The 111,941-nt window shown below is 41.8% G+C and overlaps 3 protein-coding genes across 5 annotated transcripts; all 3 read left to right on the top strand.

The window, feature by feature from the left end:
• Window positions 1-21,504: 21,504 nt before the first annotated feature.
• CLPX (caseinolytic mitochondrial matrix peptidase chaperone subunit X) lies at window positions 21,505-65,284 on the top strand. Of its 3 annotated transcripts, none has more exons than XM_032342878.1 (14): window positions 21,505-21,798; window positions 35,074-35,234; window positions 36,218-36,335; window positions 43,141-43,295; window positions 44,817-44,976; window positions 46,568-46,609; window positions 51,911-52,087; window positions 52,898-53,062; window positions 53,738-53,826; window positions 54,807-54,971; window positions 58,379-58,678; window positions 60,369-60,461; window positions 62,271-62,377; window positions 63,575-65,284. In XM_032342878.1, the coding sequence occupies exons 1-14, from the start codon at window positions 21,720-21,722 to the stop codon at window positions 63,663-63,665; spliced, it is 1,902 nt and encodes a 633-aa protein (XP_032198769.1). In that variant the 5' UTR covers window positions 21,505-21,719; the 3' UTR covers window positions 63,666-65,284. The 3 variants fall into 3 exon arrangements, with proteins under 3 accessions (XP_032198769.1, XP_032198770.1, XP_032198772.1); XM_032342881.1 differs by lacking the exon at window positions 21,505-21,798 and adding an exon at window positions 21,850-22,083; XM_032342879.1 differs by lacking the exon at window positions 46,568-46,609.
• A 7,980-nt stretch (window positions 65,285-73,264) lies between these two features.
• PDCD7 (programmed cell death 7) lies at window positions 73,265-88,286 on the top strand. Its single transcript, XM_032342877.1, has 5 exons — window positions 73,265-74,375; window positions 76,731-76,869; window positions 84,263-84,499; window positions 84,763-84,850; window positions 86,546-88,286. Exons 1-5 carry the CDS (start codon window positions 73,497-73,499, stop codon window positions 86,667-86,669), a joined length of 1,467 nt encoding a protein of 488 aa, XP_032198768.1. The 5' UTR covers window positions 73,265-73,496; the 3' UTR covers window positions 86,670-88,286.
• Window positions 88,287-97,127: 8,841 nt separating this feature from the next.
• On the top strand, window positions 97,128-111,292 carry UBAP1L (ubiquitin associated protein 1 like). The gene is made up of 5 exons (XM_032342876.1): window positions 97,128-97,599; window positions 102,749-103,387; window positions 105,205-105,411; window positions 109,932-110,033; window positions 110,999-111,292. The coding sequence occupies exons 1-5, from the start codon at window positions 97,249-97,251 to the stop codon at window positions 111,131-111,133; spliced, it is 1,434 nt and encodes a 477-aa protein (XP_032198767.1). The 5' UTR covers window positions 97,128-97,248; the 3' UTR covers window positions 111,134-111,292.
• The last annotated feature ends 649 nt before the right edge of the window (window positions 111,293-111,941 follow it).

Below are 111,941 nucleotides of genomic sequence, written 5' to 3'. Positions count from 1 at the left end.
CCTGGAGTTGTGAGTATGTTCTGGGCTCCTGAGCAAAGCTAAAAACATGTCCCATTTTTTTTTTTCTTTCTTTCTTTCCAATACTGGGGAGCTTATACAATGGCTTGGCCCAGGATCAGGTAAGCTGGCCAAGTGCTCCTTCAGCAACCCCCCACTGCCTGCTGCTTTTTCCAGCTGTGCTGGCTGACCTCACTCAGAAATGATGGGCTTTTTTTCTTTTTAATTTTATTCCAAGCTCTTCTAAAGACACCTAGCTTTTCCAGATACCAGATCTCTGCTGTGTATAATAGCCCCTGTCCCTTGAGTAAAACAATTGGTCCAAATGGACAGGGCTTTGTTTTTGGAAAAAGTATCTGGTTTAAAATAGTAAATCAGGGGTGCCTGGGTGGTTCAGTCATTAGGCATCTGCCTTCGGCTCAGGTCATGATGCCAGGGTCCTGGGATCGAGCCCCATATAAAGCCTGACATCAGGCTCCCTGCTCAGTGGGAAGCCTGGTTCTCCCTCTCCCACTCCCCCTGCTGGTGTTCCCTTTCTCATGTGTCTCTCTCTGTCAAATAAATAAAATCTTAAAAAATAATAATAATAATAATAAATAAAATAGTAAATCAGAGGCCAGTGGTTGAGGCCAGAGTAATCTTGGAGGCATTTAGAATCAGGGTGGTGGAGTGTAATGTTGGGTGAGATGCAGACTGCCCTCTCCCAACCCCTCCAGAATCTCTCAGAAAAGAGGTCAAGGAGACTCGGGGAGGAGAGGACATTGTTCATAATCAGGACAGAAAGCTTTCCTTGATCTCCTGGCTGGCCCAGTTGCAGCTCCTTTTGGCCACCTCTGGCCTGGACTAGATTTTATGCTCTTGGGTCAGCATCTGCCCAGCTCCCAGGGGTTTGGTTCATAACCCATTAGAAAGTTTTCTGGCTGAGCACCCTATCCTCATGACCTCTGAGAAACTGAGTGAAGTCAGGCCTAGGGCCTACTGGCCCTGGGATTGCTCCTTGACCCATTTCCAACAACACTTTCTGGGAAGCGGCCATTACAGACTATTTGGGGAGCCTGATGCTCCTGCCGAGGGGTCAAGTGTTCGACTCTCTGCAGCACAGATGCCTCCCTGCTTCAGGAGCCAGTTTGTGGTGCTTCAACCTGACCACCCAGTTCCCTTCAAACTCGCAAAGAGAGGGTGCTGGAAATGTGGGCTGATTGGTTCTCTCACTCTGTGCCTCTTCCCTTTCTGTTCTCCACTGAGGGACTGAATCAGTGGACTCCAGCAGGCCTCATCTGGTACCTGATGTTTTTCTTCACTCACCAAATATTTATGGAGTGCCTAATACTCTCTGCCAAGGCAAGTGTGCAAGTAGAGTGGCCTTTATGCGTATATAAAATATCGTACACACAGTGGCACCAGATTTGGAAGGGATGGTGGTCAGAGAAGGTTTCCTGGAGGAGACGACATCTAATTTGAATCACAGCTAGGAGCTGGTTTGCTGAAGTTGTGCCTTCAGTTGTGCCTGCTATCAGGCACAAGGGCACAAGCAGAAACAGCTTATGCAAAACCAGGGGTAGAGGCTGGCAGGGGTGGAAGATACGTCTCTCTCAGATGAGGAAACACTATCAAGTTGAACTCATGTTTCTTAATCTCTAAGCATCTTGCTTCCAAAGACAGAGGTGTTCCCTGCTAGCAATGTGATTTTGGTCAAGTCGGTTTCTCCAGGACCTCATTTTCCTCATCTACAAATGAAAGAGTTGGTTGTAGACTTAAAACTAATATGATGTTATATGCCCATTCTATCTTAAAAACAAATGAATGAATAAATATTTTTTACAATGAAGGAGTTAGTCTTGATTAGAATCTAAACCATCTCTAACGTCTTTTCCATAATTTTTGGTGAGGCTAAGAACACAGTTCCCAGGATGCATTTGCTTTACCAAACTGCTGATGATTCACTGGGTGTTCCCTTCCTTTGTGGAGACTCTCACGCTAGGTGGACAGAACATTCATTTTAGAAAAGCCCTGGGGTTTCAGTCTCAGCCTGCTGTACACTGGCTGATCAGCCAGTTACTGAGAGTGAACTGTACAAGGATGGACCCCTTGTGTCCATCATGGAGAAAGGGCACAGGCAGACAGAGGGGCCCATCCGGCCGCTTCGGTTTCCAAGCATGGATGTTTTCCAGGCAGAATGCTCTCTAGAGTCTGGAGAGCTTTAGCAGCTGAGCTGATAGAGGAAAATGTCACCAAGATGTCAGGACAAGAACAGATTTGAAAGACTGAGAGGACTTCAGCCAAGTCGGAGGCCGTACAGGGACCGGTGGAGTTTCAGACAAAGGGACAGCTAGAGCTAAGGAGCAGAGGTAGAACTGTGCACTGAAGGCTTTTGGTTACAAGTACCAGAGGCTGCCATGCCAGCAGACCTCTGGAAGGATGGAAACCAGAACTGCAAAGCCATCCGAATCCAGGCCATCACTCTTTGGCTGTGCACTCTTATTCTCTCTCAGGAATTTTTGCTTTCTCTCAATCTCTAACTCATTCCTGCCCTACATGTTCTTTTTCTCAGACTGTTTGTTTCTCTCTCTACTTTCCAGGTCCCTCTCTCTGGTCAGTTTCTCAATCTCTCACTGTCTCGGTCTCTCTCACTCTCACTGTGTGGTCTCTACTCTCTTCAGGACCCCCTAGTTTCTCTTTGCACATCCGTTTTCTGCGCTCCCCCGGGGTTCATAGGAAGGATGGTCATCTCAAGTCAAAGAAGAGCCTGCCCTAAATCCAGATTCCTTGATTAGAGCAACTGATTGGCTTAGTTTGAATCAGGACTCCACCTCTCGTCCAATCAGCTGAGGCCATAGTGAGGCGTGTGGCATAAAGGGCAGTCCTACTGACGGGTCATGGTTGCTGGGGAGGTGGGGGAAGTTCTTGGAGAAAGGTGATCCTGATGAGCTGTGAAGACTTCAAGGGGATAGTGAACAGATGGATCACTGTGGATTTGCTGGGAGTTGAGGGGTTTTTATTTCCAAACAACGGGGAATTTTAAATACATTAAATAAGATCTGTGTGGTACCTGTACTTTGAAATATTTAGTCTTTCTTCATGACCAAGTCCTTGGTCAGTTTTTGCAGTTTCTTTGTGCAGCTTGGGGTGGGGGGAGTGTATTCTCTAATCATTGGGTGCATTATCTCAAACTTGTTAATTGTTCAACTGAGAAAATAAGGAGTGTACTGGAATCTTTCACTAGGTGGCGCACGCATTTTCTCCCAGTTATTCAATTTTGGCTTTATATATTTTGAAGCTATTTATTTTTTTAAGATTCTACTTATTGATTTCAGAGAGAGAGAGAGTGTGTGTGTTAATGAGAGGGGGTAAGAGCAGAAGGAGAAAGAGAAGCAGACTCCCCGCTACTAAGCAGGGAGCTCCAAGAGCGGCTCATCCCAGGATCCTGAGATATTACCCTAGAGGAAGGCATCCCCTTAACCGACTGAGCAACCCAGGCACTCCTAATTTGAAGCTATTTTAAGGATGCATATTAAGTATTGAATTTTAGTGACTTCTTGCGGCCTAAATCTTTTATCATTATGTAATTATGTTTTTAGTTCCTATAATGCTTTTCTTGTCTTAAAGCCTGTTTTGTCTAATAATATAGCTCCCAACTTTCTTTGGGTTATTATTTGTTAGTAAAAAAGTATCTTTTTACTTTTGACTTTCTGCATCCTTTTAAAAGATGTGTTTCTTGTAAGCACCATTATAGCTGGTTTTAGCTTATTTTAGTAAATCTAACAATTCATCTTTTAACTTGTGAGTTTAGTAAATACATATGGTGATTAGAGTTATGCTTGGATTGGTTTTTACCTTCTTACTTGCTGGGCTCTAAATCACTTTTCCTCTTATTGTCAGCTTTTGGATTGGGTAATATTTTTCTTATTCCACTTTTTTTCCTTATATTGATTCGGAAGTTTTATATTTTTGTTATTCTTCTAGTGTTTTCTCTTGAATTTTTATTATACATACTGATTTTAACAAAATCAAAGTTAATTGTATCTTCACCCCTTGAACTATTTTAGTTATTTTACCCTTCAAAATAAACACTCATTATCTTATACAATGTCTGTTTAGACTTATTTACATTTGTCACCTCAGACCTTGCTTTTAAGGTCATTTTTCTTCTTCCTGAAGAGTATCTTTTTTTTTTTTTTTTTTTTAATAGGCTCCACACCCAGTGCAGAGCCCAACTCGGAGCTTGAACTCAACCTTGAGATCAAGACCTGAGCTGAGATCAAGAGTCAGATGTTTAACCAACTGAGCCCCCTCAGGCACCCTTGAAGAATACCTTTTAGAAATAATTTTAGTGAAGGTCTACTGTTGGTAGAATGATTAGATTTTTAAAATTGAATTATAATTCCACATACCATAAAATTCACAATTCAGTAGCTTTCGTGTATTTACAAAGTTGTAAAAACCACCATTACCTTCTAATTCTAGAACATTTCATCCCAGAAAGAAACCCCATACAGATTAGCAGTCACTCCCTATCCCTCCTCCACTAAGCACCTGGCAACCACTTTGTCTTTATGGATTAGCCTATTCTGGATATTTCCCATAAATGCAACCATACAGTATGTGATCTTTAATGTATGGCTTCTTTTCATTTAGCATATTTTCAAGGTTCATCCATGTCTTGGCATGTATTGTTATTTTGTTACTTTTTATGGCTGAATAGTATTCTATTGTATGGACATACTACATTTATCTGTCAGATGATGAACATTTGAGTGTATCCACTATCTGCCTATTTTAAATAATGCTAGTATGAACATTAACATACAAGTTTTTGTATGGAAATCTTTTTCAGTTCTCTTAGGTGTATACTCAAGAGTGGAATAATTAGGTCATGTAGTAACTATGTTTAACTTTTGAGGAACTGTCAAATTGTTTTCCATAGCAGCTACCTCATTTTATATTCTGACCAGCATGAGGGTTCTAATTCCTTCACATTCCTGGCAATATTTGGTGTTTTCTGCTCTTTCAAATGAAAGTCATCTAACAAGTATGAAATATCTCATTGTGATTTTGATTTGTATTTCCCTAATGGCTAGTGATGTTGAGCATCTTTTCATACAGTTACTGGCCATTTCTATATCTTCTTTGAAGAAATGTCTGTTCAAATCCTTTGCCCATTTTCTTAATCTGCTCAGGCTGCTATAGCAAAAATACCAACAACATGCGTGGCTTATAAGTAACAGAGATGTATTTCTTATAGTTCTAGATACTGGGAAGTCCAAAATAAAGGTATCAGCAGATTTGATACCTGGTGAAAGTCTGCTTCCTGGTTCACAGATGCATGGTGGAAGGGGCAAGTTTATATAAGGGCACTAATCTGATTAATGAGGCCCCCACTCTCATGTCCTAATCACTTCCCAAAGACCCCCATCTCCTAGTATCATCACACTGGAGATTAGGTTTCAAGACATGAATTTTGGGGGGACACATTCAGTCTGTAGCACCCATTTTTAAAAATTGGGTTGTCGGGGTGCCTGGGTGACTCAGTGGGTTAAAGCCTCTGCCTTCAGCTCAGGTCATGATCCTGAGGTCCTAGGATCAAGCCCCACATCGGACTCTTTGCTCAGCAGGGAGCCTGTTTCCCTTCCTCTCTCTGCCTGCCTCTCTGCCTACTTGTGATCTCTGCCTGTCAAATAAATAAATAAAATCTTTTTTTTTTAATTTAAGTAAATAAATAAAATTGGGTTGTCTTTTTATTATTGAGTACAGAATACTAGACCCTCATCAATATTTGATTTGCAAATACTTTTTCCTATTCTGAGATTTGTCCTTTCATGGTCTTAATAAGGGTCCTTTGAAGCACAAAAGTTGTTAATTTTGATAGAGTCTTATTTACTTATTTATTTCTGGTTGTTTACACTTTTGGTTTCATATCTAAGAAACTGTTGCCTAATCCAAGGTCATGAACTTACATCTATATTTTCTTTTGGAAGTTTTATAGTTTTGGGACACCTGAGTGGCTCAGTTGATTAAGTGTCTGCCTTTGGCTCAGGTCACGATCCCAGAGTCCTGGAATCAAGTCCCACAATGGGCTCCTTGCTCAGTGGGGAGCCTGCTTCTCCCTTTACCTGCTGTTCCTCACCCCTGCTTGTGCTCTCTCTCATTCTCTCTTTCACACAAATAAATAAAATCTTTATAGAAAAAGTTTTATAGTTTTAGCACTTACATTTAGGTCTTTGATTCCTTTTAGGTATTATATATATCCTCAAATCCTATATAGATTATATATATATAAAATCTCCAACTTTGTATGTAAATATCTGGTTGACCCTGCACCATTTGGTAAAAAGATTCTTCTTTGCCATTGTATCCTTTTAAAGATGGCACTCTTGTTGAAAATCAGTTCACTGTAAATATGACGGTTTATTTCTAGATTCTCAATTCTGTTCTATTGTTGTGTATGTCTACTCTTATGACAGTGCAAATCCATCTTGATTACTTCAACTTTGTAGTAAGTTCTGAAACCAGGAAGTATGAGTTCTCCAACTTTGTTCTATCAAGTTTTTATCTGAAAATATCTTTATTTTGTCCTAATACTTGAAGATAGTTTTGCCAGTGTATAAATACTAATTAAATTTATCCATCTGATTTTAACAATTACATTTTTCATCTCCAAATGCTTTTTGTTGTTGTTTTCAAAACTATTCGGTAACTTCTGATAGCTTCCAATTACGTGCTCATTCTTAAAAAATGACTCCTGGGGCAACCCTCTTGGGTCTCCTCTCTCCTTGGGAGCTTTGTACTATCAGTTTGCTGCCACCACTCTGTCTGGTCTACTTCTTCATTCTTCAAAGCAGTCTGACCAAGAACCATAAGCACAGAGAAAAAAAAATCCTGCAGCATTTATGGGGGCTCATCTGGGATCTCCACCAGCACTAAGGACAACTAACCATGAGTAGTGAGTAGTGAGCAGCAAGTCTCTTTCTCTTTCCCCATTTTGTTTGTTGAAAAACAGCGGGCACCCATCAGACCTGTAAGAGCAATTAGTGTGACTGCCATTCTTGAGTCTTGGGTGGCAGGCTCCCGGGGCTCCTTTCTGACCCCCCCACCAGCAGAAGTTGGGAATGTCAGTTTGGTGAGGACTCAGAACTCCTTTAGGACAGAAGACCAGATATGAGGGACCTAGAGAAAACTGAGCAGCAACTGAGGGTCCTGACCAAGGCTACCCTTTGGTGGACACCCAAAGGTTCTTGGAAGGACCTGGTTCCTTACTTGCCCATCCAGGCATCCAGAGAGAAACCCCTCTACTATTCTTTTCTTGGCTGATTCCTTCCCTAGGAGAATGAGTGGGAAAGCCCAGGACAGTTGCTCAGACATTCTCTTGTGAGTGGTTTGGGTAGCCTCCAAGGGATCTCACTCACAGTTCCCTGTTTTACGGTGAGGAACAATCTCCTGTTTCTGACTCCTCCTATCCTGGGCATTATTGGAACACCCCTTGGACTGGCTACACTACCTATGTGAAGAAATGACCAAGCAGGGCAGAAGAACTAAGATCTAAAGGACTTCCCAACTTTTAGGTTCCATCGGGGCTTATCCCACGTGGATTTCCCCTCCCTGGGTGCCCTGTCTTGTCCTTCCATGTGGCTATGCCAAACAGAACAATTCTGCTAAAAGATGATTATGTGGCTATGCCAGACAGAACTACTCTACTAAAAGAAATCTAGTATATTCATTGACTTCTAAGGGAATCCTGAGGGTGGGGAAACCAGGATCACTCTCTCGAGGTATGGCCGAGCCTGGGTAACCACAATTACTCCCATCACCTCACAGAGAGGACCACGACTCTGGCTGTCAGTCACGTGAGTAGCTAGGGCCATACATCAGGGAAAAGATGAGGAGGAACTGTGATAGGGGATTCTTTTTTCCTCTCTTCCCAAGTCTCCCTGATCAACTATAAGAAATTAAGGTAAGGGGTGCCTTTTCCTCTTTTCTTATAAACCTGACCAAGGCCCTTACTCCTTTAGAGTCCCTTTCTGGGATTATAGGCTACAGGAAGGGTATCAGATCTATAAATTGTTCAATATCACTTGCTTGGAGGACTTCCTGTGTGTGTTTTCAGATTTATTTATTTATTTATTTATTTGCGAGAGAGCACAAGTGGGAGGGAATATCAGGTAGAGGGAAATGGAGAAGTAGACTTCCTGCTGAGCAAGGAGCCCAATCATGACCCGAGCTGAAGGCAGATGCTTAACGACTGAGCCACCCAGGCACCCCCGCTTCCTGGTTTTAACTGGGCGAAAGCAACTCATTTTCCTTTGTTCTCAGGCATGGCCACAATACAAGCTGGAGGGCGAGACATGGCCCCATGAAGGACTTAGCCTTCCTGGTTTTAACTGGGGAAAAAGGCGACTCATTCTCTTTTGTTCTAATCTGTTATGCAAGATAAACCAGCCCTTCTGGGTACTCTCTTCTGACTCCCACCCCTGTGTGGGTAGGAGGAAGAAACAAAGGAACACCACATCTACATCAAAAGTAGATAGGCAGGGGCGCCTGGGTGGCTCAGTGGGTTAAGCCGCTGCCTTCGGCTCAGGTCATGATCTCAGAGTCCTGGGATCGAGTCCCGCATCAGGCTCTCTGCTCAGCAGAGAGCCTGCTTCCCTCTCTCTCTCTCTCTGGCTGCCTCTCCGTCTACTTGTGATTTCTCTCTGTCAAATTAATAAATAAAATCTTTAAAAAAAAAAAAAAAAGTAGATAGGCAAATGGAGTCCACAGGGGAATCTCCACCCCTGTCTCCATCCTTCTTAGGGTAAGATCAGGTCTCCTACCTGTTCCACCCTATCCTGGAACCCCTGCTGATGCTCAAAGGCTTTACCCCCTGCAAGAACAGCTAGTGCTCCAAGGGGGACCAAGAGGAGGTGCTGTTGTAGGACCTGAGATGAAGGGGGACCTCAGAGTTTTCCGAACTTGGATATAATGCCTCTGTTAAATCAGACCCTCTCCAAAGCAAAAAATGTGGGGTTCTGTCCACTACTGAAACATGCAGGGATCAAGGGATGGATAAGCCCATGGGTGGCTTCCAATTGGAGCCCAGGCTGTATCACCTCAAGACCCCAACTGGGACCTAATGATCCCCGTGGAAACTGCTATCACCATCACTTGCAAGACTGCATCATAGAGGGATTGAACAGTACAGGGGGGCTTCTCCCTCATTCACATCCCGGGTTAATGACTATAATTAGAGCCAACTGTTCAGCCTACCTCTGAACAAAGACTTCAAGGAATATTCCTAAGCAGCAGCCAAAACTCCTTTTGTTTGGGGGAAATTCCCTGTTTTCTATCATCTGACATGGACTGCACGTTTCCACTTCGGTGGGGAAAAAAACAAAGTGTTTGCTCCTCTGTCCAAGCTGATGAGGTTTAGATCCAAGAGTGATTCCATCTAGGTTTGCTGAAGGGCAAATGGCTTGTGTTAACAAGGTGGTTAATCTCATCTATCTCAAAGTTTTCTTGGGTAATTGTTAAGAAAGTTTTGCTTAGTTGGTAAATGGGATTACATCTAGGTCTTCTCCAAATAGGATAAAGTGCCAAGGCATTGATTACCAGACATTGGCTTTTTTTTTTTTTTTTAAGATTTTATTTATTTGACACAGAGAAAGAGATCACAAGCAGGCAGAGAGGCAGGCAGAGAGAGAGGGGCAAGCAGGCTCCCGGGAGCAGAGAGCCTGATGCGGGCTCGATCCCAGGACCCCAAGACCACCCCAACCCTAAGGCAGAGGCCCAACCCACTGAGCCACCCAGGCACCCTGGGTTGTGCTTTTAAAGGATGTTTGGGTCTGTTAGTAAAAAATCGTGGTAATTTTAATCTGTCTCAAAGTTTTCATGGGTAATCATTAAAGATAGCTTTCAAAGTCTCTAGTAGAGGATATTTGGGTCTGTTGGTAAACAGGATGCAAACTGTTAACCCAAACTCAGGAAGAAAACACCAACCATTTTCTTAGGAAGATTGAGAGAGTCTCTCATTAAATACATAGCTATCTCCCCTGGTTCTCCTGAGGCCAAGATCATTCTTAAAGACCCAATTGGCTCCAGTTACTTGGAAAAAAACGCAGAAGTTGGCTGTTGGCCCCTGGGGGACCCAAGAAGAGCTCTAATAAGCTGCCAGCAGGTCATTTAAAACTGGGACCAAGTGAGGAATAGAAACTAAAGAAAAGGTCTAAGGCTTTAGTTGCCATCTTGCCTGCTGTTGCCAGCTTGACCTTCTGAGGCTCTGGCCTCCATGGCCACCCTGGACTTGAGAATGCCCCCAGCGGCAAAAAGCAAGGCCCAGTAAACCTTGTCCGGCTGGTGGAGAACACCGGAAATCTGAATGCCCTTGGGGAATTCAATCTGCAAGGGCTCAGGTGGCCAGTACCCCTGAACAGTACTGATGGGGCCCGGGGTTCTGCATGGTGGCTCCTCTGAACCACTCACCATAGGGAACCAAGAGCCTCAGGTGATTTTTGGAAATAGAAGGAAAACCAGTCAATTTCCTTCTTTTTTTTTTTTTTTTTTAAAGATTTTATTTATTTATCAGAGAGAGAGAAGAGCAAGCACAGGCAGACAGAATGGCAGACAGAGGCAGAGGGAGAAGCAGGCTCCCTGATGAGCAAGGAGCCCGATGTGGGACTCGATCCCAGGACGCTGGGATCATGACCTGAGCCGAAGGCAGCTGCTTAACCAACTGAGCCACCCAGGCGTCCCAATTTCCTTCTTGATACTGAAGCCACCTTTTCTCTTCTACTCTCCAGTGGGCCTACTGTCCAACTGCAGTGCTGCCATTAAGGGTATCACTGGGGGCACCCAATAGTCAATTTTTTTTCTCACTTTCTGGGATACACCTGGGGAGATCCAATTTTCTCTTATGCTTTCTTAATGCCTGAGAGCCCCACACTTCTCAATTAGAGATACTGATGAAGTTCTAGAACCTAGGTAAGGTTCGGTGGTCTGAGGTCCGGAGCCGATGACCAAGAATGAATTCTTGAGACATCTTTGGTGCAAAATGGTGGTTTATTAAAGCATGGGGACAGGACCCATGGGCAGGAAGAGCTGCTGCCCTGGGTTGTGAGAGATGGCAGGTTATATACCTTGGCGTTGAGGAAAGGTGAGGGGAAGGGAGGTTTCAAGGGAGCTTTCATATGCTAAAGAGGGCCTACAAGGTGCCGGGATACTAAGGCCTTGCGGCTTGATTAGTGTTGTCTTTTGGCAAGCCATTCACATTTCTGCTATCAAGTGTCTTTGTTAGTGAGATTTAGGTTTAGAAGAGATTTAACTGTATTTACATTTCCTCCTACCTCAGCCTCCTCGGTTTTGTTTATGGTGGGGAGGGAGACATTAGGGCTTGAGGAACTGAGTTATTTGCCTCTGGAAATTCTGCTATTGATAAGGTAACTTCTTTGTTTGTAGATCTCTAGGATATTTGTAAACCAAGGGAGACTCCTGTCTTACAGGATTGTGATCTCTGCAAGTTAACTATTTGTTTATCGTTTATGGCAGTCAGGGGTGCCTGAGGAATGCTACACATATTACCGAGGGGGAGCGGATAGAGAGGGGGTACAAGGTGTCAGCTTTTGCTTTGTCTTCAGCCAGCCTCCTGCTCCCTCATCAATACCAAGTCTTACATGTTTAGTCCCTGGGCAGACTAGCAATTGCCTTCCCTTAATAGAGACTAGTATTAATTCCCAGGTCTGGGCAACTTAGGCTGAAGTGGCTTGGGCCTTAAGAGCAGGGCCCATTCCCATACCTCTTAAGGACCCCACAACTTTCCCTTGTTGGAAAGGTTTTTTAGGCTTCACAGGACACTGTCACTGTTGGAACGTGGATACCAGGATATGAAGAAATAGCACACCCCCTCTATCAGTTTATCAAGAACACCCAGGCAGCCAGTACCTGTCTAGTAATGTGGGATCCAGAGTCAGAAAAAGCTTTTAAAAATTTCAGGAGGAACTTACTCCCTGTCCCAGCTTTAGAGGGAATGGTTTTGGGTGTCCTAACCCAGGCGCTGGGGGCCAGTGCAACAGCAAGTGGGGTATTTACCAAGTGCTTGTTAGAGCCTTTCTGGGAAGACCCACATACAGTGAATGCAGCCACTCCAACAGCAATCAAAGTGCCTCAATTTGAAGCCCAGATCCACCATTCCAGAGTCAAACCCTGGTGCCCAAGGGGGGCTAAAAAAACAAGGAACTGAAATCACTCTCTGAACCCAGAAAGGACCTCAAACAAGACATGGGTAATTCTTCTTAAATGTTACTTTCCCTTTATCCCATCAAAATCATAATCCTTATTGCATTCCTTTTGCCCGCCCCCTAGGAGTTCACTAAAACATCCTGTGTCTCTTGGGACACCTGATTGGCTCAGCCAGTTAAGTGTCTGCCTTCAGCTCAGGTCATCATCTCAGGGTCTTCATCAGGATCCTTGCTGAGCATGGAGCCTGCTTCTCCTCACTCTCTGCCTGCTTCTCTCCCTGCTTGTGTTTCCTCTCTGACAAGTAAGTAAAATATTTAAAAACAAAACAGCCTTTATCTTTCCTTGGACTCGTGACTGTACTCGATCTTGCATCGTGTTTTGAGCCTTGCCTCCTAAATCCCCTAACCTTCTTTGTATCTTCCAGAGTAAAGGTCATCAAACACCAAATTGTGGTTAGGATGAAGTCTCACATAGAGGTCAAACCTGTCATCTATAGGAGACCCCTGGATAGATCAGAACATGAGGGCCCAGTCCAATGCCCTGGCCCCTGGCCAGCAGGAAGTAGTTTTGATGAGGGAGCAGGAGGCTGGCTGAGGACAAAGCAAAAGCTGGTGCCTTGCACCCCCCCACCCCACTCTCCATCCGCTCCCCCCCGTCATATGTGTAGCATCCCTCAGGCAGCCCTGACTGCCATGAACAATAAGCAAATAATTAATTTGCAGAGCTCACAATCCTGCTAGACAGGAGTCTCCCTTGGCTTACAAATGTCCTAAATCTCACTAACAAAGACGATTGGTAGCAGGATTGTGACACCCCACCAAAAAGTCTCCCAACTATCTTAATGTTAATGGCTGGTCTAAAGACAACATTGATCCAGTCTCAAGGGCAAGGCCTCCGGCAGGCTTGGAACATCCTGGCACCTTGTAAGCCCTCTTTAGCATATGAAAACTCCACTGAAACCTCCCTTCCCCTCACCTTCCCCCAACCGCAGGGTATATAACATGCCTACCCTCACAACCCGGAGCAGCTGCATCTCTGCCTGCCCACGGGCCCTGTCCCCGTGCTCTAATCACCTTTTGCACCAACGACGTCTTAAGAATTCTTTCTTTAGTCGTCAGCTCTGAACCTCCTCATCCCACCGAACCTGACTTAGGTTCTGGGACTTCATCAGTTTGATCAATCGTTGCCCTTCTTCCCAATAGCAGTTAGGATTACCTTTTGGGGTGGGGGGGTGGTAAACGAAGGAGGATAGTTTGCAGGCGGGCAGGGACCAACTCCCAAGGCCCTAAGGGGAACCACCCTTAAAAGGATTTTATACCACCTTGGAAGGAGCCCTCCACCCTGTCCCTCATGACAAAGATCTGATTGGATGAGAGGCTCAAGGTGGGTTAATCAGGTTAATCAGATTAAAACAGCCCACCAACAAGCCCATAAAAACCCCTAGACTTTGCTATAGATCACTTAGTAAACATGACTTTGCTGCCCACCACTCTAAAAAAATAATAATAATAGCTCCTGAGTCTATTACTGATTCTTTAAAATATTCACATGATATGTGGAATTTTAGGGAAAAAAACCCAGATGAACATATGGGAAGGGGGAAAAAAGAGAGGGAAATAAATCATAAGAGATTTTTAAGGATAGAGAATAAACTGAGGGTTGAGGGAGGGAGGGTGGAGGATGGGATAAATGGGAGATGGGCATGAAGGCATTTGTTATGATGAGCACAGGGTGTGACATGTAAGATGAATCACTAAATTCTACTTCTGAAATCAGTATTGCACTATATGTTAACTAGAATTTAAATAAAAATTGTAAAATAGAAAACTCATGATAAATTTTCATTCTATGCAGTCACATAGAATTTACATATACGTTCTTAGAGAATTTGCTTCCTTTTTGTAAGCCCATCAATGCAACAAAAACTGTGTTTCAGGGCACCTGGATGGCTCAGCTGGTTAAGCCTCCGACTTTTTTTTTTTAAGATTTTATTTATTTATTTGACGCAGAGAGATCAGAAGTAGACAAAGAGGCAGGCAGAGAGAGAGAGAGGAGGAAGCAGGGAGCCCGATGCAGGACTCGATCCCAGGACCCTGAGATCATGACCTGAGCAGAAGGCAGCGGCTTAACCCACTGAGCCACCCAGGCCCAGGCACCCAAGCCTCTGACTTTTGATTTCAGCTCCCGTAATAGATCTCAGGGTCATGAGATCAAGTCCCACATCCCAATTCTCTCTCTTCATTTCCCTCTGCTCCTTCTCCCCCTGCATTCGTTTCCTCTCTCTCTCTCTCTCTTTTTTTAAGATTTTATTTATTTATTTGACAGAGAGAAATTACAAGTGCACTGAGAGGCAGGCAGAGAGAGAGAGAGAGAAGGAAGCAGGCTCCCTGCTGAGCAGAGAGCCCGATGCGAAACTCGATCCCAGGACCCTGAGATCATGACCTGAGCCGAAGGCAGCGGCTTAACGCACTGAGCCACCCAGGCGCCCCATCTCTCTCTCTCTTTTTAAAATATTTTATTTATTTATTTGACAGAGACACAGCAAGAGAAGGAATGCAAGCCCAGGGGCAGCGGGAGAGGTAGAAACAGGCCTCCCGCTGAGTAGGGAGCAGATTCAGGGTTTGATCCCAGAGCCATCCTGACCTGAGCCCAAGGCAGACTTAACAACTGAGCCACCCAGGCGCCCCATTCTTTCTCTCTCTTAAAAAAAGTGTTCATCCAAGAGGACCTAATAGTGAGTCCTATAGAGTGACGCAGTGGTTAAATGCATGCCTCTTTCAGTTTTTCTTTTTTTCTCCCAAGTTTTGTTTTGCTTTGTTTTTTAAAGATTTTATTTATTTATTTGACAGACAGAGATCACAAGTAGGCTGAGAGGCAGGCAGAGAGAGAGGAAGGGGAGCAGATTCCCTGTGGAGTAGAGAGCCCAATATGGGGCTCCATCCCAGGGCCCGGGAATCATGACCCAAGCCGAAGGCAGAGGCTTTAACCCACTGAGCCATCTCAGGTGCCCCATCTCCCAAATTTTTATTTAAATTGTCTTTCAGGGGTGCCTGGGTGGCTCAGTGGGTTAAGCCTCTGCCTCTGGCCCCTGGGATTGAGCCCCTGCATGGAGCCCCTAATCCTCACCCCCCAACCCTTTATGGAGCTCTCTGCTCAGCGGGGAGCCTGCTTCCTCTCTCTCTCTCTCTCTCCCTCTCTGCCTGCCAAATAAATTTTGAAAAAATCTTTAAAAAAAATTGTCTTTCAGTTTTTCATTAGAAATCAAGCAAACTCCCTACAGTACTAAGGTACAATGGAGTAAGTGAGGACATCAACAAGCTGACTAGGAAACACAACTAAAAAATGGGTTTCTTTTACAGGCATAAAAGGAAAGCCATAAATTACAACATTGTACAGTAAAAAGGATCATTATTATTTATTAAGCACCTTCTGTGTGCTATGGGTCAAAGAATAATTTCTTCTTACATTTACCCTAGGAGGTCAAGAACACTCTTAATTTTTTGTTGGAAAAACAGGCTTACAAAGTTAGTTGCCAGAAGTAAACCAGCTGGATGGAATCCACATTGAGTCCTTCTACCTGACATCTTCGCCCTTCAGAAAATACTGAACAACCATTTCCTAGCATGACTTCAAGGTTTGGTACACCAGAAGTTCCAAATAGATTAGCTTTAAAAGCTTCCCCTCACTTGCGCCCAACTCCACATAGCTTCAAAGAGGAAACAGTGGTAAGTTAGTGCCATCTGCTGACCATCTTCCTAAACATCAGGTTGGAGGACTGTCCTCGAATCAAGGACAAAGGGGGCCTTGTGCTATCTGAGGTCACCACCAGCCCCCAAGGACAGGCCCAGGAGGATGGTGAGCACCCACCTGTAGACCCCTTGGTCTCTCTCCTATACCAAGGCTGGGCAGTGACCTCCTAAGTGAGAAAGTGGTGGCAATCGGAGGCAGTCTAACCCAGAGATTTAAGAAATAAAGGCACAGAGTTCTACCACCACAGTGAAAATGCACTTCATTCATTTCTGCAAATAAGCCTTATCACCTCCTGAGTCTAGCAATAAAAATACATTCCTGAGCCTTACTCCAAACTATTTTATCAAAATCTTTAGGGGAAGGGCCTACATAAATTTTAACAAACACCTAGGTAGGTCATTCTTAAGAGGAGGGATGGGGGGATCACTGCCTTCATGGAATGACAGCTTTTTTTTTTTTTTTTTTTTAAATAAACATATATTTTTATCCCCAGGGGTACGGGTCTGTGAATCGCCAGGTTTACACACTTCACAGCACTCACCAAAGCACATACCCTTCCCCAATATCCATAACCCCACCCCCTTTCTCCCAACCCCCCTCCCCCCAGCAACCCTCAGTTTGTTTTGTGAGATTGAGTCACTTATGGTTTGTCTCCCTCCCAATCCCATCTTGTTTCACTGATTCTTCTCCTACCCACTTAAGCCCGCATGTTGCATCACCACTTCCGCATATCAGGGAGGTCATATGATAGTTGTCTTTCTCCGCTTGACTTATTTCGCTAAGCATGATACGCTTTAGTTCCATCCATGTTGTCCCAAATGGCAAGATTTCATTTCTTTTGATGGCTGCATAGTATTCCATTGTGTATATATACCACATCTTCTTTATCCATTCATTTGTTGATGGACATCTAGGTTCTTTCCATAGTTTGGCTATTGTGGACATTGCTGCTATAAACATTCAGGTGCATGTGGCCCTTCGGATCACTACGTTTGTATCTTTAGGGTAAATACCCAGTAGTGCAATTGCTGGGTCATAGGGCAGTTCTATTTTCAACATTTTGAGGAACCTCCATGCTGTTTTCCAGAGTGGTTGCACCAGCTTGCATTCCCACCAACAGTGTAGGGGGGTTCCCCTTTCTCCGCATCCTCGCCGGCATCTGGGAATGACAGCTTTTTAATCTCTGATGTGAGATATTTCTGGATAGGGCATGGAGATTCTGCAGACCCCTAAAATCTTACCAAATAAGGTAGACAAGTAATGAAAACAGTTGTGGAGATTAGGGTATGAGTCCTGGTTCTGCTGTGACCTTGGACAAGTCACTTAAACCCTCTATATCTTAATTTTCTCAGCTGTCCACACCAAAATGCAAATAATATCAATACCTCACTGTGTTGCTATGAGAATCAGATAGAAAATGGATGGGAAGTCACTGTAAAATTCTATACAATGTTTTAGTATAATTTTGAGTCGTATACTACCTATAAACATAAGCCCCCACCTTTTTCATTTTGATCCTTATTTTTTTTAAATATAAATGTTGAGTTCCTGTTACCTGCCTGGAAGGATCAATGTCTGCTAATCTGAAGGACTGGTGTCCAGCATTGAAAATGTAAGGTCTTTATTTAGAAGATATAGCAATTCCCAAGAGAATCATGGATCTCTAAGAGGATGTACCAGAATCTCTGGTAAAGAAGGTGAGACTTTGATGTTTATCAAAGGGAGCCTGAGGTTTAAAAAAGCAATGACTGAGAAACACAAATTTTAAAATCAAGAGACCTGGGCTCTATTTTTCTCTGTTTCAGACTCATTATGTGACCTTTGTAGAGTCCCAACTTTTTATTTTTTAAGATTTTATTTATTTATTTGAGAGACAGTATGAGAGGGAGAGGGTCAGAGGGAGAAACAGCCTCCCTGCTGAGCTGGGAGCCACACCTGGGCAGGTCCCAGGACCTGAGATCATGACCTGAGCCAAAGGCAGACAGACGCCCAACCAACCAAGCCACCCAGGTGTCGAGATCTGACTTTTTAAAGGCCTATTTCCTCATCTGAAAAATCCACTGCTTCATCAGATGACTCACTGAACTCTTTAACCTATAAAAATATTTTTCACTTAGTAACTCACAATGTTCAAAATCCTGGCAGATAGAATCAAGTATAAAAGGGGTTAAAAAAAAAAAAAGTTTTACACAAAATGGAGACAAAGAAAGATATATGCTTTCAGCTATGTAGGTCATAAAAGGTAAATAACACAGGACAAGGAGTCAGCTCCTCTAATTAAACTATTTTAGCTGAAAAATTGCACTTGACTTTCTTTTTTAAAGTATCATTAACCTGTCAGAAGTGAGTTGAAAGTAGGTGTGATGTGGAAATTTTGTTCCAAAAAGTTGGTTTAAGTTATGACCATAGGATGATATCACCCTCCTGATAGAAGATCCATTTTATCACAGGGAAGGTCTCAAATGGCTCTCTGCTTCCAAACCCAAAACTTGAAGGAATGGTTTGAGAGCAACCTGACCAGAGGTTATCCATGCAGTGCCAAGTGAGAGAAGGTCTTAGTGTACTTCCTGAGCCTCCTAGCTCTTTGGCTGGACAGCAACTTTTGCTCCATCTCTTAACTATCTGGCCACACCTTGGAGCAAGAACAATGTCCCAACCTGTGAATTTCAGGTCAGGGAGCCTACGCTCCTAAAATGGAAGATGCTCCTTTGTCAAACAGCCAAGTGGTTCCTAAAGAATGATCCTTTATAGGTAACTGTGTGGCTCAGTCACTGGGTGGGCGACTGGCCTCAGCTCAGGTCATGATCCCCGGGTCCTGGGATCCTGGGATGGAGTCCCGCAGCATTGGGTTCCCCGGTCCGCGGGAAGCCTGTTCTCCCTCTCTCACTCCCTGTGCTTGTGTTCCTTCTCTTGGCTGTGTCTCTCTCTATCAAATAAATAAATAAAATCTTAAAAAAAAAAAAAAAAAGGAACGATCCTTTACATTTGAACTCTTTCCCAAACAGATGTTATTGTGTTTAAACTTGACAACCCTCTGTGCTCCAGTACCAAAGAGGAAGTCTCCGTATATCCCCACAGTACAAATTCCCCAATTTGAACACCACTCTAAGACTTACACTATTAAAGAGCCTAGCACCAAGTTACTGTCCCAATCCATGTTTATTGGGTACTGAGCCTAATAATCCAGGTATATTCTGTCCCGTGTAGCATAGCTTTGGGATGATGCACTGAAACTACCAAATTCATGTTGCCTGTGTGATGAAACCATCACCCATCTGATGCCAAAGCCACATGACCCTTGTTCACATTTTTAGAAAAAGTCAAACTGAGTTGTGTACAGCTCTCCTTGTTTTGCACTCTCTAGGGCAAAGTCTATACTTTGCTAATCAGGCATCTCCTCAGAATTCCTTCTGGGACATTCATCAGTTGGATTAACCATTGTATAAATTTATAGAATTTGTGTCTACTAACACCTCTTTGTGAATTATAATTTGTTCTGATTATATGTAGGAATTTCTAAAGACACCACCCCAGGTTTCTACCAAGCAAAAGCATTGTTGGAAAATGACTATTTAGTCATGTACTTACTGATTTTCTACTGTGTATTCAGCCCAAATGTATAATGAAATACTTGCCTTCAAAGAGCTCAAAGTACAATTGGGAATACAAGCTAAACACAAAACATCAATCTGTAAATAAAATTAAATGCTTAATCATCCTGATAATAATATAAGGATATATTACACAACAATATAAGGATATACCTGTTGTCATACCAGTGGAATATGTTTTTGTTTTATTTGTTTATTGTGTCTTATCTTTCCCCACTAGAACAGAAGTTCCACAAGAGAAACTTTTTTTAAGTTCAGTGCTATTTCCTCAGCACCTGGCATGTAATTGGTCCTCAGTATTTGTTGACTAAATGAATGAGAAGTCATATTCCTAGAATAGTCAGAGAAAAGGTAGTCTTCAGGTGAACCTTAACTGTACTTTATTCAGCTTGCGATCTATGGGTTTAAAGGAGAAACTTCTTTATTTCTATAATAAGAAGGAAACTGCATATAATTGAAATAGAAGGTGGGGTGGGATGAGAGGAATTTAAACAGGGTCCATGTGATCAGGTTAGCTCACTACTAAAAGAGCTTTATACTAAAATCTATGGTTTTCGAACACTGTTTTAAAGCAGAATAATTCTATTTTCCAACAAAACCCCAATAAATATAAAACAGATAAAAGCAATAGCCACTCTGAGTTAGGAGTGCTGTGGAGGAGGAAGCGGGGAGTCCATTTTAATCTTCTCACTCCCACCACAGAGCGATGTCTTCTGAGGGATTTTAGGAACACGGTTCGAAAACACTGGATTGAAGGAACTTTAGAGTCTTTCCTCTCTCAAAATTCTATTAATAGAGGCAGCTAAAGAATACCTAGGCTCCCTCCTGTTCTCTGCCACTTTCAGCTGAAGAAGTAGTGGGAGTCAGCTCCTTCAGAGAGAAAAACACGGAACACCTGTGTCCTAGGCCAAGGCCAATGCTCCTTCTCATGGCCAGACTCAGGGAACTAGATGCCACATTTCTTTGATCCATGACTGATGAGGGCAAAATCACTTGTGTGACTAGGCGAGACTCTAGATTTTCCCTCCTCTCCTTGCCCCCCACCTAAGCTCAGAACTAAAGGCATCCCAGCTCACCTGGCAATTTCTTTGGGCTTTGGAGTTGATCAAAATCTTGCAAAGTAAATACTGTCTGATGCCAAGATAGGAAAAGAATCTGATTCATTTATCACCATCCTCCTTTTGTACAGCTGGTCGACCAGCTTTTAGCTGTCTGGAGAGGAACCAGCCCGGCAGACAGACGTCCAAAGGGTAAGAGAACTAGTTAACAGGGTGTGGCCAGGTTAAACCCTTAAAGGAACCCACAGAGAATCATAAAGCACGCAGGGACTAGCTAGAGCTGGAAGAGTTATCACCACTTGGTTTGAAAGAACAAGAGAACTGTCACCCATTAGCTGTACTTCAAGGGAATAGGTAAAAATACCGCTTCCACGTAACAAGTGTGGAAACTAAAAAGAAGAAGAAGATAAGGTACGTAAGATGTGGAAACCCCAGGGGAAGGAATTTATTGAATCTGAAGCATCTAGCAGCAGCCTAAGGATATTGAAGAGTACTGGGGCTGAGTAAGCCATCGGTCTCACTTTGACCTTCCCCCGCTACCAACCGAAAAAGGCGGGGACTGACCGCGACCAGTTGGGACTACAACTCCCAGCATGCATCTCTGAGCGTCCTTAGCATATTTTTCGATGTTGGGATAAGTGGGCTTTCTGGGAGAATTGCATGTCGGGAATTGTAGTTGTCCCAATTGGGGCTGGCCGCCGGCCGTAACGTGCTCATTGGCGCCCAGGTCACCGCCCCCTTCCCCTCGCCGCTCGTCGGTGTATCACGCATGTACACGCAGCGCGTGCCCACGCCCCCTCCCTAGGCCTAGGACGCAGGCGCGCGCACGCTCCCCGGGCCCGGTAGGCGGAGGGGGGGTGGGGGGGAAAGGAGGAGGGGAAGGGAGGGAGGGAGGGGGGTTAAGTGTCTACTCTACTGAGTAGACGGCAGTCGGGTACGAAGAGCGCGAAGGCCTGGCTGCCAGACGGGTGAACTCTGCACTGAGCCTAGGGTCGGCGGGAGGGTCCGGAGCCAAGTTAGCGCGCCCTGCGTATAGGAGTCGGGCCGCTGAGACCCGGAGGCCAACAGGGGGCAAAGCCCCGGCCTAGGCCCAGCGGAGATGTCCGGCTGCGGCGCTTGTACTTGCGGCACGGCCGCCGCGCGGCTCATCAGCTCTTCGCTGGCCTCCGCGCAGAGAGGTAACGAAGTAGTTCCTCACCTGAGCCAGTAGTGGCCCGCGAGTATACCAACCGCGGGGGGGATCCCGGGGAGGGCAAGAGGCTGGCCCCACCCTGAGGGTGTGAGGGGACGCGCGGCTTTTCGCCTGCCCCCCCCGCCTTCCTCGTGGGATGGGGCTTTGCCAGCCTCTGGGGCAGCTGGTTCTTAGATTCGAAGTAAATCCCTTGTGCTCCCCCGCCCGCGCGCATTCAGGCCTCTTGACTTTGGGGCCGGAATGTGGCCACTTAGCAGAAACCCTGAAAGAGGTACGAAATGCTCCTTTCCTTAAAAAGTGTCCCCACACCCTACTCGGAGGTCCGCCGGCTACTGCCTCCCAGCCCGGCGGTGGCTTCTCCTGCGGAGTCGGGCCGGGTTCCCTTCCGGCCTGTCGGGTGCTCCGGGAAGGACTCGGGTGAGGGGCTGCCACTGTTGGGGCGCCCCGCCGAGCCGGCCGTCCCGGGCGCAGGCCGCGCGAGAGCCACCGTGTCACTGTCATTGTGCGGCCGCTTACGCCGGGGCATAAGCAGGGCTCACAACCAACCCTCTCGGCGCCGGGGAAACCTCGCGGCCCGCAGGGAAGCGGCCGGGGTGACTGGGGAAATTATCGCAGAAACTGTTTTTGAAGTACTTAAATGTCTCAGCAGTCTTTGGCCCGTTTTCCCAACTTGACGGTCCGATATAGTTTATTAACTGTGGCGCTTGTTTACCTTTACTTTCTGTTGATCAGGAGCTGTTAAACAGTGTCATCCCAGCCAAGAGATTCCGGAAAAGAAACCATTTTCTTCTTCCCCAGATCTATGAATATCAGACTAGAGGCTAGATGTAATCACTTTTAGACCAATTAGTTTTATTTTGGCTTGTCAATTTAGAATGTTTGGATAAATAAAAATCCCATTTTCCTGTATTTTAGGTTAATATAAATGCCCTTAGCATTTACTAAAGGTGTATTTTGGGACAGTTTAGTTCACAAAGCGGGATTAAATAAAGTAATGTGGGCAGAAGCATTTGTAAAGTAATACAGAAAAGTAGTTAGTTTCAAGACATTGTTAAACCTCAACAAGCAGATGTCTTTATTCCAGGAATTTGGGTTGAAACCGTTTGAAAGTGACATTTAAATTCATTTATTTGACATCTTTTTTGGGGACTTTGCTATGTACTGGGCCCTGTTTTGGTGCTAGAGATAGAGTGGTGAACATGTCCTCATTTGCAAGTTTAAAATCTACAGAAGTAGGCAAAGAATAATATTTCTAGAAGTGGGTGAAGTGTGTTTGTGTTCCGTTTGGGCAGGGAAGACTTCTTTGACAGAGTTCTTTATCTGTTGGAGTGAGTTGTGCCATAAAATTGAATCATAGGGGGTGTGTGGTAATTCTTTCATTTTCAGAACAGCCACTGATTTAAAATTTTAATGTATAATTAGGTGAAGCAACAATTTAATGGCTTTAGATACGATCATTTATTATTATAAGTTTGTCAGAAGTTTTCAGAGATATTGAACCATTGTGTCTGCTGTAAATTAAGCTTAAAATATGGGACATTACTTCATATCATTGTGGAATTTAATATTTTTATATAACAGTGAAACAGCAAATGGTTTTCACATTGATTTAAGACTTTCTCAGAGCTTCATTAACATAAAATGTTTATTGTCCATAGTAGAAACTCTTAAAGTGTAAACTAGTCTGCAATATAGAAATAATTTTCTTTAAGGTTAAAAAACTCCAGGAAGGTTATTTTTATTTAGGATTCTTGGAAAGAGGAAGAGAGGCAAAAGAAAAAGAAAAATCAGAATTGAACTTTAGCTAGTTGTTATTATAGAGTTAAGAATTTTAGCAATATAATATAGGTAAACAAAAAATTTAATCAAAATAGTCTTATACCATGAAATTATACAATGGAGTAAAAATAAGATTTCAGACCTCTCTTGAAGTGTAGTGCTATTCTCTTTTTCTGTTTGTTAGACTTAAAAAGAAATTTTTTAAAAGTTTTTAAAAAATTTATTTGACAGAGAGAGTGAGAAAGAACATGAAAGGGGAGAGGGTCAGAGGGCGAAGCAGGCTCCTGGCGGAGGCGGAGCAGGGAGCCAGTTGTGGGTCTTGATCCCAGGGTTCTGGGATCATGACCTGAGCTGAAGGCGGTTGCTAAACCAGCTGAGCCACCCAGGTACCTTAGACTTTAAAATTTTTAAATGCTAGTTTGAAAAATTATTTGGTAGATTGTCATGCTTGGTACAGGATGTTTTCTTTTCCTGGTTGGCTATGTGTATCTTCAATTTAATGTGTTTTCCTACTGTTCTCATTGAATATGAAACCTATAGTACAGTAGAAACTTTAAATATTTTCTTTTTTTTTTTTTTTTAATTTTATTTATTTATTTGTCAGAGAGAGAGCGAGAGCGAGCACAGGCAGACAGAGTGGAAGGCAGAGTCAGAGGGAGAAGCAGGCTCCCTGCGGAGCAAGGAGCCCGATGTGGGACTCGATCCCAGGATGCTGGGATCATGACCTGAGCCGAAGGCAGCTGCTCAACCAACTGAGCCACCCAGGCGTCCCTAAATATTTTCTCTACCCAAATTTCTGATACTTTTCAATCTGCATGTATTTTTGTACATATGTATAAGTATGTATATATTTTAATGCGCTTTTCATATATGTAAATTTGCATTCTAAATATGTACATTTAGGAATGCTTGATTCCATTTACAAAATTCTGAATGATAATACTTAGTCTGAATTTGGTTGTGAGAAGTGTGGAATCACATGTAACACCCTTGATTTTTGGTTCTGTTCTGTCCATGTCCAGTGAAAGGGTGTCACCTCATGAGGGTGTAAGTGAAGATGTGAAGATGCTCAAACATGTTGATGTCCATAATTTTCATGATAGTTGTGTAATGTGCTTACCTTAACAGCTTTTAGCCAGAATTTAAGTCTCTCTCTTGTTAAATACAGTACAAATTAAATAAGGCAAAGTGAATAAATGATAGCGCATCTTTATTTCTGCAATTGCAAACTTTTTTTAAAGACTTTACTTGTTTATTAGAGAGGGAGAGCCAGCACAAGCAGGGGGGAAGGGCAGAGGGAAAGGGAGAAGCAGACTCCCCACTGAGCAGGGAGCATGATGGAGCAGAGCTCCATCCCAGGACCCTGAGATCAAGACCAGAACTGAAGGCAGCCACTTAACTGAATGAGCCACCCATGCACCCCTGCGAACTATTTCTTAAACATTTCTCTTTTCTTGGCATATTCCTTTTCAGACCAACAGACTAGCCTTAGTGAAAACTCATCAAACATTTTTGAACTTGAGGAAAGCTGTTATAGGAGTGATGTTATTTTTCTTCATTCAGAAGTACTCAGGGGTGCCTGGGTCACTCAGTCGGTTGAGCATCTCACCCTTGGTTTTGGTTCAGGTCATGATCTCAGCATGGTGAAATCAAGGCCCGAGTTGGAATTTGCTTGAGATTCTCTCCCTCTGCCCAGTCCCCTCCCCTGCCCTCAGTACCGGTACATTCTGTCTTGCAGATAAATCTTTAAAAATACATAAATCATTTAAAAAGTATTCAGAATTCAGGAAATAATAACTTGGTCATAAAGTGAAAATTTGAGGGGCGTCTGGGTGGCTCAGTGAGTTAAAGCGTCTGCCTTCGGCTCAGGTCATGGTCTCAGGGTCCTGGGATCCAGCCCAGAGTCCAGCTCTCTGTGCAGTGGGGAGCCTGCTTCCTCCTCTCTTTCTCTGCCTGCCTCTCTGACTACTTGTGATCTGTCAAATAAATAAATAAATCTTTAAAAAAAATTAAAATCAAATGAAAATTTGAAATTAATAAAAGCAATAAGCGTGTAAGTTGCTGGCATTATTTGTTTTTGTTGAAATTTTTTTCAATTTTTGTTAGAAGTTAGAGGCCAGGTGGTTAAGCAAACATTTAACTTAATTTGCCATTTCATCAATTATTATACACTTAAATACTGTCACTTAAAAAAGATGGTAATTTAAAATTTTTCATTAGCTCTATTTCTAAAATTTAAAGGTCAGTTCATCTTTTAAGTTGAATCTTTTTTTATATTTTTATTTTTTAATTTTTATTTTAAAGATTTTTATTTATTTAAGAGAGAGAGAGAAAGAGAGCATGAGTGGGTAGGGGAAATAGGCAGAGGCAGAGGGAGAAGCCAGTTCACCCCTGAGCAGGAACCTGACTGGATCTCTATCCCAGTATCGGGGGATCATTACCTGAGCCAAAGGCAGATAGATGCTTAACCAACTGAGCTACTCCGGCGCCCCTGTTTTTTAGAGAATGCTTAGTTTAAGGTTGAATATAGGAATTCAGATACTTAAAAGTTGAATAAATTACTCTCCTAGTTCTTAATAGCCCTAAAATCAAAGTACCTTATTCTAGTATTTCTTTTTAAAAACGGCTACTCGGGGTGCCTGGGTGACTCAGTGGGTTAAAGCTTCTGCCTTCAGCTCAGGTCATGATCCCCAGGGTCCTGGGATCAAGCCTTACATCTCAGCAGGGAGCCTGCTTCCCTCTTTCTTTCTCTTTCTCTCTCTGCCTGCCTCTCTGCCTTCTTGTGATCTGTGTCTGTCAAATAAATAAGTAAAATCTTTAAAAAAAATAAAAAATAAAAACAGCTGCTCTAAAACTCAGAACGTTTTATTTGTATGACAAAAGTTTTGTAAATGGTTTAGCTTTTAACCATCTTCTCTTGTTGCTGCCAACTATTCTTTCGAAATATACTTTACAGAAGTACTTCCCTTTTTTTTTTTTTTAAAGATTTTATTTATTTATTTGAGAGAGAGACAGTGAGAGAGAGCATGAGCGAGGAGAAGGTCAGAGGGAGAAGCAGACTCCCCATGGAGCTGGGAGCCCGATTCAGGACTCGATCCTGGGACTCCGGGATCATGACCTGAGCTGAAGGCAGTTGTCCAACCAACTGAGCCACCCAGGCGTCCCACCTCCCTTTTATTATAGGGGTTTTTCTCCTGGGGTCCACAGGCCTCCAGTGTGTCCAGAGGGATAGAATTCATAAGTTGTTAATTTTATTTTCACTAATCACTAACTAAAATGTAGTATTTCCTTCAATTTTGAATGGAGGCAACAACCCACAGTAGTATTTGCAGTATCTGTGAATTTGTCACCAATCAAAATCACAGATATTTTCTTACCGCATTACAGTTGTGCGTATCTCAAGGTACTGTTGTGTATACTTTACACTACTTTGAGATCATGGTAGTTATTTAAAAAGCTGTTAAGGGGGCACCTGGGTGGCACAGTCTGTTATGCATGAGCCTTTGGCTCAGGTCAACCTCTTTATCCATTCATCTATTGTTGGACACTTGGGCTGCTTTCGTAGTTTGGTTATTGTAAATAGTGCTACAATAAAACTAGAGGTGCATATATCCATTTGAATTAGTGTCCTTGCATTTTTTTGGTAAACACCCAGTAGTAGTGGGTACTGGATCATAGGGTAGTGCTATTTTTAATTTTTTGAGGGAACTGCATACTGTTTTCCACAGTGGCTGTACCGGTTTGTATTTCCACCAGCAGCGTAGAGGGTTCCTTTTTCTCCAAATCCTTGCTAACGCCTGTAGTTTTCTTGGGTTTTTGATTTTAGACATTTGACAGGTGTGAAGTGATCTCATCGTAGTTTTGATTTAATTTCCCTGATGATGACTTATATGGAGCATCTTTTTGTGTGTGTATTGGCCATCTGGATGTCGTCTTTGGAGAAATGTCTGTTCATGTGTTTTGCCCATTTTTTAAATTATTCATTTATTTGACAGAGATCACAAGTAGGCAGAGAAAAGGGGAAGCAGCCTCCCCACTAAAGCAGGCTCCCCGCTGATCAGAGAGCCCAATGCAGAGCTCCATCCCAGGACCCTGGAATCATGACCTGAACCGAAGGCAGAGGCTTTAACCCACTGAGCTACCCAGGCACTCCTGTTCTGCCCATTTTTAAATTGGATTATTTATTTTTAGTCTTGAGTTGTATCTGTTCTTTATATATTTTAGATATGAACCCTTTATCAGTATGTGATTTGGGAATGAAAATCTTCTCCCATTCATCAGGTTGCCTTTTAGTTTTGTTGATTATTTCCTTCACTGTGCAGAAACTTTTATTTTGATGCAGTCCCAATAGTTTATTTTTGCTTTTATTTCCCTTGCCTCAGGAGACATGAGAAATGTTGCTATGGCTGATGTCAGAGAAATTATTGCTTGTGCTCTTCAAGGATTTTTATGGTTTCAGGTCTCACATTTAAGTGCTTAATCCATTTTGAATTTACTTTTGTGTATGGTGAAAGAAAGTGGCCCAGTTTCATTCTCTGAAGTGTTGCTGTTCAGTTTTCCCAATACCATTTGTTGACTGTCTTTTTCCCATTTTGTGTCCATTCCTGCTTTATTGAAGATTAATTGACCATATAATTTGGGTTTATTTCTGGGTTTTCCATATTGATCTAAGTATTTCTTTTTATGTCAGTACCATACTGTTTTAATTATTGCAACTTTGTAGTATAACTTAAAGTTTGGAATTGTGATACCTCCAGTTTTCTTTTTCTTTTTAAAGATTTCTTTGGTATTTGGGGTCTTTTGTGGTTCCACAAAATTTTAGGACTGTTTGTTTTAGTTCTTTGAAAAATGTTGTTGATATTTTGATAGGGATTGCGTTAAATCTGTAGATTGCTTTGGGGTAGTATGGACGTTTTAATAGTATTCTTCCAACCCATGAGTGTTTTTTAGTTTTCAGAGTATAGGTCTTTTCAGCTCTTTGGTTAAGTTTATTCCTAGATATTTCATTGTTTTTGGTGCAATTGTAAATGGGATTTTTTTTTTTAATTAAACTCTCTGCTGCTTTTTTTTTCCCCCCAAAGATTTTATTTGCTTATTATTTTTTTTTTTTTTTTTTTAAAGATTTTATTTATTTTTCAGAGACAGAGGGAGAGAGCGCGAGCGAGCACAGGCAGACAGAGAGGCAGGCAGAGGCAGAGGGAGAAGCAGGCTCCCTGCCGAGCAAGGAGCCCGATGTGGGACTCGATCCAGGACCCTGAGATCATGACCTGAGCTGAAGGCAGCTGCTTAACCAACTGAGCCACCCAGGCGTCCCTTATTTGCTTATTTTGTTGGTGGCAGGGGGTAGCACAAGCAGGGGGAGCAGGAGAGGAAGAAGCAGGCTCCTTGATAAGCTGGGAACCTGGTGAAGGGCCCCATCCCAGGACCCAGGATCATGACTCAAACTGAAGGCAGACATTTAACCAACTGAACCACGCAGGCACTCCTGCTGCTTCGTTTTTTAGCATACAGGGAGGGCTACAGCAGATTTCTGTACATTGATTTAGTATCCTGTGACTTTACTGAATTCATTTATCTGTTCTAGCTTTTTGGTGCAGTCTTCAGAGTTCTATATATTTAGTATCAGGTCTTCTGCAGATAGAGTTTTACTTTTTTACCAGTTTGGATGCATTTTATTTATGTTGTCAAATTGCTACAGCTAGGACTTCCAATACTGTGTTGAATAAAAGTGGTAAGAGTGGACATCACCTTAGGGGAAAAGCTCTTAGTTTTTCACCATTGAGTATGATGTTGGCAAAAAGCAGATTTTAAAAATATTTTGATAACTACTTCAAATTGGTTTCCTTTGTTATGTATTTTATTCTGTACATTTAAAAACATTATTTTGAGAAGGGGTCCATAAATACACTTTACCAGACTCCCAAAGGAGTTCATGGCACAAAAAATGTTTCAGACTTCTAATGACTACAGTGATTTCTGTGAAGATTGTATAACCTCGATGAGTAAGTAATCATTTAAACTGTTCAGTATGGTGGCTTAAAAGGTGTAGTTCCCTGGGATGCCTAGGTGGCTTAGACGGTTGGGTGTCTGCCTTTGGCTCAGGTCATGATCGTGCAGTCTGGGATCAAGCCCAGTGTCGGGCTCCTTGTTTGGCGGGGACCCTGCTTCTCCCCCTGCCTGCCGCTCCCCCTGCTTGTGCATGCGTGCTCTCCCTCTGTCAGATAGATAGATGGATTGATTGATTGATTGTGGTTCCCAAGGTTGCTTGGGTGATTCAGTTGGTTGAGTGTCTGACTCTTGTGTTTTGGCTCAGGTCGTGATCTCAGGGTTTGGATTGATCCCCTTGTGGGGTTCCGTGCTCACTGGGGAGTCTGCTTGAGATTCTTTCTCTGCCTCTCCCTCTGCCCCTCCCCCTGCTTGCGTGCACCATGCTTTCTCTTTCTAAAATAAATAAATCTTTTTTTTTTTTTTAAAGATTTTTATTTATTTATTTGACAAAGAGAGACAGCGAGGGAGCACAAGCAGGGGAGGGAGAAACAGGAGTAGGGAGCCCAATTCGGGGCTCAATCCCAGGACTCCGGGATCACGACCCAGGCTTAAGGCAGACGCCCAATGACTGAGACACCCAGGCACCCCTAAAATAAATACATCTTAAAAAAAAAAAAAATGTAGTGCCCAGACCATCATCATTAGTATAACCTGGCAATTTGTTAGAAATAAATTCTTTGGTCCAACTTCAGCCCTTCTGAGTCAGAACCAGGGAATATTTCTTGCAGTCTGTTTTTCTGTTTGTTTGTTTGTTTTGTTTGTTTGTTTTTTGTTTTTTGTTTTTGCAGTCTGTTTTATTTTAACAAGCTCTTCAGGTAATTTTGGTGCATGCTCAAGTTTGAGAAGCATTGGTGTAGTATTTATGGCATCTTCTTGGTACAGCCCATAGATTACAGAACGTTGAAACTGCATCAGGGCTAGCAAAGAAATTTTTTTTTTTAAAGATTTTTGTCTATTTAAAAGAATGAGTGAGACAGAGAACATGAGCAGGGAGAGGGGGAAAGAGCACTGATTTTTTTTTTTTTCTATTCAGAATAAGTAGACTTTAAAAGGCTCATGTTCATAATTTTTATTTCTCTTAAATTCCTGAAGATAATTTCCTTTCAGCTTATTTTCTAATAACATTAGATATTGTAAATTGATAAACAGTGTTTTGAAAGATATATTTTATTGTAAATGGGATATAATACACTGTGATACTTCAAGATTAAGTTTTATTTATTAAGATTTTATTTATTTGTCAGAGAGAGCGTGTGCACACAAGCAGGGGGAAGCAGCAGGCAGAGGGAGAAGCAGGCTCCCTGCTAAGCAAGGAGCCCGGTTTGCGACTCCATCCTGGGCCGCTGGGATCATGACCGAAGCCAAAGGCAGACGCTTATGGGACTGAGCCATCTAGGCATACCAGGGTTAAGTTTTATTCTAAAACATATAAGTGCAAATAGTCTTATGTAAAGCTTGTTGTAATTGTAGTTTTCTTTGTGAATACATTGTAAAGTTTCAATAAAAAGTTACATTTGTTACGTAGATTATAATAAATTATTCTATTCTGCCATTCATACTGATTGATGGATATTTTCTTTTTTCCATTTTTTAAAAATTTGAATTCCATTAATTAACATATAATCTATTGGTTTCAGAGGTAGAGGTCATTGTTTCAACACTCTTATGTAATACCCAATGCTCATTACATTGTGTCCTAAATGTTTATCACCCAGTTACCTCATCTTCCTACCTCCCTCCCTTCCAGCAACCTTCAGTTTGTCTCCTTTTTAAAAATTTTTTATATTTTATTTATTTATTTGACAGAAATCAACAGAGGGAATACAAGCAGGGGGAGTGGGAGAGGGAAAAACAGGCTTCCCACTGAGCAGAGAGCCTGATGTTGGGCTCCTGGGATCATGACCTGATCCGAAGGCAGATGCTTAATGAACTGAGCCACCTGGGTGCCCCATTCAGTTTGTTTCCTATGATTAAGAATTTCTTAGAGTTGGTCTCTCTCTCCGGTTTTGTCTTGTTTTATTTTTTCCTCCCTTCCCCTATGACCCTTTTTTTTGTTTCTTAAATTCCACACATGAGTGAGGTCATGTGATAATTGTGTTTCTCTGATTGACTTATTTCAATTTGCATAATATCCTCTAGTTCTACCCATGTTGTTGCAAATGGCAGGATTTCATTTTTTTTTTTTAAAGATTTTATTTATTTATTTGACAGAGAGAGATCACAAGTAGGCAGAGAGGCAGGCAGAGAGAGAGAGAGGAGGAAGCAGGCTCCCTGCCGAGCAGAGAGCCCAATGCGGGACTCGATCCCAGGACCCTGAGATCATGACCTGAGCCGAAGGCAGCGGCTTAACCCACTGAGCCACCCAGGTGCCCCAGGATTTCATTTTTTTGATGGCTGAGTAGTATTCCATAATTTATGGATGTTTTCAAACACACATAAAATAGAACAAGGGAGACCTAAATACCCATCACCCAGCCTTAGTGTCCATTAACTTTCTGTATTCTTGATTTCATCTGTTCTTTCCCCCATTACTGTTTCTAGATTTGCTTTTTAGATTGACAGTCTTTAAACCATATTATGTCCTTGGAAAAACATTAACGTGTAGCTTAAAATTCATGAACTACCTTAAATCTCATTCTAATGAGAGTAATGGCTATCATTTACTGCAAAAAAAAAAAAAAAGGAAATGTTACACTTGAGAAAATTTGAAATGTTTTTTGAAAACATCACTTAAGAAAACATCAAATGTAGTTTATTTTTTTAATATTAATTTCAAGTTTAATAGTGTTAAGAAAAATTTTCCAGCCTGTGAATTAAGGACTAGTATGTCATAAACCTTAATCCTTTTTTAGTGCTGCTTGTGAATTTATATAGAGATGAGACTATTTATTTATATCTTTCCTGATAAGTTTGATGTTTTTACTTTTGTGTTTTTTGGGATTAGAGATGTGCTAGGGCAATAAATGGCTTAAAAAAAACAAAAAAACCTCGTTCTAGGGTGTCTGGGTGGCTCAGTGGGTTAAGCCTCTGCCGTCGACCCAGGTCATGATCTCAGGGTCCTGGGATGGAGCCCCACATCGGACTCTCTGCTCAGCGGGGAGCCTGCTTCCCCTTCTCTCTCTGCCTTCCTCACTGCCTACTTGTGATCTCTCTCTCTCTGTGTCAAATAAATAAATAAAATCTTAAAAAACAAAACAAAACCTAGTTCTAACAGTGTACACAAATGTGTTGGAAAACTGGAGTTAATAAAAATCAGTCAGTTATATAACTAAGCAGTTGCTTTTGAATAGTTTGCAGGACACTATTTATTTTGTTCATTTCTTTTTTTTTTTTTTTTTTAAGAGGGAGAGGGAGTGGGGAGGGGTAGAAGAGAGAGAGACCGAATCTTAACTTACACTCCATGCCCAGCACAGGGCCTAGTGCAGGGCTCAATCTCACAACCCTGAGACACTGACCTGAGCTGACGTAGAGAGTCAGATGTTTAACTAACTGAGCCACCCAGCTGCCTCTTAGAGGACATAATTTTAAACCAGTTTTTGTGTTTGGATACAATGTGTACATCTGTGCATAATCTCTTAAAAGACCTAACAGGTATAGAAATAAAAATTTAAAGCCGGAGTTGAGAATTTTGCAGGGAGTAAAATGAGGGAGATAAAATTAGTTTTTTAAATTTATTTAACTATCAACTTTAAAACCTTGCCCCCTTTTTGTTACTACCTGCTAACCGCTAACCGTGCTCTGATACTGCTAGGAAACTTTCTTCTTTGGCTATTCATTAAGATTCATTAATGTATATTAGCTTATGCAGGGTTGTGAGTAGTCCTACAGTACTCAGTACTGAAACCTGTGGAATTTTGTTTAACCTAAGACCATTTGATATTCTTGTGTGGGGAACATGCTTGGGAAATGCTGCCTTAGAATATGCAGTGTGGGGGCGCCTGGGTGGCTCAGTGGATTAAGCCGCTGCCTTGGGCTCAGGTCATGATCTCAGGGTCCTGGCATCGAGTCCCGCATCGGGCTCTCTGCTCAGCAGGGAGCCTGCTTCCCTCTCTCTCTCTGCCTGCCTCTCTGTCTACTGTGATCTCTCTCTGTCAAATAAATAAATAAAAATCTTAAAAAAAAAAAGAAAAAAAAAAGAATATGCAGTGTGACTCTTCTGCCACTGTCTGATTTATTTAGGAATTTATTTTGTATTAATATGAGAAAAACCAGGGATCAGCCAACTGATTCCATGGACCAAAGCTGGCAACACCCATTTGTTTATGTATTGTTTGTTTTCATGTTACGGAGTAGTTAGAACTGAGACTACAAGGCCCAGAAAGCTGGAAATACTTATTATCCTGGTCCTTTACATAAAAAGTTTGCCATAGAAGTCAGTGATTAACCTTTACCTTTTTAATAAGTTTAACTTCCAATATGGTAAAAGGTTAAAAAGTTGAAAGTAGGGGCACCTGATGGCTCAGTAGGTTAAAGCCTCTGCCTCCAGCTCAGGTCATGGTCCCAGCGTCAAGTCATTCTCCCAGGGTCCTGGGATGGAGCCCTGTATCGGGCTCTCTGCTGAGTGGGGAGCCTGCTTTCCCCCTTTCTCTGCCTACTTCTGATCTCTTTCTGTCAAATAAACAAAATCTTCAAAAAAAAAAAAAGTTGTAAGTATAGTGGTTGTACAATATTCACTGAATTGAGTTTTTTTTTTTATAGGATTGAAACATTTCATTTAAATAGTTTAATCAACAGTCCATAACCTTTTAAAGAACATTTGAAGTTTCTTTTCATTGTTGCATATATTACCCCCAGTAGTCAGAAACAGCTAAGAGTTTATGTCAGTTGCTTACTTTCATTGGTAGAAATACTGTAAGAATAAGAATATATGGTATAAATGGCCTTTTTCCCCTGCAGGTGAGACGATGTTGAGCTGCTTATCTCACATACTTTCAAAGAGCCACTCATTGTTAGAACCTGGGTGGTCTTTCCTCATTTCCAAACAACAGGCCCAAACTGAAACATCTTTATTTACCTGGAATCTGTAGGCCCAGGTCTGGCCTATTTTTTTTTTTTTTTAAAGATTTTATTTATTTATTTGACAGACAGAAATCACAAACAGGCAGAGAGGCAGGCAGAAAGGGAGGGAGGAAGCAGGCTCCCTGCTGAGCAGAAAGCCCGACTTGGCTCAATCCCAGGACCTGGGATCACTACCCGAGCCTAAGGCAGAGGATTTAACCCACTGAGCCACCCAGGCGCCCCATGTCTGGCCTATTTTTACGGGGGCTTTGCCTTTGATGGTGTTACTATTTTCTCTACCATTTTGTTACTACTGCTGTGAAAACTAAAGCTTTTTCAACCTTCTTTATACTTAAGGAACATTTGTTTTCAGGGAATTTATTGAAGTCATATTAATATTTGATGTGTAGACTAATAAATTTCATTGTATTTCCAGGTATCACTTGTGGTCGCATTCATATACCCGTTTTAGGAAGGCTTGGGACCTTTGAAACTCAGATTCTACGAAGAGCTCCCTTTAGAACCTTTACAGAAACACCAGCATACTTTGCATCAAAAGATGGGATAAGTAAAGATGGCTCTGGAGATGGAAATAAGGTATTTAAATGTTGATGTCTATATACATATTTGAGTTCTTCCCTTCAAGCAATTGAATGTAATAATAGTATTCTCTGTTCTGTCAGTTTTTATGTTTTCTGTAGGAAATATGAAATATATAAAATGATATGAAGAATTTTATGTAATTATATTTTGTGTTTTAGTTTCAACCATAAAAGTTTTATAAGCATTGCACTTAGCAGTAGGTAAAATTCCCAACACTCCAAAGTAATAAAGAAGCTACATTAAGTAATCTTTGCAGTCAGCGCTCTGTAGGAGTAAATTAGGAATAGCCATCCTTTCCTGCTTTCACACAACTCTAAACAATTCATGGTAGTATAAACCCCACTTCATTCTCTGCCTAAAAATTTTGGTATCTATCTCAATGTTGGATTACTCTGTAGTTAGCAAGTAGGTGATAGGTGATTGTATTGGGTCAGTGAATTATTATCAGTTTTATTATGAGAATTTCACTAACATTCGAGTTAATGTTATATGCAAGACAAAATGCTAGGTGCTTTCCTATCTACACTTAATCCTAACAGTGATTCTTTAAAGTATGTAAAATTATCCCCATTTTAGAGATGAGTAAAGTTAGATTCAAGGAAGTTAGGAGTCACTACTTATCATGATAATAACTCCCAATTCGATTTCACTGAAATGTACTTGACCTGTAGTAACTTTTTTTTTCGTAGTGTTTATTGAGTCATGGAAAGAAATCTGTTTATACATGCTGGGTCATACTATTTGAAGAAGAAATACAGATAAATATATGTGTTTACTAGACTGGTTTTATTGTTCTGGTAAATAGATCTTTGATACCAATGGTAGCAGAGATATAAACTGTACTAATAATTCCATTCTAGAAATTATGAAAATTGTAAGATTAATTACAACCTATCTTGCTTATATTTAAGTTACATGTAAAATGGTTTCTGAAAGTAATATTGACATTCTCTCTTTGTCTCCCCTGCTAACATTAGAAATCAGCAAGTGAGGGAAGCAGTAAAAAATCAAGCTCTGGGAATTCAGGGAAAGGTGGAAACCAGCTGAGGTGTCCTAAGTGTGGCGACTTGTGCACTCATGTAGAGACCTTTGTGTGTAAGTATTGCTTCTGTTCTTTTTCTCTACCTTGTCTATAAATCATAGACTGCATAGAAATATATCAGTTATATAAGCCAGAGTAATGTTCTTTCTGAACATTACTGATTCTCTCTTATGTTCACCAGATAACTAAAAATCCCAGGACTAGTAATACTTTGCATGGCGGTATAAGAAATAATTTAAGCAAACTATTTGCTTCTTTATTTTGTGTGTGTGTGTGTTTATTTCAAATTTTGAATTTTGTGAGTATTATGTTAAGCTGTAGGAGAACCAAGACTTACTTATTTAGTTTATTACTCTATACTTGAAATAACCCATTGAGTATCTCATATTGTCAGATAGGTCAGTCATTTACACATTAAGGTATTTTTCCTCTATGAGTAACCACAGGAGCCAAGCCCTCAATTCTAGAAAGTGTATGATAATTATGAATGATTCAGACACCAAGAGAAAGAAGAAATCAACAGTCCTACTTCTGCTGTTAGTGTCAGTGCCTCTCTCTGGATACAAAGATGCTACTACATGTCTTTTGTTTCATGAATCAGATAACTCATTTCCTACATGATCAGAGTTACTGGTAAGGATTCAGGAGTAAATTACATTGTACTACCATGTCAGCCTTCCCATATAGTCGAACTGTGAAAAGGTCAATAGTGGGGTTTGGCACAAGTTTCAGTTTCTCATGATTAGCTGGAGAGAACTCTCTGTATTCTAACCCAAATATTAAGACTTCAGTTACAGTTTCACATTTATCATTAATATTAATTGGCCAATATATGAAAAAAAATACTGTTATATGCAGCATGGTTTTACAGTTTTGGAAAGACTTTTAAAGTAGTTCCATTCTAGGGGCGCCTGGGTGGCTCCTTGGGTTAAAGCCTCTGCCTTCGGCTCAGGTCATGATCCCAGGGTCCTGGGATCGAGCCCTGCATTGGGCTCTCTGCACTGCAGGGACCCTGCTTCTCCCCTTACCCTCTCTCTTTCTGCCTGTCTGCCTGCTTGTGATCTCTGTCTGTCAAATAAACAAATAAAATATTAAAAAAAAATAAGTTCCATTCTATAGGTAGAATGTTTGAGATTCTCTTCATGGTGTTGCCTTGCAAGAGAGCAAAGAGAAGAATCAGTTTCAATGAAAACTAATTTGGTTGCAAAATAAAATGAAAGAACAGGATGTTATGATTTCCAAATAACGTTTGCTATTAACAAATTTGGTGTGAAATAATAGAACTCTAAGAGGTCTGAGAATTGTTCAGTTCATAGTGGCAGTGTCATATTAACAGATTTTAATCAAGAGTTTTATCTTTTTTGGGGCGCCTGGGTGGTTCAGTTAAGCATTTGCCTTCAGCTCAGGTCATCTCAGGGTCCTGGGATCGAGCCTCATGCCCAGCTACCTGCTTAGCAGGTATCCTCCCTCACCTTCTCCCTCTGCCACTCCTCCTGCTTGTGCTCTCACTCTCTCAAATAAATAAATAAATAAAATCTTAAAAAAAAAAGTTCATTCTCTTTTTTCTTCCAGAGAAAGATTTCAGTCTTTGTAGATTGAAATCTTTCCTTAGAGTAAACTTTCCTTAAAGTAAACCTTAGAGCAAACTTTCCTTAGAGTAAAAAAGGAGAAACTAATATTTAATAAATGCCAGTATGTACAGTTTTATTCTCACAGTCTTATTTCTGTCAGGACAAAAAAATGAGAGTATCCTCATTTTTATAAGTGAAGAAGCTAAGATTTAGCAAGTTTAACTCATCCAAGGTCACAGAGCAGTGATTTGCTATTCAGAAGTTCCTATCCCATACTTTCCCCCCCTAACATTTATGCATTTATTTGAGTGAGAGAGAGAGCACACAAGCAGGAGGGGCAGAGGGAGAAAGAGAGAGAATCTCAAGCAGATTCTGTGCTGAGCACAGAGCCTGATGCGGGGCAGTCTCATGACCGTGAGATCACATCCTGAGCCAGAACAGAGTCTGGATGCTTAACCGATTGCACCATCCAGGAGCCCCTCTCTCATACATTTTTAGCAGCTAGAATTGTCTAGGGTTAAACTGGCTCCTATTGAGATTAAATTTATTTTCCTTTTACATGGTGTTTTCAAAATTTGGTGGGTTGTATTAATCATTGAGAGTGGTTGTTAAACATGTAGGTTCTCTCTTTCCCTAGAGATGAGATTCTCTAGATGTTGAGTGGTATCCTAGAATATGTATGTTTAACAATGAGACCAAGTGGGCGCCTGGGTGGCTCAGTGGGTTAAGCCGCTGCCTTCGGCTCAGGTCATGATCTCAGGGTCCTGGGATCGAGTCCCGCATCGGGTTCTCTGCTCCGCGGGGAGCCTGCTTCCTCCTCTCTCTCTCTCTGCCTGCCTCTCTGCCTACTGGTGATCTCTCTGTGTCAAATGAATAAATAAAATCTTTAAAAAAACAAAAACAAAAACAATGAGACCAAGTGTGGGAAAAACTCTAATGTTATTTAATCAACTCAAGGCTGAGGTTGTTTCCTTTGGGAATTCTAATTGGGGAGGTGGAATGTGGGAGTAGAGAATGGAGAAGAAAAAAAGAAGAGTAGGGATACTTAGAGATAATTTAGTAAGCCAACATCTGTTGAGACAGCCACTAATAGGGTCCTGAAAATAAACACAGATGAACATGACACTATCCTGTCCTCTGGAACTTTACTGCATGGGAGTGATAGGCCCCCAACAATGAGATATGGCCCCCCTGTCTTGATTTTTCTGACCCATAATATAGGTCTCTTTTGAAAGCTGAGGATCTTCTTTGTCTACTCACTGAAAATTGAAGAGTTTTGTTGAAGCGCAAGTTATTCCTTTTGTTTGAATCTACATTTATTTGGTTATTGGCTCATAAACATCTTTTTATGTACTTTTTGATCTTTTATCTTTTTTTGTCGTTGAGTTAGAAGAAAGAATTCTTATTCTGAGTACTAGACCTTTATCCAGAGATTTGATTTAAATATTTTTTCTTATTCCGTAGGTAGTTCTTTCCTTTTAAATACTGTATAGCAGGAGTCAGCCAACTTTCACTATGAAAGACCAAATAGTAAATATTTTAGGCTTTGTGGGCCCTGTAGTCTGTGTTGTCCTGTGCTGTTAAAATGGGAAGCAGTCAGAGACAATGTGAATCAATGAGGTTCGCTGTGTTCCTTTAAAATTTTGCATATAGACACTGAAATTTGAATTTGTTTTTTTTCCCGAAGTGTAAAAACTATTAGCTCATGGACCTTTCTGTATATATTCCACCTCACAAGTATATTTGTAGTGATTTTTATGTTCTTTTACTGCGGTATTACTCTTGTTTGACTTTGTTGAAATAAAATACCATTTTTATAGGTAGCAATATGATGCATAGAAAATCATCAGAAATTGAAATAATAATATCTAAGATTTTTTCTTTTTAGAGAGAGTGAGAGCAGAGAGAGCACAAGTGGGGAAAGGGAGAGAGTGAGACTTTTAAGCAGGCTCCACCCTCAGCATGGAGCCTGACTAGGGCTCCCATCTCACGACCCTGAGATCAAATCAAGAGTCAGACGCTTAACCAACTGAGCTACCCAGGCTTACCCATATCTAAGAAATTTTTTATTATAAGTACTCATATATACTGTTCTTTAGGTATTTTTGCCTTTTAAGTAACTTGTCAAACATGAATAGTTTCCTCACTTCTATTTAAGGTAGAACCTTTAGTTGTTCTTTATGTACATAGTATTTTTTGAAGGCTTACTGTACTTACATGTCTTATACAATAGGAATTAAACTTTTCTGTTTGGTTTAGAGATTTCGTGTTGGACCCCGAAACTTGTTAAAAGTCATGAACTTTCATTTAAACAAATCTGAGAAAGTTTTTACTGAGGTTGTCTTTTTGTTACACTATACAAGGGTGTCTACTGGGATTAGTATTCTGCATATGAAGGAATACAGTAGCATGCTTGTAGTAATCATTTAAAGGAAAGTGGTTTATTTATCCCCTGATAATTTAACAAAATTAGATTTTGCCACTTGTCTTCAGGAGTAAAAAATAAACATTGCAGTGCTCATTACTTTTTTTTTTCCAAAATAGCATTTTGATAAATAAAATTGAATGTGGGTATATGTTGAACATGTTTCATTGTAAAATTGATATTGTGATATTCGAGTAGGATGTAAACAACCCTTCTAAAGTAAGCAAAGAGGGATGCAATCTGTTTAGTCTCTTTCCCTTTGACCTAATTTCTTTAGAGAAATATTTTGTTCTTGTGTTTGCAAGCCAGATATTCCTGTCATTCAGCCTGAACTAGATCAGAGGCTTCTCTGCCCTTTAATCCTTGACTTGTTTACCATTAATAATAGCTGTAAAGTGATGCTTCCTTTTTAAAGTAAAGGCACTGACTATCTTTCCCATTGGTGGAGAATGATGATAAGGTATTGGGGTTTGTGTGAATCCAAGGTACTTGGAATAGCTTGGTCTTTTTCTTTAGTATTTGTAGGTGATCAGTACATAGAAAACATGGATGATCTCTCTTCTAGTTTAAAATTTGCTGCTAGGGGGACGCCTGGGTGGCTCAGTTGGTTAAGCAGCCTTCGGCTCAGGTCATGATCCCAGCGTCCTGGGATCAAGTCCCACATCGGGCTCCTTGCTTGGCAGGGAGCCTGCTTCTCCCTCTGCCTCTGTCTGCCTGTGCTCACTCCCCCCCCGCCCCCCGATAAATAAATAAAATCTTTAAAAAAAAAAAATTTGCTGCTAGGGGCACCTGGGTGTTGCTAGTCAGTTAAGTGGCTGCCTTCAGCTCAGGTCAGGATCCCAGCCAGGGTCCTGGGATGGAGCCGCATGTCGGGCTCTCTGCTTAGTGGGGAGTCTGCTTCTCCCTCTCCCTCTGTGCTCTTGTTCTCTCTCTCAAGTAAATAAATAAATAAAATAAAATAAAATAAAATTTCCTGATAGAATTTATCCAGAATGTAATTTTGATTAACTTTGTGTTTAAGAATATGTACATAAATATTAAATTGATTGACTTAATAGATTTATTTTTGAAATACAGAATTGTCTTTTTTTTTTTTAAGTTCGATTATTTCGTGAAGATACAGGTAGGTGTACTTACCAGTATAGTTTTTCTGGTAATCTATGGGTAGGTGGTTACAATATTTCCAAAGGAGAGATTCTCATAGTTTTATTTTTTTAATTCTTTAATTTAAATTCCATTTAATTAACATATACTGTATTATTAGTTTCAGAGGGTGAAATCAGTAATTCATCAGTTGTGTACGACACCCAGTTCTCATTCCATCAAGTACCCTCCTTAATGTCCATCACCCAGTTATCCCATACCCCCTACATACCTCTCCTCCAGCAACTCTCAGGTCATTCATTGTTAAGAGTCTCCTTATGGTTTTCCTCCCTCTGTTTTCCTTTTATTTTTCCTTCCCTTTCCCTATGTTCATCTGTTTTGTTTCTTAAATTCTACATACAAGTAAAATCATACGATATTTGTCTTTCTCTGTCTGACTTATTTCACTTAGCGTAATACCGTCTAGTTCTGTCTCACATCATTGCAAATGGCAAGATTTCATTCTTTTTGTTGGCTGAATAATATTCTGTGTGTGTGTGTGTGTGTGTAACATACCACATCTTTATCCATTCATCTGTCAGTGGACATCTGGGCTCTTATTTTGGCTATTGTGGACATTGCTGCTATAAACATTGGGGTGCACATACCCCTTCAGAGATTCTCATGGTTTTAAAAAATTATTTTTCTTTGCAGTTTTAGCTATCTAGTTAGATTACACAAAGGTAACATAAAAATGTATTACCCAGACCTACCAACATATAACTAATTCTTGTGTATCATTTGCTCTGTATCTGTTAGTAATCTGTGTGAGAGTCTCTTCTGTGCTTTCCAAGGTCCCTGGTTACATTGGTAGAGTTAAGCTTGGAGAAGATATAAGAATATATGTCCATATACCTGTATCCCATAGGTATGTTTTAGAAGGAGAGAGAAAAAAAGGAAATGACCTTTGGCTTAACACAGGATATTCTGTAGCTGATGCATTGATACTGAGGTAACCCTTTCACCCTCACTTTTATTTTTTAATTTTTCAAAATTTTTTGCCCTCACTTTTAATTGTTCCTATGTTGTTTTCAAAAGCTGTATGATTATCTTTAAGTCAATATGAGTGAGAATGTTATTTTGTTAGTTTCTTAATGGGTTTCAGGTCAAAGAAACAGGAACTAGTGGAGTTGTTAAAAAAATGAAAATAAGGAGGGCATGAAACAGTTTTATATATTTACCAAGTCATTTTTAAAAATGCTGATAGGTTTGAAAAGAACCCGAAGAACATATATATGTGTATATATATATTTTTTCCTCACATTTTTAGGGATTGAAATTGATTTCTCTCTTTTAACTTCTGTGTATATTTGAAATTTTTCATAAGAAAATCTTAGAAAAATAGAAGAATTTATTCATGATACTTTTCACATTTTCTTCATTCAAGTATCTCAGTAAAATAAATGATTAATATTTTTCTAGTGGTTATTTCTAAATTAAATTTAGTGAATGGAAGTTGAAAGAACATCAGCCAATCTTTTCTCTTAATAAAGTATATCACAAAATGAAAGAACCTAGTGGAAAACCAACAAAATGATTTACTGAACTCGTCTATTTGTATCATCTATCTTAGGTATAAACTAAGTTGTTTGTTGTAGCTAGTGGAGTGAATTACAGCCTACTTTTTGTCAAGTACATAGCTTTCATTTACCATGAGTCTGTTAGGTTAAACACTATTTAAATTATTTTTCCTTGGCTGACCTTTCTTTCCTTTTACAGCATCCACCCGTTTTGTGAAGTGTGAAAAATGTCACCATTTTTTTGTTGTACTATCTGAAGCAGACTCAAAGAAAAGCATAATTAAAGAACCTGAATCAGCAGCAGAAGCTGTAAAATTGGCATTCCAACAGAAACCACCTCCTCCCCCAAAGAAGGTATAAGTCTTAGCTTAGTCCTTTAAGCACTTTATCTTGAAAACATTTCATTGTTCTCCTCTCCTAATTTATATTGGATCTTAATACTAGTACCTAAACAAGTCTTAAACTCTTAATATGGACTATATCTGGTTCAATTCTTTTTGATACTTGAATTTTGATACTTTGAATTTAGGTATGGAGTCCATTGTCATGATTATGGCATTCAGTAACAATGAAATATAGTTGGATGATTAAACTAGTGTTAATACTAAATTAATCTAAAATTATATCCATAAAATGGAGCAGCTATGGATATATTTTTCTTAGTTTGGGCCCCTAAATAATACCAGCCTGCAATTTCTCCCATAAATTAGTGTACTTTATGATAAAGCAGCCTCAGTCTAACAGTGGAAGCAAGTAATTTTTTCATGACTTATGTGCCAGGGATGTCCTGTATAGTGCTCTGGCTTTTGTGGTGGGGGCTCCTTCCAAGAGTCTCAGATTGTGATCTGGCCATATGAAACATGGCAGAGTATATCACCCGCTCCATTGGCTACTTGCTTGCTTAGATTATTTCTTACCCTCTGCCTCAGTGTAGCTTTTTTCTGCTGTATTAAGACACCAGTGCATTTATCTCTACCTCCAAATGTGCTGTGGCAGATTTAATAATTCATGGATATAATTTGTGAGGAATCAGGATTTTAAAAAACTATAATAAAATGCATACGGTCAGCAACTAAAGAATTTGTCATGTAGAAATAAATAGTGTAATGAAAAATATAGCTATTAACCTTTATATCCTCCACTGATTTGTGTAGACTTTGGACATCAGAGTTCAAAAATAGGTAATTTAACTATTTTTGGAAGTTAAGTTAATTTCTATTTAGTAAACCCCAAGTTCCAGGCTGTTAGCAATATCCAACTATGAGACAGAGCTTTAGTTTCCAACAGTAAAGTTTTTTTGATTGCCATTTAGATAAATGAGTAGCTTTAAAGTTAATGCCTGAGAAAAAACTGTTTGTGAATATTCAACCATACGCATACGGGTAATGGCTTTAGTTTTATAATGCTTTTTTGAAAATGGTAGTTTTATAATATGTTATTTTTGTGAAGAATATTATTCCTATGTTTGAGAGAGGTATAGAAAGGATTTATTTTAATGATTTTACACTAATGGTGATATTGTTAGACCCATGGTGGCATATGTAGTTATTCTAAGTGACTTTAATAATTAACTTTTTAAAAAATTAGGATTAGGATTAATGGCATTGTGTACAGAATAGAAATTGACAGAACATTAGAAGAGTACAGTGATACTTTGCTAAGCTGAAGAACAAATGAATTGTGTTTTGTCCGCTTAGGTTTGGGGACTCTGAATCATTGTTACATAGATACCATGCACTATGGCCATAACCTTGGCATTTGTTTTTGATGAGCCTTTGTACAAATTTAAAACTGTAAACAAATGTGCTCAGTGCATAACTTAATGTGTGTGTGTGTGTGATAGCTCATAGTAATTAATTAATAACCATTTTTCAGATTTATAACTACCTCGACAAGTATGTTGTTGGCCAGTCATTTGCTAAGAAGGTGCTTTCAGTCGCTGTGTACAATCATTATAAGAGAATATATAACAATATCCCAGCTAATCTGAGACAGCAAGCAGAGGTTGAGAAGCAGACGTCATTAACACCTAGAGGTTAGTGTTTTGATAACTGACCAAAATGGTGATTACTGTGCTTAGAGGAAATACTTATTTGCAACTCCTTGCCTTTGTCCTAAAATGCTTTTAGTATAGTACAGCATTTTTTTTAAAAGTGCAGGCCTCTTTCCATTAGTGGATCATGAAATCATTCTGGTAGATTGCCAACAGCTTTTTTTTTTTTTTTTTTTTAAGGTTAATAGGGGTGAATAGAAAATAGCAGAATACATTAATTTGTAGTTACATATTCTTTCATAAAACTTTTATTTTCAGTCATATGTGCATGGGTTTTGAGTCACAGAGTAAAATGTATTTCTCAGTGAAAAATGTTTGAAAGTCACAAGAGTAGAGATTGAGACACCATCTTCGAATTGTAGACTTCACCACAACTAATTCCTCATGACTGAATCATCATGTGTCTTAGTCAGAGATATATGAAGATAGATGATAGATGATAGAGATATGTGAAGATAGAGATATATAGAAGATAGACAATAAGATCACAACATATCTCGCATTCTTTGCTTTTTAGGGCCCAGCTGCAGAGTATAAGGCAGATTTGCATAATTCTTATTAATAATAGATTCTAATATACCAATACATTTTATAATCTCAATTCACTGTAGATAATAATATGTTATATTAATAAAATGATAATTTTAAAAACTATGAATAGAGTAAAATGCAAATTTTTTAAGGTGTGTTTATTTTTAATTGGTGAGGAGCCCTGATTTCTTACTTAGGCCTATGATCTATCATTTTATTTTATTTATTTATTTTTAATTTTTTTTTTTTTAATTTATTTGAGGGAGAGAGTACAAGCAGGGGGAAGGAGGGGCAGAGGAAGCAGCACACTTCCCACTGAGCAGGGAGCCAGATGTGGGGCTTGATACTAGGAACCCGAGATTATGACCCAAGCTGAAGGCAGATGCTTAAACGACTGAGCCACCCAGACACCCCTGTAATCTATCATTTTACATTCTTTAAGTCATCATTTTATAATTTGAGGGAATTCTGAATAGTTACATATTATAAAAATATAGTATCTTTTGATTATTTTTGGTGACTCACTAGCTCACAGTTCACTTGTTGAACTTACTGTAAGATAGTTATGGTAGTATCAGTTTTTTATTTATAGAAAGTATAAGCCATAATAATGGAAGACATGGAATCTTCATGTTTATGGAATCCAAATAGCACTGTCTAGTCATGAAACAAAATGAAATTTTTCTGGTCCCTTCAGTCAGCAAATCAATGGTACTCCATTCTAGGTTGGGAAGGCAAATGGTGTGTTTATGGTATGAGGGATTTAAACTTTTGTTGAAGACTTAAATAAATACTACCCTTTTTAAAATACCACCTTAGTATTTGACAAGTGTGAATGTTAGCAATTGGACATCCATTGTTAATACATTTGGATTTCTTTAATATAGAAAGGATGTAACGTATAGATTCTTTCATACTGTGAAAAGCTACAAAAACAATGAACACATTCTTATGTATATTTGAAAGAGGGCAAGAAGTGAGATATTCCTTGTTTGTTCCTCTAAACTAAACAAATGCATATTTTCATGTTGTCGTTTCTTAGAGTTAGAAATAAGAAGACGGGAGGATGAGTACAGATTTACAAGTAAGTCACCTCTCCTCAGGTCCTCCTCTGGAATAATTCTTCCTTTTAACTCAATGAAGTATGTCAGCAGTAACAATGGTAGACCTCTATTTGCTCATGTATTACCAAGAAAGATAATTGTATGTTATATGAACATGTTTATGATACGTGGTATATTTTTATATATAACTTTGTAACAGTTTTTCATAGCTAATTTGTGTAGTTTGTGTATGTTGGGTTACTTCAGATATTTGTAACATAAACATCTTTTCTAAAGTGTGGTGCAGAGAAATAAAATACATACAGTTTTTCCTCTATAAATATAGACCTGCATGCATATTAACAGGAATAGTATTTTTTTTTAATCTGTAACTTGCTATTTTATCTTTTTTTCCCCCATACAGTTAGAGTTGGCCTGCTTATATGTACCAGAAATTTTAGGGGATGCAGGTTATCTTTTAGCTTTCCTTTACCAGAAACAGTTTTTATTTGTGTGTGTGTTTATGAAACCTGGATAGCCTTGCAAATTATGAATAAGCCTTAATTCACTGTTTCCAACCCTGGATTGCCCCTCTAAGCATCAGATGGTCTGATGGAGGGTATAGAAGGACCTGACCTTAAGGATTATGGCCATTCTGATGTCTTACACCCCTTCCTTTGGAGGTGGCTATGTAGTTGCTGCACAGATGGTAAAGGTTCATAAAAAGATTCACACAGCCTTTGTTTCAGTAATTAAAATAATGAACAAATAATGGATAAACCCCTGTAAACAGCTTTCACTTATACATTTGGTACTTTTGCCTTTGAACCAAGATATATTATTTTTAAAATTAATTAATTAATTTAGAGAGCGCAACTGACCTAGGGAGAGGCAGAGAGAGAGAGAGAGAGAGAATCTCAAGCAGGCTCCACAGCTAGCACGGAGCCTGATGAGGGGGTCAGTCTTTTGACCCTGAGATTATGACCTGAGCCAAAATCAAGTCAGACACTTAGTGGACTGAGCCACCTACCCTCCCCTGAGGAAAGATATTTTATATATCTATTATTTAAAGTATACTGTATATATATGGGAACGTAACTAGTTAATCAACTCTGGCATAAGAGCTATTACATGTAATAAAATTGCATTGTCTCTAGTAACACTTGAATTGTATGGAAATAATGATTATATCATACATCGTAGAGGAGCACCTAGGTGGCTCAGTTGGTTAAGTGTCTGCCTTCAGCTCAGGTCATGATCATGGAGTTCTGGGATCGAGCACCATATCATGCTCTCTGCTCAGTGGGGAGTCTGTTTCTCCCTCTGCCCTTCACCTTGCTCTCGTGCTGTCTGTCTCTCTCAAATAAAATCTTTAAATACAATGCAGTAAAATTAGATTATATATAAGATTATAAGATCTAAAAAATCTAAGTCTAAATCTAAAAAACTTTAAGGCCATGTATTTACATTTTCTAATTCAAAAATATAGTCAGTTGTTTTGTCAGTACTATATTCAAGGGGTCCTGGGTAGCCAAGTCAGTGAAGCATCTGCCTTGGGCTTACATCATGATCCTGGGATCAAGCCCCACATTGGGCTCCCTCTCCCTCTGCAGCTCCCCCTGGTTGTGCTCTTTCTCAGTCTTTCAAATAAGTAAATTAAAAAAAAAAAATTTTTTTTAAATATATGTATGTGTGTGTATATATATATATATACACACACACTACATTCGTAAATTTGGACAGATAGCTAGTGAAACTAGTATGAATTCGTAAAGAAAAATCTTTAGTGAGTAGTTTGAAAGAAATATATGTAGTGATTTAATGTAACTTAAATGGTAACAAGTACCAAAAGAACTTAGGTAAAAGCATTTTGTAATTATATACATTGAATGACTTGGGAAAGTAATATTTTGAAAGCTTAAATAGAATTTATTTTCATGTATAGTTTCATCTTGTTCTGGGGAGGGTTAGGTTCTAAAGTTAGGGCATTAGGGCAAAATGATACATAATCAAAATATTCTTTAAAGTTTCTTTTAGAAATCACATGTCAGAGATCAACGTATTACTCTCAGTAAGATTGATGGATTCTCCCATCATTGGAACATGTTTTTCTTCATTTGGGCACCAGATGAAACAGTTGACTTGCATTTGGGCTATGTTACACAAATACTTAAATATTAGAAAAATAGCAATACTGATAGAAAATTCTTCTATAACATTTATAAAACTCTGCCAGGCACAGTTCTAAGTATTTTACGTATTTTAACTGATTTAATCTTCCTAAAACTTGTGAGACAGAAACTATTATTTTCACACCCTTTTTATAGGTGGAAAACTAAAATGCAGAAATTTGAAGTAGTTTGTCCAGGGCCACATTGTCAGTGAGCTTCATGCAACCAACCATACACTGCTTACTCATTATAGAGAACTGCTCCTGCGTTGAGAGAAAAACAGACTAACTGAAAGGACAGGAAAGGTAGCTCAAGTTTACTCTGGAGTATATTTTAATGAAAGGAATGATGGACCCCCTGGGTGGCTCAGTAGGTAAAGCGTCTGCCTTCCAATCAGGTCATGATCCCAGGGTCCTGGGATCAGGCCTTCCATTGGACTCCCTGCTAAGCACAGAGCCTGCTTCTCCCTCTGCCCTTCCCCAGGCTCGTGCTTTCTCTCTCTCCCTCTCTCTGACAAATAAATAAATAAAATCCTAAAAAAAAAAAAAAAAGGAATGACAAACCTGTACTATTTATATTATTCCTCTTTGTTTTCTTTTTTCAAAAATTTTTATTTATTTGACAGAGTACAAGCAGGGGCAATGGCAGAGCAAGATGGAGAAGCAGGCCCCCTGCTGGGCGGGGAGCCTGACTGGGGGCTTGATCCTAGGACCCCAGGATCATGACCTATGTGGAAGGCAGGCACTTAACCTTCTGAGCCACCTAGGCAGTCCTAAATTATTCCTTTTATTATTATTATTTTTTTTTTAATTTAAATTAAATTGGATTCCCTGGGAGGCTCAGTCAGTTAAGCATCTGCCTTCTGGGGTCAAGCTGCACATCAGGCTACCCGCTCAGTGGAGGTGGGGTGAGGGTCATCGGTTTCTCTCTTGCCTTCTGCCCTTCACCCAACTTGTGCAAGCGTGTGCTCTCTCTCAAATAAATAAAATCTTTACCAGTTTTTTACTTAAATCATTGCTTAAGTTAAATACATTTATTCCGTGACTTCACTCTAGTTAATATGCTTTTTGCAGTTTTGTTCCAGTTATTCACCTAAATAATTTTTCCCCATTAGGCCAACCTACACTCAGGCCAAAGCCCTATCCTATATTTTTACAATTTCTAACTAGATTTTGCTGAAATAAAAAGAAGAAATTTTCATTTACCTAGGGACAACTAACTAAATTCATGTAGGAGATAGCATTGTTTTTCTGATGTGGATCAGGATGAAGCGCAGCATTGTGAATTATTCACTAATAATTAACTCTCAAATGTAGCACAATTTAAATTAAAAGGTTAATTGAATTTCTTTCTTAAAAAAAAAAAGGTTTATTTATTTGAGAGAGAATGGGAGGGAGAGAGAGAAAATCTGAAACAGACACCCTGGTGAGTGCAGAGCCCCATGTGTGGCTGGATCTCGCGACTGCAAGATCATGACCTGAGCCAAAACCAAGGCACTTTACTGAATGAGCCATCTAGGCGCCCCTCCAATTCCTATTTTGCTAGTTAGAATAACTTTACTTTCTAAGATAATTGAAAGTGCCAGCCAGATGGAATAGGACCATAATAGTAGTTTTATCTGCTGAAAATCTGTCTTTTGGTTTGTTTAAATTATAATGCTTTAGGAAGTACTGATACTTTTTTTTTTTTTAAAGATTTATTAGAGAGAGTGTGAGCTTGTATGTCAGTGGGGAGGAGGCAGAGGGAGAGAGAATCCTCAAGCAGACTCCCTGCTGAGCACAGAACCTGAGGTGGGGGTAGATCCCAGGACCCTGAGATGACCTGAGCCGAAATCAGGAGTTGGTCTCTCAACTAACTGAGTTAACCCTGGTGCCCCGGAAGTACTGATACTCCTTTTTTTTTTTTAAGATTTTATTCATTTATTTGTCAGAGAAAGAGCATGAGCAGGGAGAGAAGCAGGCTCCCCTCTGAGCAGGGAGCCCAATGCAGGACTCAATCCCAGGACCGCGGGATCAGGACCTGAGCAGAAGGCAGATGCTTAACTGGCTGAGCGGCCCAGGAGTCCTGAAAGTACTAATATTCTTAACCCATTTATTAGAAACAAACTAAAAATAAATCCAGAAAACATAAATGGGATATGAACACAGGGCCTCAGATGCTGAGAACCAAGAGCAGTATGGATTTACAAATACGGATAATTGAAAAGACTCTTGGAATTCTTTACTTTTAGCTGAGTGATAACAAAGCTGGTTTGTTTTTAGGCACCCACTTTATAAACTGGTAGTTCATCAGCAGTATCATTCCCATCTAGCTAAGCATTGTGTCTCTAATAAAGAGGGTAAAGAGAGCCAATCGAGATCCTATAAAATCACAAATTCAGATAGAGCCAACGAGTGTTACCATATTTAGTTTTTCTGTAGACTCACAGAATCATTTTTAGATGTGAAAAAGTCTAGAAGACTAGAAGTCACATGTCTTGATATTTTCACCTAATAGGTAAGGAAGCAGTCCCAGTAAAGTTAAGTGATTGCTGTGGTCCTACAACTACACAGTGACAGAAAAAGACTAGAACCCAGATTTCTTATATCTCCATTTTAGTCTTGGTTCTTCTACTGTGTTCAGTGTTTTTCCCTTTCCCTGTAGTCCTACTTCATTTGTACTAAAAAATTCTATATACATTTGCTTGTTTTTTAAGGTGCCTCCAGATCAATTGCATTTTATTCTACTTTCCAACCATGTGCTTGAAATTGATTGGTATTATTGACATTTTATAGGTTTGGAAACAGAACAAAGTTTATATGACTTTCCCAAGATCATATAGCTATTTAGATACAGTGCAAAGGCCAAAGCTAAAGCTTTGTTACGCCTAGCACTATTCTTTTTCCTTTACACTGCCTTCCCATAAGTGAAAGGGCATTCCTCATACAGATTTACATAAATAAGGAGGGTGAAAAGAATCTGTTTACTTTGCTTAAGGTTCCCTGCAAAATCATTGTGTGTTGTACATTTGTTACTAGATAATTTGAGGTTTTCTTTCTTTTTAGGTGAGACAGAATGTCAAAATATTTTAAGTTTTTGTAAATATGTGATCACTCTTAGATTTAGGGCTATTGGACATTTTTTCAAGTAAAATCATATGAAGCTCTAATAATTTCTTTGGCATTCTTTCAGAATTGCTTCAGATCGCCGGAATTAGTCCACATGGTAATGCTTTAGGAGCATCAATGCAGCAACAGGTAAATCAACAAATACCTCAGGAAAAACGAGGAGGTGAAGTGTTGGATTCTTCCCATGATGACATAAAACTTGAAAAGAGTAATATTTTGCTGCTTGGACCAACTGGGTCAGGTAAATAACTTTCTGAAAAAATTACTCATTAAAAAAAATAGAGTATAAATGATTCTGTAACCTCTGTCCTGTGATTGGGGATTCTGGCTCTTGAGAAGAAAATCTAAGGCCAATCTTCGGGATACATTATCAGTATTTCTGCGTAGGCTTCAAGCTGAATTTGAGGAATTGATGCAGATCCTTAACACCTTTTTTTTTTTTAAGATTGATTGATTGATTTTAGGAAGAGTGCACGTATGTGCATGTGAGCAGGGGAGGGACAGATGGAGAGGAAGAGAGTACTCAGGAAGACTCCTTACTGAGTGTAGCACCTGACATGGTTTTGATCCAGGTCCTAGGACCCTGAGATCATGACCCCAGCCAAAATCAAGAATCAGAAGCCCAACTTGACAGAGCCACCCAGGCACCCCAATCCCTAATGTCTTAATGGAAGTTAAATAAAATAATGGGAGTTATTAAAAATAACATACCATTGGGGCGCCTGGATGGCTCAATGGGTTGAAGCCTCTGCCTTCAGCTCAGGTCATGATCCCAGGGTCCTGGGATCGAACCCTGCATCGGGCTCTCTGCTCCGCGGGGAGCCTGCTTGCTCCCCTCTCTCTCTCTGCCTGCCTCTCTGCCTACTTGTGATCTCTCTCTCTCTGTCAAATAAATATAATCTTTTAAAAAAAAATACCATTAAATCTAAATAATAGTAAAGATGTACAAGTAATTTTTTATTATATACTAGATTTAGTTTTTACATTGTTGTACACAGATTGTGTATCAACATATTTTTAGTAAACTTTTAGTTGCTGTTTCCATTTGTAGGTAAAACTCTACTGGCACAAACTCTAGCTAAATGCCTTGATGTCCCTTTTGCTATCTGTGACTGTACAACTTTGACTCAGGCTGGATATGTAGGTGAAGATATTGAATCTGTGATTGCCAAACTGCTCCAAGATGCCAATTACAATGTAGAAAAAGCACAACAAGGTATGTTTTTCAGTATAGGCTGTCTATCTCCAGATGTAGTCTATTGGGGAAGCAGTCTAATATTAAGAAATACTATAATTCTTGTTTTTTGAGTCAAGGAGTAAAATTCTGTAATTGTATAATGATAGCTATGTTAAACATTTTCTAGCATACTGAGGGCCACAAAGTTTGCTTTGTCTTATTGTTGTTAAGATGACTACTAGGGTGAAAGCATGCCAAATTACTATTCCATTAGCTCCTTAATGCTATTATTATTTTTCCTATTCCAGCTCCCCTATAGACTGCTAATCCTGGGGTGGGGTAGGAGAGGGTGCCAGGACAAGTGAAGGAGGGTGCAGGATGGATCTAAACTTTTGCTAGTACCAGCACTGTATACATCTCATGCTTCCCCACTATACCTCTATCACAGCTTCCTAGAATGAAGAACCTGAAAACATTAGTGGGGTGGATAACTAACGTCAAAGAATTGGTTATCATACCCAAGTGATACTCTATAAAACATCTACATGAAATTATGAATGGGAGAGCAGTGTATTTTTATGAAGTTAAGCTCTTGTATATGTAAGGGTAAAAGATTGAATAACCTTTCTCTGTAGCTACCTAGTCTTTTAAAACTGAGGTTATCTTTGTGTGTATCTTTTTCATATTATAAATAGAATCCTCCTTAAATTATAGGAATTGTCTTTCTGGATGAAGTAGATAAGATTGGCAGTGTGCCAGGCATTCATCAGTTACGGGATGTAGGTGGAGAAGGCGTTCAGCAAGTAAGCAGTTGAATATTTTGTTCAAGCCCACTAAAAGGAAGGGAATACATCAACCTCCCAAATATTGTACGTTTGGTTTCACATTCAATTAGATTCTGTTTTGTTTATTTCTCTCACCCCAAACTCCACATACCATTTTAAAGTAGTTCAGATCCTAAGAGAAAGCTGTTGGTTATTTGAAGTACCAAATTACCTTTCTTAGGAAATAAAAATATTTGAAAAGATAGAAAAAATGGAATTTGATTTTTGTTGATTTTATTCTTTAGAGGCCCAGTTAAACATTTCTAGAAGACTTGAGCGTTCTGGTTCTAACTAGACATAAATGAAGTATGTACATGTATCTTATTCTTTTCACTTAGATAATAGGATAAAATAGATAAAATCGTGTTTCATTCTATGTAGAATGATAATTGAAGTCTTAATGATCAAGTGGCCAAGTTGACTTTTTATTGGTAACTAATTATGATATAAAATACAGGATAAGGAGAATTGCTTTCATTTTTATTTTGACTGAGACATAGGTCACACTCATAAAATGTGCTAGGTAATTTTTTTATAAAAGCATCTCAAAATATAGGTAGTCTAAAAGTTTAACACCAGGAATAGAATAGAATTTTAATTCTTATGGAAGACAGATCAACTATTTTCAAGTTTTGAATGTTCCCACCATGGTTGGGTACCATCTTACAGAGTCACTTCTGTCTTTAGGTCATAATTAGGTCTTTGCCATCAAAAGCAACCTTTCACATTGACTATTTCTTGAGTGCATCAGGAGTCTGTAACTATTCCAAAGAAATTTACAAATTATTAATATGATGGTGCATTAGATTTTCATGTTAGTTGTGGAAATGTGGGAGTTTTCGTTAATTACGCTCATTGACCATAACCACGTATTATTTTCCCCCTTTGAATCCCATTTTCTAAAGTAAAATAAATAATATACTTACACAATGATTCTAAGTCATTTCTTCTTTATTTAGGGGTTATTAAAACTACTAGAAGGCACGATAGTTAATGTTCCAGAAAAGAATTCCCGCAAGTTACGTGGAGAAACAGTACAAGTTGATACAACAAACATCCTATTTGTAGCATCTGGTGCTTTCAATGGCTTAGACAGAATCATCAGCAGGAGGAAAAACGAAAAGGTGAGTTTTTCTGAAGGGTTATAGGGTAGTGCACATTTGAAATTACAGAGAATGGATAGTCAGTTTCCAGTTGTGGATTTTTTTAGAGCATACCAGAAATATATTCCTAGGTTGGTGGTGGTCGTTTTTTTTGTTTGTTTGTTTTTAAATTTCAGAATGGTGAATTGAAAGATTTCTAAAGATCATCTATTTAAAGTTCATTTTTAAAGTGTAACTTAATTATTCAGTTTTATATTTTATCTGAGGAGTTCTTTTATAATTTGAGGTAGCTGCATCACATCAGTAAAATTTCTGTTCAGGCCTTTCGCCCAGTTCACTGGAGCCTAATAAAGAGCTTCTCTCCATTTCCTCCACCCAGGAGTTTTCTCAGAGGTCACTTCTGACATTCACAAAATGAGGCAGCCAGTTTGGGGGTTAGGGGAAGGGTTGTGATCCCACTTAGGTTTATAGATGTTTTTAAACATTCTTGATTTGGGGGCACCTTGGTTAAGGGTCTGCCTTTGCTTGGATCATGATCCCAGGGTCCTGGGATTGAGTCCCACATGGGGCTCCTTGCTCAGTGGGGAGCCTGTGTCTCCCTTTCCATCTGCCCCTCCTCTTGCTTGTGCTCTCTCTGTCTCTCTCTCAAATGCATAATCTTAAAAAAAAAACAAACAAAAGGGACACCTGAGTGGCTCAGTGGGTTAAGCCTCTGCCTTCGACTCAGGTCATGATCTCAGGGTCCTGGGATGGAGCCCTGTATTGGGCTCTCTGCTCAGCGGAGAGCCTCCTTCCCCCGCCCCCCATGCCCATCTGCCTCTCTGCCTACTTGTGATCTCTGTCTGTCAAATAAATAAATAAAATCTTTTACAAAAACAAACAAAAAACCACATTCTTGATTTTAACTGGAACTTGATCATATCTGCAGGTACATGCTCAGTACCTATGTTGGTTTCAATAAAATATAATGTCAACATAGTGTCAAGAAGCCCAAACACACCAGTATTTTCCATGTTTTGTGTTTTACATAATAGCTAGCCACAAATGATTTCTTTTATATATATTCTAAATAAATTTGTCATAGATCAATTCTGCTGTATTGTTTGCTTTAAGTCTCCTTGGCTTTGCACCCACTTGTTTAAACAGCAGTTTATTAGCAGTAAAAAAGTAATACTGCTAATGGAATGGTTGCTGTGGTAGTTCCTTTGGATACCCTAGATGAGAAAACACTCTTGTATAAATACTTACTGAGCCATATAATGCTGCTGTTCCGTAGTACCAGGCCTATTCAGCATGGATAAGGTTAGATTTTAATTTTTCATACTAGTTAATTTATGTCATTATTGCTTTTGAAATTTCACATGAATTAGCCTAACTAATTAGAAAGAAGAAATTATTTCTTTGTATGTGAGAGAGAGAGGGAGGGAGATAACTTTATATTCAAAATTCTGGGGGCGCCTGGCTGCTCTCTCAAGAGCATGCAACTTTTGATCTTGGGATTGAGAGTTTGAGCTCCATGTTGAGTGTAGAGTTTACTTAGAAATCTGTAACCAGAGGCAAGGATCATGTTCTGATACCTAATTAAAATTAGTGCTTCCAAAAAGAATTTGAAACTAGAAACATGTAGGAAAAAAAAAACAGTTAAAAGTGATGTCAAAAAAGAGATCAGAAACATGTAGAAGGCAGGTTTAGGTCATTTGAACTTCTTAATGAAAAGTAGGGAGAAATCATGGGCTCTAGTTATTACTACCTGAAAGGGGAAGCATATGAGGTTGGTCTTCAGGAAACACAGATTTAAAAAGAATTTATCATATAGATCTTTATGGAAAAGACACAGAGGTAAGAGAGTCTTCAACAGTGATTTTATAGAGAATTAAATACGTGCATGTGACTGTTGTTTTTAATCAGCCCTTGTTGGAAACCAGGGGTACAATATTAAATAATGCACTTATGTTCCAACCATACCAGGCTGCTTGCACTCCTAAGTTTTATTCCTCTTGCCTTTGCTCATGCCCTCCCCTACTTCAATTCAGTTAGCAAATCTATATTCATTTTTTAAAACTTGGTGAAGCTTTCGTGATCACCTCCTGCCCCTCCTCCCCATCCTTTCCCTCTTGTCTACTGCTGTAATTTCCTGGATGGTTGTCCTTCATTGCACCTGTGATACTTTAATTCCTTCATGTGTTCTCACTCTGAATAAGCCCCATTAGGGTAATGGCTATCTTTAGGTTTGTATTCCCAGTGTTTTATAAGGCTTTGTAAATGTTTGTATAATATAAAATAAATATATTTTTAAATTATATATGCTTATACATAATAAAAGCTTACTAATGTTTAAATTATTGAATGGAAAGTATTTTTCTTTCTGATATACTATTCATGTATACAGCTTAGAGCGTCAAAGGAATGAATTTTTGACTTAAGCAGTTTTCTTACATATCATGAGCTGCTTTTTTCAACAAAAGCTGTAGGACATATTAAAATTAAACTTTCTGACAATTGCCTAGAGTATAGTTCTTTTATATGAACCAAAGTAGGATCCATGCACCTTAAGATACCCAGCCTTTTTTTTTTTTTTTTTTTTTTTAAAAAAAAAAACAATGGGTATGTGTGTGGTTTGGGGTGTGGTTTTTTGTTGTTGGTTTTTTGTTTTTTGTTTTTTTAAGTAACCTTTACATCCAGTGTAGGGCTTGATCTCACAATCCTGAGATCAAAAGTTGCATGCTCCACCAACTGACCCAGTCAGGATCCCCAATACCCAGACATTTGCAGCAAAGTTAGCCTTCTTTTTTAATGTCATTCTTATATGTTTTTTTATAAAATCAGAATTTTTCTAACGTAGGTTGATGTGTGGAACCTCAAATCATGATTTTAATAGGATGTTTAGCAGTGACTTAAGACACTTAAGCATAATTTTCTTATAAGGGCACTTGTTCCATAGGCACTAGTACTATTTACAGTGTTACAAAATTAATTTTGGTTACAAAATAATTACTGTCTCCATTTTAACACATTATAGAAACCACATTTTAGATTTAAGTTCTTACACATTTTAGAAACCACACTAGTTTAGAAGTTTCAGAAAATCCCTACAGCATCATCATCCGAGTTCTAAGGGACCTCCCTTCGTAGTTTTTACCTACCTATTTTTACTAGAATTCATTCTTTGAGAATTGGTTATTAAATGGTAGTTTAGTTCTCAGTTCTAAAGGCAGATAGGTCTGAATTCAAATCCTAACTTTACCACTTATAGCAAGGAGAACTTGGTCAAGATACTTAATTTTTCGAAGCTTATTTTCTTCATTTGTAAAATACGAATGATATTAGGACTTTCATATATTGCAAAGGTCACATGAGGCATGTATGCAAAGTACTTAATACAGTGTAACTTCTTTCTACTATTTTTAATATCTGTCTTTTTTTGGTAGTATCTTGGATTTGGAACACCTTCTAATCTGGGAAAAGGCAGAAGGGCTGCAGCTGCTGCAGACCTTGCCAACCGAAGTGGAGAATCAAATACTCACCAAGACATCGAAGAAAAAGATCGATTATTACGTCACGTAGAAGCCAGAGATCTCATTGAATTTGGCATGATTCCTGAGTTTGTGGGACGGTTGCCTGTGGTAGTTCCTTTGCATAGTCTCGATGAGAAAACACTTGTACAAATACTAACTGAGCCACGTAATGCTGTTATTCCTCAGTACCAGGCCTTATTCAGCATGGATAAGGTTAGATTTTTATTTTTCATACTCAATTTGTGGGGTTTTGTTATTGAAACTCTGCATAAATTAACTTAAAAAGCAAAAACAATCCTGCTTATCTGGAATACCAGCCTATTTCTCACTAAATATGGATCTAGAAAAGAGGGAAAGCAGATTGTGTTATGTTAGACATTTAAGAGCTGGCTTTGTTTTTTTCCTATTAAAATCATCATTGGGATATATAGAGAGGGAGATTATGCCAGCAGACTATTCTCAACCCTTTAAGTCAGACACATAGGATTGTCCTTTCAGCCTTAAAGTGTTAAATGCTTTTGTTGCAGGATACTGTGTATACTTTTATATACTTCTGTCTTAAGTTCCCTCACCTTCCTCATCTACTTCTCTGCAGCCAAACATCCAGTGCCACAAGCCCAGAGGTCCAATCATACAGCATACGTTTGGGGTTTTATGAACTTTGTGTCTTTAAATAATTAGTTTCATTCTCTTCATTCTGCTATCACTACCTCAAGCTCCTTTATCATTCTTTACCTTGACCCATGCTTTTAGCTCCTAAAAAGTCTCCCTGTCTCAAGTCTGTTTCTGAGCACCACCACCAAAATACCATTGTCTTCCATTTTACTTCCAGAATGGATCATTTTTATATTGTTGAACATAATGCCCAGAAAATAGATTTTAAGTTCTTAATAAATATCTAATGATATCAATAAATATCTGATTATATTCTAAATATTAATTAAATATTCTAAATATTAATAAATATCTTAATAAATATCTAATAATATTCTAATGAAAGAATAAACGCAAAGCTAGTTACTTTACTCCTCTCCTTAAATCCTTCATTGGTCCCCTTGCTTTTTTTAATGTCCCCACATTGGTGCTCCCTTAGCACCACTGTGCATACACTGCTGTAAATGCTAGTTTGCTAATTCGTCACCACCCAGTAGACTTAAGTTCCTTGACAGCAAAGATGGTAATTCCTCATTTCATCTCTAGTATACAGGTAGGGGCCCAATAAATGTTGAATAAAGTCTTGGAAAGTCCATGTTAATCTAGAAAACCTCTTCAAGGACTAATGAGAAACTTGTGATTCAAAATACTATTACTTCTCTTAGGCTAATTGACAGAAACAAGTGCTTGAAGGCAAGGGTGTAAAGCACCATGAGAGATAATTACCTTGCTTAAATTTTACACTTTCTGGAAGTAGAAATTCATAACCATAATTTGCTTCATACCAAGGTCTTGTGAAGTGTAGTGTTCCAAAGTATGTTAATCTTTCTTTTTAGTATATTTATAAAGTATCAGTAATTTGAACTCTTGTTTTGAAATTTGTGGTAATTTAGAGAGATTTGTCTAAAGCTTTGCCTTTGTTCTTTAGGATGAGTGGGTTAGTAATACTCTTCAAAATGAGTGATGAGTGTTTTCTAGGAAGTAAGTAATGGTCAAAAAATGCTTTAGTCTGAAAGGGGACAGAGTCAGTCAAGATGTAAAGATTCTGATCCTTGGTTCTAATAGTGAATCAGTATACTTAATCTGCTTGAACTTCTTTATCTGTAAAGTTAGGGCGTTAGTCCCTTTTTGTTCTACAAAGGCTAGAAATGATGATAGGTAGTAACAATTAATAGATCAAATGTTACATGGTTATATTAGGAAAACAAAAGTATTAGCTAAGTTCTCATTTCTTTTTATGTATTTGTAGTGTGAACTTAATGTTACTGAGGATGCTTTGAAAGCTATTGCCAGATTGGCACTAGAACGAAAAACAGGTGCACGAGGTCTTCGGTCCATAATGGTAAGTTGGCTTTACTAGATTATTTTCTTGCTCTTGGTTTTATAAATATTAAGTCTCCATGTTACTACTTTGGAAATATATCCATGGAAGTGGCCTGGAATTGTTTCTTGTGATCATTATTATTATTTTGTCTCCATAGATTATATTTTTCTTTATTACAAAAAAGGAACTGTGAAGTATTGGCAACAAGGGGACTTGGGTGGCTCAGTCAGTTAAGTATCTGACTCTGGATTTTGGCTCAGGTCATGATCTCAGGTTGTCTGCTTAAGATTTTCTCTTTCCCTCTCCCTCCCTGCCTCCTCTCTTTCTCCTCCAAGAAATAAATAAGCAAACATTTGCAACAAAGGACATAATAACATTAAAGAAATAGAGAAAATCAGGATTCTGGGAAGGAGAATTTGAACATTTTATTCGGGCCTTTTGACTAACCTCCCTAGACCACTTCCTCAGACCCATTGAAATTCTCATTCCTGTCTGTTTATTTGAAATTAAATTGCAGATACCATGATATTTTTTTGCCCTTAAATTCTTCACAGTGATATGAACTCACTATTCTTTCTTTCTCCCTCTTCCTTTCTTTCTTTCAAGAGTGTGAGCAGGCGGGGTGGGAGGGTAGGCAGAGGGAGAGAGAATCATAAGCAGGTCCCACACAGCGTGGAGCCCAATGCAGCACTCAAATTTCATGACCAAGATCATGATCTGAGCTGAAATCAAGAGTTGGACACTTTAACTGAGCCACCCAGGCACCTTGTGAACTCCCGGTTTTTGTTCTGTTAAAATTCTAGAGACCCAGCCTATTTTCAGCCATCACCTACTCTATTTATAGTGTTCTCTCCCTCGCTTTCCAGATCTGGCTGTGCAGTGGGTTACTATTTTCCTACGTGCTCCCAAAGCAAGCATATGTTCCTATTCTCTTTTAAGGATTTCATTGCTAATTATTATTTCTCTCATCATAATAGGACTTTTTGATTGGAACTACACATTTACCACAGACAGTTTGAGATTGTACTCTCTAATGAATTCCTAGACTTCAGGTGTTACTGATTAAAGACAGATTTAAAAGCATGCAAACTACAAGAATAGGTCATATAGTTAACATATTTATTTCCTTTTTATTTATTTGACACAGAGACAGTGAGAGAGGGAACACAAGCAGGGGGAGTAGGAGAGGGAGAAGCAGGCTTCCCACTGAGCAGGAAGTCTGTTGCAGGGCTCAATCCTAGTACCCTGAGATCATGACCTGAGCCAAAGGCAGACGCTTAATGACTGAACCACCCATATGCCCCATAGTTAACATTTTAAAAGAAATTTTTACGTACTCCAGTATTTTCCTTAAGATCTGCAGCTCTGTTGAAACAAATGCTTATTTGAAGTCATAGTTCAAAATTGAAGAGTTTGGTAGAGATGGTTTAGGATTAAATCACTTTCAAAGTAAGAATTACCATTTGACCTCTGTGGTAATAAAATATGCCAAGAATTTTGAGTAACACCGGAATCCAGAGGTACAGTCTTACTATATATATGTGCATGGTGGCCTAAGTAGACAGAGCTACAGATAAATAGCTTTCCCTTACAGAATGAATTCTCTCTGAATTTAGTTAGCAGCTGCTTTAATATGAAGAGTATGAAAGCTTTTTATATTGATTTTTTTTTTTTCAACATTCAGTTCCTGGTGTACAGAATTAGGGACTCAGTAATACTTGTTAAATTAATTAATTTGATTGGTGGCATATAGAGCATAAGTATTATAGAACATAAAATAAAAATCTAACACCTTTCCATATAATTCATTACTTCTTACCTCTTTAGGAAAAGCTGTTACTAGAACCAATGTTTGAAGTTCCTAATTCTGATATTGTATGTGTGGAAGTTGACAAAGAAGTAGTAGAAGGGAAAAAGGAACCAGGATATATCCGGTAAAGTGTTTTGTCAAGCTTGAACAAATCTAAAACTTAAGATCAGTTCTTTATTGCTATGGTTTATTGGTCTGTCACAAAAATTTCATGAGCATCCTTATATTCATAAAAGTGCCATAATCTCATAAATTTTCTGTGGAAAAGATGTTCTAATTTTGGTTTACAAAATAATAGTATTTTGTGAGTCTTTGAAAATTTCTTTAAAATTAGCCTTCCCCTAAGGAAGAAGTCTCAAAAGAGATAGAAAAGTCATCCAAATGAGATTTAAATGAACTTTGCTGCTAATTCTGTCATTTATGAGTAACTGGTTTCAGATCTTTCACAAAATTTTCTCTTGGTATTATCATGTTGGTTGACAGATTGACCCATCTTTCACTGCTTCATCTGTTTATCCCAGGGGTCAGCAGAGTTGCTTATAAAGGGCTAGATGAATACTCAAGGGCCACACAGTCTGTATTGCAGCTGTTCACCACTGCCCTCAGAGCACAATAGCAGCCACAGATAATTAGCAGTGAATGAGCATGTCAGTGCGCCATTAAATCTTTATTTAATAAACCAAGTGATGGGCTTTATTTGGCTTGCAGGCTGTCGTTTACTGACCCCTGATCTTTTCAATGAATATAATACACCACTTGATATTAATGTTACATACCAGAAATTAAATTTGTTTTAACTAAGTCACAAGGTGTGATATTTTGTTGCTTATCTTTTGAGATAACTTAGGAGATAGTTGATTCAGAGACATAATCTTTTATTGGTTGATGACAATATATGAAAACTTTTATTCTGATCATAATTTTGGCTAACTTGAGTCAAGCCAGATTTGCTCAGAAGCTATTGACTTCTTTACTACAGATATATGCTAAATGTCAAGGATTTGAGTTGAAATACTAGGTTCAACCTTTTTGGTGGAAAAATGGATTTTTAAAGACTTTGCAGTTGAAGCCTTGTCAATTTATGTCAGTAATAAATTTGTTAAGGAAAATATTGGGAAAATTACAACTCTTAGTTTTGCAGTTCTCAGTATTTCCTTTATTTCACTACTAAGAAATCTGAATGTTAAAAATGCTCTTAATATTTTCCTTTTTTGCGTGTTTTTTCTAGCTAGGTGGATTAATTTATTATTTTGAGTCTAGAAAACATGTTTACCCCTAATTTTTATTTAAATAAAAAAAACCTAATGGCTTTTTATGATAGGGCTCCAACGAAAGAATCCTCTGAAGAAGAATATGACTCTGGAGTTGAAGAAGAAGGATGGCCTCGCCAGGCAGATGCAGCAAATAGCTAAACTGTCAGACTTCTGTCTTGTATATAAAACTTTTCCTTCTTTTGTTTATGATCGTAACTGTCTCTACAGTCTGACATTAAAAGCATTGGATCTATCTTGGATATCATACATGGTCAGAAGCCTTTAGGATGTAAAAATCAGATCATGTATATTACGTAACATCACATTGATTTATACAGAGGACATTATGTGGACTTTAATGACACAGTGTTCAGAGATAAAATGTACATTATTTTGGTTCAGTTTTTAAAAAATATGCTTTAACAAAATTCTTAGGAGTTCCTTTAAGCAATGCAGGTGTTGCAATAACTGGATTTTACAATAATGTTACTCTACAAATGGGAAAATAAATTCTTTAAAATTGAAGATTGGGATACCATTTTTTAGTTCAACCTTTTTTTTTACCCATATCTGTTGCCTGAAAATATTGGAATTTTATTCATCTTGAAAATTGCAATAAATAATCTCTAAGTAGTTAAAAATTTCATGGAAAAGTACTCTGAAAAACCATATTTTGCTGATTTATTTAGCTGTGTTCTTAGTCTTATCTGCTAATGCATGATACCAATTTCCCAGTTGGTACTACAGAAAAGGCCATTCCCTTTCTGACTTGTCTGATTTATTTTCCATCTTTGGTCCATTTTAGTATCATGAGCTTGGCAGATGGAATTGAACTCTGCCTTAAATCTTCAGGAAAAGACCATTTAATTCTGAAAGTAGCATGCATCGTCAGTATGCTATCCTAATACTGTGCACTTATGTAAAGTGCTCAGCTAGTTTTGTTTTGTTTTTTGGTGTTGTATATCTAATTCCTTGGTTTCATAGAACATTAAAGAAAATCTGTACTTCTCTATCAGCAGAAATGACTGTGTCCACACTAAAATATAAGTTAACCTCCATTATAGAACAAAACTAAACTGGGAAAATTTGGAGGGGCTTAATAATGAAAGTTACTTCATTTGATTCTATAAATACCAAAATATTTGGGTACCTTTTAAGCTTAATGATGATACAAGTTTCCATACTGTGTGTTCAGTTAAACTTCATTTGAAATTGTTTAAATCAGAGTACACTTAAATATTTGTTTTCATTATTTGGTTTATAGATTCTTGAGTTTTCCTTTTGCCCCCTTTTTCTTAGGAAAAGAACTAAGCTGTTCACAAATTCTAAATCCTATTGATGAAGAATTGGGCTTTCTATGTTGTAATAACTGATGTGAGTTATCTATGGCTGGTAGGACCAGAAATGCACTTTTGCAGAGTGTTTAAGCCTGGTTGCTATAAAATGGAACAGAAACAGATATCCTTCTTAGTCTCTACTAATGGTTAAAGTTCTTCTCAGGAAGTCTTTCATATTATAACTGTTTATTATCTTTCCCTTTATAGCATCATTGTTTTCCTTTTTGTAGAGTGAAAATTGGAGTAGCTACTAAATACATAAGGGTAATCCTCCAGAAATGGACTGGGAGACATTTTAGTCACAACAGCTTACATTTGGTTTTTGAAGTTGTTAACAAAGCATAATTGATGTTTTTAAATCAAACAAACAGAGTATAACTACAGTTTGTATCTTGAAACTTACGTTTTGGCATTTGAATAAAACAAAAGTACTAAATGAAAGCCAGTGTGGTGGTATATCCATAGCAGTACTATTTTTAAAAGGACATAGTTATCATGAGCTGCTTTATTCTAGTGATTGGTTAATCCTTGGCACTTTCATATCTCTCTAATAAATGCTCCTATTTATATATTCCACAAAGTTCTGTTATTAAAGTTTATGTTAAACATTTATTGAAAACCTCCACTTAAATGTCCTGCGTGGGCCCCACACTAGATCAAACCGAGTTTTTCAAGAAGATTACTAATCTACTAGGGGAAGTAAACACAAACATTTATGCATCATAATTACGGAAATGAGGTAGGTACCAGGTGTGGTGACACAAAAGGTGGTGGGCCAGATGGATCTGAAAGATCAAGGAGGAATTTGCCAGAAAGAAATAACAAAAATTAAATCAAAATCTTGACAAATACGAAACAACTACGGAGCTTTAGGAGTTGGAAAATCCCAAGCTTATTTTTCACATGACTTTTCAGGTATACCATAAGTCCCAGTAGGGTGAAAACTGTATTCTGAGGGCATCTTGGTGGCTCAGACGTTAAATGTCTGCTCTCTGCTGGGGTCATGGTCCCAGGGTTCTGGGATCAAGCCCTGCATTGGGCTCCCTGCTTGGTGGAAGCCTTCTCCCTCTCCCAATCGCCCTGCTTGTGTTCCTTCTCTCTCTGTGTCACTCTGTCAAGTAAATAAATAAAAATCTTTTGAAAAATTTATTATGGGGTGCCTGGGTGGCTCAGTGAGTTAAAGCCTCTGCCTTCAGTTCAGGTCATGATCCCAGGGTCCTGGAATCAAGCCACATTGGGCTCTCTGCTCAGCAGGGAGCCTGCTTCCTCCTCTCTCTCCACCTGCCTCTCTGCCTACTTGTAATCTCTCTGTGTCAAATAAATAAATAAAATTTTTTAAAAAAATTTATTAAAACAAAACCAAAATACCCCCTGTATCTTCTGTTAACTATAATCAGCACTTAGCATACATAATGTCTCCGATATTGGACACATCATATATAATGTCTCCATACATTTTAAAACAATAGAATATCTTGTATGCCATATTAAGTTGTAATTTTAGGCAGAAAATAGTGGGGAATTATTAAAAGGGTATTAAACAGGAGAGTTGCACATCATTAGATGTGTATTTTAGATTGTTGGGAAGGGAAGGCTCAGAGGAAAATGGAGGGAAACATGACTAGCGGCCTCATGGTGGACAGCCCTTCAGCACGTGCCCCTCTCTTACCTCATAATTTTCCTCCTGTTTTTCAGATCACTTCTCATCATGCAGACAAAACCGCTTTCAATTCACATCCACTCCACAGTAAACTAAAAGTTGTTTTTCCTATTTCTAGTTCGCTTCCAGACTTGGATTCTGGGCCAGGTGAGAAGCTATTGGAAGGTTTTTGCACAGAGAAATGACGTAATCTGACTTGTTTTCAAAGACCACTGAGGTTGCACTATAAGCAAACACTATAGATCAAGGATTGAGTTGGACATACTTAGGCCTTTTTATTTATTTTTTTATTACTTTTTGAAAGATAACGGATTGGACTAAGGTGATAGCAGTGGAAGAGTGGAAGGGTAGGGGTTTTTGATTATCTTAAGTGGTATCCCATGTTCTTCAGTGGGGAAACTCAGTATGTCTATGGGACAGTATGGGACAGTTCTTCAGTATGGGAAACCAAGATGTCTATTAACCCTTTATTAATTTATGAATATTACAGTAAAATACAAAGAAGTTTTAAAATTGAAAATAGGCAAATGGATTCTAAAGTACATATGGAAAAATAGGAATGATAAGCAAAATGATGACGACACTCCTACAGTGCTTATGTCACTGTGTTCATTTAATGTAACAACTCTGAGGCAGGTGCTCTTATCAACCCTTCTTGTAGATAAAGAAATTGAAGCCTAGAGTGCTTAAGTAGCTTTCCCAAGGTCACACAACTAGTAAAAACAACAGCCCGGATTTAACTTCAAGGAGATTGGTTACATCACCTTTCCACTAAACAATAGCCAGGATTTAACTTCAAGGAGAGTGGTTCCATCACCTTTCCACCTAATCACGCTGAAAGAAGAACGAAGAGGGGTTCCTGGGTGACTCAGTTAAGTGCCTTCATCTTGGTTTATGATCTCAGGGTTGTGGGATCCAGCCCTGCTTTGGGCTCTCTGCTCATCGAGGAATCTGCTTGTCCCTCTCCCTCTGCCCCCACCCCATGCTCACGCTCTCTTTATCTCCCTCTCCTCTAAAAATGTTTTTTAAAAAAAAAATGAGGGTGCTGCTGCTTATATTTTAAAAAATTCATTAAAAGTATGAATAATGGGGCACCTGGGTGTCTCACTCATTGAGCGTCAGCCTTTGACTCAGGTCGTGGTTGGGATTGAGCCCCACATTGTGCTTACTGCTCAGAGGGAAGCCTGCTTCTCCCTCTTCCACTCCTGTTTGTGTTCCCTCTCTCAGTGTGTCTGTCAAGTAAATCTTAAAGAGAGGGGGGAAAAGAAAATATATATATATATATATATATATATATATATAAAAGCTTTAAAAACTTAAGTGTGTACCAGTGAATAAATGGAAAAGGAAAACCAGAAATATATGTATGAAAATATAGGAGTTAAGTATTGGAAAAGGTGACACTTCAAATAGAAAAATGTTTGGTATTTGATGTAGGAAAGATGTTAGGATTCAAAGCCAATGATCAAAAAAGAATTCTTGAGATAACTTTGGTGCAAAAAGAGTTTTATTAAAGCATGGGGACAGGACCCATGAACAGAAAAAGCTGCATTGAGGTCATGAGGAGTGGCCCATTATATACTTTGAAGTTGGTGGGGGGGTTTAGAGATAGGGGAAGTCTCTATAAAGAGTTTGAAGCAAGGTTTTCAGGACCTTGGGGCTAGCTATTGTTGGGAAAAGCCACTTATTACTGTCTAATAAAACCTTAGGCGTGAGACCCTTCAGATGTGTACCAATAGGTCATATGCTTGGAGGATGATTGCCAACGTGTATCTTGGGGAATAGAGATAAATTTCCAAAGGTTTTTTTTGTTGTTGTTTTGTTTTGTTTTGTTTTTAAGATTTTATTTATTTGACAGAGATCACAAGTAGGCAGAGAGGCAGGCAGAGAGAGGAAGGGAAGCAGGCTCCCTGCTGAGCAGAGAGCCCAATGTGGGGCTCAGTTCCAGGACCCTGAGATCACGACCTGAGCCTAAGGCAGAGGCCTTAACCCACTGAGCAACCCAGGCGCCCCTCCAAAGGTATTTTTATATGTTAAAGTAGACTTACAGGATCCTGGGAAGTTGGGCTAAAATTGAAATTGCCTTTTGTCCTTAGCCAAGTATTAGCATGGAGGCACCTGAGTTCCTAGAGGAATGTCACTCTGCGTTAAGGACTTGTCAATAGGCTGTAGGTAGTAAGGACATTTTTCCCATGTCAGTATTGGTTATCTTACATAATAAATTTAAGATAAAAAAATGAAGGCTTTTATGTACAGTATTTAAAATGATACATGTAAAATGTTGTTTAAAATTTCTGAGAAATTGGGTTGTGGGGGTCAGACATTGATCGGCTCTTGGGTATATAATGTAGTTTTGGGATGCTGGTGAGGTCCGAAGCCAAGGGCCAAAAGAATTCTTGAGACATCTTTGATGCAAAAGGGTGATTTTACTAATGAAGTACAGGGCCAGGACCCGTGGGCAGAAAGTGTTCAGCACTGGGTTTGTGAGGAATGGCTAATTCAATACTTGGGAGTTGGGGGAGGTAAGGAAAGAGAAGTGTCCAAAAGGACTTTGATATGCTAAAGAAGACTCTCGTACTGGAGGCCTGGTTATTGCAAAGCTAAGGTGGTTTTTCCCTCTAGCAAAGCATTAACATTAAGATAGTTGGGAGTGTCCGGACAGATGTTGGGGAGGATGCAGGGAAAGGGGAGCCCTCCTACACTGTTGGTGGGAATACAAGCTGGTGCAGCCACTCTGGAAAACAGTATGGAGGTTCCAAAAAGTTGAAAATAGAGCTACCCTATGATCCAGCAATTGCACCACTGGATATTTACCTCAAAAATACAAATGTAGTGATCCGAAGGGGTATATGCACCCCAATGTTTATAGCAGCAATGTCCATAATAGCCAAACTATGGAAAGAGCCCAGATGTCCATCGACAGATGAATGGATAGAGAAAATGTGGGGTGTGTGTGTGTGTGTGTGTGTGTGTAGTATATATGGTGTATATATATATTGCAGCCATCAAAAAATGAAATCTTGCCATTTGTAACGACGTGGATAGAACTAGAGGGTGTTATCCTAAGTGAAATAAGTCAGAGAAAGACAATTATGATATGATCTCAGTGATACGAGGAATCTGAGAAACAAGACAGAGGATCATAGGGGAAGGGAGGTAAAAATGAAACAAGATGAAACCAGAGAGGGGGACAAACCCTCTCTTAAGAGTCTCTCTTAAGAGACTTAAATCTCAGGAAACAAACTGAGGGGTGCTGGAGTGGAGGGGGGTGGGACAGATGGGGTGGCTTGGTGATGGACACTGGGAGGTATGTGCTATGGTGAGTGCTGTGAATTATGTAAGACTGATGAGTGACAGATAATACATTATATGTTAATAAAAAATTAATTTAAAAATTAATTTTAAAAAAGTTAGTTGGGAGTTTCCTAGAGGAATGTTATACTCTGCCTGCCTCAGTATTTGTCAGTGGGCTTCAGGTTATAAGGAAATTTTATTTACATTCCCTTTTACCTTTGTTTTCACGTCATTATGGAGGGACAGGTGATGTTAGGGCTCCAGGCAGTTGAGTCTATGGGTTTCCAAAAGCTAGGTTAATGATAAGAATGCTTTTCCCTGGGGCACCTGGTGGTTCAATGGGTTAAAGCCTTCGCCTTCTGCTCAGGTCATGATCCCAGGGTTCTGAGAGCCCTGCATGGGGCTCTCTGCTCAGTGGGGAGCCTGCTTTCTCCTTGCATCCCCCCTCCGGCTCAGCCTGCCTCTCTGCCTACTTGTGATCTCTGTCAAATAAGTAAAATCTTAAAAAAAAAAAAATACTTACAAAAATGCTTTTCCTTGTAAATCACTAAGACATTGGTAAACTAATGGAGACATGTCTTGCAACTATGGTCTCTATTAGCTAACCATTTGTTTTCTTCTTTTAGGGCAGCCAGGAGTGCCTGAGGAATATGAAACAAATTTCATTTGGGAGTGGGGGCAGGTGGGGTTTGTAGGGTGTCAGTTGTGCTTTGTCCTTGGCTTGCCTTCTGATCCTTCATCAGTGTGTATCAGGATTCTTTTTTTTTTTTTTTTAAAGATTTTATTTATTTATTTGAGAGGAGAGAGAGCATGAGAAGGGAGAAGCAGACTCCCCAAGGAGCTGGGAGCCCGATATGGGACTCGATCCCAGAACTCCAGGATCATGACCCGAGCCGAAGGCAGTGGCTTAACCAACTGAGCCACCCAGGCATCCCGTGTATCAGGATTCTTACCCATGGAGTCCTCTATTACTGCTTTCAAAAGTAAAGATCTAATGTGATGCTTCAGCAATTGGACATTCACAGTGGGGAGGGTGGCGGGGGTAGAACCTCAAGGTTTCAAGTGACACTTTAAGTTTCACACCCTACACAAAAATTAACTCAGAATGGATGACAGAGTTAAATGTAAACCTACAAAACTTTTAGAGAAAGCACAGGAGAAAATTTTTAGGATGTAGAGCTAAGTAAAGAGTTCTTGATCTGGCTCCAAAAGCATGATCCATAAAAGCAAACACTGGTAAGTTGGACTTCATTAAAATTAAGAACTTTGGTCTAGGGGCACCTGGGTGACTCAGTGGGTTAAGCCTCTGCCTTCAGCTCAGGTCATGATCTCGGGGTCCTGGAATTGAGCCCCGCATCAGGCCCTCTGCTCAGCAGGGATTCTGCTTCCCCCCCATCTCTGCCTGCCTCTCTGCCTACTTGTGATCTCTCTGTCAAATAAATAAATAAAACCTTCTAAAAAAAAAAAAAGAATTCTGTTCTATTTAAAAGCAAAAACAAAAAAATCCTGCCCTGTTAAGAGGATTGACAAGCTATAAACTGGGAGGAAATATTTGTAGGCCAGATATCAATGGATTTGTATCTAGAATACAGGGACAACTCTAAAATATCAACAGAAAAACAATCCAATTAGAAAATAGGCAAAAGATAGGATCAGACATTTCAGTGAAGAAGGTATACAGATGGCAAATAACATAATGAAAATATGTCCAACATAACTAGCCATTAAGGAAGTACAAATAAAATTTAAACCTTGCTTTGCTGCCCACCACTGTCTGGTCTACCTCTTCATTCTTTGAAGCAGTGTGACCAAGAACCACAGGCGCCAACAGAGAAAAAAGCCCCTGCAACAACATGACCCTGCAGTTGCACTCTTGGGCATTTATCCCAAAGAAACAAAGATTTATATTTACATAAAAACCCATATACAAATGTTTATAGCAGCTTTCTTCATGATACCCCCAAAGTGGAAACAACCTGAATATCCTTCAATATGTGAATGGTTTTAAAAAGTGGTTTCATTTTATTCACATCTTTTTTGCACACTTTTATTGCAATATAAAGAAACACTATTGATACAACCTGCATGAATCTTCAGAGAATTATGCTGAGTAAAAGCAGAATCCCAAAAGGTTATGTACTATATCATTCCATTTATATAACATTCTTGAAAGGACTAAGTTACATAAAGGAGTACAGGTTAGTTGTTGCCTAAGGTTAAGGAAGGGAAGTTAAGTGTGGCTATAAAAGGGAACCTGGAAGCAATGATATGGAAATATTCTGTATCTTGACTGTATCAATGTCAGTGTCAGAGATGTAATATTGTACTACACTTTGGCAAGATATTTCCATTGGGAGAAACTGGGTGAAGAGTACATAAGATCTCCCTGTATTATTTCTTACAACTGCACACAAATATACAATTATCTCAGAATAGTTTAATTTTAAATACCTAATTTTGCAACATGGTCTTTCCTTCCCCTCCAGCGGTTTCCCATTGCTTTTAAGATAGGAGATCCTGGAAACCTTCACTCTGTCCTCCCAGGCTCCCTCCAGGCTTTCTAGACTCCATCGGACATGAAGAACAAAGGCAAAAGGAAATGTAGATCAAATTTCCTTACAATTTGCTGCCCATTGACAAGCAGAGAAGGACATTCCTCCAGAAATTCCCAATTATCTTTTTTCTTTTTTCTAATTATTTATTTATTTGCGAGAGAGACAGTGAGAGAGCATGACAGGCGAGGAGGTCAGAGGGAGAAGCAGACTCCCCATGGAGCTGGGAGCCCGATGCAGGACTTTGGGAGCCCGATGCGGGACTTGATCCCAGGACTCTGGGATCGTGACCTGAACTGAAGGCAGTTGTTTAACCAACTGAGCCACTCGGGCACGCCAGCTCCCAATTATCTTAAAGTTAATACTTTGCTAGAGGAAAAAAACAAACTTAGCTTGACTACAGCCTGACCTACAGGATCCTCTAAGTATTCTTTAACATATGAACATCTTTTTGGAAATTTCCTGTTTCTACCCCCACTCCAACTTAAAAGTATATAACCAATCCCAGTGCAGCTCTTCCTGCCCATGGGTCCTGTCTCCGTGCTTTCATAAAACCATCTTCTGTGCACCCAAGACGTCTCAAGAATTCTTTCTTGACTATTATTAGCTCCAGGACCCCAACATCACATCACCTCCATACTAACACTCTTTCAGTTCCCCGACTAGACCTACTATTAAAGAGTTTTTAGAAATGCTGTTCCTATCTGAACTGTGCTTCTCTCCAACTCCTACTTGTCAGGCTGAAATCCTTAGGACAGTCTCCCTAACTTCTTTGACTAAGTCAAAATCTGTAAGCTCTTCTTGCCCGGTGTTTTCCTCTTTGGTAGTACTTCCATTCACCGCTGCACTTCTGCATTTGTTTGCATAACTACTTAATTAATGTGTTTTCTTTACAGGTAGTTTCACGCGCGAAACTGCATCTGTTGGTTACAATGTTTGCTGTGCAGCTGGCTCCCACCTAGAATGCTCAAGATCACTACTTAGAAATTGAAGAACTGAAGGAACGCCCACACACGCCTGGGGCTCTCGGGGCCGGGCGCATCCTGCTGGTGTCGCGCGTGTATACGTCACTTCCTCCCCGGAAGACACTCTTTCTAGGGGAACCACTCAAATTCCTGTCACTGCTCAGACTCCCTCCGTGGTGGATATGGCTTTGCCGCCCTACTTCGCCCCAGGTCGCGCAGGCCCTCCGCCTCCGCAGCCGCCGCCTCCCGCTCCCTTCGGCTGTCCGCCACCGCCGCTGCCCTCCCCGGCTTTCCCGCCGCCTCTTCCCCAGCGGCCCGGCCCCTTTCTGGGGGCCTCCGCCCCCTTCCTCCAGCCCCCGCTGGCTCTGCAGCCCCGGGCCCCCGGGGAAGCCTCTCGCGGCGGCGGCGGTGGCGGTAGCGGCGGCGGCGTCTTCTACCCGGTGCCGCCACCGCCCCTGCCTCCGCCGCCGCCCCAGTGCCGTCCCTTCCCGGGGACCGACGGTGGCGAGCGGTCGCGGCCGCCGCCGCCAGGCCCGGGGCCGCCCTGGAGCCCGCACTGGCCTGAGGCGCCGCCACCGTCCGACGTGCTTGGGGATGCGGCTCTGCAGCGCCTGCGTGACCGGCAGTGGCTAGAGGCGGTGTTCGGAACCCCGCGGCGGGCCGGTTGCTCCGTGCCTCCGCGCGCGCCCGCCGGGCCCAGTCTGGGCGAAGTGCGCGCACAGTTGCGCGGGGCTCTGCACCTGGTGCGGCGGCTGCGTGACCTGGGCCAGGCCCTGCGCGAGGCCGAGGCCGATGGCCCGGCCTGGGTGCTGCTGCATGCCCAGGCTGCGCCGCTGCGCGCGCAACTCGCCGAAAGACTACAGCTGCTGACCCAGGCCGCCTATGTGGGTGAGGCGCGGCGGAGGTTGGAGAGGGTCCGGCGCCGCCGCCTGCGGCTTCGCGAGAGGGCCCGAGAACGCGAAGCCGAGCGGGAGGCTGAAGCCGCGCGGGCGGTGGAGCGCGAACAGGAGATTGACCTTTGGAGGGTCAAGTGCGTGCAGGAGGTGGAGGAGAAGAAGCGGGTAAGAGCCGCAGCTGCGCGGTGGCTGGGGGTAGTGATGTTTGGAACCTGAAGGACCGTGAGGCTTTGCGCTGTCGTTTCCGATGCTTAAGCCTCCTTTTCTTCATCCTTAAGATAAAAAGGTAGCCAGGCTTTCCGACCTCCTGTCTTCACGTTGATTGCATGTAAATGACGTGTAGTACAAAACACAAATGCTCTAGGTGCACTGCGAGTCCTGTAAACAAGGTCTGGGATTACGCAGTGGCGTTGCAGGGATGACAGACGTTCCGTCTCCTGCTACAATGTTCTATTTAACTAACGTTCAAGGTGAACAAAAATCTGGGTTCCTGTTTCTTATATGGGTCTGCTGATTTTAATACAAATATAGAGCACTTGGTGCCTTACCCTAATTGGCTAATGGGGCAGTAGTGATGCCTTTCCCAAGATTCCTTTGTTTAGGAATTTTAAACCACATATCCCCAGGTTTAACAGTGGTGTTTTTGAGCACTTACTGCATACTAGAAACTCTGCGAAAGCCCTTGCATATGCCAGATTTTTAATTCCTGTAACAACCGTGAGAGGTAAACCGTATTCTCGCCATTTTTTTTTTTTTTTAAAGATTTTATTTATTTGACAGACAGAGATCACAAATAGGCAGAGAGGCAGGCAGATAGAGAGTGAGAGAAGGAAGCAGGCTCCCTGCTCAGCAGAGAGCCCGATGTGGGACTCGATCCCAGGACCCTGAGATCATGACCTGAGCCGAAGGCAGCGGCTTAACCCACTGAGCCACCCAGGTGCCCGTATTCTCGCCATTTTACAGATTAGAAAATTGAGGCATAGAGACACTAACTTGCCAACAATCACACAGCTGGGTTTTAGCAGTTTTACTCCTGATTTGAGCCCATGTTGTCTCCTTTCAAAGCCTGTTAGTCTTCTGTAGGGGCCACGGTGAAATGGAAATTGGTCAGATACTTGTTTAAGACATTCTCATTACTTTTGGTTGCCTCTAGGTGTTTTCCCCACTCCCTTCACTCTCTACAACCAGCTAGGGTTTCCTCCCTCTTCCTCCTTGTGTCTGTTACTGCCCTAGAATCTGAAATAACTCCCCCCTGAAATATGATGGCGAGCTTTGTCTTCACACCTCCACGAGTATCTGTGTTTTAATGGAGAATACATGGAAGCAACACCATAATCTAAAGGAGTTTGCATCAGTTCTACAGACGTTTAGTAAGGTCCCATTATGTGCCAGACCTGGTGATGGTGATAGGGGTGAATAGGATATAGTGCTTGTCCTTAAGGGGCTTAGAGCCTCATGGGGACCATGTCTATACAGCACAGTATGTGTTAGGGTTTCACCTGTAGGTGTTGTAGGAACCCAGAGAAGGAATATCCAGTTTGGGGGATGGTATAAGGGAAGACTCTGTAGGTGATACTGTGACATCTGAACTGAGTCTTAAAGGAGATGTCAAAGCCAAGTGAGAGCAACAGGTGCAGTTCTGGGTAGAGAAGTTAATAGAAGCAGAAGAGGGGAACAGTATGGTGTGGTTGTGATGGTGAAAGTACAGGCATTTATTTGATAGATGGGAAGAGAGCTTTAGGCAAAATGATCTTTCTTACCATCCACACTGAGGGGATTGGAGACCAGGTCCTGTGAGTGGTGGTTTGAGGAACCAGTCATTCTGTCTACATGTGAACCAGCTTAAGAAGAGTAGGATAGGGTCTTCAGTGTTTGAAAGGCTCTCATGTCAAAAAATCCTAGGCACTTAAGAACACTGGAGTACAAGCTATGCATGTTGTGTGTCACTGACAGAATTGTGGAGTCCTGGGCCTTTCTAACCCATTCCTTATCTTCCCACCTGGTCTGAATCTTTGGGTTCAGGAGTCCACTTTTTTAAAAAATATTTTATTTATTAATAAATAAAATATGAAAGAGAGGAGGACAGAGAGAGAGGAAGGGAAGCAGGCTCCCCACTGAGCAGAGAGCCCAACACAGGGCTCGATCCCAGGACCCTGGGATCATGACCCGAGCCGAAGGCAGAGGCTTAACCCACTGAGCCACCCAGGCACCCCAGGAGTCCACATTTTTAATAAGAGAGCTTCCAACCTAAAGTTGGTGCAGGGTTCCTTGGACTACATTTGAACAAATTCCAAGGAAGAAACAAAGATCAGAACCTGCATGGAAACTGCAGAGAAGATAATCCCTTGGCTGGAACAGTGCAGGAGAGGAATTGTGTCCAATGTAGGAAATTGGGAGGGAGATCAGTAGAAACTCTTAACCTTGCAACTGTCTGATCTTCAAAAGCTCACTGCTAGGCAGCTGTTCTCTGCCGTAGGGTTGTTCCAAAAACTAAGTCTGTCTCATGGACTCTCTTTCCAGGAGCAGGAACTTAAAGCTGCTGCTGATGGTGTCTTATCTGAAGTGAGGAAAAAACAAGCAGACACCAAAAGAATGGTGGACATTCTTCGGGCCTTGGAGAAATTGAGGAAGCTCAGGAAAGAGGCAGCAGCAAGAAAGGGTAACCGTGGCTCTGGATTTCTACTTGTATTTATTCCTCTGTTGCCCTGCACTGTCCCTTTCTTTACCCTATCGCCCTCCCCCTGCCATTTTTTAAGGAAAAATATTTGATAATTTTTTATTTTCACCCAATAGAGTAATAAAGCTTGTCAGCAGTACCTCAGAACTTTTGAAGTAGGAAGCCTCAGACTTTGTTTACCCCTTGGTTTCCAGGGTTGAAAAGAGAGACAGGTGTGGGAACCCATACACTGCCTTTCCTTTGACTCATCATTCCTACCCCCGGCATTCCTGACCACGCTTTTCTGAGTGAGGTTGGCATGGCTGGTCAACTTTGCCCATGTTTCAAGGCAAAAGCTATCCTACTTTTACTAGGTTCATCAGGAGGTGTTGAAAACTCGGCATGCTCCTTTAGATATGTTTCCAACCAGAAACATTGATATTTAAAGAGGTGTGAATGGTTGGACAGGGCAAGGAGTGCCTTGCAGACTGTATGATGTCCTCAGCTTACATGCTTTTGGATCATAAAACCTCAGTCATCTCCTCTTACCTCTAGAGGGAGCATTGGTTTTCTAGAAGATCCCTAGTTGTGCTTTGAACATTTGCCTGTCTTAATCTTTTTTTTTTTTTTAAAGATTTTATTTATTTATTTGACAGATAGAGATCACAAGTAGGCAGAGAGGCAGGCAGAGAGAGAGGGGAGGAAGCAGGTTCCCTGCTGAGCAGAGAGCCCAGTGCGAGGCTCGATCCCAGGACCCTGAGATCATGACCTGAGCCGAAGGCAGAGGGTTTAACCCACTGAACCATCCAGGCGCCCCTCCCTGTCTTTTTTTTTTTTTTTTTTTTTTTTTTTTTTTTTGTAACTGAATCCATGAATTCTACAGAAAGTTGAAATATGGGTGCTCAAAGACAACACTACAATTTTAAGACTGTTTTAAGAACTACTTAACCATTTCAGCATTCATATAGAGGACTATTTATGTCCTTTCGTTTGTTTTGGGCACATATATTTTTCTTTTTACTAGTTCCTATTCCTTAATTTTAAGTGGTGGTGTTTTATTTTTTTTTATATTTTTTTAAAGATTTTATTTATTTATTTGACAGAGAAAGATCACAAGTAGGCAGAGAGGCAGGCAGAGAGAGAGAGAGGAGGAAGCAGGCTCCCTGCTGAGCAGAGAGCCCGACGCGGGACTCGATCCCAGGACCCTGAGACCATGACCCGAGCCGAAGGCAGAGGCTTAACCCACTGAGCCACCCAGGCGCCCCTCCCTGTCTTAATCTTTGTTCTTGCCAGTCTATTCGTGCAGAGGGCCCTCAGTTCCATCTTTTCCATTTTAAGCTCTCACTGTCCTGCAGAACTAAATACACATGCAACATTCTCTATCCTTCCCTGATTTGGGCTGAGGTGACCTCCTCCTCACTTGCACCTGACTTGGACCACATGCTACCTTATTTAGTAGGCTGTAGGCCATTGATATTCACCAGGGATAGTTGAGAACACATAAATTAGCAAGTATTATGATAGCAGATGACTTCCCCTGTGTGTTTTAAAATATAAATAGAGGGGTGCCTGGGTGGCTCAGCGGGTTAAAGCCTCTGCCTTCGGCTCGGGTCATGATCCCAGGATCCTGGGATCGAGCCCCACATCGGGCTCTCTGCTCTGCGGGGAGCCTGCTTCCCCCCACTTCTCTGCCTGCCTCTCTGCCTACTTGGGATCTCTGTCTGTCAAATAAATAAATAAAATCTTTAAAAAAATAATAATAATAAAATAAAATATAAATGGAACCTGTGAGTCAGGCCTGTAATAAAGTTTCATTGGGATGTGACCATTGTGGATTCAGCCAAGCACATTGACTAGCTAAGTGGTTAGCTTCTGCATGCCAGCCTTCAGAGTAACTGATTCAGATTCAGGCCTCGGACGCAGATGATCCCATAGCACATTCATGAGTCAAAGGGGAGTTCGATCTATGGTGTCTACCTTATCTCTTCCTTGGGGAATGAATATCCGAGGGCTTTTGTTTAATATTCTCCTGCTCCATGCCCTCTGTGAGGTGAGTGGTCAGTAAACTTTTGCCAAGTAAATTTCCTAGCGTAATTTCTATTAGTCTTCCTCACTTTGGTCCAAAAGAAGGGGAGGGAATTTTGGAGGAATTGTGATCTGTTTGTAAAAAAGCAGCTTCCCTGGAGTTAATCGACTTGAATGTAAAATGATTTGGTAACTAGCTGCTGGTTCCATTACGTACTTAAAACTTTTCCTTCAAGGTATGTGTACCTCTAAATAAGGGCTCAGAGAATGAGGCTGGATATGTAAACAGGGCCACATTGCAAAGTGTCTTAAGGGCCAGACTAGACTGCTCCCCTATGCTGAAAGCTGAGGGGAAGCCATTGAAAATTTTAAGCAGAAAGTGAAATGACAGTGGTGATTAGTGCTGGTGGAGCAGAGAAAGTTTGGGAGCATCTAGGATGGAGAGAGAAGAGGAGAGAGACTGAGAAGACTGTTCAGTAGTCTGACCGTGGTTAATATGGGAGTGTGAACTAAGGATCAGATGGTGGGTTGGAGAATAGTAAATGCGTTTAAGAAATATGAATAAAGGAGAGAGGGAGTGTATAAGTAAATAACTTGGGGAACTCAGCCATGGGAGGAGGAATAGACTTGGGTTTGGCGAGTTCAGTGTGGGACATAGTCAGTTTGAGGTGCTAGGGGTACATCCTGGAGAAGAGGTCATCAGCATGTAGCCACAAGTAGGCATGACCTTCAGGAAGTTGTACAGTGCGAGGTGAGGGCCAAAAAGACAAAATCGTCGGGAATGTCAAAATCCAGATGGATAAAGGTGTGGTCACAAGAGAGGTCAGAGATAAGAGAAGGTAGGTCACCTCCCTCCTGAAAAGTGGCAAATGCCCAGAGAGAATGCCCAGAGTTATCTTGAGCTGGTTACCCAGACATCTCTTTGCCTTGGTTTCCTCATCTGTAAGAAGGAGTAATGATGGTACCTAAAGATTGGGGAAAATCCATGGATATTAATACCCAATAGATGATCAGCAGAACGGTATTGGTAGAAGCCAGACTAGACTAGATTAAAGAGGGAATAGAAGGTGAGAAAAGCAAACAGTGAGTTTAACTTATTAAAAAGTTTACCTGTGAAGAAAGGAGAGAGGAAATTCAGTATCTGACAGCATAGAGGGGTGGGTGGTAATCTTAGGGTCATGGGGAAAAGTTGAACACATTTCATTGCCGAGCAAAGATATGAATAGAGGGAGGGGATCAGAGAGAAGCAGGAGGGATTGTTGATGGCTCAAGTTCCTGCAGGAGCTAGGGAGACTCTGATCCCAGGCAGAGGGATTAACTTAAGTGTAGAAGGAGCCATCTTTTTTTAAAGATTTTATTTTTCCATTTATTTGAACACAGAGAGAGAAAGTAAAGTAGGGGGAGCAGCAGAGGGAGAGGGAGAATCAGGTTCTCCAGTGAGCAGGGAGCCTGACATGGGGCTCAGTCCCAGGACCCTGGGATCATGACCTGATCTGAAGGCAGACACTTAACTGGCTGAGCCACCCAGGAGCCCTTAAAAGGATCCATCTTCCACTGGAATGAAAATGAAGGAGAGACAAGGATGGGTAGTCATGCAGATGAGTGAAATGGGGACTGAAAGTTAAGAGATTTCCTGCCTACTAGCCTGTTTTAACTGAGATAGGATAGATGGTTTGCTCAGAGACCATAGAGAAGGAAGGCTTTAGGAGAGCAGTAAAGTTTTGAAATAACTGCTGTGAAGATTGAGTAGAAGCCTACTAGAGACCGCTTGGGAGTATGGTTGTAGGGAGGTGCTACGGGCACAGCTGATGTAGTTGAGTACTGGCGCTGGATCACATAATCAGATGACTTCTGCCAGGAGTGCTCTGCGACTGGCAGGTGAGCACAGGGCTGTTAGGGTTTTGCTTTAAGACTGACCACAAGTGGGACACCTGGGTGGCTCAGTGGGTTAAAGCCTTTGCCTTCAGCTCAGGTCATAATCCCAGGGTCCTAGGATCGAGCCCTGCATCGGGCTCTGCTCAGTGGGGAGCCTGCTTCCCTCCCCCAACCCCGCCTGCCTCTCTGTCTACTTGTGATCTCTGTCTGTCAAATAAATAAATAAAATCTTAAAAAAAAAAAAATGAACCCAAGTTTTGGTGAGGATGAGTAGAAGGCGAGGTAGATTCGGATACATTCAGTTGGAGGTTTTAGGAAAGCCGACAGTCTCCAGGGAGGAGGACATAAGTACACTGAGAGGGTAGAAAGACCTAGTCAGAGAAGAGAAGAATCATCCTTAAGACTTTAGAGGTAGCAGCTTTTTTCTCATCATGCGAAGATTCAAAGACTGGACTAGGCTCTAACGTGTAGGGGACTGAAGGGAAAAGAAGGCATTGGTATGTAGGTCCTGCAAGAACCCGAGGAGTGAGTGGGAGGGGTGGAGGGAACCTAAACTGTGTTAGTACATGGGATCAAGAGAAAGAGGGGGTGAGGACTGCCATTTCTCAGTCTGTGTCATGCTGATTAGAAGTGATCAATGAAAGGTTGATGGAGGTATGGATTCGAGGTGCAGCCCCAGCAGCCTGAGATGGGAGCAGGCCACCATTCCTCATGGGGAATGTCTATATTTTGGCTGTACTGGCAGATTGTAGTACTGTCTGTCTGGCCCTTTACAGAAAAAGTTTACCAATTCCTGATCTAGGTAAGGAAATTAAACAATCATGAAATTATTATGAAACAGAGTAGTGACAGCTTGAGCTTCTCAGTGCATAAGAATTTTGTGTGTATTTGGAAAATGGTTTGCCACTTCGTAGAAGATGGATTTCAGATGTAGAGTTTCTATAGTTGGTAATGAGTGACTGGAAACCTGTTCAAGCAAAGCAGTTAGGAGAAAATGACCTGGAGAAATGTTAGCCTTTCAGGTGAAGGAATTCCACAACCACTTAGTGGTGATGGTTGAAGGAGAAAACAGTCAGACCTTCAAAGGCCTGAATCAGTCAGCTCTTTTAGGAAGCAGTTTAGTACCACATTTAGGTGATCCTGGAAGTATTCATAAACATTTCTTCTCCTGAGGATTTATCCTAGAGAAATAATCTGTAGAAGGAAAAAAGTGACATGTCCCAGAGTATTGATTGTAACAGTATATGATAATAGGACATTTGGAACAGCCTAAGTGTCCAGGAATAGGGAGCTTGTTAAGTAAATTATGGTACATTGATTTGATGAAACAGGATAGAGACATTCAGTAATGATAAAGGCTGGAAAAGAAGGTAGAGAATTGAAATGGACATGTAGAAATTGTACATACTGTGTTGAACTGTGTAACGTTGCTGATGTATGGATGAGCAAAAATTACTGCAGGCTCAACGGGAAATAAAAATGGTTGACTATGTATGTGGTGTGCAAATTTTTATCTTCCTTGAATCTGGCCTTGTTAAGATGCTTCCATAATAAATACATTTGCCTTTAAAATCTTTGTGGATGGCCCACATCCACATCACTCCAGGATGAATCACCAGCAGCTTCTCTGTCTCAGGGCCGGTGGTAGTGAGTGCACAACTGTAACCCACTCAAGTGTTCATTAAACTTTAAAACATTTCCTTAGGAAAATTTTTAAAAGATTTTATTTATTTATTTGAGAGAGAGCACAAGCCAGGGGAGGAGCAGAAAGAGAGGGAGAAGCGGACTCTCTCCTAACTGGGGAGAGTGACCCGGGGCTTGATTTCATGACCTTAGCCAAAATCAGGAGTCATTTAAGGATCTGCCTTTGGTTCAGGTCATGATCCTGGGGTCCTGGGATTGAGCCCCACATTGGGTTCCCTGCTCAGTGGTGAGTCCGCTACTTCCTGTAACCCTCACCCCACTTATTTTCTCTCTCTCTCTCTCAATAAATAAAAAATCTTTTTTTTTTTAAGATTTTATTTATTTATTTGTCAGAGAGAATGAGCACAGGCAGAGGCAGAGGGAGAAGCAGGCTCCCTGCTGAGCAAGGAGCCCAATGTGGGACTTGATCCCAGGACACTGGGATCCTGACCTGAGCCAAAGGCAGCTGCTTAACCAACTGAGCCACCCAGGCATCCCAATAAATAAAAAAATCTTTAAAAATTTTTTTTCACTCATGCACAAAAATAGAACACTTAAATAAAATGCCCATAGTCAATATAATGCAATTATCACACATAACAAAATTAGTAATAATCCTTTGATATCACCTATTAACTGGTCTGTAATCAAATTTTCCCAATTGTGGCACTAGCTATGTTGCCTGTCCTATTAGCTGACCTCACATTTAAATCAGGGTGACTAACCATCCCAGGTTTCCCAGGATGCTGGGCTTTCAATACTAAAACTGAACAAACTGAAATATTTGGTTGTCCTACACCAAGCAGTAGACTGTGAGGTCAGTGTGATTGGTTATTTGTATTTCTTCCTCGTTATCCAAGTGTGTTCTCCCAGAACTTCAGGCTCCATCAACAAGAGAATTGTTTATTGGTTGGTCTGGGAGCTTGTGCTATGGGAATATCAGAATGAAGAAGTATAAGATAGATCGTCTCTCTGTCTTTTTTTTTTTTTTTTTAAGATTTTATTTATTTATTTGACAGACACAGTGAGAGAGGGAACACAAGCAGGGGGAATGGGAGAGGGAGAAGCAGGTTTCCCATCGAGCAGGGAGCCCGAGTACCCTGGGATCATGACCTGACCTGAAGCCACCCAGGCCCTGAGAGATCCTCTCTTTAGTGAGATCATTGCCCAACCAAAGGATCAAAACCATTAGAAATAAATAAAATCAGGTTAAGTGGAATGATCCAGAGAGAGGAGTTAGGGAAAGTCAGCCAGGGTAGGGTCAGACTAATTGGAGACTCAGGATCAAATTGAACCTTGAAGATTGGTTAGAATTTACAGATTCTGAGCAAATTCATAGTGTAAGTAGAGCTTTTTAAAAAAAAATTATTAACACATAATGTATTATTTGTTTCAGGGATACAGGTCTGTTGTTCATGAGTCTGACACAATTCACAGCACTCACCATAGCACATAGCCTCCGCATTGTCCATCAGCCAGCTGCCCCCTCCACTCCAGCGACTCTCAGTTTGTTTCCTGAGATTAGGAGTCTCTTATGGTTTGTCTCCCTCTCTGGTTTCATCTTGTTCCATTTTTCCCTCCCTTCCCCTAGGATCCTCTGTCTTGTTTCTCAAATTCCTCGTATCCGTGAGATCACATGATAATTGTCTATCTCAGATTGACTTATTTCGCTTAGCATAATGCCCTCTAGTTCCATCAGCGTCGTTGCAAATGGCAACCTAAACGGGGCTTTGAGTCTGCTCATTAGAATGCCGATTTTGGGATAAATTTTAGAGATAGCTATCTCTAAAATACCATTCGGATCTCTGCCTAGGTGTCTGTCCCCCAGCCTCAGCAGATGAGACTTTCGAGCATCATCTTCAGCGACTAAGAAAACTAATTAAAAAACGCTCTGAATTGTATGAAGCTGAAGAGAGAGCCCTCAGAGTCATGTTGGAAGGAGAACAAGAGGAAGAGAGGAAAAGAGAACTAGAAAAGAAACAGAGGAAAGAAAAAGAGAAGATTTTACTTCAGAAGCGTGAAATTGAGTCCAAGTTATTTGGGGATCCAGGTAAGTTCCTCTGTAACCAGGGGAGAAAAGGAAAATACTTGATTGGCACCTTTTTTTTTTTTCCCTCGTGGATGATCTCAACGTAAGCTAAGAGGTAGTAGGCAGCTAATGGCACCTGCAAGAAATTCTAAACTGTGTACTGGAAATCACAAAGATGAAATATTTGACCACATTGTCATAGTCACAGGCTCAGTTAGCTTGCATGGAGAAGTACACTGTGAATATGAAGAATGATGATGTGGTAATGTGCCTTTCTTTTGCAGATGAGTTCCCACTCGCTCACCTCTTGCAGCCCTTCCGACAGTATTACCTCCAAGCCGAGCACTCCCTGCCAGCCCTCATCCAGATAAGGTCAGATTAACACTCTCCATGTTGCCTTCCCCCTGGGTAGCAAGTAGCCCTTGAGGTGCTTGTGTTGTCGAGGTCTATTGCTATATTGCTTGCTGGCCCTCTTCTTTTTTTTTTTTTTTTAATTCCTTATGGGTTTATGTAAAGTTTCGAGGTTCCAAGGTTACCACACATGCCTTTAGTCCTCAGTCCTTGAGAAGTAGATGTCTCTGTTTTAACAGGTGAAGAAACTGAAACTCAGGTTGTGATTTGCCCAACAAGTATCGTCTCATGCTGTAACTGTTGTATTAAAGCATTGGCTTCCTTTTCCTAATTCTCTTATGCTGCTAAGTAGACCAAGGGTAGGAAACCCTCCCTGCCTACTTGCCTGTGGAGACTGTTTAAGTGCCATACCGTCCTGTAGGTTCCACAGGTCAGAGCCAGGAGAGCTAGGAACAAGGAGTCGCATCTTAATCTGCAGTTACTAATGAGCTGGGTCAAGTTTTCAGCGCTCTTGGGTCTCACTTTCCTCACCTACAAAATGCAAATGGTGGACTAGAATGTGGCCTTCAAACTTCAGCAGTAGTGCCCTTCCCAGAGACAGTCTTCTGAGAAATCCATTTGTAAAATAGTTAGAATGAGCGAATTCCTTAGGCAGTTCAAATCTGTTATTGACTGGAAGCGCTTTGTTGTTGTCTAGATTCCCCAGAACATCTGCTTGGGGCCTCATGGTCTTGAAAGCCTGGTTTGAAAATCACTGAACTAAGCGATCTCTCAGGTTGCTTCCAGAGCTCTAGTGATGCTTTGGAGCATACCAAGTTGGTGTTCTGGGAAAAGCGTATTTCTGGCTAACATACAAGTTTTAGCTTCTGAACATAAGTACAGTTGATTCTCATCATTCACCATAGTTATATTCTGTAAAGCTGCAGGTAGTGAATTAGAGAATACTGGACTGCTACCCCTCGGGGAAATACGGGGTTAGGTTCCTGTCAGCCTGAAGCCACAGCCTTTTCCATCAGCCGATCAATACATAACATCGTTTTATGTGGATTTCTTTTTAAAAACATGTTATTTAATATATATTATCAGTTCATTAACATTGAATTTCTAGCTAGCAGCATTGTAACTCCTGCCTCAACACAGCTTCTTTAGCACGCACGTATTCTCTGTAAGGCATACCCCTGCCTTCTCACGCTAGCTAGCACTGTAGCAGTGTACCAGTAAAAGCACAAACACGTGGAAAATGTGGTACTAAAGAGACTGCAGAAAGGACACTTTTTTACAGTGTGAGGTTGAAAACAGGAAGATGGCATCACCTTATTCAACTTCAGTTGGGAATGTGCCTGTCAGGGACTCAGATTTTTCACTGCTCTGTGCATGTTGGCAAGTGACCACTAAAGCCCCACGAGTAATGATTGTGTGGTTGCAAATGAATTTTTGTGAATGGGCACATTTGCAGATACGGAACCTGCAAATAATGAGGATCAACTGTATATTATTTGGTTATCCATAAGATTGTAAGTTCTTTGCAGTTTTTTATCCTTTATATGTACATTTAAGAAATACGATCTTTGCATAATGCCTAGAAATCAAGTTCTTTAGCAGACTAGTACATCAGTCATTTGAAAGCTAAGTCCTGAAATAGAGTATTTAGTTGCTGAACATGTTGCTTGGAATAAAACAGAAATAAACTTTTTGTTCTACAATGTTCTTATTAAGGCATGATTGGGATCAGTACCTGGTGCCATCTGATCATCCCAAAGGCAACTCCGTTCCCCAAGGATGGGTCCTTCCCCCGCTCCCCAGCAACGACATCTGGGCAACGGCCATTAAGCTGCATTAGTAAAGATGCTCCAGGATTGTGGTCCAGCCATGGCTCTTTCCAGCTCTTAAAAACGAGTGATGCCACCATCTTCTTATGCTGTAGACTAAACCACAGCCTCCAAACTCCATATGGCATTGCCCTACCCAGAAGTTATGTTTTCCTTGTGTGCTCTGTCTTGGCCAGAGATGCCTCTTGAATCAGGAGATTAATATGGTTCTTCAGGAAAGGACCTAGGTGAACTGGGGTTATTACAACAGGCAGTGGCCTTGGTTCACCAAATTTGCCTCTGTTTTGAAGGGGCTTGGTCCAGAGTGACTTGTTCATTTACTCTCAACGGCCTTGTGTGTGATGGGTAAGTATGCTCAACACAGGCGTGCACTGGGTAGACTTAGCAGCCTTTTCCCCGGTACTGAGTGTGAAGGCAGACTTGATGCAAAACCTCCATAATCTCCCTAACCAGAGAACTCTCTGACTTCCAGGAGGAAAGGTCAGAAATGCCTTATCTTTGGTTTGTGACTCTTGAGAGGCTGCAGGCTGCAGGCGAGGCTGCCAGAAAAGCTTGGTAGAATCGTCTGGTGGTCCTGCAGAGAACTTGGAAAACCTCTACCCATATCAGATTGTGTTTTAATGGATAACGGCTGCATTTTCCTGTGTTAGTAGGATCCTAACAAAAACACATGGTTTTTAAGTTCCCAGAGGTCTAGAGGTGCAGTATCCCCATTGATAGACATTTATTCCCTATGGGAGTCGGACCATAACTTCACTCAGTCACATTATAGGGGCCGGTATAGCTGTGGAGTTTACTTAGAAACTCAAGCTTCCAGAAGCACCCATGTAGTTAAAGCTGGGAGGAAACAGATAAAAATCAAATTAATTTTATTATATTCATTAATAAATATTGTTGTGCCTGGAAATGATCGATCATATAACATGTCAAGGGTTTTATTTCATTTTGCTCTTTGTCATCTATTGTGTTATTTATATTTCCAACAAGCTGAATAAATACCATTTTTATTTTTTAGCTTGAGCCTTTGCCCCCATATTTGTTGCCTACCAAATCACTACACACATTTTCGCATTGACAAAACACATTCTCACCCCAAAATGCAAATTTGTAAAATAGACATTTGCTATAGGGAGGTAAACCTCAAGCACCAAACTTAGTGGAATCCAACTCAGGGTAAGCAGGAAAGGACACCAGCTTAGGAAATGATTTCATGTAGTTGGAAGCTCTGGGGTGCAAGATGCTGACACCTTTGTTCATTTTGGTTAAATCTGCACTGTTAAATTTATATATTTTGCATTTGAGAGTTAACAGATATGCCTAAGTATGCCTAAGCTCATAAACCTTAAAATCTAATGCGATTAGCCTCACTTAACCCCATAGGCCTGTGTGTCCTTTTGCTCTCTGATGAGATACAGAAAGAGTAGAAATAAAAGATGAATTGTATGATGTGTTCAGTGTCCAGGCAGCCTTGTCACTAAAACATCTACATTGAGAGGCGCACAAGTGTGAGGCAGAGATTCAGGAAAACTCAGCAGAACGCAAGGGGCATTTAACCCCAGGTGGAAAAAACCATCCCTCCTTCCTCGTTCAGCTTCCTCAAAGTTTTAATAAAGTAAATGTTATTTCTGTCTTTTGGTTGGTTTTGTTTTGTAAGTTCTTCCTGGCTTATCGCCTTGTGTGGTGGCAGTGGCTGCAGCCTCTGGTTCTAAATGAGTTTAGAAAGAAAGAATAGTGTCTTTAACGAATTATACTTCTGAAAATATGGACAGTGTCATGGTAATCTTTAACCACAGTGTTTTTTAATTTATCATGGAAAATTTCCAACATTCAGTAGTGAAGAGAATAGTATTATTTTTTCTATATACCCCTCATATGGCTTCAAATACCTTCCAACTTGTAGCCAATCTTGTTTTATCTATATCCCCACCACTCTGGATTATTTTGTAGCAAATCCCAGACATAGTCGTAAGTATTTAGTATGTGTAGCTCTAAAAGATATTTTTACAACTTAACCATAGTGCCATTATTGCACTAGAAGAAATGAATGACTCCTTAATATCATCAAATACCCAGTCAGTATTCAGAGCTCCTTATCTCATGTGTTTTACATTTTGTTCAAATTAAGATCTAGGTGCAATCCGTATGTTGTTACTGGTTGATGATGTCTCCTAAGTTTCTGATAATCCGTAGATCTGTCTGTCTTCCTGTGTATTCTTTTTTTTTTTTTTTTTAAAGATTTATTTATTTATTTATTTGACAGAGAGAGAGATCACAAGTAGGCAGAGAGGCAGGCAGAGAGAGAGAGAGGAGGAAGCAGACTCCCTGCTGAGCAGAGAGTCCGATGTGGGACTCGATCCCAGGACCCTGGGACCATGACCTGAGCCAAAGGCAGAGCCTTTAACCCACTGAGCCACCCAGGCGCCCCTTCCTGTGTATTCTTGTGCTCTCTGTCTCTCCCTTGCAATTTATTTTTAATTTTTTTAAAATATTTTATTTACTTGACAGTCAGAGATCACAAGTAGGCAGAGAGGCAGGCAGAGAGAGAGGAAGGGAAGCAGGCTCCCCGCCGAGCAGAGAGCCCGATGCGGGGCTCCATCCCAGGACCCTGGGACCATGACCTGAGCCGAAGGCAGAGCCTTTAACCCACTGAGCCACCCAGGCGCCCCTTCCCTTGCAGTTACTTGAGGAAATTGGGTCATTTTTTCCCTGAAGAGTTTCCAGTCAGGTTTTCCTAATTGCATTCTTGTGACAGCATGTTCCTTTGTTTCCATATTTCCTGTAATTTAGTGTCCTGTCCCAATAGGGTAGACATGTATGGCTATTGGGCACTTGAAATTGAGAGTTTGAATTGAAACTGAGCTTAAATTGGGATGTACAGTTACATGCATGGATGACATATTTGTACTGGAAAGCACTGTTCAAGAGTGTACACGTTTCTTGACCACGTGTAGATTGGAATTTTCTGAAAAGAATATTTTCCAGGGCCTATGAAATACCTTTTTGAAAAAAAATTTTATTTATTTGTTTGATAGAGACCACAGTAGGCAGAGAGGCAGGCAGAGAGAGAGGAAGGGAAGCAGGCTCCCCGCTGAGCAGAGAGCCTGATGTGGGGCTTGATCCCAGAACCCTGGGATCATGACCTGAGCTGAAGGCAAAGGCTTTAACCCATTGAGCCACCCAGGTGCCCCGAAATACTTTTTTTTTAAAAGATTTTTAAAAATTTATTTATTTGACAGATCACAAGTAGGCAGAGACAGGCAGATAGAGAGAGGAAGAAGCAGGCTCCCCGCTGAGCAGGGAGCCTGATGTGGGGCTGGATCCCGGGACCCCGGGATCATGACCTGAGCCGAAGGCAGAGGCTTTAACCCACTGCGCCACCCAGGCGCCCCTGAAATACTTTTTTAAAAGATCTTATTTATTTGTCATAGAGCACAGCAGGAGGAGCTGCAGGCAGAGGGAGAACAGGCTCACGGCTGAGCAAGGAGCCTCCCATGGGGCTCTGTCCCAGGACCATGACCTGAGCCAAAGGCAGATGCTTCACTGGCTGAGCCACCCAGACTCCCCCGCTGGAATACTTCTAAAAAAGAAACATCCCCTCATCAACCGTTCAGTTATCCTAGGATACAATCTGTATAGGAAAGGCAAATAAGTACTTTTTTTTTTTTTAAACTAATTTTCAAAGTAACAAGCTGGTCTCCGAGCATCCTTCAAAGGTGACCAGTGAATTTTAAGTATTATAAACTCAGACCTAATATAATTTGTCCTCCAACCCATTGTTACTATTTTCTTCATTAATTGCCTCACCTTTGGTCAGTGGCAGCCCTTTTAACTCAGTTCCTAAATTCCCACTCAATTCCAGTGTTCTGTTCCCAGTCTGTCTTGTGCATTTCCTTTCCCAAACCAGGAAGCAGTCATTTCTCTAGTGACCCCTGGTTCTGTTAAGTGGAAAAGGTATTTGTACGCCACATTCTTGCTGATTCTTGTTAGTTGTTTTTTATGCTTATCAGTCAGAACTAGGAATTACAGTCCTGTTGGGCTGGCAGACTTTTTCTAAATCCTGCCTCTTTTTTATACCTATATTCTTTTTATATTGAACATAAATTAATGAAAATAGAGAAATAAACTCATTCAAAGATTAACAAGAAATGTGTTGATTCATCATGTCCTGTATATAAGAATATTTTGTCTTTTTTCCTGGTAGAGGAGACCCTGAATTTGTGAGATACTCTTAACAAAAACCATTTGTTTTTAAGAAATACAAGGAACATTAGGGGTTCCTGGGAGCTCAGTGGGTTAAACCTCTGTCTTTGGCTCAGGTCATGATCTCAGGGTTCTGGGATCAAGCCCCACATCGGGCTCTCTGCTCAGCGGGGAGCCTGCTTCCCTCTCTCTCTGCCTGCCTCTCTGCCTACTTGTGATCTCTCTCTGTCAAATAAATAAATAAAATCTTTAAAAAAAAATACAAGGGACATTAGAAAACAAAGAGATTAGTTATGTGTTAAATACTAAGAGTGTTCGGCCCTAGTGGCTGAGTTTATGACGTCAAAGGATTTGCTACAAGCCAACGAATGTAATCACTAACCCATTCATGTTCCTGTGTCCATGTGACTTGTGCAAGGGCGTATCAAGCAGCTTAGCTGGGATTACATCCTCTGTTGTAGCAGTTCACTTCTACATGTTTTATCCACAGGGAAGTTATCCTGGGAATCACAAGGTAAGTACAAAGTATGTCTTCTTCCATTCAAATAATAATAACATAGAATATATAGAAGGAATGTGAGTGCTACCAAGTACTAGCAGTGATATATTTAAGGGACTAGAGATTACATGAGGCATTTCCAACAAAATCTTTTTTTCTTTTAACGCTTAACAACCAATAAACTATTCCTGTGTAATGTTAACTTTTTTTTTTTTTGTTTTAAATACTTATTTGACAGAGACAGCGAGAGAGGGAACACGAGCATGGGGAGTGGGAGAGAGAAGTAGGCTTCCCGCTGAGCAGGGAGCCTGATGCAGGGCTTGATCTCAGGACCCTGGGATGATGACCCAAGCCCAAGGCAGGCGTATAACCACTAAGCTACACAGGTGCCCCATAACTATTAACTTTTTTTAAAAAGTTTATTATTTGAGTAATCACTACACCAACCTGGGGCTCAAACTCATACCCCTGGACCAACAAGAGCCACGTGCTCTTCTGAGCCAGGCAGATACTCCTAACTATTAATTTTTGGGTACACCCATTCAGTAGTTCCTGACTTAGCGCATCTGGCTACCTATGAAGAATCTGTTTCCAATGTAGGTTACATTGGCCTGTTGGAATAAACTGAGTTTCTCATAGTCTCTGAAGCAAGGATCCGTTTCTAAGGCAGTTGGTGCTAGAGTGCGTAACTTTGCAGAGCAGTAGGCTCCTCTCAGCTCAGTTCTTGCCAGAATATGGATATCAGGACTTGAACTGTGTACTTGGGAAACCATTTTTACCGTTTGCTAGGAACGACATTAAATGCTGAAGACAAAAAAGAGCAAAAAGACAATTCCTGCTCTCTTGGAGTTAGAATCTAGTGTAGAGAAGCTTAACTGTACAGATGATTAGTTATAATTGCGATACGTACTACAAAGAAAAAGTGGTTAGTCATTATTTCTATTTTCCATTGTTCAAATATATATTAAATGGCTGTTAAGGCTCAGATTAATTTGCTAAATATGAGGGCTATAATGGTGAGCAAAATACCAAGACCCCATACAGGTTTTGGGGTTTCCAGCTAATTGATCCAACTATCATAAAAAATGTGCTGAGTGCTTTGAAGGAAAGGTATGGTCCTGTAAGAGTAGCCCCCGCCCCCCCCCCCGTTTTTTTTTCAAATTGAGCTTTGTAATGCATTTAGGTAAAATAGAAAATATATAGTAGCGATAGGAATTGTTACTAAGCTTACATATGTCTATGCTGGGTCACAAAGCCAAATGTATTTCATACTATGGATATGGGTCATATGTATTTTATACTATGGGTCACAATAAAAAAGAAATCTTAAAAGCCACTATAATCCTATTCAAGTTTGGGGGTTGAATCAGGAAAAGCTTTTGAGGAAATGATGTTCCAGCTGAACTATGAAGAATGAACAGCTATAAACTAGTACAGAGGAGACAAGAAGACAGAGATTTGGAATAGCATATGCAAAAAACCTGTGTTGGGCCAAGAGACCAAAACAATTGAAGACTAGCATAGCAAGAGTAAGGAGGGGAGGTAGTGGCGGCCAGACACTGTAGGGCTTTGGTAGCCCTTATCAGGAGTTCGGGTTTTATTCTGAGAGCAGCTGGGAACTTTTAAGCAGGAAACTGGCTTAGTGTTCTGTTTTGAAGTGATCGCTTTTGTCCCAGTATATGAAACAGACTTATAATATTAGGGCATAAGAGGATACATGGATACCGGTTAACCAAGTGAGAGATAATGGGGGCTTGGACTCCCTTGTTAGCAGTGGAGATATCATGAAATGGCTGGATTCCAGAGATTTAAGAGAGAAACATGACAGGGAATTGAGATGGGCTGTGGTGAAGAAGAAAGTGTCGGGCATGAGTTCTCAGTCTGTATACCTTCAACATCCCTTGAGACAAGGGATCCTGGAGGAGGAGGCACAGTTTGGGGGAGGGGAAATCAGGAGTTCACTTTGGATATGTAGAGTCTGAGGCATCCTTGAGGACAGTCTTGGAAGAGATGCCTTGTAGGCAGTTATTATGAGTTTGATCATGGAGAACAACTGGAGAATTTAATATGTGAGTCATCGGCACATAGGTTATTGACACTATGGACAAGGATGAAGTCATTTAGAGAGTACAGTGGAGATCTTTAAAAAATAGTACCCATGTCAGTGCCTGGGCTCCACGTAGACCAGTTACCACAACCTCCACTTGCCCTGCTTCAAGCCTCTAGGCTCTGACTCAGCCCAATGAGCACAGACCCACGGAGAGGTCCTGGATTATGGAGCCTGCCGAAGCATGCATAGACTGGCTTTGCCAGCATTCCTGCTCCCCTACTCTCAGCCCACACCTTTAGATCCTTCAGGGCTTTCTCCACTGTCTGCTGAATGGAGTCAGTATTCAGGGCCCTTCCCAGCTCTACCCCAGTCTTCAGTAACTGCAGGCTGCTTCCCAGCAAAACTATCTACTTGAGCCACACGTGGTCTCCCCCTCACTCTGCCCTGCCTCTGTTCCCTGTCTCAAGCTGGAGTTACCCTCTCCACTCTACCTTTTCCTGCTCACAGGCCATTCCCCTACCCTGAAGGTCCCATCCTTGCTGAAGCTCCCCCGACCCCGATAAGGCCTAGAATACTTTCTTTCCTTTGAAGACTATCATCACTTCATGATCTGTACCTCTCATTTTCTGTTTAGCAGAGATGACTGTCGATCTGAGAATGCCAAAACTTACTAACTTTCCTATGTCTCCTACAACTCCCTATCCTCAGAGGTCTCCTGTTGGAACAGGCTGATGGGGCAGATAACTTACTGATCACTCTGCGACTTGTCTGATCCTGTAGCATAAAGAACCGCTCCCAGTGTGCTGGGAAACTGTCTCCTGGCATGGGGTGGAGAAGCCTCTTGAGGCTTAACATACGGTAAGACCCAGACAGGAGTGGGCAGACAGCGGAGATGAGGGAATTAAAGTATTTGCCCATCTGGCCTCATTTGACCTCTCTGCACTCAGATTACTTACTCTGCCTCCTCACATGATGTTCCCTGTGGGCATGGGGATGACCCAGTGACCCCTCAGCAACAGGGCTTTGCAACATCCTGGTAGGGATGACATTGTGTTAAGCCGGAGATACTCCCTGGTGTGGCTCCCTGATAAGCCCTGATTGTTTGCAAAATGCCAGACTGTGGTCAGAATCTTTATTTAATCTGGTTTAGAATACATTACAAATCCCTGGTGGTTGTGAACATTATTAAACTAGCAGACACATACTTGATCTTAGACTAAAGGTCCAGAGTCTATGTGTGAATGAATTTTTAATTCTTAGATTTCAGCTTTAGTAGTAGATACTGTTGACTAATGCTAATTCACTTTCTCACCAACAGTGCAGGAGAGTTCCAGATGTCCACTTCCTCATCAACCCTTGATATTGTCAGGCTTTTTTTTTTTTTTTTTTTAGTTTTAATCATTTACAGGTTGTGTGTGTGTGTGTGTGTGTGTGTGTGTGTGTGTGTGTGTGTGTGTGTGTGTTGGTATCTCATTGTTTTGTTTTGCATTTCCCCAACGGCTAATGATGTTAAATGACTTTGAGGTTTATTTGGATGTCTTCTTTCATGATTTGCCTCTTAACATCTCTTGCCTATTTTTGTACTAGGTCTTTTTTTTCTTTTTGCTTTGTGTATATCAGGTATGAATCCTTGGTCAGATATATAGACTGCAAATATCTCTTCCCATTCTGATTTATGTCTTTTGTTGCTTGCTTGTGTCTTTGTTTTGTTTCTGTTTTGTTTCATTGTTGTTTTACTCTCTTACTGACATCTTCTGATGAGTGGAAGTTATTTAATGTAACCAATTTGTCAGTGTTTCGCTTCATTGTTGTCTTTTCTGCAACCTGCCTAAGAAATGTTTACCTATTCTAAAGGCATGAATATATTCCCCTGTCTTATCTTCAAGCTTTATTTTACCTTTCACATTTAGATCTACAGTCTACCTGAACTGATTTGTGTACATGATGTGAAGTACGGGTCATTTTTTTTTTTTTCTAGGTGGATATCCAGTGTGCCATTTACTGAAAATACATTTATTTTTTTCTTTTTTCTTTTCTTTTTTTTTTTTTGTTAAAAGGTTTTATTTATTTATTTGACAGAGATCACAAGTAGTTAGGGAGGCAGGCAGAGAGAGAGGGAGAGGGAAGCAGGCTCCCCACTGAGCTGAGAGCCCGATGTGGGACTCGATCCCGGGACCCTGAGATCATGACCTGAGCCAAAGGCAGCAGCTTAACCCACTGAGCCACCCAGGCACCCCATGAGCCACCCAGGCGCCCCGACATTTATTTTTCTTATGTTCTACAGGACCAATTTTGTCACAAGTTAAGGATCTGTATATGTATGGATCTGTTTCTGGACTGTTTCTGTTTTACTGGACTTTTTGTAAGTCCTCATGTTAGTACCACACTGACTTAATCCCTGTGACTTTAAAGTAAGTGTTGCTATCTGATAGTATAAATCTTCCAATTGTGTTGCTTCTTCTTTAAGATTGTCTTGGCTTTTCTTGGTCCTTTGCATTTCATTTAAATTTTAGGGTTAGTTGCCAACTGACCCCAAAAAACATGATGGAATTTTGATACATGGAATCTATAAATCAATTCAGGGAGAATTGCTATCTTTGTTATATTGAGTCTTAATAACCCACGAACATGGCATGTTCCTCCATTAAATATCATATTTTATAGTTTTCTGTGTAGAGGTTTTATATATCTTATGTTAGGTTTTGTCCTAGGTGGTTGATTAATAATATGAAATGGTATCTTATTTAAAATTTCATTCTCTAATGACATTTTCAAAGGTCTTTTTAAAATTTATTTATTTGACAGAAAGAGAGAGAGCACAAGCAAGCAGAGCAGCAGAGGGAGAAGGAGAAGCAGGCTCCCCACTGAACAGGGAGCCCGATGTGGGTCTCGATCCCAGGACTTGTGATCATGACCCAAGTCGAAGGCAGTTGCTTAACCAACTGAGCCAACCAGGTGCCCCCTCTAATGACATTTTTAAAAGACAACATTTATATACTTTGCATATATATTTGGTTCTCATATATTCATCTTGTAATCCAAAGACCTTGCTAAATCCACTTTTTAATTCTAAGAGTTTTATTCATAGATTCCTTTGAATTTTCTACATATGCCGTCCACAGATAATGGTAGTTTTATTTCTTTCCAGTCCTTGTTTTCTTTCCTTCTCCTTTGGCACAGGCTAGTACCTCCAGTGCAATGTTGAACAGAAGAGATGATGGGGACATCCTTGTCTCAATTCTGATGTTGGGGATATCTTTCAGTATTTCACCATTAAGCAGGATGTTTGCTTTAGATATTTTGGTAATATTCTTGATTAAGTTAAAGAGAATCCTTTCTCTTCCTAAGTTGCTAATTTTTTTTTTCTTAAAATCATGAACAGGTATTGGTTTTATGAAGTGCTTTTTCTGCCTCTACAAAGATAATCATATATTTTTTTCATCTTTATTGACATTTATCTTTATTCCCACTGATTGATTTTAGAATATTAAGCCAGTCTCTCATTCCTGAAATAAACTCAACCCTCAAGCTGGCAGTGTTGTATTTTCCAATCCATAATTATTTTTGTTGAGATTTTTGCAGTTATGTTCCTTAGAGATTGGCCTTTAATTTTATCAGATTTGGTATCAAGGTGGTGCTGAAATCAAAATGAGTCAGAAAATATTTCTGAAATATTTCTGAAAATATTTCAGAAAAGAAAATATTTCTTTTCTGGAAGAGTTTGTGTAATTTGACATTTTTTTCCTTACATGTTTGGCTGGAAACTCTTTTGATGACACACTTTAGAACCAGTTTTGTAGGCCACATTTTGGGAAACAATGGCCTAGAATAAAACGTAAGCATGAAATTATCAATTCCTGTCAGTTTGAATGCTCTCACTTTTATTTCTTCCCTGTGCAGCACCAGCCACTTCACCTTTTCTTTCCCGGCTGTGTGGGGCTCAGCTAAGTCAGCACTCAAGAGAGTGGTGAGGTCATCTGAGACCAAGCCTGGTCCTCAGGACTGTGCTCTCTCCCTGCTACCAGGCAGCCTGCCCCAGCCTGCTCAGCCATCGCCACACTCCTCTGACAGAATGAATGCCCTTGACGGCGTCCCCTTCAAGGTGCCCAATGGCTTTGTGATAGGCACAAAGTCCCTTCCTGGGCCAGAACTCAGCATCCCAGCCTGCAGGGAGCTTCTGCTGGGTTCTATGGTAAGTGTATCTGTCTGTCCATTTATCTCTTGTCTCTGCTCCTCTAGATCTGATGCTGAGACTCATGGGCCTTGTTCCTTGATTTTAAAAGGCAGCAAGGCCAGGGAACCTGGATGGCTCAGTCAGTTAAGTCTCTAACTCTTGATCTCAGCTCAGGTCTTGATCTCAGGGGTATGAGTTCAAGTCCCTCGTTGGGCTTCACGCTAGGTTTGGAGCCTATATACATACATACATACATACATGGCAGCAAGTCCATCTCTGGTATGTTCTAGAAAGTTTGGGAAAAATCCAAGGGAAAAGGTGTTTCACGAAGAAGGCTAGTGGCCTGATGATGGGGATTATTTGCTGGGGTTTATTTGAAGCTTAGAATAACAGGAAGCTGCCAATAAAAAGTGACTAAGAGTCATTGCAAAGATACTCCAATTCCTCTTTTCCCTGTTGGCCTGCTGCCATGGTCAAAATTCTACCATTTAGAATCACTCCTGTGAACTAAGACACTATCTCCAGAATCCTCTGTTAAAATGCAGACAGTTACATGGGACACATTAGAAGGGGTTACTATTCCATAGACCTAAAGCACCTCTCCCCTGGAGGTGCCCTGGAAAGCCCCCATGCCCGACAGCTCACACATGGGGATATGCACCCAGTGTATGCAGTGGTATCGCACACCCTCAAGAGAAACATGATGATCTAACTTCCAGGAGAGTCCCATTTACTTGAAGGTTTAGGGGGAAACCTATTGCATCTGTATTATAACACAGGTCATGAGAGAGGACGCAGAATTCACATGAATTTTTATAAACGGAAGAACGAGATTGCCAAAAACTGTGAAACTGGTGTTGGGCCTCTCAGAGTCTTGTGTGCCTTGTGTGCCTTCTTCACTGTCTGCAGGGTACTTGGTAAAAAACTCTGAGGCTCTAGGGTGGCCATCAGTCATTTTGCACATGAGGAACCTGAAGTCCAGAGAAGGGAAGTCATTTGTCCAAAGTTAGTGGCAATGGTAAGGTGTTAACCCAGGTGTTATCTCCAAATCATTGTGTATTCGCTCAGAGCAGGATCAGAGCATGAAACATTGGATGAGTGATGTTCTGAGGCAGAAAACTGGGTTGTAGGAAGTCAGGTGCAGAAAGTACCATCCACGAAAGAGGAAGGGGCTTGAGTGGCTCGGGGGCCCAGGAACAGGAGACTCGGTGCCGTTTTGCTTTATCGACAGACCCTTAGGACCAAGGTGTCCAGAAGGGAAATACACTCTGTAAAACCCAGAGCCCAGTGTCCACGGGCCAATAGTCTGTGGGGTGGGAGCTCTGACTCTTCCCAGGCAGCCTGCACTGTGGGCCTGTGTTGTCGGGAAAAGGAATTCGCTTGATGAAGCTCCAGCCAAGGTGGATTATCACAGCTTTCCCCTCCCTGCTGAGCTCAGACCAAGCCGAGAAGAGACTATCCTGAACGTTACTTCAGCAGAACTGGGAAACTTTCTACCAAGTCCATGTCTGGTGTCCTCGCCCAGGTGCTGAGCCTGGCTCTGACCCCTACTCTCAGGGAGGGTATCTGTACTCCCCGGAGCCTAAACTCCTCTAAACTCCATGGAATTTAGCCTCTAAACTCCAGGCTAACAGTTTAGCCTCTCCTACTAAGTCCCCTTGAGTTCATCGGGCTATATTCCCAGTGTTTAGAACCTGGAATACATTTCCCATAACAACGATGTTCTAGGTAGTGCTTAGATTACCAGGTGAACCTACAGTGGTCTAAAGGGAAGAAGTAAGCTACTGTTAGCCCCTGCTTAGGTGCTCTGTGTACAGTCACTCTTCTCTCTCCTATTTATGATAACCCTTTTAGCAGGCATGTTTTCCTGCCGCATGGCACAGGAAACCAAAGCTCCCACCCAACTGATGTACTTGCGAGTGACACAGCCAGGATTCCAGCACTTGTCTGTCAGACCCCAAAGCCCATGTCCACCCCTTCCCCTCCGCTGCCTTCACCCTTCCTTCCATACTTAAAGCCTTGGCAACTCTGTGTTTTTATTGTTTCGCAGTTTTCCCTTTAATTAGAGTGAACTGCCCTAACAAAAATAATATATTCTTAGTGAAAAAATACATTCACATAGTTTAAAAATAAAAAAAAGAAAAAGAAAAAGAAAAAGATTACAAAATTATATAGAGCGGAGGTTAACAAACATTTTCTATAAAAGATCAGGTAGTAAAAACTGGCAATTACTCAACTCTGCTGCTTAGAGAAAAAGCCAGAGTTCTGGAAAGGAGTGGGTGGGTATAGCTGTGTTCAAATAACAGTTTACCTACAAAAGCAGTGGGTGTGGGCAACGTGGCCCACAGGCGGCTTGAAGGCTTTGGGAGAGCAAACAGTCGCCCACTGACACCTTCCCATTGACCCAGTTCCCCAGCTCCACACCCTCACTGGGGATATCTGTTCCTCATTTTCTCTGTATTCTTCAGGGGATGTGTACGTGTATAGAGACAAGAAAGTACAGCTATTTCCTCCCTTTTTACACCAACGGTAGCATGTTATATACACTGTTCTTCTTGACTTTTGTACCACATATATTTTAAGATCTTTCTTTATTGGTACCTAAAAAGCTTCTTCAGTTTCATTTTTCACTGTGTAGCATTGCATTACGTGGCTATATCCTACTTTCTTGAATGGGTGCCCTCTTGATGGACTCTTGGGTTCTTCTCAGTCTCTTGTCATGATAAACAGTGCTGCTGGGAATGACGATATGCATGTGTCCTTTTGAATTTCTTTAAGCATTTTTCCAAATTTTCCTCCATAGGAGTCATACTGATTTCCATCCCAGCCAGCACTCTACAGGAGGTCACATGTGCCCGCGCCAACAGAGTGTCCTCAGACTTCCGGTCTTTGCTAAGGGGTAGGCAGATGGTATCTCAGGGTAGCTGTGATTTGCCTTTCTCTTATCAAGAATAAAGTTAAGCAACTCTTCGTGTGTTTAGAAGACATCTGTATGGCTTTTTTCTGTGGACTATCCATATCTTTTGCTCCTTTCCCATTGAACTGTTGATCTTTTTCCAATCTATTTCTAACACTTCCTATATTAGTAAATTTAGCCCTTTGTCTCTTATGTGAGTGCTGTTTTTCCCCCACTTTGCCATTTGTCTTTGACCTTGCTTGTGGTATATTTGCATGCAGATTTTGCACACGTGTATATCTGTACTTTTATGGCTTTGGGAAAGGCTTTCCCCACTTGAGGACATCTCTTTTGTTTTTTTCCTAGTACTTTAATAGTTTCATACATACATTTAAATTTTTGGTCCTTTTGGAATTAATTCTTTTGTATAACATGAGAATGGATCCAACTTTATTTTCTTCAAGCCAGCTAACATAATTTATTGGCTAGTCCCTCTTTTTCCCATTGTTTGAGATGCCCCCTTTATTATTTACTAAAGCCCCATAGATATTAAGGTCTATTTCTGGACTTCCTATTCTATACCTGCATCTGTACCAATGCCATAGTTTCAATTATTGACATTTTATAATATGATTAAACAGCCAGTAGGGCCAGTTCCCTCTCCCTATTTACCATTTTGTGCCCAGAGTCTTCTAGCACTTCTGTTGTTTGTTTCTCATATGAACTTTAGAAATATCTTGCTTAGTTCCATAAATCATTAAGTGTTGGTATTGATGTTGGGTCTTGGTATCTTTTCGTCCCAAGTCCCATCAGCTGCCTTGAAACCGCCTTAGTCTCTTTCTCTCCATGTCTGCCTCATCACTCTTCACGTGGTCTTTTTCCCTCCTCTGTCCTTCACAACCTGCCTGTTTTGCTTCAATCTCTTCATCCAGCTGTTTATTCTGCACATACTTACAAACGTCCACCCTGTGTCAGGCCTGCCTGGGCCCTGGGGATGCAGAGAGGAATAAGACACAGTCCCTTACCTCAGTCAGGAAGCAATGCTAGAACAGTCTAGTTAGGTTCCTCTCCTCAACCTGGGGTCATGTCAGGAGAGAAGGGGGCGGAACCTGTGATCTACGTGTCTGAGTACCTGTCTTTCTGCCTCTCCTTCCCCTCACAAATACCACCTCCCCCAGCTTCATTCTTCCTTCATTGACCATCATAGAGCACTGAAAGAGCCTTTTAAACAATTTTACATTTTTTAACAGAATTTTGTATTTCTGGTTCTTACTTTTTTTTTTTTTTAAAGATTTTATTTATTCACTTGTCAGAGAGAGAGCGAGCGAGCACATGCAGACAGAATGGCAGGAAGAGACAGAGAGAGAAGCAGGCCCCCCGCTGAGCAAGGAGCCCGATGCGGGACTCGATCCCAGGAACGCCGGGATCCTGACCTGAGCCGAAGGTAGCTGCTCAACCAACTGAGCCACCTAGGCGTTCTTACTTTTAAAAGTGGGCAGCAGATAAATAATTTATTTTTGACTCAATTCTAAATTCTCAAGTTAGATTATTTATGTAAACTCCAGACTGCTTATTTAGGTGGCCTGACATGTAGTGAGAAAACACTACTGTCAGGTGGACAGAGGAATCCCAGCTCAAACTACTCTACACCAATCTGATTTCCAGCAATTTGAAGATTCTGAGTCTCAATTTCATATTCAGCAAAGAGAAATAACACTATAACATACTTAGTGGGGTTTAACAGAGATTAGTGATTTTTATGTTTCCTGGACCTCAGAGTAACCTCTGATGGCAACAAAGGGGAAGGAGAGGTTTGTGTGCTGAGTGGGCCTCCAGGGCTGAGTGCTCACTGGCAAATGGTGCTGGGTTCAAGTGAAAATTCAAGTTCAAGTGAAAGTGTCTTTGCTAAAAACAAGGTTTTTGGAGACTTTTTTTTTAAAGCTGCTGTTGTTCAGTTTACATACTGAATGGCAAAGGGACTTGGGATTTGGGGTTTCAATTACTTAATGGCAAAGGGACTGTTTCATTGTGCTAACCTAATTCCTCATTATGTCCTTGGGCAGAGTTAACCCATTCAGTTGTTACTGCTATCCATCGACCCCAGTGCTTGCTAAAACTGGGGCTGAGGGTGGGTGGTAATAAGTGCCTGGCGTTCAGAAACAGAAGCTGCCCAGGCCTGACAAATTTTTGGCTGAACAAAGGGGGCAGGGTAGGGGTGGGCCCTTGGCCCTGCTTTGGGCCCAAGAGCCTCACATCCCCTTCTTCTTGCAGCACGACTTCAGCCTGGAGAGGAGGGTGCTCTTCTGGGTGGAGGCTGTCATCCGGGGACCCTGCCCCGTCCAATGCGACGCCCTGGGAATGGCATCGGCCCCTCCGGCCTGGCTCTTGCTGGTCGGCTCAGAACCTGAGCCAGTGCCCCCACCAGCTGCAGACACCTGCCCCGAGGCCAGACCCCAGCTGCAGCTAGATCAGGAGGAGGAGAAAGAGGAGGAGGTCAAGGAAGAGGAGGAGGAGGAGTTGGAAGAGAACCAGGGGGAGGCCCACGTAGAGGAAGAAGCCGCCTCTGCCAACGAGGAAGAGCCAGGTTCCTGCAGCCCCCTGTCCAGCTCCCCCGCGAGCGCTGGCCCAGGCCATTCCCGGTGCTCGCTGGACTTGCTGCGTGGCGTGAAGTCGGAGCTGGCCGGGGCGCGGCGGCGGCTCTCGGAGGGCCGGCTGTCCGTTCGCCCCCGCGCCCTCCTGCACCGCATCCGCCACCGGGCGCTGAGCCTCTGCCCCAGCCCCGCGCCGAGTCCCGGCCCGGTGCTGCCCGCGGGCCCTGCGCCCACGCTCCCCAACGCCCCCGCGCCGCCCCCACGGCCCTCCACGGCTGGCGCCATGCCCCCGCTGCGGAGCCACAAGCCCACGGTCGCGGTAAGGAACCCCAGCTCAGCAGCAAGGCCCCCAGTAGTCTGGGGTCCCAGCCTGATTCGCAGCCCTCGTTCCCTCCTCTCTGCTCTCCTTCCTGCCTTTACCTGTTCTCACCTAGCCGGGTACCATGCTGGCCTTCCTACGGCCCTTGACCTAGACGAGTCCCTGATCAGAAGCCCCATTCCCTGTTTCCTGCTGTGTCTGTTTTCCTTCTGTTGGGACCCACGCCACAATAATTGTAATCATCCAGTATCTATCTCTTCCCATGCAGTATGAATTTTTTTTAGGGCGGGGATTGGAGGGCCTTCATTTTTGTTTCCAGGGCACCCAGCAGCAGATTGGCCCCTAGGGGGTGCTCCTGGAATGTCCATTGAATGAATGACTGTGCCTCAAATCTAAGGCTTCCCACCCAGTGAGGCTTCCTTTGGAATGGGTAAACTGGAGGCTCAAATCAAAGGTTGCTCCCTGAGCAGTTACTTCCTGCTGCCCAGGGTACCCGAAGAGACATTGACTGAGGGAGAGTTGGCCAGGGAGAGGTGGGACAAGGCAGTGCCTGTAGTGGGAGAGATCAGGTGCTGAGAGGGGACAGTTTTTGCCGACTGGGAAGGCTTCGGGACAGAGGATGTGCTCCTGGAAGAACCAGGAGTAGAAGTGAATTTAAAGTGAAACCAGTGAAGCTTAAACCTCAAACCTCTCACTTGGCCTCTTCCAAGGCTTTATATCTAATGTGCCTTTTTTAAGAGGCCCAAATTATGTTAAGTACCAAACTCCATAAAGCCTGGATCTGGACAGATGGAGTGGGTCAGGAATGAGAGCCAAAGGGCACAATGGGACACAGTTTTCTGTCCCCTAGCTGCCCTATTGTTGGGCCAAGAGATGCAACAGAATAAGGCCCAGGTGAAATTTAAATCCAAAAGACAGACTAGAGGTCTGACTTTTCCCACTCATGGGTGTGTGACTTCTGGAGAGTCACTGAACTGCCTTGAGCTCTCCCTGGGTCACTTTACCACACACAGTTAGTTAGGGCAAACGCAGAGCACAGGCTCTGTAAACTGGGCAGGCGGCGCCATATCAAGGGCCAGACGTTGATGCCAGGATGGCTCTTTCCTGATCCAGATTAAATGTAACTCTAGCAACAACCGTCCTTGTTCTGCAGAGGAGAAAACTGAGGCAGAGAACAGCTAAGAATCATTTTTAAGGTCACAAGAGTAGATTCAGATCCTAAGATTTGGCTGTCTTCCAGTTTGGGGGTCAAAAGCAGACCCTAGGGAAAGCTCATGGCAGGAGAACCCCTGAAAAGTTAGGGATGGGTGGGCAATTCATGTCAAACATATACGCTCTTCCGCAGGAGCCAGGGCAGCAGCTGGGCTTTCCCTGGGGAGAAGGGGACAGGGCAGTCTGGTTAGGGTGGGCAGGTGGGTGCTTCTTCATGGGGAATGGGTGAAGGGTGATGCTGGCCAAACCCGCTGAAGTGCCTTCGAGCCACCCTCCTTACTCTAGGGCCAGTGTGCCCAGTCCCTACCCTGCTCCACGCCCTACCAAACCTCAGCCCAGCCAACCTGAAGAAGGAAGAAGATCCAGCCCTGCTTCCCCCTCACTAAGGTGTAGGGTAAAGAACCCCGAATGTGATTCTGAGCAGGGCTCAGGTCCCAAGAGTGTGTTGCTTCCCCAGTCATTAACTTCTCTGAACCTCAATTTCAATGTCTGTGAAATGGGATAATAGGGATGGACCTATCATATTTCTCCTGCGGGAGAATGTCCTGCCGTGCCGGGTATCACCTCCAGAGGCAACTGACACACCCAGCCTGTCTCTATTTCAGTCCCTCAGCCCCTACACCTGCCTGCCGCCTCTTGGCGGCGTGCCTCAGCATCTCAGCACCTGCAGATCACACCCCACTTCTGCTGACCTGCTGTCTGCCCTGAGCCAGGAGGAGCAAGACCTCATCACGCCCGTAGTTGCCCTGGGGTATCCCCTGCATAGGGCCATCACGGCTCTGCAGAAGACAGGGCGGCAGAGCCTGAGCCAGGTAGGTAAAGGAGGACCCCTGAGCTTGGGGGGCTGTGGGGACCGCTGAGCCAGGTGTGTGGCCAAGTAGTTTTTATCTTTAACTTGAAAAAGTTTTGTTTCCTTCTCTTTAGAAGCAGAACCTTAGCCTGGCATTAATTGTTGAGGGTTATGAGCAAGTTTCTGGACCCTGGTGCCATTTTATCCATAAGGGTTTATCAGGAGTCCCCATGGCCATTTGGAGAGTTGTAATATTCTTCTCCTGTCCCAGTCTCTGCCCCAAGCACAGGGGGCTGAAGCTTTGGGCAGCCAGTAATCTCTCCAGAGATACCCAGTAGAACTTTCTGCAATGAGAGAGATATTTTATACCTGGGTTGTCCAATACAGTAGACACTGGCCTTATGTGACTACTTGAAATATGGCTAGTGTGACTAAGAAACTGAACTTTTTGTTTTACTTAATTGTAATTAATTTAAATTAAAATAGCCAGATGTAGCTGCTGGCTACCGTAGGGATGGCAGAGCTCTAACCACTCCCCTCAAAGAGCAGTGTATCCATATTCATATCCATCTCTTTCTCTTTTGATCTACCCATCCATCCACTCCATCTAGTCCACAGTATTTACTCGGCACCTCCTAGGTGTTCAGATGGAGCTAGCAGCTATGGGGAGGAACCTCCCCTTGGTGGAAGGGGCTGCAAAGAATTTATGGCCATCCTTAATCGAGCACAAGGAGGTTCCAGTGATCAGCAAAGGCTCACGGAGGTACCACATCTTGAGCTGGACTTTAAGGATGAATAAACTCTGAATCTGGAGGAAGCAGAAGGGAGAATATTCCAAGCAGGAGGAACAGTCTGAGCAAAGGAGTGGAGGCAACGGGGCAGGGTTTGGGAGGCCCTGATCCAGCCGGTCTCTCTGGAGTGCAGAGTGCATGATGCAGGCTGGTGAGAGACAGGACAGGGAAGGGGGTGGTGAGGGCAGATTGAGGGTGCCTTGAAGGCTGAGCTGAGAAGTTTATAAATGACCCACTCACAAAAGGGAGGCATGGAAGGATTATGAGTAGGGGCAGGAGGTGACATGGAATGCCACTGCCTGATCCCCCCTTCTCCCACCTGAAGGTCACATCTTGCTTCCCATTGTTTTCTGCACATGGGAACTCTTTCGGTTGGAAAGCTGAGCTGCAGGTATCAAAAGGTCCCAGGGCAGTTGGCACTTCTTCCTTTCTTCTATCTCTGCTCCGTCACCATCAGAGGGTTTGGATACTCTCTCCATAATGTCTGACGGCTGTCATATGTTGGGTCCCTGAGGTCCAGAGCTGCCTGCTTCTGGATAAGGGAGGGATAGAAGGAGAGTGACTCTCAGACCAGAGCTGAAGCAGGACGTGGTGCTGCCAGGCTGAGGAGGTGGGCGAATGCACGTGGCCACCTTCCTCACTCACCCCTGCTTCTGTTCTCCTCTGGCTTCATCAGTCCATGCCTTGTCCTGGAGGAAAACTTCCAACATGGCTGCTGACATTCATCCAACACCTTCTTTGTGCCAGGCCCTCAATCTGAGAATATTCGATTAGGTCTTCTCAGTTCTGCAAGGTTGCTATTACTGTCCCTCCCCACTTTGCAGATGAGGAAACTGAGGCCAGGGTGGTTCATATAACCGATCAGTGGAAGAGCCGGGGTTCAGGCCAGGCTGGTTTGACTCTGAATCTTTGTGGCCTGGTACTTTCCTCTCATTTACTGGGCGAGAACCTTCCAGGGAAGCACCCAAGACTGATCTGAGATTTAAGAGTAGATCTAAGATTGTCCCCACCTTCAGCCACTTGCTGAAAGCTAGGACCTGGGCCAAGAAGCTGGCCAGAAGGACCGTGGCCACGGTGGGGGCTCTGACATGCCGCCCAGTCCCTTTAGCTCCTGTGACAAGGCTGAGGCCTCAGGCCATCACTGTGGGGGTCTGAGGATGAGTCGGAGCCAGCACGAGGCACTGGCTTCCCCATGGATGGGCTGGAAGAATCCCATTGCATCAGGAACATTGTGTTTCCAGATATGCACTAACCACCTGCCTGGCCAGCTGGATCTCTGGGTGGCCTTCTTCCGTGGTCGTCAGTCAGGAGCCAAGCCCTAAGGTGTGGGCCTGAAGGGCCACTGGATGACTCCATCTGTCGTCCCCCACCAAGTGATTATTTCCCTCTATTCTGTGAAGTCCCACCATTAATTGAGCAACTCCTTGGGTTCAGAGTCCTTCCCCCCTTAAAGGATGTCCACTATAATAAACCTTTTTGGCTAGAAATTATAGACAGATGGCCCAGGAAGGCGAGCATCAGGTGACAGAGACAGAGCAGTTAGAAGAGCCAGGGCGAAAGGAGGAGATATAAAAGATAAGCTTTGTCCATCGTTCCTTCCTTCCTTCCTTTCACGAGGACTGATGTGCCCACTGGCTGCCTATAGGACAACACAGGTAGCATGTGTGAGCATCCACAGGCCAGGCCCAGACTTGGTATGGGACTCCAGGCACCTCAGGGTGCTTCCCCTCTTTACAGAATGGAGGGGAGGACATGCATTTATAATCAATGAGTGCTGAGGCCCCCATTCTGGGGTGTGAAGGTGACATCCTGGGGCCTGAGGCAGACCTGGTGGCTTCTACAGTCTCATAGGACCAAAAGCTGACCAAGCAGCAGAATGTCTATAACTGTAGATCCCCAGGACCTACTCTGGAGAATCCCAGTCAGCAGATCTGGAGTGTGCCAAAAGGCCTATTGTGTTAAGGATCTGAAGGTGGTTCTGATAGCCAGCCTGCACGGGGTCTACTGGTATGGGTTGAGGTCAGCTGTCCCTTGAGTCAGTGGTTCTCAGCTATGGCTGCACAGAATTACCTGGGGAGCCATACGAATCCCAGTGCGCAGACTGCCTCCCAGACCAATTATATCTGAGCTTCTGGAGACACCCGTCCGAGGCTTATGGGTAGTCATGTCAGAGCTCCCAGGTAGCTGCAGTCAGCACCAAGGCCAAGAACCATTGCTGTGTTTGAACCAAGAGACCAAGGAGCAGCCACCATCCACGCTTGACTTGCTCTTCTTTTCACCTTTGGAAATCCTGTTCACTTTCAAGGCAGCTCAGAAAACCTCCTCTAGCATTGGGTCCCTGATGGCGAAAGCCGAGAGGTCAGGTAATCTAGGTCTTAGTCCTGGGTCCCTGGGCAACCTGCCCACCCTGCTTGGGCCTCTTTCTTACACTGAACAAGGAGAGCTTGGCTGGATGGTTTACAAAACATGCTCAGAGCAAGGTCAGGCATCCTGAGGCGGGAGCACCAGACTCCTGGCTCCCTTGCTCCTGCCCCCCCAGTTCTCCAAGAACAGCTCGATCTTCTCATTATTGTTGACGTCTCCTGATGCTTGGACAGTTTAGAAGCTAAAGCAGTTAGAAAGCACTCATCTGTATGATCCACATCTTAAAGGTCTGTAGAAACCTCCCTGTTCTTTTCCACCTATACCCATAATTCTTATGGCCTGGAACCTTCCTTTGGCATTGGCTCTCTATAAGTGTTGCTTTGATTTGCCCGGGACTCAAGATTTCCTCTATCTGGCTCACCCCCCTCCCCTCCCCCCCCAAGCAGTGAGCTCCTTGAAGGTAGTTCTTAATTCATCTTAGAAACATGGCATACATTTATTGAGGTCCTTCTGCCTGCCATGCTGGGTGCTGGGGACACAGTGGTGATCAAGACTGAAACAACCCTTCCCTCGCTGAGAGAGAGAGAGGAGAATAACTAGAGTTGGACACACTGTGACAGGGGAAGCACAGGGCTATGGGAGCTGCAGGCAAGGCCCCCAGTGGAGACCAGGGCAGAGGCTCCCCAGGGAAGAGGGCTGAGGCTGGCCTTGACCGAGGGAGCGAGATGTGTGGAGGCCTGGGGTGCTGAGGCCACTGACAGGGGCAGAGGGGAAGGCCTTTGGGCTCTGGTAAGGAGGCAGTACTTCATCCTGAGGGCAAAAGCAGCTCCTGGTGACTAAGCACAGAGTGACCTGAACAGGTTTCCCAGCCCTGTGGTACTTCCTCTGTCCTCCTCCCCTTTCTGGCACCAGAGTTCATATGGGCCTGGATAGCAGACATGTATGTGTCTAGGGATGGGGTGGGGCTGCCCAGGTGTGGATGCTGAGGCGGCTGCTTCACACAGGTGGGTGCTCACTAGGGAGGGTGACCAGGCTGGGATGAGTGGTGGGTGAGGCGCCCGTGCTTCCAGCCTGTCCCACTCCCCACTTAGGGCCTGGGAATCCTTATCTTACCCTGACAGCCCTTTTCCTAGATTATAGCCCCTGGTTGGGGACAATTGGTTAAGAACTTGCTGTCCACCCACCCCTGGGTCTCCAGGGGACACCTCTGTCCCTCTTCTGTTGGCTCACAGGGTCTTTGGGGCCATTTCGTGAGTGTGTGGTGGGTTGACTTGTCAGCCTGGTCTGAGCTCAGGCCTGGCTGAGGTTGCCAGGGTGCTTTCTTTATCTCATCCGCTGCCCCTGCCACTGCTCTGACTGCACCACTCCCTGCCCCCACCCCCCACAGTTTCTCAGCTACCTTAGTGCCTGTGACCGGCTGCTGCGGCAAGGCTACGAAGAGGGGCTGGTGGAGGAGGCCATGGAGATGTTCCAGTTCTCCGAGAGCCAGGTCAGCAGGGCCACCTGCCCAGGCCCGGGGTTGGGGGAGGAGATGGGCAGGGGTCCACACATAAGCCTAGTGTGCAGGGGCACACTTGTGCTAGAGTCAGAGCCTTGGGGCCATCAGGAGACAGCCTGCTTGCTGAGCCCCGGGGAGGAGGAGACAGCCCAGGGAGGTGAAGCGTGGGGAAGGGGAGAAGATGGGATGGGGAGGGAAGCAGGTGGCAAGACTTTCACATTATTTAGCCAAATTAACACACAAATATTATTGAATGCCCACTCTGTCAGACACCTAGAGAGGAGCCACGTACAGCACAAGGATGCATAAACTCTGCTCGGGCAGTTTGCTGGCTACCTGGGAACCCAGAAGGCAGGCAGCTGTGGGCTCAGTGGTATATTCTGAGTGCCCAGTGGACATGACCTGTCCTCAGGGTGCTGCTGGCTGTGGCTCTGCTGAGTGCTTCTCCATAGAGGCTGAGGCAAGGACAGAGGGCTGCAGGGGATGCCCTGCAGTGGGGGGAAGGAGGAAGGGAGAAGAAGCAGGCGCTTCTCAGGTACTGGGGCCAGAGGAGAAAGAAAGGCAGAGGCTGCACGGTGTGAAACTTTGGCAGGGTTTGGGGCTTGGGTAGAGACCCCAGGCTGTGCTTCCTCTGGGCACCAGTATGCAGCCTCCTGTTTTCTGCCCCAGTCTCTAAGCACAGGGAGTGAGGAATGAGCTGGAGTGGAGGAGTAAAGCCAGGATGGAGCCAGTTGTCAGGCCAGAACCTCCTTCCTTGGCACAGGAAGGGAGGTCCAGGCCCATGTCACCCCAAGGTATAGGAAGAAAAAGCAGGTGCTGCCCAGGACCAGGCTTACCTGGCTTGGGCAGTCCATAGCTTTGTGAGAGTAGATACAGTAGTTACCAGGGAGAAGGCTCCACAGGAGGTGACTGGCCTGGCAGTGTCCCCAGCACTCTCTCTTCTTCCCCTTCTTCAGGCAGGGGAGTTCCTGCGCCTCTGGGAACAATTCAGTGCCATGGGCTTCCAGCAGGACCGGATCAAGGAAGTGCTGCTGGTCCACGGCAACCGCAGTGAGCAAGCGCTGGAGGAGCTGGTGGCCTGTGCCCAGTGAGCACTGGCGCATTCCACAATGCCTGTGCATCCCAGTCCTGGGCCAGACCTGGCAATCCATAGTAACTGGATTAGTAAGACTACATAAGAGGGGAACCTGGCTGGCTAAGTTGGAGGTGGCTCTTGATCTCAGGTTTGTGAATTTGAGGCCCACATTGGGTGTTGACATTATTTTAAAAAAAATACACAAATGGGGCACCTGGGTGGCTCAGTGGGTTAAGCCTCTGCCTTCAGTTCAGGTCATCATCCCAGGGTCCTGGGGTCAAGCCCCTCATTGGGCTCTCTGCTCAGCAGGGAACCTGCTTCCCCCTCTCTCTCTGCCTGCCTCTCTGCCTACTTGTGATCTCTGTCAAATAGATAAATAAAATCTTAAAAATTTTTTTTAAAAAAATACATAAATAAACTTTGAAAAAAAAAAAAAAAGATCACACAAGAGTGACACACGCTCATACAAACAATGCCAAAGGTGGAGGTAAATACTGTAGGGGAGGCCAGATTTACCCATTGTAGGTTTTCAGCTGGGGCTCCTCATGGAAAAGACCAATTAAGAAGAGAAAAACATTTTATTTTATTTTTTTAAGATTTTATTTTATTTACTTGACAGAGAGAGACACAGTGAGAGAGGGAAAAACAAGCAGGGGGTGAGGGAGAAGCAGGCTTCCTGCTGAACAGGAAGCCCGATGTGGGGCTCGATCCCAGGACACTGGGATCATGACCTGAGCAGAAGGCAGATGCTTAATGACTGAGCCACCCAGGTGTCCTGAGAAAAAGTTTATTAACGCATGTGGCATTTCTACATCATATGGGGG

Source organism: Mustela erminea, chromosome 5 (assembly GCF_009829155.1).
Source record: "Mustela erminea isolate mMusErm1 chromosome 5, mMusErm1.Pri, whole genome shotgun sequence".
Taxonomy (NCBI): domain Eukaryota; kingdom Metazoa; phylum Chordata; class Mammalia; order Carnivora; family Mustelidae; genus Mustela; species Mustela erminea.
The sequence above is the reverse complement of the archived record's forward strand: the minus strand, read 5'-3'. Positions and strand labels throughout refer to the sequence as shown.

Excerpts from the sequence above, each read along its gene's own strand:
- PDCD7 (XM_032342877.1), top strand. The coding sequence starts at position 73,497 with ATGGCTTTGCCGCCCTACTTCGCCCCAGGTCGCGCAGGCCCTCCGCCT. Across the intron at positions 74,376-76,730 it reads AGGTGGAGGAGAAGAAGCGG|GAGCAGGAACTTAAAGCTGC; the intron begins GTAAGAGCCGCA and ends CTCTCTTTCCAG. Across the intron at positions 84,851-86,545 it reads CCAGCCCTCATCCAGATAAG|GCATGATTGGGATCAGTACC; the intron begins GTCAGATTAACA and ends GTTCTTATTAAG.
- UBAP1L (XM_032342876.1), top strand. The coding sequence starts at position 97,249 with ATGAAATTATCAATTCCTGTCAGTTTGAATGCTCTCACTTTTATTTCT. Across the intron at positions 103,388-105,204 it reads GCCACAAGCCCACGGTCGCG|TCCCTCAGCCCCTACACCTG; the intron begins GTAAGGAACCCC and ends TCTCTATTTCAG. Across the intron at positions 105,412-109,931 it reads GGCGGCAGAGCCTGAGCCAG|TTTCTCAGCTACCTTAGTGC; the intron begins GTAGGTAAAGGA and ends CACCCCCCACAG.
- CLPX (XM_032342878.1), top strand. The coding sequence starts at position 21,720 with ATGTCCGGCTGCGGCGCTTGTACTTGCGGCACGGCCGCCGCGCGGCTC. Across the intron at positions 36,336-43,140 it reads TCATGTAGAGACCTTTGTGT|CATCCACCCGTTTTGTGAAG; the intron begins GTAAGTATTGCT and ends TTCCTTTTACAG. Across the intron at positions 58,679-60,368 it reads CCTTATTCAGCATGGATAAG|TGTGAACTTAATGTTACTGA; the intron begins GTTAGATTTTTA and ends ATGTATTTGTAG.